The 140,776-nt window shown below is 46.4% G+C and overlaps 4 protein-coding genes across 9 annotated transcripts; 2 read left to right on the forward strand and 2 right to left on the reverse strand.

The window, feature by feature from the left end:
* Nucleotides 1-464: 464 nt before the first annotated feature.
* SBF1 (SET binding factor 1) lies at nucleotides 465-75,840 on the reverse strand. 5 transcript variants are annotated; one of them, XM_070947717.1, is made up of 42 exons: nucleotides 75,698-75,840; nucleotides 55,030-55,115; nucleotides 51,886-52,023; nucleotides 51,600-51,731; nucleotides 47,943-48,053; nucleotides 46,002-46,107; nucleotides 45,632-45,764; nucleotides 45,372-45,480; nucleotides 43,877-43,990; nucleotides 40,938-41,015; nucleotides 40,633-40,746; nucleotides 40,152-40,280; nucleotides 39,930-40,028; nucleotides 39,259-39,463; nucleotides 38,165-38,277; nucleotides 33,054-33,203; nucleotides 32,897-32,965; nucleotides 32,628-32,786; nucleotides 32,292-32,536; nucleotides 32,023-32,195; nucleotides 31,860-31,933; nucleotides 31,543-31,738; nucleotides 14,943-15,079; nucleotides 14,644-14,819; nucleotides 14,159-14,301; nucleotides 13,862-14,069; nucleotides 10,884-11,080; nucleotides 10,660-10,800; nucleotides 10,052-10,144; nucleotides 9,679-9,756; nucleotides 9,238-9,407; nucleotides 8,938-9,114; nucleotides 7,573-7,674; nucleotides 7,312-7,497; nucleotides 7,012-7,138; nucleotides 6,805-6,935; nucleotides 6,475-6,708; nucleotides 3,037-3,147; nucleotides 2,717-2,934; nucleotides 2,529-2,616; nucleotides 2,143-2,274; nucleotides 465-2,018 (listed from the first exon to the last, which is right to left on the reverse strand). In XM_070947717.1, exons 1-42 carry the CDS (start codon nucleotides 75,750-75,752, stop codon nucleotides 1,920-1,922), a joined length of 5,736 nt encoding a protein of 1,911 aa, XP_070803818.1. In that variant the 5' UTR covers nucleotides 75,753-75,840; the 3' UTR covers nucleotides 465-1,919. The 5 variants fall into 5 exon arrangements, with proteins under 5 accessions (XP_070803818.1, XP_070803817.1, XP_070803819.1 ...); XM_070947716.1 differs by having other exon boundaries at nucleotides 6,475-6,935; nucleotides 51,600-51,728; XM_070947718.1 differs by lacking the exon at nucleotides 9,679-9,756.
* Nucleotides 75,841-76,138: 298 nt separating this feature from the next.
* On the forward strand, nucleotides 76,139-89,496 carry ADM2 (adrenomedullin 2). Of its 2 annotated transcripts, none has more exons than XR_011600617.1 (2): nucleotides 76,139-76,876; nucleotides 88,206-88,295. XR_011600617.1 is itself a non-coding variant. In XM_070947156.1 (2 exons), exons 1-2 carry the CDS (start codon nucleotides 81,827-81,829, stop codon nucleotides 88,561-88,563), a joined length of 516 nt encoding a protein of 171 aa, XP_070803257.1. In that variant the 3' UTR covers nucleotides 88,564-89,496. The 2 variants fall into 2 exon arrangements, 1 of the variants encoding a protein (XP_070803257.1); XM_070947156.1 differs by lacking the exon at nucleotides 76,139-76,876 and adding an exon at nucleotides 81,827-81,984 and having other exon boundaries at nucleotides 88,206-89,496.
* Nucleotides 89,497-99,630: 10,134 nt separating this feature from the next.
* Nucleotides 99,631-120,938, forward strand: GCNA (germ cell nuclear acidic peptidase). Its single transcript, XM_070947517.1, has 8 exons — nucleotides 99,631-99,689; nucleotides 101,209-101,264; nucleotides 102,935-103,288; nucleotides 104,021-104,192; nucleotides 105,637-105,778; nucleotides 106,132-106,270; nucleotides 113,140-113,344; nucleotides 120,547-120,938. Exons 1-8 carry the CDS (start codon nucleotides 99,637-99,639, stop codon nucleotides 120,779-120,781), a joined length of 1,356 nt encoding a protein of 451 aa, XP_070803618.1. The 5' UTR covers nucleotides 99,631-99,636; the 3' UTR covers nucleotides 120,782-120,938.
* Nucleotides 120,939-122,972: 2,034 nt separating this feature from the next.
* LOC139319932 (coiled-coil domain-containing protein 166-like) lies at nucleotides 122,973-123,980 on the reverse strand. Its single transcript, XM_070948001.1, has one exon. It carries the CDS (start codon nucleotides 123,978-123,980, stop codon nucleotides 122,973-122,975), a length of 1,008 nt encoding a protein of 335 aa, XP_070804102.1.
* Nucleotides 123,981-140,776: the final 16,796 nt, after the last annotated feature.

Below are 140,776 nucleotides of genomic sequence, written 5' to 3' on the forward strand. Positions count from 1 at the left end.
TGACAGCCTCCCACTGGCCAACTCGCTCCCCCAGAGAGGGGCTCCTCAGGGTGCCGTGGGCCAAACAATGTCACCCAGGGGGAGAGCCTTCTCTGTGGGGCATCAGCCCTCTGGAATGAGCTGCCCCTAAATATACGTATGATCCCCGACCTGCGCACCTTTCGCCGCACCCTGAAGACCCTTTTATTTCAACAAGCCGGGCTGGCCTAACATGAATATGAATTTTAAATGGGTGTATGTTAGTTTTAATTTGTGGGCCAAATTTTTGTATGGTTTTTTAAATTTTGTAAATTATATGTGTTTTAGTATGGCTGTACACCGCCCTGAGTCCTTCGGGAGAAGGGTGGTATAGAAATCTAATAAAAGTCAAAGTCAAAGACAGCTGCTGTCGCACAAGCCTTGCTTTCTGTAAATCGTCTGCCCCGTGTGATGAAGATTGTCATTCATTGTAGATTGCAAATCCAGGAAATGTATGAACAGGTATTTTAATGTATCAGAAGAAGAAAACTGAAATACATGATCAAATTAATATTTCTATTTTCTAGCTTCATTTTTTAATATAATAAAATGATGTCAAAATGAAATTGCATCTTTTGTGCGTGTTGAACAAAATCCCCCTTTGGTGTACAGGACTTGGCCTGGAAGAAACAGCCATCTTGTGATTATTTAAAACTTTTCCGCTGCCCGGTTCTGGACACCGCCCTCCAAAGGAAAAGCCCCCCCAAGTCAGAGTACATTGCCTTGGAAGGTCTCTGAAGTGGCCCTTAAAAGAGCATCCAGACCAAACTGATCTGTAGCAATAAGGCCACAGGAACACCTCAGAGAGGCATAGAGTCACAGCTAGCCAAAGCCGTGATGTGTTTTTTTTTATTAAATTCCATTAGTTTTTTTCTCTTCATATATATTTTTCCTCTAAGCACAATACAATACAAGAACTCTTTAGGTTTGACACAATGTACAGAAACTTCAATAATCTACAACTGCTCAAGAAGTTACAAAAACCCCCAAATTCACACCAGCCACAGCCTTTATGGTACCAATAAAAAAGTAGGAGGGGGAGGGGGCTCCATACTGTGGAGAGGGTCTAGGGCTTCTCCCATCTCCTGTTCAAAAGAAGAACGGAATGGAGAGGCTGCAGCCTGGGATTGGGTGCGTAATGTGTGTGTGTGTGTGGGGGGGCTGGTGGTGGTGCAGGAGCAGAGACCAAGTCACATGATTTGCTCTCGGGTGCTAGGCTAGCACACGGGGAGGGGCAATGGGGAGTGTGGGGGAGGGCAGGCCATTAGCTATCCTGCATTCCAGGGCTAGCCCTGAGGATGCTGGAGGGAAAGCGAGGTCTGGGAAGTGAGTAAGAACCGGTGTGTGTGTGTGTGGAGGGGTTGTCACAAACAAATATCTCCCCACCACCTGACTGAGCCTTTGACCAGGAACTGCTCATTCTGTCCACCGGCGGCGGCAGCAGCAGCATTAACAGAGTACAGACGCCCACCCCACCTTCCTTCTGCCTTCTAACCTCCTGGCATCAGAACTTCCAGCTCTGGGGCGGGGGGTGGGGGGATTGGTATCATGCTTTGCAGCAATCTCTTGCCACCTCTACCTTGCAGCCAGACCCTCGGCCAGCTTCCCCGACAAGAGCAGAGCCCATTCTTGGCCAGCCAGACTTGCTCTGGAGGCAGCCGGGGCATGGAAGTCCGATGGCTCTGCCAACCTCTGGAGAAGAATGGAAGATGGGCCAGTCCCTCCCGAGGATCCGCCAGGCCGGACACGTGACGAACTCTCCTCTTCACAAGGCAGAAGAGGCCGGCCGCGCCCTTCCCTGCAAATTGCACATGGCCAAGCCAGGTTGGGGTTTCCCTCCTGGGCAACACCCCCCACCTCCTTCTGTCCTGTGCTGTGCTGTGCAGGCCAGGCGTGGCATCTCAGGCATCAGACAAGCAGCTCTGGATACGATCGATCCACTGCTGGGCCAGCTGCACATCCTGGGCGCAGAAATTGTAAACCCGCTTTATTGTCTTGACCTGCCAAGAAAGAGAAGTGCGGTCCTGAGAAGGAGGGGCAGCAGGCACGGGGGCATCCTGCACCGGTCACTTTTCACCCTGATCACAACTGGGCCACCCTCTGTCAGGTGCAAGGGTCACTTACATCAAAGAAAGCTTTTTCATCCACCATCTTGGGGGCTCCCATGGTGGGGGTGCCTGGCGTGATGGCCTCCACCTCAGCCAGGTCTATCACCCCTTTGCACTCCGTGTCCAGGTTGCTGTCATAGTATCGCAGCTGGAAGGAAGGAAGGAAGGGAGGGAGGGAGGAAGGGAGTAGGGAGTGGGAGGTAGGGAAGGTGAAAAGAAGGAAGGAAATGAGGGAGGGAAGAAGAAAGGGAGGGAGGGGACGAGGGAAGAAGGAAGGAAAGGAGGAAGGAAAGAGGGAGGCAGGGAGGAAAGAAGGAAGGACCAGAGGTCAGAGCTATGCCAATTAACCACCTAGGCAGAAAGGGCCCCTTGCCCACCAAAGCACTACCAACCTCCCCGTACCTGATGCTTGGTTTTATCCAGGACAAACCAGCGCAACTTCCAGGGCTTCATGAAGGCCCCTTTCTTGTAGAGGGAGCCCTCGTAAGAACTGTGGAGGAAAAGCATCTCAGGAGGAGGAGGAGGAGGAAGCTGATGGGCTCCATTCCGCCTTGTGCCCACCCAGACCCTCCCAAGCCACCCATCCGCACCGATTTTCACTCTCTGCCGTCTGGAACTGACTGTAAAGTGTGCCGGTGCTCTTACGGCCACCTTGCTTCCCACTTGAGGGGGTGGATGAGCTGCTGGTTTCACTGTCCAGGCTGAGGTTTAAGGTAGAGCTGCCACTGCCCGCCTCCTGCAAGTAGACGCCGAGCGAGCGCCGCTGATGCGACAGGCTGGATGCCATCAGGAGAGAACTGGGTGCTGCCTGAGGGAGACAGGTAATCAGCAGAATGAAGACATTCTGATAAAAGCCACTTGCAAAAGCAGCCCCCGACCCCCACTCCGTGCGCACAGCTGGACTCCTTACTTTACTGTCCAGCACAGAGCCCTCTGACTGTTGGAAAGCCTTCACTTTGTCCCAGGTCTCCTTCCAGCGTTCTGGCACCTGGCCCAGCTCCATCTCCAGACTCTGCACCTCCTGGAACCGGGATGGGAGTGGACAGGAATGGTCAAGGCTGTCTGCTAAATCACCTCTCCTAGAACCAGAGGATCCCAAAACCCAAATCCTTGACCAATTTCTGCTTGTGACTAATTGGATAAAGTAAAAGTAATTTGTTCTTTTTTTCTTATGGGCAACTTATTAAGGATTTCCAAACTTTGAACTGTAGGTATATGCTGAATTTTGAATAAACTATCAAAATGTATCTCAATAATTTAGTCAGTCAGAGTAGAACAGCTTCAATGGCCAAAAGCAAAAAAACAAAACAAAACACCACAACCCTCTGTAATTGTGTGCTTTCCTTTGAAAAGCTGCATGGAAACCACCAGGTGCTAAATCTCATGGCGAACATGAAAGGCAGCCCACTTTGTCTGCTTAGTTGCGGCCTTAACCTTCTTCCACTGGTATTTTGGGAGTCATTACTTTTTCCAAATATTGTTCTATTTTTCCTTGACTCCCAAAATATCAGAACAATTTTAAAAAGCATTAGAAGAAAGAATATCAATGATGGAATTGATGGAGGAAATTATAAAGCAGAAGAATGGAAAAACCCTGGGACCAGATGGGTTACCAGCAGAATTATATAAAAAGTTGCAAGATGTACTAAGCAATACACTGTTACAAGTATTTAATGATTTACTAATAGAAGCCAAGGTTCCGAACTCATGGATGGAGGCATATATAACTCTTATATCAAAAGAAGAAACAGATTGACAACAAATAAAGAATTATAGACCAATTTCACTATTAAATGCAGATTATAAAATATTTGCATCAATTATGGCGGAAAGAATGAAGAGGTTGTTAAATGAATTTATTCATTCAGATCAAAATGGTTTTCTGCCTAAAAGACAAATTAGAGACAATATAAGAATTATACTGGATACATTTGTATACTACGAGGCACATCCAGAGCAACAAATGGCACTGTTATTTTTAGATGCGCAGAAAGCATTTGATAATGTGAATTGGCAATTTGTGACTTTATAATTACAAAAGATGGATTTTGGGGATAGATTCATAAATATGGTTAAGACTTTTATAAAGACCAATCAGCAAAGGTAATAATAAATGGTGAAATGACAGAGAAAATAGATATAAGAAAAGGAACTAGACAAGGATGTCCGCTATCTCCACTTTTTTGACCCTAGAAATTTTAAACTGAAAAATAAGATAAGATAAAGAAATAAAAGGGATGAGAATTAAAAAAGAAGAATATAAGCTACAAGCATTTGCGGATGATTTAGTATTTATTATGGAAGAACCAATAGAAACGAGCCCAAAGCTAATTGAGCAAATAGAGGAATATGGAGAAGAAGCTGGATTGAAAATAAATAAAGATAAGACAAAAATTATAGTTAAAAATATGAGAGAAAAACAAAAGAAGCAATAACAGAGAAGTTAGATATTCAGATAGTGAAGAAAGTGAAATATTTGGGCATCCAATTAACTTCAAGATGTATTACAGTGAAGGAAGATCATTATTATAAACTGATAATCAAACTGAAACAGATTTGGAAAAATTTACAATTATCTTTAATGGGAAGAATAGCATTAATCAAAATGAATGTGTTGCCAAGACTTGTTTTTCTTTCAAACAATTCCAATAAAGTTGGAGAAAAAAATACTTTGAGAGTCTGAATAAAATGATGTTTTACAGATGGCATATGCCACCGGAAAGATTAGCAAAAATGTTAAAGGATAAATCAGCCAAGTGTTGGAAATGTTCGCATTTGCCGGGATCATATTATCATATGTGGTGGTCATGTATAGAAGCAAAAAACTATTGGTCTAGATATAGACATGGTTGGAGGAAATGTTACATAAATCTACAGAATTAAAACCAGAGTTTTTTTTATTGGGTATTCTGCCAGAGAGATATAATAAAGTAGATGTGTATTTAATTATACATATAACAGCAGCAAGAATTGTATTTGCGCAAAATTGGAAGAAAAAATCCCGTCAGAAGGTGAAGTAATAAAAAAGATTTTAGACTGTGCAGAAATGAATAGATTAACTTTAAAAATAAAAGATAAAAAGGAATTGGTATATTTCAAGACATGGGGAAGATTTTATGTATGGTTAGAAAAGAAATATGAATAAAAGATAATAGATAAATGATTTAGACAAATAGAAAGTTAAATGAGAGAGAGGATAAAAAAGAAATAGAAACCCAGACGATACCAGAGTAAATGGAAGAGGGGGATGGGAGGGGGAAAAAGAAAGAAGATTATAAGGATAAATGTACAATTATGATGATAAAAGTGACAGATTGAGTAAAATTGAAAAGAAATAAAAAAGAAAGTATACGTTATTAGAATATTGGAGTTGCTCGGATACCAAACAAGGAGAATATTCCACAACAAAGGAGAAAGAAAGGAGAGAGGAGTAGAGGATAAGAAGAGGAGAGGGAGAGGGGGGAATGGAAGAAAGAGGAAAGGAGAGGAAGAAAGGATAGGAGATAGGAGTAGGAGAGAAGGTGAGAGAGGGGGAAAAGAGGGGAGGAGGAGTGGGGGAAAGGAAGGGGAAGGAGGAAAGAGGAGAGGAGGAAGGAGAAAGTAGGAGAGGAGAGGAGAGGAGAGGAGGGAGGGAAGGAAAGGAAGAAGGAGGAGAAGAAGGTTTGTTGTGAAATGAGGGAAAAGGAAGGGTAGAAGAGCAACCCCGAATGTAATTAAAATGCCTTATTCTTATGCTTTCTTTAAGAAAAACATGCATATGTATGATCAATTATGTATAAGAGATCATAAGATGTATTTCTTATGTGTATAAGAAATACAAATATTTTTTTTCCCAAAAACAAACCCCCCTTTTTCCTCTCTTTGAGCAGCAGCAAAGGAAACCTGGCTTCTAGGCTTGCAAGGGGGGGGGGGGTTGGGGAGGTAGAATGCTCTGAGGTCCCTAATTTAAAGAAGGAAGATACGTTTGCCTGTTTGACGTTCTGGTGTGCCATTTGCCTCAGAGGCCACTTAAGAATGTTTTGAGTTGTTATTAACTCCCCTCTCATTTTGAACTTGCGGGGTTCCCCCCCCCCACCCGCCCCTGGGAAGCCCTGAGTGGTAACAGGGGGAACAGCCACTCTCACTCTGGGGCTGCGGAGGGGACCATGGAGGAAGGGTGCCCTGGAGCTCCGCCAGCCCTTGGAAGATCAACTGCACAGACTGAAGCGCCTTCCTCCAATTGACCGGGATGATGTGGGGCTTCCCGGACCTGCCTGAGTTCTGTCCAAAGAGTGCTGCCCAGACGACGACTGGCCATCCCTCTGCAAGCATCCCCCACCCCCAAAACAGGCCCAGCATGGCAGCTCACCTCCAGCAGCCGAGAGATGGCGTCTGGCTCCACCCGGCGGCAGCTGTCGTAACAGGGCCAAACTATCTTGCGATGGCTTTGGGGAGTGCTGGTGTCCTGCTGGCCAGCCTCCTCATTGAGCTCCCCCTGGTCCTGCACCAGTTCCCAGTCATAGGACGGCCCCTCTGCGAGAGCCTCGTGGGTGTAGTAGTCCCAAACCTTCAGGCTGGAAATGTTGCTGTATGGACGTAGGACCTGAACGCAAGGCAGGCAGCAGTTGATGCGCTGTCCAGCCCAACCCCTGCCCACACCCCACCCAGGACCACCACTGGCTGATTGGGTGACACTCACCTCCCCATCTTCAGGGGCATACATGTAATTGAAGAAGACGGGGGTCTTCTTGTTCAGCCGGTCCACATAATCCCAAACGGATCGGTAGGGCTGGGGGCCCTTCCGCTCCCCTTTCTCTTCATACAGGAGACCTGCAAGCAGAAGCCACTTCAGAGCTGGCCGGTCCTGGTGGCCTCCAGCCACCCACTCAGCTCCCACCCGGTTTACCCAGCTCCAGGCGCTCATAGTCAGAATCCAGAAGGAAGGTGCGGAAGCGGTTGGACACATAGTGGTAGCTGAGAAACTTCAGGTAATACTGGCTGAACTCAAACTCCATGGGAAACTGTGCGTGAATCTGCAAGAGACCCAGAAGGTGATAAGGAGAAAGAGGAAGGGGAGGTTGAGAGGGGCAAGCCAGGATCAGCCAGCCTCTCTCTCTCTCTCTCTCTCTCTCTCCCTCCCTCTCTCTCTCTCTCTCTCTCTCTCCCTCTCTCTCTCTCTCTCTCTCCCTCTCTCTCTCTCTCTCACCTGATGGACACAGTCCAGAAACTGCAGGAAGATGGGTGTGAAGCCGTTGCTCTGGCTGGCCAGAGTCTGAGCCCCGCGATGGGCAAAGCGGTGCCCGAAGGACAGCCATTCCTTCTCCACCAGGAGACGGAAGCCCTCCATGGTGCGGTAATAGGGGTCTGAGAGCAGCTGCACAAGAGAGACCACCTGAGGGGGAAAGAGGCGGGTCAGGGGGAGCCTTGGGGCTAAGGTGGGGCCGCTTCTGGGAGGAGGCCTGCTGACCTGAGTGGTGATGTCCCAGCCGTCCTCGAGGCTGACCAAGACCGAAGAGCCCGTGTCCAGCAGTTCGACCACAAGCACCGAGATCTGCAGGATCTTATGGATCTGCCATAAAGAAAGGAAGGGTCGCTGAATAGCCACAAAGCTTCTCCTTCCACCCTTTCTTTCCTCCAAGCAACCAGACTCCCCGCGCCCCCAGGGCTTCCTGCAGTATGTGGACAGATGATAATTGTCCTCCCTGTAATCCAGAATTTATCCCTCCGACCCTCCCCTCGACTCCTGGAATGGAACCATCCTCCACGCTGAATGGGGCTGAAGCAGCCGCTCCTCCCCTCTCCTCTGCCCCCCTCTTCAGATCCCGCAGCTTCTCCCTCCATCTTCTCCTCTTTCACTTCTTGGAGCCTCTGATTCCTGCCATCCTTTTCTCACAGTTCTCCCATTCATAATTCACCCCGTTTCCCTGCACCCGATTGATGCCAGCTGCTCACCGTTCCAGATGTACTCCCGCTAGGACCCTAACCCTAACCCCAATCCCATCTTTAAGGCTGCCCAATGCCCGGTCTCTGTTTTTGAGGACGCCCCCCTTTATGCATTTATGTGATTTATACAGCTGCCCATCTCACACACGTGATTCTAGGCAGTTTACAATAAGATAAATTACAGAATGCAAAAAACTGAACACCCAACAGCTGGGCATCATCTAAACAATGATCGACGCAGCTGGGAGTCGGGCTCCATCCCACCCGCACCCACCTAATCTCAGAGGGGGCAATGTTCCCAATGGCCAGGGCCATGGTGGGAGAGGCTCCCCTTCTGCCCCTGACATGCCTGAGATGACGGCACCCGGAGGCTGCCCCTCCTGCTGGGTCAATAGCATGAACAGGGGCAGTTGGGAGAGGCTCAAGTCGTGAAAGTCATAACTGAACACATGCCTATTAACCCTCCCCCTGCTGTGACCGGAAAGGAGGATCTCAGCCTTCAAGAACGAAGCCCCTATCTCAACCAGGTAGTAAAGCAGTCCAATGCCTGAGAAAAAGGGAAGTTTTAATAATATCCTAAAAACAGGGGCCAAGCATATCCTAGGGTCTGCCTGCACTGGTGACCTGCCAGAACCTCGGCCCAAACCGCTCTAGTCCCCCCACCTCCCCACTGGCCTTTGATGACAAGGGCTGCCTTGCTCACCTGGGGGAGACTGAGATTGCACAACCTTTTCAACATCAAGAAGGCAAGTGTGTGTGTGTCTTTAGTGCAGGCTGCCTTTCTGGTCAGAAAGACAGGCTAGGGCAGCCAATGGCCCAGGGGTCAAGGCCAGAGGGGAGGAGGCAAAGTGGTGAGGAGGAGGCTGGACCTAGGCTCTCTGCCACTGACCTGCACCAGCCACTCTGATTCTTCCAGGGAGCGCAGGTAAGTTGGGCTGGCCTCTGGGGAGGGGCTGCCAGGGACACAGGCCTTCATCAGCTTCTTGAAGCTGCTCTTGACCTGCCGCGTGTCAAACACCTCGATGGGCACCATTTCCCAGTGCTGCAAAGGATCCGGCTTTATTCCCTGGGAAGCACAAAGAGCATTTATTTCCACAGGCAGCTTTTAGCAACCCCTCCTGGCTCCCCAGCCCTCGTGGGGCGGAGAGAGGGTGACAATCTCCCCAGGCCCAGCCCAGCCCAAGAGTACCCGCAACTGGGACTTGTCTCCGATTATGTACAGCTGGCGGAGGAAACCGGCTTCCGAGGGAGACCCATTGGGCTGTGCCCCAAATTCTTTCCCAGCCAGTCGGGACCCAATCTCCATGTTGAGGGCGTAACTGCTTAAGCGGCCCCCGGCTCGAATGCTGCCCCACTTGCCTGGAAGGAAAATGGCACCCATCACCACAGGAAATGCAGTCCCTTTGGAGTGAGCCGCTCTTCCAAAGCGGGACAGGATCCGGGGCAGGGGGGCTTTCCTAAGAGGAAACCCCAAAGCACAGGGAGAAGCACAGAGCATGCAGGGAGGGTGCAAAACAGTTAGTGCAGAGACAGAGGTGGACGGAGGAGGGCCTGCCCGGCTGGGGGCTGGGGGCAGGTGAGTTAGCCACGTGTGAGGGCCATATAAGCAAGCTCAGTGGCCATACAGTACCTCGGGGGGAGTCGGGTTTCCTTGATGCGGCACTCTTGGGGCTGGAGAAGGTAATTACCCTAGTTCTGTGACCTAGGGCTGAGAGGGGACACGATGGAGAGGCATCTCAGCAAGGGCAGACGGGGCAGGGGGGGGACTGCTCACTCTCGGGGGGGGCAAGGGGTGGGGGTGGGGGACAAATGACTTGATGGAGGAGCAGATGAAATGAAAGACAAATGCCTGGGAGAGCTGTAGGCCAATCTGGGATCCCCCCGCCCCATCATTCTGCTTTTGCAAGGAAGCAGGATGTGCCTCCATCACTCAAAGCCACCCCTTCACCAGCCAGCAAACTAGCAAGCCAGGGGGACGGCAGAGGCTGCTGCCAACATCTCACCTCCGCGGCTCCCCGTGCCGGACCCTTCGTCTCTCCCGCCCATCACCTGCTTCATAAGGGACCCCAGCTTGGGCTGCCGCTTCTCAGATGAATCTGTAGCACCAAGAGAAGGCAGACATTCCCACCAGGGCTTGGGAGAGCAGCCTTTCCCTCCAGCCCCACCGGCAAACTCCCCTGGGAAACATACCCTCCTCCTCCTCCTCCTGCCCTAGATCCTGCAAGAGGGCAGAAAATCCTCCCCACCTGGCTAAGCCTCCCCCTGCCACTGCTGGGCCCTTTTCCTGGGCAGGCAGTGTGGTGGGTAAGGGCAAGGTCCCAGTTGCCACAGTCAGCCATTCCAGGTGGTGCCAATGCCAGTCAGACAAACAAGAAATGAGGGTGGGTTGTGCAGAGCAATGAAATGTGTGTGGGGGGGACCTGCCAACAAATGTGATGGAGACGCCCCAGCTACACGTGACTCACCAGGCCGAGGCTTCCTTCACCTGGCCTCACAGGGCTACGTCAGTTGCCACACCCAGAGCGGTTCCTTGAAGTGGCCACATAGGTTCAAGAAGAGCAGCTGGCCTCTCTTGGACCGGCTTCCAGCGCAAGCCCACCCGCCCACTCACCTGAGTGGCTCACATGGGCAGAGCTGAAGCCGCCACTGAGTGTGTTGCGCCCACTGGCATCTGCATAATGGGGCATGGAGTGGATGATGGCTTGCAGGTACTTCTCTTGCTCCAGACTGGTCGAGTCTGCCTGGGAGGGGCCTGAAAAGAGGCAGGAGGGGAGAACCTCAGGGGAGGGGAGGGCAGGAGGAGGGCACCACAAGAAGACCCCGCCCCAGAGGTACCTGTGGCAGGAGCGTTCTGGGACTTGAAGAGACCCACCACGCCCTTCCCGTGCAAGCCACCCGAACGCAGCAGCACCGCTTTGGTGCGCGAGTTCCGCCAGCAGACCACAGGGAAGCGGTTTTGCCGGTAGCAGCGCGAGATCCGCTGAACCGTGTTGTCCTGGATGCTCTGTGGGATGATCAGCAGTCCTGGGTAGCTGCGGAGGCAAAGCAGAGCCTGTAGCTCCAGCGCGAGTGCCTATCTGCAGGGACACCAGACGCAAACCGCCTGGAGAGGAAGCACCTTTTCCCGGGCTTCTCAGACCTACCAGCTTCAGCCACATCAAGCATTTCCACCCAGGCAGGCCTGTCCTGTGGTCTGGGACAATCAGACCAAATCTATGACACGCGCATCAAAGGTGGCACGACACAACATTTTGGGCGACATGCTAGCTTTCCCCAATAACCAACAGGAAGTTTCCACCCCCCCCTTGTTCTCACATGGTTTTCGGAGGCTGTGAAGGCCACATAAGAATGGCGTGTTGTATGTCTTCCGGAGCCTCTGAAAATCATACGAGAACAGGGTGTGCTTTTGTGTCATTATCAGAGGCTGTGTAAGAACAGGTTGTGCTCTCGCAAAGCATCCGGATCCCATTGGAAGTTGTGCAAGTGGGTACTGCTCTCACGTGGCCCTGAAAATCATGAGAGGGTGGGGTGTGTTTTCACATGGCTCTTGGAGGCTGCAGAGGGCACAGAAGAGCGATCTCTGAATCTGCTTCAAGAACAGGAAGGCCGCAGGGCCCAGCAGACCCCGGGGAGCAACCACACTGTCCCTCAAGGCTCAGGGTGGCCAAAAGGGGAGACAGGTATGTGGGGAGGGGAGCGGGGTGGGTGGGGCTTGCAGCGTCCCTCTGGTCCCAAGGACAGGCATACTGACAAGCAGCACATTCTGATCATGTGACCGCAGGGGCGCTACAACGGTCATAACTTCAGGCAGTGGTTGTAACTCCCTTCTAACAGTCATTGAGCAGAACAGTTGTTAAGTGAGAACATTGGTTTCAATCCAACCCATATTACCATTTGGTTAATAGTAACTAAATATTCATTTAATGTTATTGTGTAATTATTACTTAAAATGAACATTTCTCATTTCTTGTGAAATTTATAATTTGTAACACAAAGTTTTTTTCTTTAATGTTCTAGCCCTGTTATGGAGGAATCTCAAATGAAAATAACTCAACTCAACGATAGAGGAAGTGGCCGAATCTTCAGACTCAGAAGTACGGTGTTATTGACTGACATGACAAATTGTTGTGCCGATTATGCCATGAAACCATCATAAGTAGAATGTGGAATGTAAAAAGACATTTTGAAACAAATTGTCATTGGCTTTGAGGAAAAAAGTGAGGAAGCAAGGAAGGAACTCCCCTCTCAGCAGCTGCACTTCAAAGAGGGTCAATCAAACAAATTCTTAAGAGGCCCTAGGGTAGGGATGTCAAACACGCGTCATCACTGTGTTGTCATGTGTCGTAGCGCAACTTTCCCTCCCTTTGCTAAACTGGGCTTGGGTGTGGCCAGAGCGTTATGCATCCGGGCCACAGGTTTGAAACCCCTGCCCTAGGAATTTAACATCAGCACGTTTCAGCATTGCTGGCTCCATAAGGTGCACTTTTTTTGTTTCAAGATATGCAAAATAAAGATTAAGCATATTTCTGATTTTCCAGTCAGTAGGAATATCATTGAAGACAGAGTGATGACAATCAACTCTGACATACAACATCAATTAAAAGGAGACTTAAATAATTGCAAATATTTTTCAATTTGTCTTGACGAACTCCTGAGGTCATTTCATTGGTCTGGTTGGCTCCCATTGCTAGGCTGTCTGATGGAGAGGCAATGAGGGAAGAGCCAGAGAAAGTACACCAGGGAATGAAGCAGCCAACTTTTGTGACCAAGTGACAATATGTCTAAAGTTGCCTCTGTGATGACAGATGGGGCATCCAGCATGGAGTGGGGGTGGGGGGTAGGGGAGGCAAAGTTTGCTTTCTTCACTAATTTCACCATTTCTGGAAGCTCCTGGACGCCCAGGTGTGCCATTTCATTGCATTATCCACCAAGAGGGACTGTGTGGCAAGGCAGGGTTCACAGAACTACAAGATGTAACAACAGCTGTAACAAAAATAGTGAATTTAACAGCTACTAGAGCCCTTCCCAAGAGAGAGTTTTCTGCATTATTGCTGGAATCTGTGGAGGGCTATGGAGAAATGAAGTTACGTGTTCAAAAATAAGAATTTGGAACATTTTCCTCAGCATGGTGATCGTACATGAGTCAACACACTGGTGTTTTTTGCATACCTCTCAGTTCACATGAATGAACTGAACTTAAAATTACACAGTTTTAGCAAAAGTACTGACATTATGTTTGGATACATAAAAGGCTTTGAAACTAAACTTTGAATTTTCAAATGAGATGTGGGAACTAAAACTATTCTTCTTGGCTTTCTAGAAGGAAGCCGTTTATGACATGCTCTCAATTCAGCTGAGGTGCAGACAGAAGCCGAGCAAGAGGAGTGTGTGTGTGTGTGTGTGTGAGTCTGCTGGCCAGGCTGCACAAAGAAGGGAGCTTCCGTCTGGATCCCAACCTGCTCAAATGCCAAATATTCAGCCCCACAGCTTTCCCACCACAGGAATATAATCTACGTGTTCCTAGAGCCCCAGATTGGCTCATTCCCATGGAGGCATCCCTGGCACACCAGCGTGGCTTCCTAAAGCAGCTACAATGCCACAGACTTTGATGAACTTGGTTGGGGTGTTCCTTGGTTTTCTTTTTAAGCGCTATCCAAGCTCCAGGGGCAGCAGCTGAGCGTGAGGAGAGAGCGCTCCTCCTGGCCTGCTTTTCTCCCACCTCTGTTCTGATCAAGAAGGGGAAAGAAGCCAGCCAAGCCATCTATGCTTTCAGGGCAGCTTGGAAGAGAAAACGCCCCCTCCCACTGGCTCACCTCCTGCAGATGGCATACATCCGGTTGACAGTGGAAATGCGGAAAGGCTCGTTCTTGGAGCGGGTCAGGCTGTTGCTCAGGGTGCCCAGGCCCAGGCGCTGGTAATCTCGGCAACAGGCTCGCTCCACCAGGTGGCTCATGGTCATCTTGTCAGAGGGCCTGATGGCAGCCGAGGGGGTCAAGGTACTCCTCTCCATCTCTTCAGACACTGCAGGAGTCAAAAGGCGCATCAGGGAGAGACCAGAAAGTGTCCCCGCCCGCCCAGCCCCGGGTGTGATGGGGGGGCAGCCACTCTACCCGAGATCTCGTCCTCGTTGTCCTCGGGAAATAGGTGCTGGCTGCCTCGCTGCTCCCAGGGAGGCGGGCTGTACTTCTTGCGGGTGACGTACTGGCGGCCGATGGTTTTCTTGGCATTTTTTACCAGGTTCTTGGAGATGGTCCTAAAAGAGTGGGCAGGAGAGGTCACTCCCCTGTGACCCCCAGGCAGCTCCTCCTCAAAAGGCCCATCAGGAAGAGACATCCCCCCCTCCTTATGTTGGACTTGGGAGCATCTGCTTGAAGAGATGCCCATCAGCTGAGGAGCTGGGACCCCGAGCATCCCCCACCATTTCTGTCTCCCTTGTGTGGGAGCGCTGGGCCTGGCAAGCTTCCCCCATGAGCCTTTGCTCACTTCAGGCTTCTCAGAGCTATATTAATTGACACAGAAGAAGCTGAGAGAGAAGGCTGAGGGTGCTCACTGCCCCCCCCACCCAAGGGAGTCCGCCTGGGAGACCCTCCCCCACCTGAGTGACGGGTTTTTGTCCTTGACTTTGGGAGGCAGAGCGGCCTTGCTGGTCTGTCCCACCGTAAAGGCAAAGGAATCGGAGACGTGCTGGGGGTAGCGCAACTTGCCGAGATGCTTCCGGAAGGTCTCTGCGCTCTCGGAGGCCACTTCTTCATCAAAGACAATGCGCAGCACCTGGAGGGCAGACCAAGGCAGGCTCAGGCTCCGCTCCCCTGGCTTCTCTCAGCACTTACTTGAAGGGATTGAAAGGGTGGGGGGAGGGAGGGTCAAGGATCCCCAAGGGACATGCACACTTACCTGGAATGTACAGGAGCGCAGCTGGAGCTGAGCGCAGCCCTCCTGGATGAACTGATCCAAGGGAGTCTGGGCTGAAATCTTCTCCTCTTTGGTCAGAGAGGCGATGGGGAAAGAGCGGACAACCACCTGCTCTCCCACTGGGGGGGGGGAGGGAAGGGAGAGAAAGAGGGCAGGCCAATGAGAGCCAGGCCTTCCCTTACACCCAGGTGCTGATGTCAACCAGGTGGCGCTGGGATGGGCAGAGAGCTCTGCCAATGGGGCCCATGTGACCAGGACCCTCCTTTCTTTACCTGACTCCCCAGGTATGTGTGTGTTTGTGTCTGTGTGTGTGTGTGTGAGAGAGAGAGAGAGAGAGAGAGATGGAGGGAGGGAGGGAGAGAGAGAGACCAGTTGTGCCAGATCAGCAGGTCACTGCAAGAGGGAAAGTGAGTGTCTGTCCCCAAAGAAGAGATGGCTTGTCCCTTCCTGAAAAGCCCCCCCACCCCCCGAATGTAGCCATGCCATTCCCGTCTGGACTACTGTAATGCTCTCTACATCGGGCTCCCCTTGAAGAACACTCGGAGGCTCCAACTGGTCCAGAATGCGGCCGTGCGGGTGATTATGGGAGTGACACAGCACACCCATGTTAACACCGCTCCTGCGTGAGCTGCAATGGTTCCCGGTGGTCTTCAGGGTGCGATTCAAGGTGCTTGTCAACATCTTTAAAGCGCTCCATGGCTTAGGACCTGGGTACTTACGAGATCACCTTCTGCCACCGACGGCCTCCCACCGGCCAATATGCTCCCACAGAGAGAGACTCCTCAGGGTGCTGTCGTTTTTTTTTTTAAATTTTTTTTATTTATTTATTTATTTTCAATTTATATACCGCCCTTCTCCCTGAGGACTCAGGGCGGTGCACAGCCAGAATTAAAAACATGAAATACAAATATTAAAAACAATTAAAATCTATATAAATTTGGCCCAAAATTTAAAAAATTTCTTCCTAAGACAGCTTGGCTTGCTGGAAAAAGTGGGTTTTAAGGGCACGATGGAAGGCACTGAGGTCTTGGATTCTCCTTATCTCTGGGGGCAGCTGATTCCAGAGGGTAGGTGCCCCCACAGAGAAGGCTCTCCCCCTGGGGGTCACCAGACTACATTGTTTGGCTGATGGCACCCTGAGGAGGCCCTCTCTGTGGGAGCGCACGGGTCGCTGGGAGGTTGTCGGTAGCAGCAGGCGGTCTCGAAGATAGCTAGGCCCTATGCCATGGAGCGCTTTAAAGGTGATAACCAACACCTTGAAGTGCACCCGGAAGATCACCGGGAGCCAGTGCAGCTCGCGCAGGAGCGGTGTTACATGGGAGCGCCATGCTGCTCCCATCACTACCCGCGCTGCTGCATTCTGGACCAGCTGGAGCCTCCGGGTGCCCCTCAAGGGGAGCCCCATGTAGAGAGCATTGCAGTAGTCAAGGCGAGTGGTGACGAGGGCATGAGTGACTGTGCACAGGGAATCCCGATCAAGAAAGGGCCGCAACTGGCGAATCAGGCGAACCTGATAAAAGGTCCCCCTGGTTACAGCCGTCAGATGTTCCTCCAAGAACAGCTGCATATCCAGGACTCCCAGATTGCGAGCCCTTTCTGTGGGGGCCAAGGACTCGCCCCCAATAGTCAGTGATGGAGTCAACTGACTATATCGGGATGCCGGAAGCCACACCCACTCAGTCTTGGAAGGGTTGAGCTTGAGCCTGTTCCTCCCCATCCAGATCCGCACAGCCTCCAGGTTAAACAATGTCGACTGGCGACCCCCAGGGGGAGAGCCTTCTCTGTGGGGGCACCTGCCCTCTGGAATGAACTGCCCACGGAGATTCGTATGATCCCTGACCTACATACCTTTCACCGTGCCCTTAAGACTCTACTGTTTCAACAGGCTGGACTGTCTTAAGAATGGATTTTAATGGGTGTTTTAGTTTTTAATATAGGGCCAAATCATTTAATCTGTTTTAAATTGTTTTTTAAATTTTATAGATATACATGTTTTAGTATGGCTGTACACTGTTCTGAGTCCCTCGGGAGAAGGGCAGTATAAAAATGTAATTAATTAATTAATTAATTAATTAATTAATTAATTAATTAATTAATTAATTAATTAAATAAATAAATGCCAGCCCAACCTCTACAATTGTCCAGTTCAGGGGAAGTTATAGAGTTCTTTGTTGGGTTAAGGTTAGATGAACGTATATCAATGATGGAATTAACAAAAGCAATTAAGGGCCAAAAGAATGGGAAGACACCAAGACCGGATGGTCTACCAGCAAAATTGTATAAAGAACTGCAAGAAATGTTGTGTAATCCAATGTTGGAAGTATTTAATGAACTTTTGCTAGAGGCAAATGTACCAAATTCATGGATGGAAGCATATATTACCCTTATTCCGAAAGAAGATGCAGATTTACAACAAATAAAAAACTACAGACCAATATCCCTGTTGAATGCGGATTATAAAATATTTGCTTCAGTAATGGCAGAAAGACTAAAATGATTCTTAAACCAATTAGTACATCCAGATAAAAATGGTTTCTTACCTAAGAGACAAATTAAAGATAACATGAGAATAATCTTGAATACTTTGGAGTATTATGAAACACATCCAGAGAAACAAATGGAGTTGATTTTCTTAGATGCACAGAAAGCATTTGACAATGTGAACTGGCAATTTATGTTAATTCAGTTAAAAAAGATGGACTTTGGGGAGAGATTTGTCAATATGATCAAGGCGATATAGCATAAACAAATATCAAAAATAATGGTAAATGGAGATGCGACTGAGAAAGTTAGCATTACGAAAGGTACAAGACAACGATGTCCTCTGTCCCCATTATTGTTTATATTGACACTGGAAGTACTAAACAGGAACATTAGACAAGATATGGAGATAAAAGGTATAGAGATTTAAATAGATATTCAGATTGTAAAGAAAGTTAAGAACCTAGGGATTCAGTTGACAGCAAGATGTGTAACAATTAAAGAAGATAATTATTATAAATGGCTGAAACAAATTCAAACAGACCTGGAAAAGTGGAAGAACTTACAATTGTCACTGGTAGGAAGAGTAGCAACAATTAAAATGAACATATTATCAAGACTATTGTACTTATTTCAAACAATTCCGATAAAACTGGAAAAAAAATTCTTTGAGGAACTTAATAAAATAATACACAAATATATTTGGCAAGGGAAAAAAGCAAGAATTAGCCTGAAAATTATGCAAGATATAAGAAGCAGAGGTGGTTTTGGATTATCAAACTGGGAGCTATATTACCAGGCTGCAGTATTAACATGGATGAAAGACTGGATTGTATTGAGGAACACAAGATTATTGACTCTGGAAGGACATGATTTACAACTGGGGTGGCATGCTTTTCTGTGGTATGGGAAAAATAAGATACATGGATATTTTCAGAGACATTGTATAAGAAATGCACTAATGATGGTATGGGAGAAAACTAAAGAACAACATTATTTGAGGATACCGGTCTGGCTTTCGACAATGGAAGCATTGATTCACCCAAATGTTATTAATATGGGAAATATTGTTAGATACAAAGACATTTTGAATGAAAAGGGGGAACTGAAAACAATAAAGAAAATGAGTGAGCAAGGGATCAATTTATCATAGTATGCACAAGTGCAGATACATTCTAGATATGAGAAAGATGTAAAATCACAGGGTTTTTATAAAGAATCAACAGAATTAGACAAAATTTTAACAGGAACAGATGAAAGATTAATAAAGAAACTGTATAATTATTTACTGGGCGAAAGCTAGCAGAGGAACAAGTAAAGGAGACAATGATAGCAAGGGTGAAAAATTTTGGTTATACGATAGAACTAGATAAATGGCAGAAACTGTGGGACAGAAATTATAAATTAATGATGCCAACTGCATATAAAAATAATTTATATTAGATGTTTTATAGATGGCATCTTCCACCAGCGAGGTTGGCAAAGATGTTTAAAAAAAAATCAGCTAAATGTTGGAAGTGCCACCAGATACCTGGATCTTATTATCATATTTGGTGGACATGTGGAGAAGCAAAGAAGTATTGGACAAAAATAAAGATATGGTTGGAAAAGATGATAAAAAAATGTATTGAGTTCAAACAAGAAATATTTTTGTTGAGGATCTTGCCTGAAATTTATAACGAAAAATATATATATTTAATTATTCATGTATTAACAGCAGCTAGAATTGTATTTGCACAATATTGGAAAAGGGAAGAGATTCCTACTGAAAAGAAGGTGATTAGGAAAATATTAGAATGTGCAGAAATGAATAGACTAACACTAGCAATTAAAGAGAAAGAACAAACTGATTATTATATGATATGGGAAGCATTTTACCAATGGTTAGAGGGGAAAAAAGGAAATTGGAAATAAAGGAAGAAGACAATAAGAATAGAAAATATATTAAAATAGAGATAAGAATAAACTGGCAATTGATAATATGAGTATGATGAAAATAACTATGCTTAATGTTATTATTGTATTTGTACTGGAAGATATGTTATGAAGGAAATGAAGAGTTACATAAGGTATAATTGTTTAATGTATATAATTTGTAGAAGGATGTTGCACAGAAATATTTGTACTCAGACGACACACTATTTAAGGAGAGATGGATTGTTTATATTTGTTTTTAATGGAAAATAAATAAAAAACTTACAAAAAAAAGTAGAAGAGGTAGGTTGTCCCTTCCTGAAAAGCCCCCCACACACCCCGAATCTAGCCATGCCAGTCCAGCCTCTACAATCATCCAGTTCAGAGGAAGTTATAGAGTTCTCTGTTGGCCACGGCCAGGGACACAGGAGCACTCACACAGGCTGTCCCGGTGTCTCCTATTTTTTACACAGAAGTTATGAATAATCATGGCAGATGCTGAACATGCCTCCATTTTCAGTGGTTTGGAGGCTTTATGTGAGCTGTACTGCAATGAGCTGGGCCTCTCCTCACTCCCCGGATAGTTCCACTTATTTTGATCAACATGCAAGATATTTGGGCATTTATCTGACATCAAGATGTGCAACGCTCAAGGAAGACAATTATTATAAACTGAAAAAACAAATTGAAACAGACCTGGAGAAATGGAGAAACTTGCAATTATCACTAATGGGAAGAATAGCATTAATAAAAATGAATGTATTACCAAAAATGTTATTTTTATTTCAAACTATACCAATAAAACTGGAGAAAAAATATTTTGAAGAGTTGAAGAAAATAACATGGAAATATGTATGGCAAGGAAAGAGAGCAAGAATCAACATAAAATGCTACAAGATGCAAGAACTAGAGGTGGGTTTGGCCTACCGAATTGGGAATTGTATTATCAAGCGGCAGCCTTAACATGGATTAAAGAATGGATTTCACTGAGGAATATAAGACTATTGACTTTGGAGGGTCATGATTTACAACTGGGTTGGCATGCCTTTTTATGGTACGGGAAACAAAGGATTCATGGATATTTCCAAAGACATTACGTAAGAAATGGTTTGTTATCAGTGTGGGAGAGAGTGAAAGAAAAACATTATCTGAATATACCAATGTGGCTTTCTACAATAGAAGCGGTGACATACCCAAATATTGTGAATATGTGGAATATTGTTAGATAAAGGACATCTTGACAGATCGGGGAGAACTGAAACAAAAACAAGAACTAGAGAGTCAAGGGATTGAGATAGGTTGGTATACAAGACTGCAAATACAATCAAGACATGAAGCAGATCGTAGACAATATGGCTTTAACTTGGGGAAATATTGACAGGAACAGATGAGAAAATGATTAAGAAATTATATAATTATTTATTGCGGATCAGACTAGAAGATGAAGAAGTAAAAGAAACAATGATAGCATGGGCAAAGAATTTTGGATACGCCATAGAATTGGAGAAATGGCAAAAACTTTGGGAAAGAGACTATAAATTAACAATGACAACAGCTTATAAAGAAAATTTGCATAAGATGTTTTAGAGATGGCATATGCCACCAGAAAAATTAGCTAAGATGTTTAAAGATAAATCAGCTAAGTGTTGGAAACGTCACCAGTTGCTGGGATCATACTACCATATGTGGTGGTTGTGTAAAGAAGCAAAACATTATTGAGTGAAAATACAAACATGGTTAGAGGGAATGTTGTAGCAACATATAGAGTTAAAGCCAGAGATGTTCTTACTGGGAATTTTACCAGAGAATTACAATAAAGAAGATACATATTTGATTATTCATATAATAACAGTGGCTAGAATTGTATTTGCACAAAATTGGAAAGCAGATAAAATCCCGTTGGAAGGAGAAATTATAAAGAAAATTTTAGAATGTGCAGAAAAGAATAGATTAACATTGCGAATAAAAGATAAAGAGGAGTTGATGTAGTTGATGTATTAGCCTCCGTTGGAGAAAAAGAACATTGGACCTTCTCCCTGTCATGAGAGGACAGTGGAGTCCAGCTCTATAAATGGATATTTTGTGACCTTTTATGCTCAGTTATCCCTTTGGACTGTGATAGACTCCCGGACTGGCCTTCCTTGCCCATCTTTGGTTCGGTTGATGCTCCAAAAAGCCGACCTTCTCGCGCTGCAAGACTCCCCCCTCTCGCAGGCCTGGCCCTCCACGTTATCAAGGGCCTATCTTGATGACGGGCTTTGGAACCCCGAAAGATGGCATGCAGCGAAGAGGGGGTTGAGGGGTTTTTTATCGGGTTTTTTAAGGAAAATTTTAAGGGGACCCGGGAGGAGGGGAGGGGGTTGTAGAGATGGACCTGGGGGAGTTCATATAGTCACTGGGCGGGATGATGGGTCGCTTGGGCGCAGCAGAGGGATCACGGAAGAAAATTGTTCTGGGGAACAACGAGGTGTCGGGAAGGGCAGTGTAATTGAAATAGTGAGTGGGAGAGGCAGATATGACGGGCGCAGGGGACCACATCATGTTCCGGGGGTGCGCATACGCTGTCTACGAGCGATTGCACACTCCGGCCCCCAATGCACGACTTGGGTCCTGGGTTGCACAGAGCCTCAGGCCCTGGGTCCGCGGCTGATGTTATGTAATGCCAGGTCAGTTGTTAACAAAGCCCCCCTCATTTGTGAACTTATTTTGGAGGAGGGTGCAGACCTGGCAGGTATTACAGAGACCTGGTTGGGCCACGAGGGCGGGGTTCCCCTAGTTGAAACGTGCCCACCAGGTTTCTGTGCATTTCACCAGCCCAGGGGAGGGGTGGGGGAGTGGCGGCGATTATTCGGGAAAGTCTTAGTCCGAGGGAGACCACTGTTCCTCAGATAGCCGGATGTGAGTCCCTCCTCGTGAAGTGGGGCCGTGGGAGGCAGATGGGTTTGCTGACTACGTACCTGGCTCCCTGTCACGTGGCGGCGACCCTGCCCGAGCTGCTCGACGTTTTGCCGGGGTGGCGGTTGATACCCCCAGATTTATTGTCATGGGGGATTTCAACCTGCCATCTGCAGGTGAGGCGTCAGAAGTGGCTCGGGAGTTCATGGCTTCCATGGCGGCCATGGACCTGACCCAGTCAGTTCAAGGCCCTACTCACACAGGGGGACACACTCTGGACTTGATTTTTGTCTCTGGTCAGTGGTTGAATGATCTTGGTAGAGGGGACTTGGACATTAAACCCTTGTCATGAACAGATCATTCTCTTCTTCGCTTGGACTTTCCTGCCGTTTCCCCCCACCGCAAGGAGACGGAACCGGTTAAATGGTTCCGTCCCAGGCGCCTGATGGATCCCGAAAGCTTCCTGACGGAGCTTGGGCCATTTCCTGAGACCTTGGCACACGACTCAACTGAAGACCTGGTGGCCGCCTGGGAGAGGGCGGCCACCGGGGCTTTGGACCGCGTCGTGCCTTTGGGGCCTCTGACCCGATGCCGACCTCAATTGGCTCCTTGGTTCTCCGAGGAGCTGAGAGAGATGAAGCGTCGGAAAAGACGCCTAAAGAGCATTTGGAGGACTAGTCAGTCCGATTCCGACCGGACACTGGTGAGGTCTTATATCAAGACCTACCTAATGGTGATAAAAGCGGCGAAATCTAACTATTTCTCCGCTCTTATCGCATCTGCAGAGAACCGCCCAGCCGCTTTGTTTAGGGTGACCCACTCCCTTCTTCAGGGGGGAGTGCGGAAGATCCCTTGCAGGGTCGAGCTGAGAATTTTGTGCAATTCCTGCATGATAAAGTCGCTCGTATTCGGGAAGGCTTGGACTCCGACTGGGTGAGTCCAGGGGAGGAGACGAGGGCAGGTCTTGAGAATATTATCTGGGAGGAGTTTGATCCTATGGCTCCCGAGGATGTGGACAGGGTTCTTGGTAGGATTAGTGCCGCCACATGTTTATTGGACCCGTGTCCCTCCTGGTTGGTACTGGCCTCCCGGGAGGTTACACGAGGCTGGCTCCAGGGGATTACAGGTGCTTCTCTGAGTGAGGGTGCCTTTCCAGCTACCTTGAAAAGAGGCGGTGGAGAGGCCCCTCCTCAAGAAGCCTTCCCTGGACCCGGCTGAATTAGCCAACTACCGTCCGGTCTCCAACCTTTGTTTTGTGGCGAAGGTTGTTGAGAGTGTGGTGGCAGGGCAACTGCCCGGGCACCTGGATGAAGCTATCTATCTGGACCCGTACCAGTCGGGCTTCAGGCAGGGGTACAGCACAGAAACGGCATTGGTTGCGTTGGTGGATGATCTCTGGAGGGCTCGGGACAGGGGCTGCTCCTCTGTCCTGGTCCTGTTAGATCTCTCAGCGGCTTTTGATACCATCGACTATGGTATCATGCTGCAGCGATTGAGGGGGTTAGGAATAGGGGGCACCGTTTTGCGGTGGTTCTCCTCCTTCCTCTCCGACCGCTCGCAGTTCGTGTTGACAGGGGGGCAGAGGTCGACTTCGAGACGCCTTGCATGGGGAGTGCCGCAGGGGTCGGTCCTCTTGCCTCTTCTGTTCAACATTTATGTGAAGCCGCTGGGTGAGATCAACCGTGGTTTTGGGGTGAGAGTCCATCTGTACGCTGATGATACTCAGTTGTACATCTCCACCCCAGACCACCCCAATGATGCCCTTGATGTGATGTCTCACTGCCTGGAGGCCGTGCGGGTCTGGATGGGGAGAAATAGGCTCAGACTCAACCCCTCCAAGACCGAGTGGCTGTGGTTTCCGGCGCCGCGATATAGTCAGCTGGTACCATCTCTGACTATTGGGGGTGAGTCTTTACCCCCCACAGAGAGGGCCCGCAATCTGGGCATCCTCCTGGACGCACGGCTGTCTTTAGAAGAACATATGACGGCCGTGGCCAGGGGGGCTTTTTATCAGGTTTGCCTGATCCGCCAGTTGCAGCCCTTTCTGGATCGTGACGCCTTGCGCACAGTCACTCACACCCTTGTCACCTCCCGAATGGACTACTGCAATGCTCTCTACATGGGGCTCCCCTTGAAAAGCACCCGGAGGCTCCAGCTGGTCTAGAATGCAGCCGTGCGGGTGGTTATGGGCGCAACTCGTTGTGCCCACGTGACACTCCTCCTGCGCAAGCTGCACTGGCTCCCAGTGGTCTTCCGGGTGCGATTCAAGGTGTTGGTTACCACCTTTAAAGCGCTCCATGGCATTGGATCTGGGTACCTTTGAGACCGTCTTCTGCCACCAGTAGCCTCCCACTGGCCAGTCCGCTCCCAGAGAGGGTCTCCTCAGGGTGCCATCGGCTAAATTATGTCGGCTGGCATAACCCAGGGGGAGGGCCTTCTCTGTGGGAACTCCCCCCAGAAATTCGCAAAATCTCTGATCTCCGTGTATTTTGCTGTGCCCTCAAAACCATGTTGTTCCGCCAAGCTGTGCTATCAATATAAAGATTTTAATTTTGTTTTAAATTGGGTTTTTAAATTCGGGGTTTTATAGATTGGGCCTACTATTTAATAATTTTAATTATTTTTAAATATTGTCTGTCTTTGTGTTTTTAATTAGGCTGTACACCGCCCTGAGTCCTTCGGGAGAAGGGCGGTATAGAAATAAAATAAAATAAAATAAAATAAATAAATAAATAAATATTTCAAGACATGGGAAAAAAATTATGATTGGTTAGAAAGGAAATATGAGTAAGGATATAGAGATAAAATAGAGAACAGATGGGAGAAAACAATTAAAAAAATAGATACCCAGATGATGCCAAGTAAAAAGAGCAAGGGGAGGGGGGGTAAAAGGGAAAAAAATGAGATATTATAAAATGTACACAAATGATGTAATAAAAATAAATAATAATTGAATAAGAAATTGAAATGAGAATTAAGAGAATTAGAAAATCGTGGCTGCTCAAATACCACTTTAGATTGAACTGAAAAGGGAAACAACAAGAGAGAGGGGAAGGAGTAGAGAGAGAGGGAGAAGAGAGGAGAGGAGAAAGAAGAAAGGGAAAAGGAGAGGAAGAAAAGGGAGGGGAAAGAGGAGTAGAAGAGAAGATTAGAAGGGTGGAAGAAGAGAGGAGTGGGGGAAGGGAAGGGGAAGTAGGAAAGAGAAGGAGAGGAAGAAAGAAGAAAGTAGGAGGAGAAAGAGGAAGGAAGAGAAGGGGAGGAAAAGAAGAAAGGTTGGAGTAAAAGTAAATGGTAAAAGAGCAGCCCCGAAAAAGTAAAAATGAAAAATGAAAGTTAAAAGGTAAGATGAATGAAAAATTATGGATAAATGACTGTACATGTAAATGTGTTTATAAGAAATAAAAATAAAAAACTTTTTTGGCAAAATTTAGACTTAAATTGAAGAAAGTAGGGAAAAGCAATAGGCCACTCAGGCTCACTGAGCTCAGGCTCAGGCTCAACCCATCCAAAACCGAGTGGCTGTGGTTTCCGACGTCCCGATATAGTCAGTTGACGCCATCGCTGACTATTGGGGCGAATCGCTGGCCCCTACGGAGAGGGCTCGCAACTTGGGTGTCCTCCTGGATTCATGGCTGTCTTTAGAAGAGCACTTGACGGCCGTGACCGGGAGGATTTTTTTATCAGGTTCGACTGATTTGCCAGTTGCGTCCCTTTCTGGATCAGGACACCCTACACACAGTCACTCATGCCCTCGCCACCTCCCGCCTGGACTATTGTAATGCTCTCTACATGGAGCTCCCCTTGAGAAGCACTCGGAGGCTCCATCTGGCGCAGAGTGCGGCCGCGCGGGTGGTTATGGGAACATGACGCTCCTGTGTGACATGTAGATGCAGTTCCATTGAGGACTACACGTTGAATGCGGTTGGTCAGCCAGTTACAAATCCATCTGGTGGTGATGCTGTCTAACCCACATTTTTCTACTTTATCTAGTAGTAGGTTATGGTCTACTTTATCAAATGCTTTACTAACGTCCAAGTAAATTATATTGACAGCATTCCTCTGGTCCACTAATTTTGTCACTTTATCGAAGAATGCAATAAGATTAGTCTGGCATGATCTGTTTTTGACAAACCCATGTTGGCTTTTGGTTATTACTTGGTTTGCTTCTAGGTGTTCGGTGATTCATTGTTTGATTATATTTTCCAGAATCTTCCCTGGTATTTATTTATTTATTTAATTTATTTATAAATATTTATATGCCGCCCTTCTCCCAAAGGACTCAGAGCGGTGAACACAAGTTAAAAAACATACAATAATAAAGGAAAATCCTAATTAAAAACCAATTAAAACAGGGACAAATAAATAATAAAACCCAAGAATCAGAATCAGCCCATTTGTTGAAACAGCCAAGTCTTTAGGCCTCGACGGAAGGAGCGGAGATCAGGGGCCGTCCAGAGCTCGGTGGGTAACTCATTCCAGAGGGCACGAGTGCCCACAGAGACACTCTAGCCCTGGACGTCACCAGCCGACATTGTCTGGTCGACGGTACCCTGAGGAGGGCAGCCCTTTGACAGTGCACAGGATGGTGAGAGGCGGGCAGGAGATGGTCCTACAAATACCCTGGACCTAAGCCATGTAGGGCTTTAAAGGTAAGTACCAGCACCTTGAAGCGGATCTGGAGGACCACTGGTAACCAGTGCAGCTCGCGTAGGAGAGGTGTTATGCGGGAGTAACAGGGAGCTCCCGTAACAACCCGCGCGGCCGCATCTGGACCAGCTGGAGCCTCCGGGTGCACCTCAAGGGCAGCCCCATGTAGAGGGAGTTGCAGTAATCCAAGCGAGAAGTAACCAGGGCATGAGTGACTGTGCGAAGGGCATTTCGGTCTAGGAAAGGGCACAACTGGCGCACCAGGACAACCTGCGCGAAAGCTCCCCTGGTCACGGCCGTCAGATGGTCTTCTAGCGACAGCCGGGAATCCAGGAGGACACCCAAGTTGCGGGCCCTTTCAACGGGAGCAAGTACCACCCCCCCCATCAAAAGTGATGGGACCTCTAGAATATGAGGTGCCGGCATCCACAGCCACTCAGTCTTGGAGGGGTTGAGTGAGCCTGTTCCTACCCATCCAGGCCCGTACCGCCTCCAGGCATCGGGACATCACGGAAAGGGCATCCCCAGGGTGGTCCAGGGTGGAGATGTATAGCTGAGTATCAACAGCATATTGATGACACCTCACCCGAAACCACGAATGATCTCACCCAGCGGCTTCATATAGATGTTAAAGAGTAGGGGGGAGAGAACCGACCCCTGAGGCACCCCACAAGTTAGGGGCCTCGGGGTGGACCTTTGCCCCCCCACCCATACAAACTGCGAGCGACCTGAGAGATAGGAGGAGAACCACTGTAAGACAGTGCCTCCTACCCACAACCCCCCGTCGCTGCAGTAAGATACCATGGTTGATAGTATCGAAAGCCACTGAGAGGTCAAGTAGGACCAGGATGGAGGAACAACCTCCATCCCCGACCCGCCAGAGATCATTCACCAGAGCGACCAATGCCGTTTCCGTGCTGTGCCCACGCTGGAACCCCAATTGGTACGGGTCTAGGAACTCCATTTCCTCCAGGAACTGTGGGAGCTGTTGTGCCACCACAGACTCAACAACCTTCGCTATAAAGCGAAGGTTGGAGACAGGCCGATAGTTATTAAGTGAGTCTGGATCCAGGGCAGGCTTCTTGAGGAGGGGTTGAACCACCGCCTCCTTAAGAGAGGCGGGGAAGACCCCCTCCCTCAAGGAAGTGTTGACAATTGCCTGGATCCAGTCCCCAGTGACCTCCCGGGCAGCTGAAACAAGCCAAGAGGGACACGGATCCAAAAAACACGTGGAGGCACCCAGTCTACCCACAATCCTGTCCACTTCATCGACGGAAACAGGGTCAAACTCAACCCAGATACTACTCCCAAGACTTACCCCAGTCTCCTGGATGGCTTCTGCCCAGTCAGAGTCCAATCCAATCTGGATCTGAGTGATTTTATCTTGCAGAAACTGTACAAAATCCTCAGCTCTGTCCTGTAAGAGGTCTTCCCTCGCTCCCTGATTAAGAAGAGAGCGGGTCACTCTAAACAGGGCCGCTGGGCGGTTTTCTGCAGATGCAATGAGAGCGGTGAAGTGATCCCACTTCTCTGCTTCCATCGCCACAAGATAAGACCTAATATGGGTTCTTAACTGTGTTCGATCAGATTCAGACCGGGAGGTCAGGCTGATAGGTCTGTAGTTTCCTGGATCTATTTTTTTTCCTTTTTTGAAGATGGGAACTACATCAGCTCTTTTCCAATCCTCTGGCAGTTCCCCTGTGCTCCAGGATCTTTGAAAGATATAGTTCAGTGGTTCTGAGATCTCGTCTGCCAGTTCCTTCAGAACCTTGGGGTGTAATCCATCCGGTCCTGGTGATTTGAACTCATCTAGGGTAGACAAGTGTTACCATTTTCTTCCCTATTTTAATTTGTATTCCTAATCTGTTTTTTGTGGTGCTGTTTTTGATAGGTTGGACTGTTTTTTTCCTTTTGTGTAAAGACAGATGCAAAAAATGAGTTAAGTAGTTTTGCTTTCTCCCTGTTGCTTGTCACCTTCTTGTCACTTTCTCCCAGCAATGGGCCAATTGTTTCCTTGACTTTTTTCTTGTTTTTAATATGTTGGAAGAAGCTTTTTTTTTGTTGTTATTTTTTACTTAAGTCGCAAGCCTTTGTTTATTGTGAGCCTTAGCTTTCTTCACTTCATCTTTACAGGCTCAGGCTATTTGCTGATATTCTGCCTTAGTTATTTGCCCCTCTTTCCACTTTTATACTTGTCCTTTTTGTCTTTCAATTTGTTAGAGAGTTCTTTATGCAGCCATGCTAGTTTCTTTTGAGATCTATTATTTTTCTTCTTCATTGGTATTGTGCTACACTGGGCTTTTCCGCTGTGCTCTTAAGACCCTGCTCTTCCGACAGGCAGGGCTAGCTTCATAACTGAGTTTTAAATTCAGAGTTCTTAAATTTTTTGGTTTTTTAGCTAATTGGCCTTAAATGTAATACTTTTAATAATTTTTAAATTTAAATTGTGATATTTGTATTGTGTTTTTACCTGGCTGTACACCACCCCGAGTCCTTCGGGAGAGGGGAGATATAGAAATAAAATTATCCTTATCCTTATCCTTTTATAATCTCACTTTTCAAAATTTCCCAAGCTTCTTGAGTTGTTTTCCCCTTGAGGATTCTCATCCATGGAATCCTTCTCAAGCTCTCTCTAAGTTTATTGAAATTAGCTCTCTTAAAGTCCAAGACTCTAGTTTGACTTTGTTCTACTACTTGTGTTTGCATAATGTTGAATTCTAATATTGTGTGATCACTTGCCGCCAAGGTTCCTGTAGCTTCAACACCTTCTATCATTTCGTCTCTGTTAGTGAGAATTAAGTCCAATATGGCTGATCCCCTTATTCCCTTCTCTACTTTTTGGGAAACAAAGTTGTCTGCTAGGTTTGTTAGGAACCTGTTGGATCTTCCACCTGGTGCAGAGTTTGTCTCCCAGTTGATGTCAAGTTAGTTAAAATCCCCCATTACTATTGTCATGTGCTTCCTACATAACTTAGTTAGCTGACTAGCAAAAAGTTCATCTACTTCTTCTGTTTGGTTGGGTGGCCTATAGTATAGACCTATGGCAATGTCATTCCCCCCCCCCTTTAACATTGACCCAAATGCATTCAAGATAATTTTCATCATTGTTGTGTTCTATTTCTGTAGAGATGTAGTTATTTCTTATATATAGTGCAACTCCACCTCCTCTTTTATTTGGTCTATTTCTTTTAAATAATTGATATCCCTCTAGCTGTATGTTCCATTTGTGGGTTTCATCCCACCAAGTTTCCGTAATGGCAACAATATCATATCTGCCCTCTTTTACTTGAATTTTTAATTCACTCTGTTTATTCCTCATACTCTGCATTGGTGTATAGACATTTGAGTCCATTTTGACTGACCCTATGTTTACTGTCTACATAATCAGTGTTGTGCCTGACTGCCCCTGCTTTCTTGCCATCTGTTTGATTAATGCACATGGTAGGGCACTTGCCATTAAATGCTTGGTTTCAAGCATTTAATGCAGGGAGACCAACCCTGGCTGCTCCTTAGAAGGTCTGGTCCTGAACATGAAACTGAAATACTTTGGCTACTTGATGAGAAGGAAGGACTCACTGGAGAAGAGCCTAATGCTGGGAAAGATTGAGGGCAAAAGAAGAACGGGACGACAGAGAATGAGGTCGCTGGATGGAGTCACTGAAGCAGTAGGCGTGAGCTTAAATGGACTCTAGAGGATGGTAGGACAGGAAAGCCTGGAGGAACGTTATCCATGGGGTCACGACGGGTCAGACATGACTTCACAAATAACAACAACTGTGGTGGCGCAGGTAGTGTGCAGTATTGCAGGCTGACCCTGCCCATTGCCTGAAGTTCGATCCTGACCAGCTCCAGGTTGACTCAGCCTTCCATCCTTCTGAGGTAGGTAAAATGAGGACCCCGATTGTTGGGGGCAAGAGGCTGACTCTGTAAACTGCTTACAGAGGGCTGTGAAGCACTGTGAAGCGGTATATAAGTCTAAGTGCTATTGTTATAATGTCATAAAGACTGAAATAAAATTTAAAATAATATTGATACAATTAAAGAAGTAGGCAGAAAGTATATATAACAAAATAAAAATGCAAGAGAGGCAAATGCTTGTCAGAAAGCTCCTTTGCTGCAAAACAAGCAGACACGATTCTAGGCTCCTTTGGAGTCGATGGAAATCATCTGAGCCAGAGCAGGTCATTTCCCCCATTTATTCTGCACTAGGAGATCCCATCTCAAGGATCCAGTTCTGGGCACCCAATTTCAAGGATTCAGGCACTGATATATGGTTGATTAAGGGATTATAAACTAAATTTTAGGAAGAAGGATTGAGAGTTGGGAACATTTAACCTTCCGAAAGGATAGCTCTCTCTCTCTCTCTCGCTGTGTGCGTGCACCTGTGCGCACAAGAGATTCTATAAATACCTAAGGAGGGGGTCACCCAGGGGGGTGGTCAAGACTGGTTCTCTCTCTCAGCCAACCTGCCTTAATTTGGATTCCTGCACTAAGCAGACGGTTGGGCTTGGGCTCCTCCATGGCCTCTTCCAAGGACCCCCTTGAGGTCTGCCTTTTAGGATGGCCTGTCTTCAGACGCGGGGACCTTTCTCCCACTTCCTGGCACTCTCTCCCAGAAGCCTGCACCGCTCTGGTGCCCTCTTACCTAGTGGGTCTGTGGGTGTGCCCTTGAAGATGATGCGGTAGGTGGTAAGGAAGACCGCTCCTTCAGCCGGAAGCAGAGGAGGCCCCCCGAGGCTGCCTCCAGAGCCTTCTTCCCTGCCGTCGGGCACCAGGTAAACGCGCAGACCACCCATCACACTCTCCTCTCCAATCAGCAGGTTCGGCTGGAGGAGCTTGGGCTGCGAGAAGCAAAGCCTGCTCACCTCTAGCCAAAAGGCCGATGAGCCTACTGGAACTAAGGCTGCTTGCCTCACTCCTGTGGGCAGCTCCTCCCCCAGATGCCCAGACTGGAGCTCTCACCTTCTGTATTGGAGGGAGCCTCTTGCTCTCTCGGTGCACGGCATCCAGGGTCTCGATGTGCATCTGGACAATGTCTGCGGATCGCAGGAGAAAAGGCAATGAGAGCCCCTCTCAGGGCCACCCCCATCCCCTCCCGACCATTCTCAGCTAAGGGTGCACCTGCCTGGAATCATGACATGTAGCCCCTTGAGGTGCTCATTGGTGACTCCGCTCTCTGTGCAGACCTTATCCACAAAGCGGTTGATGAACCGTACCACATAATTGGCCACATCGGAGCTTTCGGCATCCTCAAAGCCACTTTCGGTGTCATAGCTGTCCGCCACACTGCCAGCGATGCTGAGAAGGCAGAGAGGTCCCTGAGCATAAACACCCTCCTCTTCCTCCCCTGCCTGCGCCTCCGCCCTGCCCTCGCCCAGCTCAGCGGGATGCTACCTGCTGGTGATTAAGCTGTTGCTGACGCTCTCAGCGTCTCCCAGTCCAGCGCCCCGCAGGAGCCTGTTCTTGCTTGTGTCCAGAGGCAGCAGGAGGTAGCTCATGCGGTTGGCATAGTGAATAGCTTGGCTGAAGACGGTGCTCTCTTCCTTCTGAATGAGCTCCTGCTGCTTCTCCCGGCTCATGGTGGGCCAAAGACGGCACTGCACGGCAGCGATATCCAGAGCCGACTCCTCCTCGGCCATCTGGGAACCAGGGAAGCAGTCTAGCTGATGAGCTGTGAGGCAGCTGCCTCAAAAGCTCCTCCCTCTCTGCTCCTTCCAAGCTCAGCCCTACCTTCTCAGCACAGTCCTCCTCATTACTCTCCAGGTAGAGAGCACGGATGTGGTTCTGCACGTCACTGTAGAACATGGCTTCCCAAAACTGAAGGTTGGTCCACACCAGGTGCTCCTGCACACAGCTGTAAGCAAACTGGGTGATTCCTGGGCTGAGTTTCTGGAGGATGGCAAAAGGAAAGGAAGGAAGGAATGTCTTGAGCGGAGGATACCCGTGTCCCTTCCCTCCTTGGCCACCGCAATCCCACCAATGCCAGCCCGGCTACTTACGCGGCAAAAGGCGGTGACCAAGGGCAGAAGCGCAGCAGCGACCCCATGCTCATCCACGGCATTGCAGTCCTGTGATGAGATAAGAGCAATGCTGCGGTTCAGCCCCAAGGAAGCCAGGCGCTGGGGTGGGGAGGGGTCCCCAGACGTCTAGCCGCACCTGCAAGCAGCAGTTCATCATCCGGACAATGAAGTCAAATTGCTGGTGGTCTAGCATGGCCCTGTTCTGCTGCACGTGGAGGTTCAGCTCCTGGGTGAGGCAGTGGCGAGCGGCCCGGCTCTTCATGGCTCGGAGCACAGCCGGCAGGAGCTGCAAGGCAAACCGGGCAGCGCTCAGCAGGGGCCCCGCATCTGCCCCCCCCTCCACTCACAACCTGTCCTGCTCTGGGGAAGTCTGAGGCCAGCAGGGAAGGAGGCTCCGCTATTGGGAGGGTGGGTCTCTTTGCAGCCAATTCTCCTCCCCCATCCAAACCTGGCAAAATGTATTCTGGGGGTTCTGTTCTGCTTTACACCACAGGTCACAGGAAAGGCATCCAGCAACTGGTCTGGCTCATATTTAAAACCTCTGTTTTATAGATAATGGGCCCTTTTTAACAATTTCTACAATGGAAGTATTTAGTGCAAAATTGTCAGTGAATAAGGGTTCATGAATTGGAATAAACATGGTAACAGGTCAGCCAATGGGGACTGTTTGTTGAGCCAGACGGCTCAGAGCCTGGGCGTGGCTTAGGTTCACAGATCTATATCTATATCTATATCTCTATATCTCAAATTTATATTTTGGTATAAAATGATTTGTTGTGAATGCGACTGCTTGAGGGCTTCTGGATTGAGCTGAAAGGCGAAAGGGATGCAGTATGCTCCCTCCCACATGCTGAATGTATGTATGTATGTATGTATGTATGTATGTATGTATGTATGTATGTATTTCTTTTTAGCCAGGTTCTTCCTACGTAAACCAAGATTTTTATGCAGCCCTAGTTCAGTGAAATCACAATCCACTAGTTTCTAGCCTTTTTTTTCTGGCAGCCAGCAAACACTCAGCTGCCCATTGGGAGACTAAGATAGATCTATTTCGGACTTATAAGTCCTCATCAGTTAGCCACACCCTCATCCCATGTATCCTCCCTGTAAAGGTACAGTATTTGTTTTCTTTCCTTTTCGTAGACTTTATGTGTATTTCTCTTTAGCCAGGTTCTTCCTATGTAAACCAAGATTTTTATGCAGCCCTAGTTCAGTGAAATCACAATCACTAGTTTCTAGGCTTTTTTTTTCTTCTGCCTTTCCGCTGGCTGCCAGAAAAAAAAAAGGAATGCATATATGTCTTCTCAAGTTTTCGCAGGTGTGTGTATGTAAAAAGTTAAAATCTCGGGTATTTTCCCACGTCATTAAAAGTCTGTTAGTTGATATATATATATATATATATATATATACTCATATATATATGAGTGCTTCTGTGATTCTATTGCTTCTGTGATTATTGATTCTGTACTTCTGGATTTTGAGTTCTGGTTCTGGCTTCTGCTGTATGGTACTGTATATAAAAAAGCTTCTTATATAAGTGAATCCTGTTGAATTCTTTACTTGTATGCTGATTGGATTGCTGCAAACTCTAACAGGTTATGGGCCCAGAGCACACCAGACACAATAAGACTGAACTGTAATCAAGCTGAGAGACTGCCTGTGTTAAAAAAGTAAAAGGAACAAGGCAGAGAAGGCTTGCAGGATGGCTGTTGATTTCCAGGAGAGCTCTCTGCCTCAATTGGGACAGAAGAATTATATCATTTGGGCTTCAAAATTGCTTCCTGAAGGGTAAGGAGCTCTGGGATATTGTTGTTAATCCACCCTAGGCACCATTAGCAGCTTCAGATCAAAGGCAGCATGATAAGGCACTGGACTATATCATCTTAGAAGATGAACAATTCTTGAATGTAGTTGATTTAAAGACTGCAAAGGAGACCACAGAAATACATACAAAGACCACAGAGCCCAGCAAAGATTTTCTACAAAGAAAGACTGCTTGCAAGGAAGAAAAACAGATGGACAAGCTGCTGTTGCAAAAGTTAGCTATTGAAATAGCAGAGACAAATGGTTAATTGACAGTGGGGTTAGTCAAACAATTATTAATAATTCAAAATTGTTTTACAGAATGGATCCAGCTGGAGGTGATGCAGTAGCCTTAGCAAATGGCCAGAAAGCTAAATCACTGAAAAAGGCAGTGTGCTGATTCCATGTCTGCAAGAAAAGTTTAGTAACATATTATGTGTGCCACAGGTTGTAAAAGAGTCACAATTGCCTACCCCTGTACTAGGGTGAAGCCATGTTGACTGCTAATTATTTAATCAATAGGCTGTGGAGTTCCTCTATTAATAATACTCCATATGCAGTGCTATATGAGAGAAAGCCATCTCTGGCACATTTAAGAGTTTTTGGAAACAATGCATGGGTGCATATTCCAAAGGCAATCAGGAGAAAAGGTCAACCGAAGGCTAGGAAGCTTAGGTTTACAGGCTCTGAGCCTGGCTCAAAGAGCTATCGCTTTAGCGATGGGAGCAAAAGAAGACATTTCCAGGTCTGCTAGCTTTGCAGAGCAAAATTGGAACAGAATTGATGCAAATGTTTGGAATGACCCACTTAGTGCCAGTGACCCACTTAGTGCCAGTAACTCACTTAGTGTTGGTGTCAGCGTTCAGGGAGGAGAAACAGAAAAAGAACAAGAAAAGGAGCCAAGAGAAGATGATGATTCAGATATGAAGCAAGAGAGGGTTGAAACACAAGAGCAGTCAATGCCACACAGGTTAGAGTGATGGAATAAGAGGATTCCACCTGACAGGTATTCTGCTGGTGAGGTTAAGCTCTGTAATATGAGGTATGAGCCAAGAAACTATCAGGAAATATTGGCATTACTCAAAATTGAACAAGTAAAATGGAAAAAAGCCATGGACAAAGAAATGAAATCCATGGGTGAATGTAAAGTGTTCACATCTATGACTTTGCCACAAGGTTGCAAAACCGTAGGATGTAAATGGGTGTACAAAAAGAAAGTACTGCCCAACAATGAGGTACAATATAAAGCAAGGTTAGTGGCACAAGGTTTTTCACAAAGGAAAAATGTGCACTATGATGAGGTATTCGTGTCAACTGTAAAGAGCGAAAGCGGAAGGTTGGCACTAGCGTTGGCAGTGGCATGTGGACATAAAATTTGGCATTTTGATATAACCACAGCATTCTTCAATGCAGAATTAGAGGAAGAAATTTACATGGTTCAAGCACCAGGATATGAAAGTAAAAAGCCTAACATAAGACCTCCCCTTCCAACTCTGTTATTCTATTCTATTCTATACTGTATATAATTTTTTTTTGAAAAAAGTTTTATTTTAGATTAAAAATAAAATAAAAAAAAACAAAAAAAACCCACAACAATAACATAAAAATGTCATCCTTACAAACGATCATAGACAGCATCTCAATCGGTTAAAATCATTTCGTGCTTACAATTCTCCAAATCTCCTCATATAACAATTATTCTTTACTTAAACTAAAAATACATATTTAAACATTTACATTTATATACTGTATATAAATTGAGCAAGGCCATTTATGGGCTGAAGCAGTCAGCCAGGAATGGGAATATCTGTTTAGATACTACACTGAAGGGTCTTGGGTTCAAGAGTTGCAAGGCTGATGGTTGCATATATACTGGAAAGTTACAAAGTGGGGATTGTCTGTTAGCATTTGTGGATGGTCTTTGTTTCATTGCAAAGGATTTGTCACAGGTAAAAGAATTTGCTAATCAATTAGAGAAAAAAATTTGAATCAAAAGATTTGGGAGAAATAAAAACTATCTCAGTGTAGAGATACAAAAAACTGAGAAAGGTGGTTATGTTTTCAGTCAAAGAAGGAAAACTGAACAGCTGTTGAAGAGATATGACATGAAGGATTGTAATTCTGCTTCAACACCTATGAGCACAGATTTTCACAACAATTTGGGGGAGGAAAAAAGTGAAGCCTGTGATCAAGAGATTTATTAGTCTGCAGTACAGAGCTTGTTGTATCTGTCACAGTAGTCCAGACCAGACATAGCTTGTGCAATAAGCATCTTAAGTCGCTACTGCACCAACGCAATTGCATTGGATCGGTATAAAAAGGATTCTCAGGTATTTGAAGGGAACTGGGAACTTGGATCTTCAAATACAGGTCTCTGAAGAATCAAAATTAAAATGTTGTGTTGACAGTGATTATGCCAATGATGTAAAAACCAGAAAGTCTAATTCTGGGATTATGGTATTGTTTGAAGGGACTTTAATTGGTTGGAAGTCCAGAAAACAAACAACTGTAGCCATTTCTACGGCACAGGCAGAATTTATTGCTCTGTCTGAGCTTTGCTGAGAGGTAATTTGGTACGTACAGCTGTTAACGGATTTAAACGTAAAAGTAACTGAAGCTGTAACGGTGTTTGAGGATAATGCTGCTTGCATTAAAGTGGCTACAGGTGACAGAGTAAAGAATAGAAGCAAGCATGTGGATATTAAATACTGTAATGTAAAAGAAACCATCAAATGTAAATTAATTAGCTTGCTTCACTGTTCTTCAGAGGACAATCTGGCAGATATAATGACCAAGCCATTGGGTGGACTGCACCATGGGAAGAATATTATTTGGTTTTATGTCTATTTCAGTCATGAAAGGAGGTGTGTCAGTGTATGAGGGTTCATGAATTGGAATAGACATGGTAACAGGTCAGCAATGGGGACTGTTTGGTGACCCAGACAGCTCGGAGCCTGAGTGTGGCTTAAGTTCACTGATATATCTATATCTATGTCTATATCTATATCATCTATATCTATATCTATATCTATATCTATATCTATATCTATATCTATATCTATATCTATACCTATATCTATACCTATATCTATCTATCTATCTATCTATCTATCTATCTATCTATCTATCTATCTATCTATCTATGAGTGCTTCTGTGATTCTATTGCTTCTATGACTATTGATTCTGTACTTCTGGATTTTGAGTTCTGGTTCTGGCTTCCGCTGTATGGTATTGTATATAAAGAAGTTTCTTATATAAATGAATCCTGATTAATTCTTTACTTGTGTGCTGGTTGGATTGCTGCAAACTCTAACAAAAATGCACTCTAACATTATACGCTTCTGTTGGAAAATCTCAACCTCGGCATAGGCCCCACCCTTGTGAAGGGAAGGAGGGTGCTTATCCCAGGGAGCCCCCCCCCACACACACACACAGGTTCTCACTTTTTTGGCTTCTAGCATCTTGCTCTCAAAGACAAAGGAGATGCAATTCCTGACCACCTCCAGTCGACGGGCACTGTTGGTCAGCAGCATCCCGTTCCGCTCCATGAGGGTCCCTGGAAGGGAGAAAAGCCAGCCTCTGTTTGGAGGTCCCGGGAAAGCACCCCTTCTGCCTGACTCCAGGGCACCACCTGGGCCAAAATTGGGCATGAGAACAGCCAGCAGCATCTTCGCCTCACCCAGGCCAGCAGGGGCATTCAAGAGCCTCCTTGCTTTGCAATTTCTCTTTGAGCTGCTCTTTCCTGCAACTTTTCAAAGCTCTACCACCTCCTTTTTCTGAAGCTCAAAAAGGAGACTGTGGAGCTGGCAAAGATGCAGACAGAGGCAACAGTCAGGAGAGGAGAGCAGCTCCTTCGATAGGAACGGCTGGGGAATACGGAGGTTTCAGAGTTCAGAATGAAGGCAGGGAAGGTGAAACCAGGTCATTACAAAGCTGGCAGTGAGAGTGGAATAAAAGGCCATCCAAAGAATTTGCTGTCACCAGTTCTAGACCAGCAAGAAGTGACGCTAATCCAGATGGTAGCACTGCATCTCCTGAGACGGGGGCATCTGCCGAGGAGCTGCAGTGGCGCTGGGCAATTCCTCTCCTGGCCACTGGGGACTTTTTGATGACCACGGTATAACCCAGAAGGCGAGAAGGTCCTTACTGGATCCTGCCTCGGGGCTCCTATCTTATTAAACCCAGCAGAAGTTGTCTAAAGGGAATATTGGGGCCTCTGAAACCCACCCTGCATGCAGAAGGTAAGGCCAACCATCTCTTTAAGAACTTGGCACCCTCTGACTCAAGCTGATCCTTTTAGTTATCAATTCATGCTTTAGATTTATATCCTACTTTTCTCCATTGCCCCAGAGAGTTAGGCTGGGTTGAGATCTCCTCAGGGCCTCTCCCATCATTAGTCATTTTTCTAAAGGCCTTCCAGCTGCCCATAGACTCGGCCTGGAGACATGCTCCAACGAGGGAGCCTCTGAATTCACCAAGGGACCACGCTACCCCAGGGCTCTAACCGTCTCGGCACCAGCGGCTGGCACCCACGTACCCAGGGGTGGCCCAGATGGCACCATGGCTTTCTTCTCCGCCTTCACCAAAGGAGGTGCCGTCTGCTGTTTGGCCGTGGCCTGATCAACAATCCACTGGATGGTCCCTTCGTCCAAATGCGGGAACGGCCTCTGGTGCAGACGCAGGTGGCAGCCCTCCGTGGGCTTCTGTACCTTATGCATCGTCACTGCTGGGTAAGGGTTCTCCTGGACAACAGAGGCAGCAGCAGAGGTCAAGGACAGCAGCTGCCTGTGCTAGGACCAAAGCTCATTCCACCCAAGCAAGTTGAGCCCTCAAGAAGTTTCTCCAAATGTCCAGCCAAGATCAGCATCTCCTGCCCCCGACAGAATCAGGCAGACTGATTTGTCATTACGGGACAATCTGCTTGACAAGACTTGCCTTAGCAAGAACAGGGATGTATGGCTGGATGCCAAAAAGCAATCCACTCATTCGGAGTCTGTGAGTGCGTGTGTGAGACACCGGGGGGAGGGGGGATCCCAGCCAAGCACTTATGCAGTGCAGGGCCTGCATCCCCTGCCCAATCCTTAAAGCAGGAACAAAACAGGAGATGCTGGTGCTCTCCGGGGAGGAGGAGGGGTGCAAAGATGCCATGGAGGGCATCTGACTGCAGGGCTAGCACACTTCCTTACACCCAGGGCTATGTCGGCATACATTTTTGTAGAGCTGCTCTGCCAGTTCCTTGACGTGGCGTAGAACCTTTGCCTTCTTTCCTTCATCGGCCTGCATCCGTTTGGCTTCACTGGCCACAAGCTAAGAAACAGGAAAGAAAGGAAGGTTTTCTTTAAGCACTCTTAATGTGCACGCACGCACACACTCACCAATCAGCTGGAGCATGGAGGGGGGGCTCAGAGTCCTTCCCCACAAGCCTCTCACCTCATCGAACAAGTCCGTCTCCCTGTAGGGGGGCCCCCTCTCGGTCACAAAGCCTGCAAAGGCCATGCCCTCCAGCACCTTGGGGAGGAACTCGTCTTCCACCAGCCCCCTCTGCCCGAGGAAGGCGACCTGCAGCAAGGGAGAGAGAAGTCTGGGAAGAGGGCCTGTACTGAGGGAGAAGGCCAGAGGCCCACAGGACAGCCCTCTCCTGAGACTGCGGAATCCATCACCCTGACTGAGAAATGGACCCATCCCAGCTCTGGACGAGGGAACTTCCATTCCTGATGAAAGAACACCCCCCCCCACCTTCCACCCTGTCGGCATAAAATCCTGGAACCTTAACTCCATCACCCACTCATAAGTGTTGGACACCTGGGACATGTCACTAAAGGCCCCCCTGAGCAAGCTTTCTACGCTGGGTGGGCCAGAGAGAATTTGCCCCCATGACTGCTCTCTCTGACCACTCTCCTCTGCAGCCTACCTTGTGGAAGCGAATGACCGGCTCCGGGTGAATACGGATGATATGCAGGCACCAGCGGTAGCCCTGCAGCAACTGGGCAAACAGGCGGAGGAAGACTGCCCGGATCTCCTTATCCTGCAGCCAGACAGGCAAGGGAGAAGGTCAGAGGTGAAAAGGGAGAATCGGCCGTGGTCCTGAAAGACCCCTGCATCCCGCATCCCCTTTGCAGCGCTGTGCATTGAGCATCCCTGCAGCCCATGGAAGACTTGGGACGGAGAAGCCCAAAGCCAAGCAAGCCAGATCTTCTGCAAAGGGCTCTCATTTACCTGCATCTTGAGGGAGGAAGCAGAGATGGTGGAGGGTGGGAAGGCCAGATCTGCCATCTCCAACTCTGGGTCCAAGACCTGCTTGGACAAAGTCAGTGAATTTGTTCAAATGGGGGGTGGGGTCTCCCCCATCGCCCTCTCTCCAGGGCCACAACTTGTAAAGCAAACACAACTTACATGTCTGATTGTGCTGTACCTCTTCCCCCTTCTTACACTCCAGTGAAATCAGGGAGATGCCTGCCTGACCCATGCCCAAATGTCACCTGGACCTTGAAAAAAGCGCCTTTTTGCCAAGGTATCAGTTTTTGTCTATTTAGACCGAGATCACCTTCCTTACTCTCTACAGCAGTCTCAGAGAAAGTCATTCCGCCCATTCGGTTGTTCGAGGGCCCCAAGCCAACTGCACTGGACACAAGGCGAGGTGTCCTTTCAACTGTCCCCGTCCTGTGTCTTAAAAGTTCTCCTTGTCCACTTTCTGTGCAGTTAATAAAAAGAGGCTAAAAGTGACGTGCTTACTCTTTCCTGGCTGGGGCTCATCCACTGCCTCCCTCAGGCACCCTGAGCCTTAAGGGAAATATTTCTCACTTCCGGGCCACAGTATGTTATTATACAAAGACATTTTTCCTTCTTCTGGAAACGTGGAACATAAATGGAACAAATGTGCTCCTCAGAAAAGGGGGAAAAAGTTTCACTCTTTAAAAAAATTAAAACAAGGCATAATTAGCTTACACGAGGTTCTTATTAGGAAGAAAGATATAAAATACTTGACTTGCAAAACTTTGGGAAGAATGTATTTCGGCACGATTTAAAAAATAAAACCTGAGTGGTTTTACATGTTAAACCCAATCAAAACCAGAACGTGTATTGAGTGATGAATGTAGCAGATTTATTGGGGCGAAAGGTGAATTACATGGAATTGAAATTTAGGTTTTGAGACTCTGCACCCCAAACAACTTAAAGCAACCTTTACAAACAACTTATAAAACAATTCACAAGTTTTCCCTGTAAAAATTGCAGATTAGAATGGAATGACTTCTCCGCTATTATACAGAACATCAGATTTTTAAAATTTTGTTGGATAATTCAGCATTAATGGAGACAGAAAAAGTGGCAATTCTAGAGATTGTAGTTATTTTTCAGAAAGGAATATATCATTTTCAAGAATAGATATGATTTGGATCTCAAAAACGTGGGTCCTAAGATTTCCAAAGTTGAAATTTTATCAAAGGATTTTTCTGACCTGTGTATTTATTCATTCATTTATTAAATTTATCATCTGCCCATCTCACTATCCAAAGTAGCTAACAATGATTCAAAATATTAAAATAACAATAATTAAATAAAGGCTAAAAAACAAGAAGATGAACAGTGCAGTGGTGGACTTTTATCTCTCACTCAATGTTCCCCCTCCAGCACAGGGTGCCCCCCAGCAGGGCAGCCAGCAGAGCCCAGATCTATAGGCCCTCCTGGAAAGCCAGATGGGTGCAGATGTTCCAAGGGGCCTTATTCTGTGCACATTCTGGGTAAATGTTCCTGCACAGAATGTCAGCCATCTGGCTGTGCCATCCAGGATAGGCTCTTCCTGCCTGCAAATTACACCCTGCCACTCTGTGCTGGACTGACTCTGAGGCCACTCTGTATAGTTGGTGCTTTGGGTCCTGTCTATTTTATATATAACTAAAATAACAGCAGCATGATTTCAATATGCACAGTGGTGGAAAGATTTGATGTTACTTGTAATGAAAGAATAAATGGTGAAGTTGGTGGAGGTGGCTGAGATGACAAAATTGACAATTTGGATTGCAGAAAAAATGCAGAGAGAGAGAGAATCTTGAATCGAGGGATTCGCTTACAAGCCAAGGGGGGTCCTTGTCCCACCACTTCACAGCTAAATGCTATTTCTTGACACAGAAGGGGTGCCAAGAATGAACAAGGGATGAATAAATGTGGATTGGATGTTGAAGGTAATGGACAGCATGCTAGGGTGGTTTGCTAACCTCAAGAAAAAACGAGGATTAAATTGATTAAAAGAAATACAGGAAGAAAAAGAGAATCAGCTGAGGGAAAAGAGAATCTCAAAAGTTGTGGTTGGATGGAATTGAGGAGATCCTGAAAAAGAAGGAAGAAATTACAAAACAAAAGATAATGAAGACATTTATGAGTATAATTGCAACAAAGATGGTTGGCAAGGAAGGGAAGGTATGGAGAGATGTTACCTATATTTCCTTTTCTTTGTCATGTGTTTTTAGTATTTTCAGTCCTTTTCTGTATTACCCCAAAAGTGAATAGTATAATGGGTATAAATGTTACATATATAGGCACAACTGTATTCTGGTTTTACCAGACTAAAACATTTATTTCAAGTTTGCTTTGTTTGAAACAACCTATTAATCTGAAGCCAAAAGTTTTCTCAACTCTTTCAGAAAGGTATGGGGGAAAATATCTTAAACAGAGATTCCATTACTTTGCTTTAATGATTTACTTTAATTTTGTTTTAATCAACTTGGTGACAGTTTTTAAAAAGAATTTATGAACCACCTTATATGTCCAGCAATTTATGTAAAACAGCTGAGCAAAAATACCTTGAAAATTTACAAATGTTCCCCAAAGAAATAAACAGAATTAAAAACCACCCTACAGCTCTCTAAAAGTAGAAAAACACCTGATCCTGCCACCAATTATACGACTCCAAACAGCTTCTGAAAGCGAGCAGCTGTAACCCGTCCTTGGTCCGGTATTAGGCAGAGAACGAGGGATGTTCCCATTAGCACCAGCTGCCTCCTGCAGAAATGGCTTCTGAGGATCAAAGCTCCCTGTGCTCAGGAACAAAGCACTGGGCATGGTGGCGCCTTCGGTGTCCCCCCATCTACATTGTGCCCCTGCCTGCTTTTACTCCCACTCGGACAGGGTTCTACAGACCCCTTGCGAGAAACACTTACCATCGAGAGGGCTTCACGTGTCTGATGGAGGAGAGGTTCAGGCAGCAAAGAGATGTGGATGCATTCCGGGATGGTGACCGTCCCTCCGTCGAGATCTGCGATGATTACGTCCAGCTGGGAAAAGTGACAAAGGCCTCTCACGTCCACAGCCTCCACCGGGCCCAATTAGCTCAAAGTTTCCCCATAAGCAGGACCCAGAACTTCTTCCCGGAAAGGGGCAGGAGGAGACCGCAAGAGCCCAGAACGCGATCCCTTTGGTGCTCCCAGAGGGCCAAACTGGCTCTTATGGGATTAAGCCCAAAGCGTGGCTAGCTCTGCAGCTGGTATCCATGGCACTCAAGGCAAAATACAGTCATGGCAATTTGGCTGCTGCCAACTACTGTTTCTTCCCTGAATCGGCTTTCCTTTCACTGCCAGTCAGAGACCAACACCGCCACGTTTTGTGAGGCCAAATTCAGTAAGGAAATGTTACCTTTCATCTTCTATGAATTTTCTACGTGCATGCTCGCTGCCCTCCCAGCCCCTCCTGGTCTCCCTGGATGGCTGAGCCCTGGATGTCAATCCACCCCCCAGGCGTGGTGAAAATTTCCTCTCTGTTACATCCCCAGGACAAGGGCCTCCGTGAAGCTGACCGGAAGGAGATTTGGAGCAGATGAGAGGGAAACGGCTTCACCCTGCGCTCATTTCCTCAAGACAGGGTGAAGATTAAATAATTGGGGGCTTTCGAGGGGAACTGGATGAATTCAGTGAGGTTTCCAGGCGTTCAGTCTCCATGTCACCTCCAGCTGGGGGCAGCCTCCCTCCAGAGACCCACTGCAGGGGAAGGGTGATAGGAAAGGGGCAGCCCACCTCCTTCTCATTAGCATCACAAAGCTATCTCGCCGGCCACTGTGAGAAACCGAGGGCTGCATCAAGCTGGGCTTTGGCTTCATCCAACAGGGCTATTTTCATGTTCTTATCCCAGCCTGTGTATTCACCCCAATCTTTCATCTAAGCTAAAGAGTCCTGCACATTGTAATGCATTCTTGCAACAGGTTTCAGTAGTTCTCTTCTGTTGCTGTCTTTAAGCAAGGACCTCACGTGACCACAACTTGCAACTTCCTTCTGGCTTGCAACAAGCAAAGTCAATGGAGAAGCCAGCAGGAAGCTACAGGTGGCCGGAGGCTCATGAGTAGATGGCGGGTGGGAGATCTGCCAAGTGCCAGAGTTGCGATCCTATGACTGGAGGGGCCCCGTGACTATCTGGAGTTTCAAGGGCTGGTCATAAATACCACTTGTTCAGCACTGGCAAAACTTTGAATGGTTGTTACGTCAAGAGTACCTGTGTAGAAAAAGCCCTGCCCAGAGGGCAGCTCAGGAGAAGAGCGAATGCCCTCCCAGAAAGCAGGAACAGAGAAAGGAGCTGCCCACTAGAAAACTCAGCCTGTCCCAAAGCCTGGGCTCCTAATCCCAGGTCTGCCATGCTTCCCAATGCCCAGGCGGACTCTCCACTCACCAGCTCTTGGGTCTCTGACTGGAAGATGGAGCTGACCCCAATGATGAAGGGGGTGGGTGTGCTGAGGACCTCCAGCAGCTGAGCTGGCAGGATGGGCACGTATGTGAAGCTGTAACAGAGAAAGCAGACCCTCTCAAGGAAAGGCTCTACGGCTCCTTGAGACCCACTTAGTCCAAGAGCGGCAGCGGCTGCAGCTCAGGGCAGAGTGCGATCTGCTAGGGGCGGAGGAGCTCCAGCCGCCCGAGCCTCTCTTTACTGACCTGTACTTCAGGGGAAAGAGGAGGGCAAGCAGGGCACGACAGGCATCGGTCAGCCTCTGGTAGCTGCTGGAGAGGAAGAGGATCTTATGCTCAGTCAGGGCCGCACAGAAGAGAATCAGCACGTTGGTGATTCCTGGAGGAAAAGGATGGTCTCTCAGGCTCGCCACGGGACCTCCTGCACTGGGACGCAGCCACCAACTGAAGGACCCTCCCTCCTCCCTCCGACAGAGCCTCTTTCTTATCTGGAGACATTGCAGCCTCGCAGGACCAACCGCCTTGAGGTTTCTGGACCCTGGGGACAGTTCTCCCAAGAGCAGCAGCATGGAGGGCCAAGAACGGAGCTATCCCCGAATAGCCTGAGTGGCCTCACCTAGCTGCCGGAAGAGGAGAGCCACGCTGCAGTTGCTGACAGGGAGAGAGTCGCTGATGGGCGTCTGGATCACCTGCCTGTCGCCTGCACCAAGGGAAATCGTCCTCTGCAACAAGGGAGGGGAGAGAAAGACAAGGCCCCAGGGTCAAAGGCTGCAGAGGCCGAAGACCCAAAGCTGGTGGGAAATCAGCTCTTGGCCCTTCCTCCTGTCACAGGAGCGGCTGAAGTCTGAAAGGCAACCTGGCAGGACTCCAGAGAAGTTCTCAGGTGTGCTGAAAAACATGTCTCGCCCCATCAGATGCAAAGCCATGATGGCTGGTTGCTGCTCAGTCCCGTGGCTAGGAAAGGGCCTGTGTGGTCTGCCCCTGGAGAATTCCAGGCCCCGAGGATGCTCACCGGCCCCTTCTGGGCCCTGCAGCAGAAGGTCCAGTCCGGCTCAGTTTCCAGCTGAACACCCTGCCTGCCTTCCCCCAGCCTCACACATCCTCTCTCTCCCTAGCACACGCCAAAGGGGCCAGGGAGCTGCTCCTGGAGCCCCACAGGCCTCCTCTTGGGGAAGAAGGCAGCCCCGAGGAGAGAAAAGTCGTGCATACCGCTGCTTCGTCATCCAGGTCAGGCTGAGATAGAGACAGACAGAAACAGCACAATCAGTTAGAAACACAGCACAACACAGACTGATGGCCAAGCGACAAAGAGGCAGCAAGCACACACACACAGCAGAGGGCCACAAGGCAGCAGCACAAAGCGGGGGCGGGGGGGGAGAAGGAGGAGGAGGGCACTAACTGTGACAGCCCCCAGAAGAGCCTGCCTACCAAGAGAGTTCTGGGGGGCTGGCAAGGCTGCTGCAAGCTACGCAGAAGGCAGAGAAAGGCCAGAGCAGCCTTGCCCCCAGGGAGCTCCAGCTCCCACTTGTGGCACACAGATGCCCATCGCTGCCTTTCTCTAGCCCTCTGGAACCCTCCCAAGCAAACCACAGCCACTTTTAAGATGGGTGGCTATAGAAATTAAATAAACAAACCAGAATATAGCTGCTGTGCTATTTTTGGCAAATAACAAATAAAATAAATTAAACCGGTGAGTTAATAAACAATACATACATTTTAGAATGGCTTAGGGCCTGGGTACTTACGGGATCACCTTCTGCCACCGATAGCCTCCCACCGGCCAGTACGCTCCCACAGAGAGAGACTCCTCAAGGTGCTGTCGGCCAGGCAATGTCGGCTGGCAACCCCAGGGGGAGGGCCTTCTCTGTGGCAGCACCTGTCCTTTGGAACAACCTGCCCCCGGAGATACATAGGATCCCAGATCTCCGTGCTTTTCACCGTGCCCTTAAAACTTTTTTATTTCATCAAGCTGGGCTGGCTTGAGCCACCCCCTTAGATATTTTTAGATATTTTTAATTTATAAATTGATGTTAGTTGGGGTGTTTTAAATTTTATACCGGGCCAAAACTTGTTTAATTCTTTTAAAATTAATCTTAAATTTTGTATGTGAATGTTTTTATTCTTGGCTGTTCACCGCCCTGAGTCCAGTAGGAGAAGAGCGGTATAAAAATCAAATAAAATAAATAAAATAAATAAATAGAAGCCCCTCTAATGAAAAATGAAGACCCAGATGCAAAAAGACATTTGGTCCCTGAAAAGGCCGCAAAGGCAGTGAAAGAACCAAACTCCCCTGCAGGAAGGAAGCCAGCCAGCCAGCCAGTCATTACAGCCACCCCACTCCCACCCCACCCCACCCCTGGCTTTCCTCAGTGCCTGGTCTGGAGAAACCCTCCGTGCTGCTATGCATCAGCCTTTCAGAACCACAGCAATGTTGACCAACAGAAGAGAAGTGAGGTGTGCCTGGGCAAGCATACCCCTCCCTCTACCCAAAAGACTCGCTCTGCCCTGGGCATAGGTCACTGGAGGGTCAACCATGTGGGGCAGATGTGGAACTCACCTGGGAGCCCCCCGTAATGGGGATGGTGCACGTCAGGAGATTCCCAACCACGGTCTCTAGAGAGGTGCTCAGTCCATCCACGTAAATGGTGTAGATCAGCCCCAGGCAGTTCTGTGGGGAGCAAAGGACATAGGGGGTGGTGGGGCTCAGCAGAAGGCACCCATCAGAAGCAAGGACCGCCCTGATGGGAGAGACAAGGCTCAGCAGCAGCAACAGGGTGCTCTCCCAGGAAAGCATTCACTTTGCAAAGGGCTCAGAGAAAGTGCTTTGAACCAGGAGCAAGCCCAGCAATAAGGAAGGAAGGAAGGAAGGAAGGAAGGAAGGAAGGAAGGAAGGAAGGGAGGGAGGGAGGGAAGGAGGGAGGGAGGGAGGGAGCCTGCCCTTCAGCAGTTTCCACCCATTCCAATCCATCCGAGGCTTAAGCCAGCAGCACCTCCCTGGGCTTCAGGTGGAAATCTGAACACCTGGGCTCCGAGGAGGAGGAGGAGGAGGAGGAGGAGGAGGAAGAGGAGGAGGAAGATGCCAGGCATCCAGAAGTTTACACGGTATGACTCTCTCTCTGCACAGCCTTTGACACTTCACTCTAAATCAAATCAGCATTTATCATAGGTCGGCATAATAATTCTGAACGGTCTCAAGGCCTGGGACTCAGGGGAAGCGTACTGCAGTGGTTCCCTTTTTCTAAGCTTTTAAAGCTGTTTTTACTTGTATCTGACTTGCATTTAATTCACGTTGCTTTATACTTTGCTTTGCGGTTGCCTAGATGGTTCCTTTTATTTTGCATTTTACAGTACTTTCTCAGTTTTTGTTCAAACTGAACTTTAGTATGATTTATTGCAACCTGCCCAGAGAATTTTGGCTATCAGCTGGTTTAAATTTTGTAACAAATGAACTAAAAAATAAAGTATTCCAGGTGACTTCCAGCCACGGGGAGAAACTGAGCCATGTGGCCCCTTCTTTGCAGGTTCCTCAGGACTTGGCAGTCTTCTGCATTCACTTGTTCTACACTAGCCATTAATAGGCACCTGATCCCAGTTCTGCCTCTGCCCACCCAAGGGAGGCTCTTCTGGGGTCCTGACTTGGAGTCTGGATGGGGAGGAGCAGAGTCAGGCTCAACTCTAGCAAGATGAGCGGCTCCTCCCCCATTCTGGACGGGGCTGTGCCTCCCCAGACGAAAGGGCCAGTGACAGTTATGCAGATCCTTTTTGGTGCACAAAAACTCCGCTGCCCGGAGCCGCTCTGCTCTCCTGCACCTGGCAGCCCTCACTGGCTGCGCTGCAATGAGTCCTCACACATCCTCCCCCACCCTGCGGCAGCGTGGTTACCACCACGCACCCCTGCACACCTCCCCCCCGGGAAACAGCAGTCCCCTTACCTGCCTGCCCACCAGCTGCCTGAGACCTGCAATTTCCTGCCAGCTTTTCCACTGATTGTGAGAAGCCATAAGGAAGTTCCGATGGGCTCCTTGGTCCACACTTAACAACGCAACAAGGACGGCCAGGGTTGCCATTGCAAAACCAATGTGGTCACAGCAAAGGAATTTTGATCCTGCTTAACTGTTGTTGAAACGGAAGGCCCTGGAGCGGCTGGGGGGGGGGGGGGTCAAAGCCCAGGTCTGAGTCCCATCAAGATCCTGTCTGTGTGTGGATGATGTGGAACGGGCTCTGTGTGTGAGAAAGGCCTCAAACGCCACCCAGCTGAAGTAAGGCCTCTGTTGACCTCAGAGACCAGGAGACGGTCGTAAGGAATACCTACCTGAGGTCGTTTCTGCCAAGAGGGGTAAAGCCAGGTGTTAGAGCCAAGGGTGTACTCTTTTCACAGAAGAAAATGACATAAAGGTGGTCTTCGCTTATTGGCTACCCTGTTTAATGGCCATTCAAAGTTATGCTGGTGTGGAAAAAGTCATTTGTGTGCTTCACGGGCATCTTTCAACAAACAAGAGTCAATGGAGAAACCAGCAGTGAAATTGCAACTTGCAGTCACATGATGTCTCACTTAACAACCATGGTACTTAGCAAAGGAATTTCTAGTCCCAGTTGTGGTCACTAAGTGAGGACTACCCACATCTGTTAAATTTTTTTAAATAAATGATTGCATAGTCAATTTTTCATAGTTTTTTCCCAATTACATCACCTCTATATACCATTCAAATGAAAATAAAAAACAGATTTGCTCCCACACGTTAATGAAGAAAGACTTTACATGGGTTATACTTATTTTTTCACATGAGAATAAATAAAAACCACGAAATAAATAAAGGATGTTTAACCCAATGGGGGACTCGTTTGCCAAACTGGCGTCTCTCCTGGCCCAGTTCCTCCAGGGCTGCCTGGTCACCCTGCTCAATCACTGGCCTTTCCCAAGCTGGCCAGATGGCAGCGGGAGTCACAGCTTGGGCAACAGAAAAACAGTGTTTGGAGTATTCAGCCGTGAGATCCGGCATGTCTTTTTAAATCACTCTTTGTAGGGTGAAGTCTTGGGGGACAAACAGGGCAGTGTTTTGGAGCTCCCCCACTGTTGACAAGTTTTTAGTCTCAGCCTAAATCACCTGGGGAGGCCTGTTTAACTGAAGGCTGGGACTACTTTGGCTTAAAGCTAACCACTTCCTGCCAGGCTGCGTTTTTAGCGTGTGCACAACATCTCAGGCATAACGAAGCCTTTCAGGCAAACACGATTTCACGAGCCTCAGGCGGGGGTGTTAAGGAGGTGGCGAAGTGGGGGTCCTACACAAATTAAGATGTGGTGGTGTCTGATTATACTCTTGCCCTGGAGGAACCAAGAAGAACCAAATCTGATATTTTAGTTTATCTTAAAACTAAAATAGATAATTTTCTATTTCTTACTACAGTGTCGGTTGTGGGGATCTTAAGGATAAAATCTTGGAGTTACAGATCCAAGGAAAGCCCTGGAAAAGGGTCTTTCCTTCTCAAAAGGTACCACCCTTAGGCCCAGATCCTTAGGTGTTCAGGCTGAAATGTGTATCTTAAGTCCGGTGACTAGAGGTAGCGTACCATCGTCTTATCACAGAATTAGGAAGAACCCCACAAGTCCTCTAATTCCCTGCTCAGTGCAGGACTCTGCTGCAGAATCGGCTGTGCAAGTGGCTCCCCCAAGACTGTCATAGAAACCAGCATCTTAACCAGGAAAACCTCCGCTATTATCCACACCCATTGAAGGAGAGAGATGCACTTTAAAAATACTTAGTTCTCCTAAGTCAGAGGAAGGCAGAGCCTGGAAGAGCGCTGGATGAACTGCATTTGGCTTAGCAATTCAGGAGAGACTGGAGAGCCATGGATGGTTCTGCTTTCAGGTGGATTCCGGCATCGAAGTTGGGGCTGAATTCAGGGACCAACACCCCCCCCATCCCCGCCCGGGCTTCTTCCCGCTCGGATTCTGAAAAAAGAGTTTTGCAGCCTGACTTTGTGGTGCCTCCATCACTCAGACAGCCAACATTTCAGAACGCTTTATAGCCTTGTAAATGCTTTGTACGCCTCTCCTAGTTCTGGACAAGCTGAACTTTCTACATGCTTAACAGTATAATTCAAAAGATAAGAAGGGAGAGCTCAGGTGGCTGAGAGCTAACAGACGGTAAACCGTGGTTCATGGTGACCCACCCTAGGTAGAGGTTGGTTTGTCAAACTGCCCAGCAAGTCTTACCCGGAAAACCTCAGTGTGGTCCAGCCGAGAGACAAGCACCAAACTCTTCGGGGCAAAGAGCTGTGAGGGATGGACGAGGGCGCTCACCTCCAGCTCCTCCACTTCCTCCTTCCTCCAGCGGTTCTGCAGCTGCTGGGGGGGAAAGGACCAGTTACCTAAGTTTGCTGGCTGAGCTGCCCACTGGGGACTAGCACAGGGTGGAGGGAGTGGGATCCCCCTTGCGCTAGTCCATGTTCAGTGGAGTCCTTGCCCCAAACACGGTTCAAGATGGAAGGCCTCTCTTTACCTGAATGCTTTCAATGGCCTCCCAAAAGGTGAAGCAGGCACAGTAGTGGCGCTCTGAGTTGATGTCAGTCAGGACAGCGATGAAGAATGTGGGAGGGTTTCTCTCCCTGAAAAGCTGCCATCCACTTGGCTGGCAAAACTGCAGAAGGAGACATCATCATTAGTGCAGCCCCCAGTTCTGTCTCTGAAAGCCAGTTCTCCTGCCACAGCCAAAGAGAGCAAGGATCCTTCCTTCCCCACTTGGGGGCCTCCCGCCTGACCGCGGAGAGGGAATCCTTTCTTTGGCAAGGAAAGGGTCTCTGCCTGAGGAAAGGGGTGCCCCTTTCCCAGAAGCGTCCCAAAGACTTGAGCATGGGACCTCTCCCCTCTAATCATCACTGATTGGCATTGACCCCAAAGAAAAGAGGGGAACCAGCACAATCCATTGCGGCCCAATCCACGGAGCTAGTCCGGAAGGAGACCATGGCTGATGGTACCAAAAGCCTCTGACAGGTCAAGCAGGCCAAGAATGGAGTCATGATGGTGCAGTGGCTAGAATAGAGGATTGCAGGAAAACTCTGCCCACAGCCTGCAGTTCGATCCTGACTGGACTCAAGATTGACTCAGTCTTCTATCCTTCCGAGGTTGGTTAATGCAGACACTGTAAACCACCCAGAGAATGCGGTAAAGCCCTGTACATTGGTATATAAGTCTAAGCGCCATTGCTATTGCTATATCCCTCATCCCACTCTTGCCGGAAACCATCCAAAGGTGGGGCCAATGTCGTTTCCATCCTGTGCCCAGGCCTGCATTCTAAAAGGGGCACACCTGTTCACAAAAGGGGGGCGGGGCAGTCAGGCACTGAATGGAAATTGCCCAATATGGTGGGTCCAGCAATGTTTGGGGGGTGGGGGGAGGAACTAAGGGCTCCTTAAGAGATGAAGGAATAATACACAAACACGCACACACGGCAGTTCTAGTTAGCCAGAAGGGGCAGGCAGCTGACTCGCAGTACACTTCCTCAGGCCCAATAGGTTCCCCTTGTCGCCTATCTCTGTCTTGGGCTGACTAAACCATGTCCTGACATCTGCAGCTGTCTGGGTGGGGAGAACAGAGTTTACATTAACCAGAACTGGAGAGAATTGGGGGGGGGGTTTACAGTCACACATCGCCGCGGCTGTTCTGAAGATGCTCCATCTTTCGTTTGGGGTGGAGAGTTGCACTTCCCCGAACAGAAACGGTATGCTATCAGGGGGCTCTCCTGGAGCCTTGAGGGGCTGCCACAGAGAAGAGGGGATTGACTTATTCCTCAAAGCACCCGAGGGAAGGATGAGGAGGAGGGGGTGAAAGTTTGTTAAAGAGAGATCCAACCTGGAAGTAAGGAGGAATGGATACTTACTTGAATGACTGCCTTTCTCCAGGAGTCTCTATCTGCCCTATTGGATCTGGCAGAAGAACTGGTATGCATACCAGATCTGGTATGCTATGGATCCCATCGATTGCGGGACCCAGGAAACACCCTAACCCTAACAACTAGCAGCCAGCACAGGTTTATTAAAAACAGATCATTGCCAAACCAATCTTATTTCATTCTTCAACATAGTGACTAAATTAGTAGACCAGTGAAATACTGTGGACATAATATACTTAGACTTCAGCAAGGCATTCAACAAAGTAGACCACAACCTACTTCTTCGTAAGCTAGAAAAAAGTGGGACAGATAGCTTCACCACTAGATGGCTTCACAACTGGCTGACAAACGGTACTCAACGAGTAGTCCTTAATGGGTCTAAGTCTACATGGAGAGAAGTAAGCAGTGGGGTGTCACAAGGTTCTATCTTAGGCCCAGTACTCTTCAATATCTTCATAAATGACTTAGATGAGGGAATAGAAGGGGAATTTACCAAATTTGCAGATGATACCCTGTTTCTCCCAAAATAAGACATCCTCTGATAATAAGCCCAATCGGGCTTTTGAGTACATGGCAATAAGGCCAAGCACTTATTTCAGGGCCCAAAAAAATATAAGACAGGATCTTATTTTCGGGGAAACATGGTGCTAAACTGGCAGGAATAGCTAACACCCTAGAAGATAGGCTCAAGATCCAGATGGATCTTGACAGACTTGAACACTGGGTCCTATCTAACAAAATGAAATTCAATGTAGAGAAAAGTAAAGTCCTACACTTAGATAAGAAAAACCAACAGTACACATATAAACTCAGTGAAACCAAGCTTAATAGCAGTGGCTGTGAGAGGGATCTTGAAGTCTTAGTGGACAACCAGCTAAATATGAGCCAGCAGTGTGCAGTGGCAGCCAAAAAAGCCAATGCAATCCTAAATTGCATTAACAGAGGGATACAATCAAGATCAAGTGAGGTACTAATACCACTCTATAAATGCCCTAATAAGACCACACCTAGAGTACTGCATCCAGTTTTGGTCACCACACTATAAAAAAGATGTTGAGACTAGAAAAAGTGCAGAGGAGAGCAATCAGAATGATTAGGGGACTGGAGACTAAAACATATGAAGAACGGTTACAGGAACTGGGAATGGCTAATCCAGTGAAGAGAAAGACCAGGGGAGACATGATAGTAGTGTTCCAATATTTGAGGGGCTGCCAGAGAGAGGAGGGGGGTCAAGCTATTTTCCAAAACACCTGAAGGCCAGACAAGGAATAATGGATGGAATCTGAACAAGGAGAGATTCAACATGGAAATAAGGAGGAACTTTCTGACAGTGAGAACAAGCAACGAATGGAACAGCTTGCCTTCGGAAGTTGTGGGAGCTTCATCACTTGAGACTTTCAAGAAAAGATTGGACTGCCATTTGTCAGAAATGATGTAGGGTCTTCTGCTTGAGCAGGGGGTTGGACTAGATGACCTATGAGGTCCCTTCCAACTCTGTTAATCTGTCTGTCTTTCTATCTATATAGCTTTATGCTCTGGGGTGCCTTTCTGATTTGAACCATACGCTTAGCACTGCTGTGAAGGTGTTCAGGCTTTATATTGGCTTCTGCTGATACTGTATTGCCTACTGGAGTGAAAGGAATAGTGATCCAGATCTAAATAAAAGCAGGCAACCCCAAATCAATACACTCTGGGAGTTGTTCTACCTCCCATTGTCCTTTGCTCTTCCTTTTTCCCGGGCAGCAGCCTACTCACCAGTTCGATCCCCTGGGGGAAAGGGTTGTCCTCCCAATCCTTTTCTGGAAACCGCTGGAGTATTTGACCCTGGCCGTCTCTGCTGCCTGGAAATGAAACTGGAAGTTTTAGCTCCTTCCTGAATCTCCTGGACTTGCATACTGTAACAACTCCCCCCCCCCCCACAACTGAAACAGAAAAAAATGATCATTTAATCTGATCTGACAAGAAGTACAAACATAAGACATCAAATTATAAAAGTCCCAGATTTAGTCATTACAAGTAGTCCTTGACTTACAAGTTAATTGAATGACCGTTCAAAGGGACAACGGCATTGAAAAAAGCGACCTAGGACTGTTTTTCACACAACCGCTGCTTCCTCCCCTCCCCATGCTCACGGAATCAACTTCTATAGTAAGAGAAAGAAAACCTGTATAAAATGTTCTACAGGTGGCACTTCCCACCCACAAGATTGGCAAGAATTAGTAAAAAAAATACTCCCCAATTTGTTGGAAATGTGAGGTGGATCTAGGGTCATATTACCATATGTGGCGGGAGTGCTCAAAAGCCAAAAGTTTCTGGCAGCAAATAAGGAGCTGGTTAGAAGAGATGTTAATGTTTAAAATAGAAGTTAAGCCGGAATTTTTCTTACTGGGCATGACAGATGGCAAATATGACAATAATGTAACCTATTTAATATTGCATATACTTACCGCGGCTAGACTAGCATTTGCTCAAAAATGGAAGTGTAAAGAAATACCCTCAGAAGAAGAAGTAATACACAAAATTTACAGCTGTGCAGAGATGGACAGACTCACTTTAGAACTCAAAGACAAAAGTGAATCAACATACTATGAAGTCTGGAATAAATTTTATAATTGGTTAGATAAGAGGAAGAATGCCAAAAACAAGGGATGACGAATGTCTGGAAATGTATATATCAATGTATACAGTATTTATTTATTTATTATTTATTTATTGGTTCGATTTATATGCCGCCCTTCTCCGGAGACTCAGGGCAGCTTACAAGCAATAGCCTTCATACTTTTGTATATACCTGCTTAGTAGGGCTTTCGCCCCCCCACCCCAAGCAGTGTTCTTTTTTATACAAAGTCAGCTTATTGCCCCCAGAGTCCGGGTCCATTGGTATATTAATATATCAATGTATATTGAATTTGTGAATGTAATATAGGTTTATTAAATACATGCATAGTTGTTTAGGAAGTAAAATACTGCATACTTGATATATAATGAAATAGGAGATATGTAAATTTGTATATAGATCAAGGAATAGATTACTTATTAACTTGATTTAGATGCAAATGTTAGAAACCAGAGACGTTGAGCAATGTCCATTGTTTTACTTTTAAAACTAATAAAATATTTTTTTAAAAAAACTTCTATAGTAAGAGCATCAATGGACATTAAACTATAACTTAAACAAGTATTTATTGGATCCACTACATTTATATAGAAAAGGATTGTCTAAGACAGCACTTTGTTGGAAAGATAGTGTGTGCGCACACACATACACATAATTATTAATCAAATTTCTATACCCACCCATTTTATGAGACAAGTCCGCATGGTATACAACACCCAATAAAAGCAATGCACAGATAAAACACAATGAAACATGCAAAAAGCAACATTAAAGTGAAATTTAATTAAAACTAAAAAAAATATACAAACCCCAAGCAGAGAGAGAATGAGTGATTGTGGAGCCATCTAAACAAGTCCCTGGTTCCTTGGAGCCCCCAGGCCTGATAACATAACCCGGCCTTGAAGGACGTCCGAAACATCAACCATGACCAAGGTGGCCCCATGTCGGGAGGGAGACTACTTCATAAGGCAGGCAACCCACTGGCCCAGAAGCCCACCACCACCTGGCACCCTCAAATGCAGGAAGGTCCTTAGCAGATGGCATCCAGGCATGCCCCCTCCTCTCTGCAGATGTAATAAATGGGGAACTCAACCCAATGAACGGCAAATGAATTGACTATAGTTTGAGATGTTGAGCATCAGCAAACAGACAAGGACTGAGAACCTTTGAGTCAGAAGATCATAGTGGTGATCGCTGAGAATATGAGAAACCAAGACAGAACAAGGGCAAAAGTGATTCAGGCAGCTCTGGCCTTAGTCTCCTTTCCTCTCTTCCCTCCACTCGCTTCATAGGTAGAAAAACCAATTTCTTCCCATTTCCCTTTGATTACTGCACATCCAGCATGAATATATAAGTTAGCCTCATTAATTTTTACAATGCATGGATTCTTCAATATCCCAAGTGACATTTTAAGGCTCTCCTAATATGCCCTCTACTCAGCAGGACCAATTTTGTAGACTGACTTCCTTTTTTACTTAGATGCTTTGCCTTCTCAAACTGAGCCCGTCTGAAATAAAATGATGGTAGCTGGGGAGTTGGGGACCCCTGCCCTACAGGAATCATTTCTGGGAAGAAGTTCAACATTGCAAGTTACACCTAGAAAACATTGGGATGTGGGCATAGTTGTGATTATTTTAGTAGTAGTGATTTTCTTCATGATTATGAAATAGGAACAAAAAGGGCCCCTCATTAATTTAGCTCTGCTGAAGTAGGTTTGACTTTCATTTGCCCGATTTATTGAAATCTGGACTAGGATGTGTTCAATGGCAACCCTAAGTGACTGCCTGGGGCAGCCTTTAGCGATGATCCAAAAGGTTCAATGAGCCCAGAATATCACAGCCAGATTGCTGGAGGGACAAGCCCATTGCTGGAGCAAAGCCAAATTTGAGGTTGTTGTGTTAGCTTTTGAATCCAGTTCAAAGCACTAGTTGTTACTTAAGGGGCCATCAGCATAGCCCTGCCATCTCCCAGGCCCAGCCTTGCCAAATCTGGCCTATTCAACAAGGCCTGCCTAGTTGCCCCTCTCTATGAAGTCCATGGGACCTGGGTGAGGTGGCAGCCCCTGCACTAGGCCCATGCCTAACCTGGAGGAGGGAACTGCATCTACTCTCCTTATAGGTTAAAAATGGTTAACCCCTTTTTATTTCTCAGGTCTTCAGCACCACCTTTTGGCTGTGGGAGCTTATCTCTGCTGGAAATGGGTTTTATGGATCTGGGTACTTGGTTATGCTACATTCCCAGCATTTGAAATTTAACAGAATATTTACGGCTATTTTTATTTATTTATTTTATTTATTTATTTATTTTATTTATTTATTTATTTTTATATGCTGCCCTTCTCTGGAGACTCAGTGCGGTTTACAATGTGTTAAGCAATAGCCTTCATACTTTTGTATATTTTATACAAAGTCAGCTTATTGCACCCACAAACCGGGTCCTCATTTTACCCACCTTAGAAAGGATGGAAGGCTGAGTCGACCTTGAGCCTGGTGGGATTTGAACTTGCAGTAATTGCAGGCAACTGGATGTTAAATGCTGCCTTAGTAGGAGGCATTAGCCTCCTACGCCACTCAGGCTATAAATTGTGCATAAGGAATAGCCAAAGTACTCACTGTATATCAGCAGAAAGTAAACCTGCATCATAATTGCGGCAGTGGGTTGTTGGTCTCTGATCTCTGTTAATCCCAAATTTTATAACCCAGCCAATCCCAGAACCACTGGGTCAAACTACTGGCTGCATTCTAATAAGCTTAGCCTCTCTTGGCAGTTGTGTAACAACCTCAGTAATTGTGCACCGACTTTAAAGACTGAGATTTCCATGAGATCAGAGCCAGCGGACAGCCCAAAGAAAACTGCTCAGCCGGACAGGGCTGAGGGGCTGCAGCCCTCTCTGCAGGGAAGAGCCTTCCCCTGCCTTAGGCCAAAGCTTAGAATAAGGTCAGCTGCAGGTGATTGGCTAAGCTTGGGACTGGCTACAGGAAGCATCTCTTCTGAAACTGTTCCATGGGATTATTTTAGGCAGCTAGACTTCACCTACCAGCCCAACAGCTCTATTTAAGGCACAACCAGATGAAAAAGAAAAACCACAGAGGAACCAAGCCCTCTGCAGACACCCTGGCAGGACCTTCCCATCTGGCAGTTCCCAGCAGAGCCAACTCTGGTCCCCATGGCAAGCCGTACCTACTGATTACATGCTATATTTTTTACCCAGTGCTCAGATCTCCACATTTTGTTTCTATAGATAACTCTGTCCCGCTGGAGCAAAAGGACAGCAATTTACTGCGGGCGAGAATGTTCCTTTCCTCGAAGAAGGAGCAACCCTTGGCAAGGATGGAGGAGCCTGTCCATCCTGACGGGCATCTCCTCCAAGCAGACCAGAAAGGCTTCTTCAGGCCTGGGAGCCAGACGGTCGGTGGCTTCCAAGCAGAGAAGGGAGAATGGCCTCAGGAAACTGAGGGCCACTTGTCTTGAAGCCACTTTGAAAGGGAAGCGGGTGAGGAAGGCAAGCCAGGAAACGCTTCGTCAGCACGAGCAGACCTCCAGAGATCCTTTTCAGCAGGCAAACAGCACTAAAAATATTATTTATCACTGCTGAAAAAGCAGGATTAATGTTCAGGCTATGCGTTTGGGATGAGGATAATCTGTCCCAACCAGAAAGCTGGAATCGAAAGCAATAGCACTTAAGACTTACATACCACTTCACAGTGCTTGACAGCCCTCTCAAAGCGATTTACAGAGTCAGCATAAATTGCCCCCAACAATCTGGGTCCTTATTTTACTGACCTTGGAAAGATGGAAAGCTGAGTCAACCTTGAGCTGGTAAGACTCGAACTGCCAAACGTCTGGCAGCCGGCAGTCAGCAGAAGTAGCCTGCAGTACTGCATTATGAGCACTGTGCCACTGCAGTTCTCTGCTTTACTGCTCTCCTCCTGGCCCTTTCACAGGGACGGGGTGGAATTCATCTTTATTAAGTGGCAAGTGCATCATGCATTTTTATTCTCCTTTTCCTTAAAACACAACTAACAGCATAACAGAGCTGGAAAGGACCTTGGAGATCTTCTAATCCAACCGCCTGCTCAGGCAGGAAACCCTATACCATCATCCTTCTAAGGCTAAAGCCTCCTTTTCCATCTTAGTTCTTTCTGTCATGAAATCCTAATTATCTCTATTCTGAGTTTATTAAAAGATGGTCTTTTTGATTGGAAGTGGGGCTAGAGAGACATCAGGAGTGACTATGGCTGGGACATCCACCCTGTCTTCCAGGAGGCTGTGCCGGGGCTGCCCGTGACCCATAGAGCCCTTCGGGGCACTGGATCCATGGGCCATTTGCAGGGATGGCTTTCTCCACTTGAGGGCTGCCCAGCCCTCCTCCAGTCAACAGTAGCATCTGACAAGACTCAAGAGGGACGCCTTCTCTATGGTGGTGCCCTCCTTCAGAACAACAATACTCCGGAAATTTGGATGGCCCCAATCCTGCCATTCATTCTTTTCACAAGGCACGGCAGGATCTGATTCTTTTCCTGGGCACCGGGCAGGTTCTTGGGATTTTTAGCCGGGCAGAGGGAGGGGTGGCAAGATCTACTCCTGTCTTCCACGAATATCCATTATCATAGTATCCATGACAAATGGCCGCCCAGACTCATCCACCCATATTTAAGTAAGTATCTGCAAGGAAACACATCCTCCACTAACTACACAATTTCAGACACCTTTCATGTCTCCCCACAGACTTCTCCGGGCAGAACACGTCCACTTTACGACCACTCGTTGAGGAGGTTATGGTGGCATTGCCCCCAAAGTTATGGCCGTCACAGCACTTCAACTCCCCCCCTCCATTTGGCCTCCTGCATGGTGGCACACTTCTCGGTGGCTGAGGCGGCTCTGGGACTGAAGCAGGTGCTTGGGGCTTTTGGCAGTCTCAGACAGCTGCCCCACCTCCTGGGCCTCTGCTTCAGGCTCAGTGCCACCCTACATCCAGTCAGTGCCAAGCCTCAGCTATCCGACTGCCACCCTCTGCTCCGCAGGTCCCTCCGGCCTTGTTGCCCTATGTCTGCTGGCCCTTTGCCACCCAGCCATCAACCCTGAGTCTGCTGTGCTAACAGACCCCTGGTAGTGCAGCAGACTGAAGCACTGTTATTAACATCTGCTGCCTGCAATTACTGCAAGTTCAAATCTCACCAGGCTCAAGGTCGACTCAGCCTCCCATCCTTTCAAAGGTACGTGAAATGAGGACCCAGATTGTGGGGGCAATAAGCTGACTTTGCATAAATATACAAAAGTATGAAGGCTATTGCTTAATGCATTGTAAGCCGCCCTGAGTTTTCGGAGAAGGGCGGCATATAAATCAAATTTAAAAAAAAAAAAAAAACCCAGCTGAGCTGACAAGCCCACTGGACTGCCTGGCCCTCTGCAGGGATGCTGCCGGCTGCAGGAGGCCTCCTTCCTGAGGGCCCTCTGGCCCTCCTCTTCCTCCCAGAAGACTGCTGAGGCCTCGTAAGCCTGGAGAGGAGGATACACCTGCTGCTCTCCGAATCGCAGTGGCTGTTCCAACGATCCTTGGGAAAGGCAGCCTCGGGAAGAGGACCTGGTGCAGTCGGCAGGCATCTCGCACTGGGCCTGGCAGGGCACCCCTCATCGGCAGAGGGAGGAAGACCACAAAGGGCAGCAGGGCCAGCAGAGGCAGCCCAAGGGATAGAGACAGGGCAGAGACACAGGGGCTGGGGAGAGTCAAAGAGGGGACAGCCCGTTGTCTTACCCAGGGAAGGGAAGGGCCAAGCTGGGAGTGTCTTTGATCAGAATGGGTCTTTACCTAACAATTCAAGGTTTTGGTTACCACCTTTAAAGCGCTCCATGGCTTAGGACCCGGGTACTTGCGGGACCGCCTACTACCACCAATAGCCTCCCACCGGCCGGTACGCTCCCATAGAGAGGGGCTCCTCCGGGTGCCGTCAGCCAAACAATGCCGACTGGCGGCCCCCAGGGGGAGAGCCTTCTCTGTGGGGGCACCTACTATCTGGAACGAGCTCCCCCCAGAGATACGGAGGATCCCGGATCTGCGCACCTTCCGCCGCGCCTTAAAGACCTTACTATTTCACCAGGCCGGCCTGGCCTAATTTTCCCCCTCTTTTATAAAAGATTTTTAAAATTTTAAATATCTTTTAGTATTTATATATTCAATTTTAAATTGGTTTTAAAAGTTTGGGGTTTTAAATTTGTCGGGGCCAAAATTATTTAATTTGATTTTATTCTATTTTTTAAATTTTGTATTGTATGTGTTTTTATTGTCTGGCTGTGCACCGCCCTGAGTCCTTCGGGAGTAGGGCGGTATAGAAATCTAATAAATAATAATAATAATAATAATAATAATAATAATAATAATAATAATAATAATAATAATAATAAATTGGTGGAATTGGGTTAACAACGGCAATAGGGCGAGCCGGGACAGCCATAAGTGACTCAGTCACCTAGCAACAGAAATTCCAATTTACACTCACAGTTATAACTCAAGGACCCTTGTATTTTTATTTCAGGGCCCACACTGTCTGCTTCAACTAGATGCCGAAAACTGATGTGGTGTTCTAGATATGGCATAACTGAAGCAGAATAGAAAGAAATGAAGATCTCACCCAAACCTGACCTGATATTTCTGACAAAGCAGCCAAGGATGCCATTTGCATTTTTGCACTAGCGTCTCAATGCGGTTCATATTCCGTTTATGATCTGACAAGATATCAATTCATTTTTATTGGTGCCAAAAGGCCCAATAACAAGTTTCAAAGGTAATCTAAACCTGACATAATTTTTTATTAACAAATAAAATATATAATAAATATTGCATAATAGACAGACAATATGCTAAATTAAATGAAGAGACAGAGTTACAAGTTACTATACATAATAGTTCTCACTTGTAGTGGCTACAACCAACTTGGTTTGCAACCGCTAATACAGGAAATTGGGCTAAGTAAACCACAAAAGAGACAAGTAAAAATTACTGCTTATTCTATTTCTTAAGAGCCTGCAAATAGCCAAAGTTTGACCAAGGATGGTGAAGTCAAGGTAACATCTGAAGGCTGGTCCTCATCTTTTTATTAATAAAGGAGAATATCTGTAGCTCAGGGTTGGCGTGAGGGGTCCTTGGTGCTCTCTGTGCTCTCTCGTTTTCTTGTAGCGCACTGATGATGTTACCTAGTCTAGGTAGTGACATGTCTGCAAGAAAACAAGCAAGTTGTTTTTATTTTAACTGACATCTGTATCCTGTTTTGGGGGGGTTATTTTTGTCAGCATGGTGGTTTTAATTAGGTGAGCTATACAAATCAAACGAAAGCATGAATGAAAGAATGAATAAATAAATGAGTGAATGAGTTAAAAACGGGAGGGAGGGAGGGAGGGAGGGAGGGAGGGAGAGCGTGAGCAACACCTTGGTGTCCAGTGTTGTTTCACAGATTTATGTCAGTGCTCTATAGGTTTTGTATTTTGCTATATCTTTAAATTTCATTTTCTTTAAAATTAAAAACTGGGAAAACACTACCTCTACTACTAACAAAATTCCATAAATAGCCTACACAATTACCCATTTTGTTGAAATGACATGCACAGAGACACACAGCAAAAGACAAAGGCCATTGTTAAGTGTAATCTCGAGCGCACGTGTCCGAGGGGTACAAAACAAGAGGTCTTCCCTTCGCCACAATGCAGTTAAATAGGTTGGCCGTCACTCTGTGGGACCTCTGACCTGGGAAATGCCCTCAAGCCATAGGTGGGAAGCTTACCTGGCGCCCTACCAATCAAGAGGACCCCTGCATGGGAAGCGATCACAGAGAGAAGGAAAAGCCAACTGCCAAGGCCGGGAACGAAGGCAGGAGGAGGTTCAGAGCAAGAGAGACCCTTCCCTGCACCACTAAGTGCAGGGGTCTGCACTTAGACTAACTTTATTGTCACTTCAATTGTACCCCAATTGGCATACATTAAAATGAAATTTGCATACAGTTCTCAAAGGGTCACCACCTCCAATAGACACTACATAAAAAGGACAGACAGACAAAACAGACAGACAGACAGATATGCATATCCACATACCCACATAGATGACACAGAGAAATAACAAAGTCTAGTTTGGATGTATAAATGCACATGGCAAGAGAAACGAATCTTGCGAGTTTACCAGATGGATGGCGCAGGGAACAAAGCTGTTACAGAAATTGTTAGTCCTGCTAGAAATACTTTGAAACCTCCTCCCAGAGGGGAGCAACAGAATCAGACCGTGAAGTGGGTGTGTGGGGTCTCTAGCAATGCTTTGAGCTCTAAGCACAGAGCACTTATAAGCAGCATCCTGAATAACGGGAAGTGAGCTTCCAATAACCTCCTTGGCTGTCCTCACCACTCTCTGTAGGAACTTTCTACCTGAGGCGCTGCCGCCACCAAACCAAACATGGATGCAGTTTGTTAAAACACTCTCAATCATGCCTCTGTAAAAAGTGGTCAGGACAGGAGAAAGAGCCTTGGTACTACAGTGGTTTAAAGCACCCTGTTATTAACACAGCTGCCTGCAATTTACTGCTGGTTCGAATCTCTCCAAGGCTCAAGGTTGACTCAGCCTTCCATCCTTTCTAAGGTAGGTTAAATGAGGACCCAGTTTGTGGGGGCAATAAGCTGACTTTGTATAAATATACAAAAAGTATGAAGGCTATTGCTTAACGCACTGTAAGCCGCCCTGAGTCTCCGGAGAAGGGCGGCATATAAATCAAATTAAAAAAAAAAAAAAAAAAGTTGTGCTCTCCTCATCCAATACAGGAAATGCAGATGCTGGTTTGCACGCTTCACTCAGAATGACATTTGGAGAGACCAATTCAGATTGTTAGTTATCTGCACTTCCAGATACTTAATTCTGTTGACCACCCCTACAGCTGCACCCTCGATTCTGAGTGGAGTATGACTTTGCCGGTTCTTTCTAAAAGCAACAATCTCCTTTTTTTTTAAATTAACATTTAGAACCAGGTTACTTTTATTGCACCAGTTCACCAGAGCCTTCACCTCTTCCCTATAAGCATTTTCATTGTCGTCCCAGGTAAGACCCATCACTGCTGTGTCATCTGCACGCTTCACAATATGATTTGTAGTAGATGGGGCACAGCAGTCATAGGTCATCAAGGTGAACAATAGCTGACTCAAGACAGAGCCCTGTGGCGATGGGAATTGGAAACTTTTCTTCCAACTTGCAGAAACTGGGGCCTATCACTAAGGAAATCAAGTATCCAGTTACATAAAAGAGTATTAAAACCTAATAGGCCCAGTTTGTTCACCAAATGCTGAGGAATGATTGTGTTGAATGCCAAACTAAAATCAACAAACAGCATTCACACATGAGTATTCTTCTCCTCCAGGGACGCCAAGCTAAGGTGAAGCACACAGGAAAGTGCATCATCTATAGAGCAGTTCTTCCAATAGGCAAACTGTAATTACTCAAATGTAGGGGGAAGGCATGAAACCATATACAGTAGAACCTCTGGTCACGAATGCTTCTGACCATGACCAAATCGGGTTCTGACCAAAAAAATCACAATTTTTTTTTCACGGCCAATTTCCCCTTCCAACGCCGTATTTTTTGTAAGTGCCAAATGTCCAAAATCGGTTTGCGACCAAAGTTATGGAACAAATTATGGTCATGACCAGAGGTTCTACTGTAGTCCTTTACCAATCTCTCAAAACACTTCATCATAATAGAGTGCAACCGGACAGTAATCATTAAGGCATCTAGGCTAAACAAATATACAAAGATGACGAGAGTAGGATCTTAATAATAGAAGTAATCTTAAATCACAATCCAGTTATACTTGTAGGAATTTATGCCCCAAATGAGGGGCAAGAACAATTTTATAGGAAATTACATAATATAATCGGGAAGATAGAAGGAGATATTTGCATCTTGAGGGACTTCAATGCTATAGTCGACAGAAAATTAGACCATAAAAGCGATAAAGCAAGAAAAAGAAATAGAAAAATACTATCCAAATCTTTCTTTAAAATGGCAAAAGGAGTTGAGTATACAGGATAGCTGGAGAGAGCGAAATCAAGGGAAAAATCAATTTACAGATTATTCGAACAGACACAAATCATGGTCCAGAATTGATATGGCTTGGATGTCAAGAGAATTAAATGTGGAGGTGGAGGAAGTGGAAATAGAGGCTAACTTTTGGGCAGACCATAACCCAATAGGAATTAGATGGAAGGCACAAAAGAAAATGACTAGATGGACCCTAAAGAGATCAATTCTAAAACATGAAGAATTTAGGCTGAAGATGGAAGAGCAAATGTGTTTGTTCTTTCAAGAAAATAAAAAAGAAGACACGAATATACAAAACTTATGGGACACTGTGAAGGCATTTATGAGAGGCATTGCAATTGCATATATGGCCAAAGAAAATAAAAAGAAGAAACAACCACAGGGAAATTTAGAGGAGGAATATAGAAAACTAGAGACACAATTACAAAAGGAACCCCAAAGAGGAGACTTTAAACAACAAATGGAATTGATTAAACATAAGTTGAATATTCTCGAAAAAGAAGAGCTAGCACAACAAATAAAGCGGAGTAAGCAAAGCTTTTTCGAAAATGCAAATAAGTCAGGGAGATGGCTAGGATATAAACTGAAAAAACAGAAAGAAAAAAGGTGGATTAGTAAATTACAAAATGAAGAGGGAAGTATATACTACCAAAATGAAGATAGAGATAATTGGCAGGATCTATGGGAGAGAAACAGGAAACTAACATTGGCCACTATGTACTAAGAAAATTTCTATAAAATTTATCAATATCGAAATCTCGCTAATCTTGTGGGCACCTCCTGCCCACAAGATTAGCAAAAATGAACAAGAATTTATCACCACAATGTTGGAAATGTAATTTAGTGCCAGGATCTTTCTACCACATGTGGTGGTTATGTAAGAGTGCAGAGAAGAGCAACAAAGATGATTAGGGGACTGGAGGCTAAAACATATGAAGAACAGTTGCAGGAACTGTGTATGTCTAGTTTGGTGAAGAGAAGGACTAGAGCAGACATGATAGCAGTGTTCCAATATCTCAGGGATTGCCACAAAGAAGAGGGAGTCAAACTATTCTTCAAAGCACCTGAGGGTAGAACAAGAAGCAATGGGTGGAAACTAATCAAGGAGAGAAGCAATTTAGAACTAGGGAGAAATTTTCTGACAGTTAGAACAATTAATAAGTGAAACAACTTGCCTGCAGAAGTTGTGAATGTCCCCACGCTGGAAATTTTAAAGAAGATGTTGGATAACCATTTGTCTAAAGTGGTGTAGGGTTTCCTGCCTGGGCAGAGGGTTGGACTAGAAGACCTCCAAGGTCCCTTCCAACTCTATTATTCTATTCTATTCATAAAAGGGGATTATAGCAAAGAATCAATATACTTAATGCTTCATGTGATAACAGCAGCAAGGTTGGTTTCTGCACAATACTGGAAAAAGAAAGAACACCCCCCTCCCCAAGAAGAAATAACAAGGAAGATTTTGACATGTGCAGAAATGGACAGGCTGACACTAGAACTCAAAAACAAGAATGAGACAGAATATTATAAAATCTGGAATAAAGTGTATTATTGGTTGGAAAGGAGAAAAGGAGTTGGAACAAAAAAGATTTAGGGTTTGTAGAATTAGTACTGGATAGTAGTAATAAATGTAAATAGTAAACAAATAGTAAATAAATAGTAAATGAAGACAAAGGATATGAATATAAGAACAAAGTAGCAATGTATGTTAAATAGTAATTATATTTGTTGTTATGGAAAGAATACGTATGGATATGTTAAGACCAGGATGGTCACACTGTGTCCAATATTTTTAATGTTTATTAAATAAAAAACTTTTTAAAAAAGGCATGTGATGATAGGTTTTTTGGGTACAATGATTGCAGTCTTAAAACATGATGGAACCACGAGACTGAAGATGTCTATGACAACAGTGGCCAGCTGGTCAGCACACTCCTTAAGTACTTGCCTAGGGATATTATTAGGGCCTGCAGCTTTTTGAGTGTTGACTTTCCGCAGGACCTTCCGAATGGCAATTGTATCAAACCTGCGCACCTGTTCATCAGGAAGGGGAAAAGCCTTCCTTGCTGGAACGTTGTTTGCGGCCTCAAACCATCCAAAAAAACATATTTCGCTTGTTTAGAAAATTTAGGAACAAGCAGCTGCCTCACACACCAGGACAGAAACTCAGCAGGGCTTGTTTGAGCCAGCAAAGCTCAAAAGAAGCTTGTTCACTGAGTCTTCCTTAATGTGACAGGATGTCATAATCCTCAAGAGATGCGGGCAATAGAAAAGCCACCATCCGTATTTCGATTCGGCACCTTAGGCCAGGCAATAGGATTGCGATCTTAACTTTCTCTTGGTGCAAACCAAGGAAACGCATCACACGTTCAGCAGGATGAGGGAACCTGTCTTTGCAGCTGGTAAAATGAAAGACCCAGAGACTTTCTCCCGGTTTTCAGCGTCCAGGGCTTCACGGGAGGATAAAGCCCTTGGCAAGAATCAGGTGGGAAATGCCAGCCTCCCCAGTGGGACCATGAGGCTCTACCCAGACCTTTTAAGGTTAAACATTCTGTGTGGTCACAAGTATTCTTTTCCAAGTGATAGGCAACATGTTTAATTGCATTGTGATGTCAGAATGCAGGAAGTAAAAGCCTCTTATTTTTATGGCTCTATTTAAGGGAAGAGAAGCAGCCAGCAATAAAGTGAACAGATACAGGGACAAAATGTTTTTAAAGGGCTCTGGTTGTATCTGGATCTGACACAACTCTCCTGAAGCACAACTCAAAATCTTTTTGCATCCAAACTTTTCAAAATGCACCAGGGAGCCCACCGTGTGACAGCACAAAACGAACCTGGCCTCAAATTAACAGAGGCATCCATTCAACCCTCAGGGCTGCAAAATCTCCACTGCTTGGGAGATGTGGGTCTGGCTCAGCTGGCACAATCACATTGCTCCCCTCTATTATGCATGATGGGATCAAGCCTTCTAAGCAGCTTTATGGATTTGCAGGTTTGGGTTCTTGTTGCACATCGCCTATTTTTGAGAGCAATTTTGATGCAGTGAAATGGGGAAACTGAGTCCTGCCTTGGACACGAAGAGAGCTAGAAGGCTTCAGGCAGGTCACGCCCCCTCAGGCACTAGATCAGCCGGTTCTCAGGAACCAAAAATGACTTGAACAAACTAAGGAGAGATTTTACAGGTAGTCCTCAACTTACAACTGGTTGCTTAGCAACCATTTGAAGTTACAACAGATCCCTCCCCAAAAGTACTTACAACCCTTTTTGTTCCAATGGTCACCCCCCCCCCCAATCATGGGATATCATTTTGCGCACCTGGGAACTGGCCGGCATTTATGGCTCTTTGAGTCATCACACAGTCATCTGACCACAATTAATGACCTTTTTTTTTTTTTTTTTGCCAGAAACCGGTGGTTATGGTTTACAGGAAAGAATGACTAAACTGGGTTCACTTAGTGATCATGATATTTACTTAATGACCACTGCAAAAAAAGTAATAAAATCGGGCATGGTCTGATGGTGACCTGCTTAACAATGTACTACTGTAATTCCAGGCTTGGTCAAGTCAAGGAGCACCTATAGTTACATACTTAGAAAGTTGCTTTTCAAGATCATGCCACTCACTCTTGTGTGCTTTAAGGCAAACATTTTATCTTAGGTTTGCAGGTACTGCACTGTCCTAATACAGGCATTATATTCTTTGAAGGGCTGCCCCAAAGAAGAGGGGGTCAACTTCTTCTCCAAAGCACCTGAAGGCAGGTCAAGAAGCAACAGATGGAAACTAATCAAGGAGAGAAGCAACCTGGATCTAAGGAGAAGCTTCCTGACAGTGAGGACAATTAACCAGTGGAAGAGCTTCTCTCCAGACGTGGGGGGGGGGGGGGGGGGGAGGGCTCCATTGCTGGAGGCTTTTAAGAAGAGAATGGGCAGCCATTTGTCTGGAAATAAGGTTGAACTATTTTGGAGCGCAAAATTTATGTTGTTGTGAGACAGCTGTCAAGTGAATTTTGCCCCATTTTATGACCTTTCTTGCCAAAGCTTTAAATGAATCACTGCACTTGTTAAGCTATTCACATGGTTGTAAAGTGAATCTGTCTTCCCCATAGACTTTGGTCGCAAAAGGGGATTATGTGACCCCAGGACACTGCAATCATCATAAATATGAGCCAGTTGCCAAGCATGCAAATTTTGATCACATGACCACAGGCACGCTGCAACAGTCGTACGTGTGAGGGAAAAAAATCACGTCACTTTTTTAGTGCTATTGTAATTTTAAAAAGTCACTAAACAAATGGTTGCAGGGTGGATAAAAATCAATGGTTTTTTTAAAAAAATCAAAAAAATCAGATTTTTTTTATTTAAATCAGATTTTTTTGATTTTTATCAAATTTATTTTAATAAAAAAGTTTTGGGGTAAAAATCTATCGTAAGATAGTTTTCTATTTAAGATACATAAATAATTTAGTTTATTCAGCATGAAATGGAGCTTAGTTATGTAGCATGAGGCTGTATATTCTGCAACACTGGGACTATCGGTGAGTCAATAGTGGGTCAAAGGAGTAGCAGAGATGACAGTTGCTCTTTAAAAATTATTTATTTATTATTTATTTATTTATTATATTTCTATACCGCCTTTCTCCCGTAGGACTCAAGGCGGTGTACAGTCAAGAAAAATATAGACACACAAACATCATAAAATTGCTAATTAAAATTGTTACTTAGTTTGGTCAATTAAATTTAAATCGAGTTGATTTAAATCAAGCCTTTTTACTAGTGATTTAAATCATGATTTAAATTGTGATTTAAATCAACTCGATTTAAATCAAATCCACCCTGAATGGTTGTAAGTCGAGGGCTACCTGCATCAGAAGATAAATTATAAATACATAATTTATAACGGCATAGAATTCTGCATATGAGTTATGTACCATGAGAAGAAGCATTTCCCATCATAAAATTCCCAGCATCCTATTTAAGAAGAAAGGATCCCATGCTTTCCTATTCATTTATTATTTTGCAGAGGAGCCTTTTTGCCATCTTGTCCGAGAGGGGAGGCCTTTTTTCTCAAACTCTAAAACAACCTTTTTGAGGCTTTTTGTGCTCAGGGCCTCCAACTTCGTTCAAGTAGGATATTACAAGGTTGGCAGGTCGAGCATATAAAAGCCACATCAAGGAACGCCTCGGCTGCATCTTCCACACTCACAAGAGAAAGGCACAAGAGGAAGGAGCTCTGTCTAAGCCCTGGCCCAACCTCCTTCAGGGCAGGGGATTCGGTCTCTCCACTGTCTCCTGCGACTGTCTGTACTTCTACTACTACTACTACTACTACTACTACTACTACTACTACTACTACTACTATTACGCGGCATTTTTCTTGAAGTCCTGCAATAATCCACTTCCCTGTAATTGGATCCCATTATTTCTTCTGGAACAACACTGTACACATCTGCCTGCCTGCCTGCTGCATGAATGACATGCCTCCTGAGATGTGAAGAAAGCTCTGGAGTCTCTCACATCTTCTCCGGGCTAAACTTTATCAAACCCTCAGCCAGTCTTCAACTGGGTTTCCTTTCTCGCTGGTCCTCTCCAAATGGAAAGGGTCAAGGACTCCCATTATTTTAACACTGCCATTCTTTGGAAGCAGCCAGTGTCTCGGGCATGATTTTCCTGCAAATGCAACACGCTCTTTGTGTTTAATCTGAAGTCGATCAAGACATCCAGATCCACTCCCACACATACTGCTGCTCAAAATGCTCCTCCAACCAATCCTCATGCCTTTAATTTTTCCTACCCAAATATAAGACTCTGCATTTGTCCCAGTCAAAATCCTTCTGGGGGCTTTTTAAGTGATCATCAGCACCATGAATCACCCCTGGAAGTATCCTGGAATCCAGAAATGCCCCAAACTGCCCACACCACTGCATTCTGGATCACCTGCAGCTTCTTCAAGGGCAGCCCCAAGTACACAATGCTACAACAATCCACATTGGTGTGTGTGTGTGTGAGAGAGAGAGAGAGAGAGAGGGAGAGAGAGAGAGGGAGAGAGAGAGAGAGAGAGGGAGACAGAGAGACAGAGACAGAGAGACTGAGACAGAGTTAGAGAAACAGACTCTGAGACTAAGGCATAAGTCTTTACCAGCAAGGCTTCCTGGTCCAGAAATGGTCATGCCTGAGGCAGCAGAAGAACCTGTGCAAATGTCCCCTTACCACAACAGCCACCTGCTCTTTGGGCAGGAGCAGTGAGTCCAAGAGAACCCCAAATTGTGCCTCCGCTCTGACTTGGAGGAGTGCACCTCCAGGCAGAGTTAACGAGGAAAAATCAACAGAGCCAGGGTGCAGGAGGGCAGAATCTGGGAGCAGAGTAAAAAAGAGGGATCAGTCTAGAGTCCCTACGTAGCCATAAGCAAACTCGGTCTAATCCCTTTTGAATGCCATTGACCCTTAACTAATTCCAAGCAGGTGCTAACCTTTATTTGAGAAGATTCCTGTGGTCCTGGTCTTTCATGCCTGACGCAGGGACCTCACAGCTACTCAATCTTTGACAGGATTTAACTAAGATCTTTCCCCACCACCCTTCCTGACCTTCACAGCCTCCGGCACTGAGGAAGGACCTCAATGGCATTATGTGGCTCGCCCTGGGTAGAGATGTATGACTGAGTATCATTGGCAAACTGATGTTACCATACCCCATGTCAAGAGAAATTTGGATATTGAAGAGCTTTGAAGTTTTCAAGCAGAACAATAAGCACTCAGAAACCGACTGAAAGCTGGTGCCATTCCTGAAGTGGTGATGTCACATACCAAACCTAGCTGAGCCTGTTACTAATTGCACTGCCGCATTGACGAGCAGCCAGAATTTCCAGATGGTCTTCAAGGGCAGTCCCACATAGAGTGAATTGCACCAATCCAAATAAAAAGTATGATTAACCATCAATAACACTTCCTGATCTAGGAACACCTTAACTGGTACCTAGGATGAAGATGTACAAACCCCCTTCTGTCCACTTTCGGGATTCTCTTTAAAAGCCCGATTTTAAGGGATTTGCAGCACCCCCAAACTTGTGCGTGGCACTCTTCCTCACTGGAAGCTTCCTCCCACTTATGATCCACAATTCTTGGTTAAAAAGGGCAGCTGGAAGGGCCAGGATTATGGTCACACAATGTCTCATTTTACAACTGCCTCATTTAACGATAGAAATTCTGGTCATAAATCAAGGTTCCCCGTTACCACAATTTCTCATAGGAATTAAACTTCCTTCTGAGGCTTATCCCATATATATCTTAAACTTTTTTAATGTTGAAGAGCTCACTGTTGCTTGATACCGAAGTCAAAACCTTGCAAGTCACCTGCAGAGTCAAATAATAATTTTCTAGTAGTGCTCACAATTCTTTGGGGAGAATCACTTAGATTCCACAGCAAAAAGTTCAAAATGTAAGCACAATGATGGAAATGGAAAATGGGAAAGTCGGTCTCCACCCGCTGCCCCAATTTTCTTAAGTTGTCATTTCAATAAGAATAACCTCCAAGTTTGTCCTATTGAACCTTTCTCAACATCGTATCAAAATATGTTAAATACCTAACAAAAAACAACACAAGAATTCTTCCAATGTTAAGTAACAGTCTTGAAGTAACACTCATTTTAACAATATTTATTATTCCCTATAGATTCTCTGCAACACTTAACTATTTATTAATGTCAATATTAATTTGAAATTTACAATTGAAATACTCAAATTTTCATTGAATTATTTCAAAGTACTTAAAAGAATTCAAACAACACGTAAGATTCCTTTCCTTATAAATGTCCACTGATTAAACAATTTATTAAATTTAAATGGCAGCAGACTCCCAACAACTCTGATACTTTGATACTACCTGAAATATACTTATTATAGTTAATGGAATAACCCCAAAATGTATATTCTGGTAAAGAGTATAATCAGCTATTATATGTTATAGTGATGTTGTTTAATAATTTTCATCTTATTTCAGTAACAGGACAGCAGCTGATAATCATTGATTCAACTCGAACCACTTTAATTTCCAAATTATTATGTATCATCATGTCTACCTCAGAAAAGACTCAAGAATATAACTTTGCCCAGAATTTGCTGAAATTTCTAGAGCTGGCCCTGCTCCTTCCATCCTCATCTGATCATCTTTAGTGCTGTTGCTATCTGTCCCTTGGTGTCCTTTACAACACCCATTCGAGGCTGGCCCTTTTCAGGTCTTTTGAAGATTTTCCTTGGTTTTCCATGCCTGTTTCTATCTTCAGTGATAGAGGAGTGTTTATCTGATTGGTCTGTTAGTCAGCAGAAAGAATTCAGTGAACTGAAAGCACAAATCTCAAGGCCTTAAAACACCACTTGGGTTTGGCAAAGAGAATGTTTTACCTAATTCTAATGTCTTTCTCACTAGTCGTTTTTAATAATTTTTTTCTAAATACATAGAAAAAAAATGAACAAAATCAAAACCCCAAACATTTCTTATTTAAGTAGCAACATAAAGTACATAAAAGTACAACATGGATAATTCGGGAAAATATAATTGAATTTGTAATTTTAAGAAATATCCACTTTTTTTTTTCTATAAAGGCAATTATAGAAACAGAACTTTTGGGGACAGCTTTCTCGGTAGGGCTAAAATACTAAGGCTCTGTATGAATAAAGATTTTTTTGCTGCTGTATTTCAGTCAATGCTATTCCCCACACTTTTAAATATCGATTCAAGAAAAGTTGTGTTGCAGTTTTCCAACCTTGTGCTATATTAAATCCGACTGCTAATAAACTGAATTTTCTCGGGTTGCCTCATTTCCTCCCTCTTTTGTGGTTAACAGAACATCTTTGCTCCAAGCGCTCAGTGGCTTCCCGTCCACAAGCCGAGCCTGTCAGATGCTGCTGATGCTGCTGCTGCTGCTGCGGCCGGCCCAGAGCTGCTAGGTAACCCTTGCTGATGACTCTTCTTCAGGGGAACTTAGGGCGGCAGAAGCGCAGCTGGGTGTTTCGCCTCACAGCCACAGCCAGAAACTTAAACCGGGCCAAGCAGCTAGATCGGGATTAAGTAGCAGCCCTCGGGATCATTTGAAGCGCGTCTGCAAAGACCTAGCAGTTCAAGCGAAAGGCCTGGAAACCTGGCTCCATGCTCAGCCTCCATGCTGTGTGGGCCGAGGCAGGGCGAGGGCAGGCATCGCTTTCCTGTCATCCCCGGTCCCTATTGAGCTGAACGGCCCACTTCCGGCACCAACGGTTTTTTCTGTTCTGTTCATAGCGAAAGGACCGAAACCTGCCCCGTCCTGCAGGCTTCGCCTGGGGAGCCCCGGGAAGAGCATCGCGCGGGAGACCCGACGGGCGGAGGCCCCGCTCAGACCTTCCGTCCCTCATGCCCCCCACCGGGCCCTTCTAGTTCACGGCCTCCCGCGAGGGCCCGGAGACCCTCTGCCACCGAAGACCGGACCTTCTTCCCCCGGGCCGCCGCCCGCGCACCGTTCCCTCGGGCTCCCGGGGAACCGCGGCTCAGCCGCCCCCTCGGCGGCGAGAGATGCTCCGCGGCCTGGATGCTCGCGGCCTTCCCCAGGAGCTCTCGCTGCGATCCGGCGGCGACTGGCGCCTCTTCGTATCAGCGCCCGCCGAGCGCCCCGATGGGAAAACTCAGCCCTGGAGGCCATCTGGGCAGCGCCGCGAGGGGCCTCCCCGAGACCGGCTGCCGCTCGCCCGCCCGCCCGGTCGCTCGCTAACTCGCTCACCGCGCTTGCCCGGGCCGAAGGCGACCACCACGAAATAGTCGGCGAGACGCGCCATGCCAGAGAAGCTCCGCGGAGCCGCCGCCACCGCCGGAGGAGAAGGAGGAGGAGAAGGAGGCGGCGGCCGACTTGCGGATCATCGCCGTCCAGGCGCCGCCAGTCTCGCTCCCGCCACCGCCGCCGCCCCTCCGCCCCCGGCCGCCTCCAACGCCGCCGCCGCCATCTTGCCTGAGAGGCGGGAGGCCGGCCTGCCCAGAACGAACGCAGGGCGCAGGCGCAGCTCCAGGATCCAGCCAATGGTGGGCAGCTCCTCGGTGAAAGCGCGGCCGGATTGGTGGCCCGGATGCAAGGGGCCGCCCCTTCCCGTGTCCGCGCGGAGGTGGCGGGGGCTCTTCAGCGAGGCGCTTCCGCCCGTCCTCCGCGGCACGGGCCCTCCTCCCCAGGGGCGTTTCCGGCTCAGGTGCCGGCCGCCCCCTCCTCCTCCCCCCGCCTCGGTGCTGCCTGCCGGTGTTGTGGGGGCGGGCAGGCCGGGGAGCCCCGGGCTGGAGGCAGGGCGGGAGGGGCGATTTGGGCGGCCCCGCTCGGTCCTCTCCGCCCGGAGCCCCTCGGCCTCCCCAAGGAGCGGAGCGGGGCCCTCGATTGCCGGGCTGCTTTCCTGCGCTGCCTCGTGGGGCCGGCCCTGGCTGCTGACCGGTGGCCTCCGCTGCCTGGCCTAGGAGAAGGCCGAAGCCGCCCGCGTCCTTTCCTGCCTGGCGCTCTTTTGTCACCGGCCCTCCGCCCGGGAAGAAGCCCCGGAGCTGCAGCGGGATCCCTTGGAGGAGGAAGAGCGAAGAGTGGCTGAGGAACATAGGTCCCGGAGTGAGAACCTTCCTAACTGAGGACAATTAGCCAGTGGAACCAGCTTGCCTTCAGAAGCTGTGGGTGCTCCATCCCTGGAGGCTTTTAAAAAGGGACTGGACAGCTGCCTGTCCGAAGGGGTACAGGGGTCTCCTGCTCGAGCGAGGGGGGGTTGGTCTAGAAGACCTTCAGGGTCCCTTCCAGCTCTATTCTGAATTGAAATATTGAGTCCCTGCAACCATGGGGGAATGGGATGCAAAAGCCGCTGGGTACCGGCTGCTGTTTCATAATAGGGGCCACAACTGGGCCGATACCTTTTTGTGCAGCATCATAAACTGACTTCTGGTAAGTGGAGGTTGTAATGTGGGCACCAAATCTAACACCTTTTTCATGGCTTCTGTGAAACCTTGTTATTCTATTTTGTCCTGTAATGCCACTTCTCAAATTAAGCTTGAGAAATTGTAGTCTTCCTGGTTATTATATTTTACAATATCACTTCTCTCCCGTCTAAGTTTTAATTGTATATTCAACAGCTTTTGTTGAGTAGCTAGCTGAAGAGATGCTGCTGAAATTCCTGGTGAAAAATAGCTGCTAGCCAGTGGAGTCCACAGGGGAAGAGGAGGGTCAGGTTAACAAAAGCAGCCTCGTGACATCACAAAGCGGGTCCTTTTTGTGGGGGCCTCCTCTGGATCCCGGTGGGTTGCCTCCAGAGGCCACCTGCTGGGAGACTGTGGGCAATAGACCGGCCGCTGAGAGAGCAGAGCGACGGACTAGACTGGACAGGAGTCTGATCCAGCAGGGCACTGCTTGTGTCTTTATGTCCCACTCGCATATATAACCACAGGTGGAGTTTTGTTCTAATGAACGTAGCAAGATCTTGCAGATGCTGCTGAAAAGAACCACATTGCCAATCTCTTCACTTCTTAGGTTGCTGTATAAGAGTTTCAGGTTTGTCATCCACTTCCATTTTCGTTATCAAATTTTTCCCCTAGCAGGATGTGCTATTTACATTGGTTCTATCAAAAGTCCTTTTTAGTGTTTTCTTTCAAAATCCTCAGATTGGTCAATCTCCTAGTGTATTTTTTAACCTGTCGCTAAATCTCATTGTTTAGACAGTTTCTTTAAACTCAGCTGCAGTGGACCTTCCTTTCTGTTTCTGTTTCTGCTTCTGCTTCTGAAACTGGAATTGCTTTGCATGGAATAATGATTTTGCCACCAAATGTTCCTGATTTACTAGTTTTGTAAAGTTGAATCACATGGTTTTTTGTGGGGCCTTACGTTTTTCAATGAACTCTTCTCTTTATCTCCCACAACTAACAGGGATCTTTTACTTAGCAACCATTTCATTTGCCTCAAAAAAAATTTGTTAAAGCCTTTCTGTAGTTAGTGTCCTCCATCCTGCTGGGTTTTTTTTCTGTTTGATTCCGTATTATTTTCCTCCTTTCATTTATACTTCCCTTTTTGCAACCCCCAAGATAATATGTGGCTTACGCTAGAAACGTAGCACTGAAGCTTCCATTCAGTAGGAGCAAAAACTGGTTGAATCTAGAAATTCATTTCTTTTTTGGAAGCCATTGATTGACTTTTCCCTTGCAATCTAGGGAATTTGAATAGTGAGATAAATGGCATATAAATTTAATAAATAATTGAGCATTTTGATCCAATCCATGTGGAAGGGTCACAAGGTAGAACAGTTGTTATTTTATTTGGATAAGAAAGATATTAGTGTATTGTTTTTGCCACAGTCAGAAAACTTCCTGGTTCACATGCATTGACTGCCATTGCTGCCTCAGTGGGGCTTTCAAATGGTCTGCTCCGGGCCCCTGGCAAGTAATTGGGGATTTCTTTAAGAAGAGAATTGGACAAATTGATTGAGGATCTGTTTCATTACTAGTAAGAGGAGGTGTCTCGGGCCCTTGTCAAAATCATCCCTGAGCAGCCTTCCAGGGTGTCCCCTTGATTTGCAGAGGACTGGGGAGATGAAGCAGCAGAAGCAGGCAAAGAATGTCAGAAGAAGCACAAGATCTATCACTCTGGTGATAAAGCAGGTAAAATACTCTTAGTTCTCTCTTCTTGCTTCGCTGGATTGTTGTCCACTGGCCCTTATTCAAATGGTTGGTTTTCCTGCGGATAAGAGTTCTCCAGGGGTTTGCCTCTGGGCCACTGTGGCCAGCTAGCAGAATGTGACTGTCCGTCTTGCCATATTATTTGGGATTCTTTTGGCCCTGTAACTTCTAAGGAATCAGATAGGCTGCTCCTCAGTGGATCCTCAACTACCTGAGCCCACTGGTGGAGGCTGTTTGGTGGCTTGCAAATACAAATTTTATAAATAACTTGGAAATTGTATCAAATGTTTGTTTTGATATATTGATCTATATGAATACAGCCTTGACAAATATGCAGCAGCTCTTAGGAAAATTTGAACGTAGCCCAAAAAAACAGGAGGAAGAAACTTTAGATTACTCTGCCTTGGCTCTCTCTGGTATAATAGGGAGAGAGAGAGACACTGCCAGGCTTTCAAGATTCTTGGTGCTCTCGGAGGTTGTACTGGCTTCCCCATTGACTTAGCTTGCAGGAAGCCTCCATGAAGGTGCTTTTAGGATCTCAGGATGCTGCAACTGTCATAATTGCAGCAAAGTCCATAATTGACACTTACCAAGTGCCTGTATTGTGATCATGTGACTGCAGGGATGTAGATCTGTAAAGCCTGGTTATAAAAACCTCCTTGTTCAGTGGCGTCCCTTCAAATAGTCATGGAACAAGAATAGTTGTAAAGCAAAAATAACCTGTATCCTTTTTCTGCATATGTTTGATCTGTGTTCTCATTGTGTAATTGTTTTCCTGCTTTTAATGTTAAAGCCATCCAGATTCTTGCGCAGTTGGGCAGCCTATAAGTGGATGGATGGATGGATGGATGGATGAGTGAATGAGCAATAGATTGGTGCCTCACACCTAGCCACTATAGTGAGCTGTTGCAGAAGTTCCACAGCTTTTGGGAGAGTTTAAACTGAACATCCTTCTTGTAAACTAATTAAGTCAGAACATTCCCCTTTGTATTTAACTTTGTCAATCTTAGGAGTAATGCCCCTGTTTGAATGTTGGGTCAGGCAACCCTTCATATGAATCTGAGTTTACATGAGGAAGTGCTATGCTTTTTCTTAAATGTGATATGTTCATTAAGGCACTGATGGCTGTGTTTTACACAGGAGGTGATGCCATTGCTTGGTTGTGCACTTCAGGTGATTTGTGCCACCCTCTAGACTGGCCAAACGTCTTTCTCATTCAGCATTGCCTTTGGATCAGAGGCTAATGAGTGTTGCTGTGACTTGTGTGCTTGAAATGTCCTGTTTCCTTGCCAATGGATTTACTTTATTGTACTGTTTACCGCTAAATTATGATCTTGTTAACCGCTCTGAGAACATGTTAAATAAAGAGGAACCTGTAATTTTTAAACCAACACTGAAGAGGCAAGTAAATGGGTTTCATGGTTTTGTAGCCAGGAGAAACCTGGAATGAGAAAATAAGAAGGCTGTGCAGCTCTCCCAGTTGCAAAGGAAGAAGGTGTTTAAGGGTGATTAACAACTCGTACTTCCTTCCCTGTGAAAGAAAGCTCTGCCACATCTTTGTACGTGTGACCTGAGTGGACGGGACAATTCGATCAAGTTGTTCGACAATTCAGGCTCTTCTGAAGTTCTGAACTCTGGGAAGACCAGAAGGGAATGGATGCCAGGCACGGCTGGCTCTTTTGCTTTGCAGATAGGATGAAATCGACTTTTCACAGAAGCATCAGAAGCCTTTTTGAGATAAAATGAAGGCCAGGTCTTGAAATAATTGCATGTCAACAGTAAACCTGTCTCTGATGGCCAAAGGAGGCCAGAATGGAAGTCCAGCCACACCAGGGCTATCCAGGGTCTCCATTATTCCACTCGCTGTGAAACAAAGCCGCCCCCCCCCCCCCGATCCTGCAGGTGCCTCTTTTTCCTCACGGCATTCATGAGCTCCCTTGTTCGGATACTTTGCGAGTGCAGAACAGAGGTTGCAGCATCTGCTAAACTTTGTCTTTGATGGCAGAGGGAGCAGAAAATACCAGTTTTTTTATCCATTCAAGGGTGGAGGGAGACCCCGGGAACTGGACGTAGTGAGCAAAGGCCAGTCCTTGGAAGAGACTGACCAGAAGGCCTGTGGTGAAATTGCAGTGCATCTCTGCTGTTAGCCAAGAGCCTGAAACAAATGGGCAATTTGGCTGTGAAAGTTACCTGCTTGGAGTTAAGGGAGGCGCCGTCCTCCTGCATTTCTTGAGCACTTATGCCAGGATTTGGGGATGATGCTCTGCTTCACAGGCTTTGAAAAGGATTTTTCAAACAACTGGACAGGTCGCAGTTATTTCGGTTGTAGGTTTTCTTTGCCACCTGAAATGTCCCTTGACATTTATCTTGAGATAAAAGGCAGCCCTCCAGGCTAGCAAATGACTTTTCTTCCCATCTTTAAATAGGACGTGGAAATTCGGCATAATTCCGTGGAGTTCGGGTTGTCCGATGGAGTTCCCCTCTCACGAATGCCCTGCAGCTGCGCCAGAGCCACCGGCACGGGAAAGTTCTCTGAGCCCTCGGCGCTAGCCTTGGACGAGCTCTGTCATCCCGGCGCGGGAGCGGGCCGTCTTCGGCCAGTCCTTCAATATCCCGCTGGGGCTCTGGATGCTCTCCCGGCAGCCGCGCCGCACCGGGGCCCGGAGGAGCGGAGGGCTTGGAGCAGAGGCGAGGCAGCGCGCGGTGGACAGTCCCGGACTGGAGCTTCTGCCGGGCGACGCAACCACAACAAGCCTGGACTTGTTGGGGGATGGGAGCGCGAGGGCGATGGCAGGCGCGAGCCGGGCAGCAGGGGAGCCACGGGCGGGGAGGCACGGTCGCCTGGCTTTCGCTTCCCCGCGCCCAGGAAGCGGACGCCGCTGGGTAAAAGCCGCGCCGGCTGGAGGGAGCACCTTACCTCCGAGGGGCCGCCCGTGCGGGCCCCGCACCTCCTGTCCAGCCATCCCCGAAGGAGGCGACTGCCGAGGCCCAGGGCGGGCCGAGCAGAGCAGTGGCGGCCGGGCGCCCCGCCCCGTCGGGGAAGGAGCGGTATTTAACCCGGGGCCGGCCGGGTGCGACGGCAGAGACGGGCGACTAACCCCCGCGAGAGGGTCCAAGAACGGCGGCTCAATCCCACCTCGAATCTGGAAGCTATCGCGGGGAGTGGACAGCGCGGCCTCCATCGCCGTTCCCGGGCATCTCTCCAGAGCCCGTCCCGTCTTCTGCCGCCATGAAGCGCCAGTCGCCGGCTGGGCAGAGTTGCATCAGCCGCCGCCTCCTTCTCCTGCCGTTGCTGCTCCTGCTCTTCCTCCACCTGGCCGGCGCCGAACTCGGGTCGTGTTGCCCGCCTGACCCGTCCGGGCGCGAGGCGCTGCTCTCGTTGCCCAGGTAAGCTCGCTTGCTGCATCTCCACGCGGCCCCTGGAGCCTCTGGTGGAGAGCCTAGAAGGGCTCCGCTCCCGGCAGGGCAGGCTCCGTCCTTCACACTCCGGCGGCCCGTTCCCGGGTAGCGTGGAAGGCGACCAGGGCAATCCCGGACGGGAATCAGTGGTACCGGGAAGATATCCCCCCACCCACACATATGCCTGCTCTCTTGTCCCTTTTCCACTACTGGCAGCATTGCCTGCTTCACCAGCGCTTCCTCTTGGCCGCTGGTTCCACGGGTGCCAAGAACAGAATTTTCCCCTAGAGACCCAAACCCCGAGGAGAGCTTCGTGCAGGCCTGGCGGCCGTGAATTACAAGCTTTCTTTGACCTTTTCAAGGGTTAGCACCAAAAGTAGACCAAGCCCTGGAATTCAGCTGAGCTGCCTTCTTCACAAAGGGTCTGTTGCACAGCCCGTTGTGTGCATGCTTCAAGACTTCATTGAGGAACCGCAGTGGTGGTTACTTCTTTTTCCCTCTGCCCTCCCCGATCCCCCCCCCACTGCCCTGTACAGATGCTGAGTCCCTGCTGAGGGGCAGTGAGTAGGTGTGGATGGGAGGGGTTGAATAATGGATGCTTGCCAGTTGCGCTTACTGAGTTCCAGAGCTGCCTTGTGTATTCTGGCCACCATCCAGGACCTTGTTAAATGTCCCCGAGCCCTTTGAAATCAATGTATTTGCGCTTAAGTAGCTCAGCAAATTAAGAAAGCTGGAATCCACTCTTAACTTGGAATAAACCCACCCTATTGGCTTTAGGGCAAATGTGCATAGTAGGGCTGCTGTCCATCTTTCAACCCTCAAAGCATGACCTAACCCTAATATTGAATTCCATGTTCTTTCACATTTGGACATTCGTCCCTTAGGCTGTTGGTCTGCAGTGGAGTTCAGCTCACTAAGGAGTATCAAAAAAAAAAAAAAAAATTGGCATAGAAACAAGTCCTAAGAATCACTCTGAAACCATTGGAATCACATAGCATTTCTGCCACCAATGATGCAATATCATTACAAAATGAATCGGCTGTTGAAACTGGAAGTCTTCTAAGGAATCCGTTCTTTGACATTTGAAAGCCAGAAAGGAGAAGGCAAGACAGGTCTATGGGGAAGAGCCCTAGTGTGTCAGCCCCACTCCCCCACCCATTCATGTTCTCAAGTGGGTCAGCTTCTGGGACACAGCTGGTGGATGAGAGACCTTCCACCCTAGCCTGAGAGGGAAGGCACAGCTGGGACCCTTGGCAGAAGGGAGGTTTTCCCCTGTCACTGTTGGGACAGAACGTGGGGGCAGTGCAAGGGGGGAGAAAGTGGGCTTCTCCATCCACCCCTCCTTGTTCTGCCTCCACCCGGGGCCCTCCTCTCCAATTCTTGAAGGTGTCTTGTAGTTGTATTTTACATCTTTCCTAGCAATGACAGATGCACCACTTCCAATAAAAATATTTGTCCTTTTTTATTTTATTCTCCCCCCCACCATAAAAGATGGTGCCCTATTTAAGTTAACCAACCATTTAATTTTCTTATATGGATAGAGAGCTGTTCATTCTGTACCTCAAGAATGCTTCTAGAGGGAGAAGGATGATACATGGCAGTCTTGTAAATAGACTTTATGTCTTGTTGGGTTGCGCATAACTCAACGTGTGCAAGTGATATCAAGCAAGGTGTGGTTGCCAAGCCCCAGGGCCTCTGGTACCTTGGCAGGACAAGAATGTCTTCACTTGGAGAAGAAGGAAGATGAGAAGAAATCAGAATTTTAGCAACAAGGATGGAACCAGGGAGTCTGTGGGAGACTGCCTCGGTCTGCATAATTTGTCTGTTGTGCATTCCACGCTGCCATGCTGATTGCAGGATCAGGATCAAAGGCTGCCATCAACAAGTGACATCAAGGGTGCAGAACCCTCTTTCCTTTCAATGGGCTCCATGCAAACATCGGGTGCCAGCCCAGGAGTCCTTGGGCAATTTGGAGGTATCTTTATAGCTTACAGAGTTTGGGTGAGGAATGCACTTCTGGTTCCACTCCCCTGATGCTTAGATTGCTGTAGGTAGGGAAATGAACCTGAACAAATGTTTTTGAGCCACGCATTCAAGAGGCACAAGTGATGGTACATGGCCAGCAGGGGGCTAACCATTGCCTCCTCAATTCAGCCAACCCCGAGGACAGACAGGGCTGATGGTAGGAGCTGGACAAACTGAAGCATTGCCTCTTCCATTGGGTAGCACAGGAAGCTGGACTAGTAAGAAAGGCCACATCTTCTTTTGCTACAGGTTGTAGGGTTTCTAAAGCTCTCAGTGCTACCATCTATGATTGAACAGGAGGTGAACTGCAGTGTATCTGCTCTCTCACACATTAAGAGTAGTACATTGCACTCTGCAGGGCCACAAAGGAAGCAGTGGGTGCAAGACCAGGCTTGCTGGAGTCAGCTTCTGCTTCTCATGAGTCAGGGCAACCTACTTTCTTGAGTTGAGTTGAGTTGGAGTGCTATTTTAAACACGGAGAATAGCAAGCACAGCAAGGACTTTGCCTCTGATCACTTCCCTGGTTAGAATCCAATTTAATGCCCTATAATCCAACTGTCAAAGGGATCCAGCAATGACACTACGAGCAAGACTTTGGTCACCCTCTGGTCAAAGAATCAGGAGGAGCCTGGCAAGATCTTTTCTGACTAAAGACATAGGTAGGCTAGTCAACATAAAGTAGTGCTCCCAGACACCTTCTGATTTTTGCCATGGCTCTCCTCCTTAAGACAAATCAGCTCCTCCTCAGCAGCAAACAGAAAAGGATGCAAACAAAAGACTGAGTTTTGGCTAGCGATGATGGTTCTGCAAAGATCTTGTTATTTACACATTAAAAACTAAGCATCAGAATGATGTATTCCATACATTCTTTTGAGGGGCCTTCCCACCACTCCATTTTCTCCCCACCAGCTCTGTGACATCGGCTAGGCTGTGGGACTTCCAGCTCCCAGGATTGATACCCTAATGGGGTATCCCACCATCGGGACACACTGTGCTCTCCATCCACCTCAGTAGAGATTTTCACCAAGACAGCTGGAAAGGTCTCCAACTTCCCTGGTTTCCCTGAAGCCTGCAGGTCACGCAATCTATTGCAGAGGGGCTCTGGCAGGAAAGGATAGGGTTGCTGACACCGGATGGAAGAGGAAATACTTGAAGGGCTGCCACAGAGAGGTGGGGATCAAGCTGTTTTCCAAAGCACCTGAAGGCCAGACAAGGAATAATGGGTGGAATCTGACCAAGGAGAGATTCAACCTAGAAATGAGGAGAAACTTTCTGACAGTGAGAACCAGGGGTGAAATGCTCCCGGTTTGGACCGGATCGTCCGATCCGGTAGCGATGATGGCGGACGGTTCGGAGAACCGGTAGTAAAAATCCCTGCCCCCCGCCCATGCCCAGCTGAGCCACGCGATCATCAGAGGCTTTATTTTTTACTTTTAAAAGGATTTTTTCTAAAACCTCTTTGGCCGAAGAGGTTGTAGAAAAAATGCTTTAAAAAAAAAAAAAGCCTCTAACGATTAGACAACTCAGCTGGAATCGTCAGAGCCTTTTAAAATCATTTTTAGCAACCTTTTCTGCCAAAGAGGTTGTAGAAAAAATGCTTTTAAAAGTTTTTTTTAAAAAAAGTTGGCCACACCCATTCAGTCACATTAAACCCACCACCACCACCACCACCAAGCCATTTCCACAGAACCGGTAGTAACAAATTTTACATTTCACCCCTGGTGAGAACAATCAACCAATTGAATAGCTTGCCTTTTGAAGTTGTGGGAGCTTCATTACTTGAGACTTTCAAGAAAAGATTGGACTGCCATTTGTCAGAAATGGTGTAGGGTCTCCTGCTTGAGCGGGGGATTGGACTAGATGGCCTATAAAATCCCTTCCATCTCAGTTAATCTGTCTGTCTGTTAGAAATGCCTATGGCCAGGCACTATGGTCAGGTCAAAGCCAAGGAATCGCTGGCCACATTGTCCGGGTGGTACCATCAGGCACTGAATTGGAGGTGTGCCATTTTTCAGGAAGTTTTTTTCCAGCCATCCTGTGGTTCCCTGAAAGATGCGTCTGAATGGAAAAGAGGAGATGCTTGTGAATCAGTTTGATGTCCTCTTTGGCTTGCAGCAGAAAGGTTTGGCTGGAACAGGGGGAGTGATGCAAGGAAAGGCACAAGGAAGGAGCTTTCTGTGACTGGATATGGCATGAGATGCGCAAGAGGGCACACCCCGTCTTCCTTCCTCACCCTCAGCACGGTCTTGGAAGCCAGGCATCCTCTGCTTTAACAGACACAGGTCACAAACCCATTGCAACTCTGCCAGCCCCTCCCTAGGTTTTGGTGAGCTATCCGAAACGGTGCTGACTATGAAAAGCCTCTGTATAAGCTGGCTTGGGTGTGCAGGCTCATGCCTGTGATGCAGCTGGTGTTTGTGCACGCTCTTCTTGGGTGGCTACCAGCGTACGTGTCCTGTGGCAGGTAGCTTCTTTCCTCTCTGCACGTGCTCCTCCTTCCTCGCTTTGCCCTCTGGCCATCTCCCAGGCTCTCCCATCTCTTCCGCAGCCCAGGCTCCCTGCCAGGGATTCTATCATTGACCTCACTTTTTTCTCACCTTGGCCTCCCCTTTCCAGCCTGGCCTACCATCCTCCACCTCCTTTCCTCCCTTTCCACTCCTCCCCCTGCCCTTACTGCCCTGGAAGGAAGGCAGTTCAGCCGGGCCAGAAAGGGATTGAGTGGCAAACCCAGGGCTTGACTTCATGTGGGGCTTGCAGAGCTCCAGGGAGCAACTGGTTTTCCTGGAGAGCTCCCTCCTCTTCCTGGCTGTGGCTTAAGGACAGGGTTAGCACTGCTCCGGCCACCCAGGATGAGGAAGAAGATTCTCTGCCCACTGCCTTGAAATGAAGGGAAAAAAGAGCACTTGAAAAGTCAGTATTTAAACTTTAAATTGGTTTCAAATGGCTGTAGTATCTTGTAGTTTTCCATTTCGATACTGCTATCTGTTTATTTTTTCTAGATTGGGATACAGATTCCATGCATGGAAAAGTATACTGTTCTCTGTCCATGTGGAAAAGCAATTTCTCCGGGTTCTCAGCAACAGGGTGCTTTTGAGAGAGGCAAAGCCCATATCCATCTAAAAATGCAGCCTAGAAACACCACTTTTAGCTTCTTGGTCCCTGTAGAGGGTGTGGCAGAGATTGGTTGCTGGGGTGCTCTTCCAGGCCCACCAGAAGGAAGCCGTGTTGGCCTCGTCTCAGGGGGAGCCATGCAGTTCACTGCAGGGTCTCTTTCTCTTTCCCCTCAAGAGCAAGGATGAGAGTGATTTGCCCAGCTGTTCTCAAAGGAATGCAGACTTTCTGGGTCCTGATCCTAAAGGATCTGCCAAATGATTTTCCCATTCTTTCCCACAGAGGACAGGTCAGGATTGGCTTCCCTTGGTTGGGCAGCAGCAGAAGCATTGGAGTACAATTCTATCTATGATGTTTTATTTTCTTCTTTCAGCTTTTATATTTGCAAGAACTTCCTGATCAGCCTTGGCTAATGGAAAGGCCAGATGACCCAATTCAGCTTCATCTTTAGAAATCTCATTAAAAGTTGAGAGGCCAAAATAAAGACGAAAAGAGCCAAAATGCCAGGATACATTAATTGGGGTGGGGGGTGAGGGCAGCAACTAACACCAAGTCAGAGGGGCCAAATTAAAGGTTTTTGCAGCTTTTCTCCAACACACACCAGCCTCAGGAAACTTGAAGTGTATTGGTAGCAATGTTAGATCCACCACCTCACCTCATACTTTGGGGGAGGTATGAGAAATGCAGCCTTTTTTTAAAATTCCTGCTTGACTTCAGCTAATGCCTGCCTGCCTGCGGCAATTGAGATTGATACGCGGAGGGGGGGGGGAATATAAACTGCCATGAAAAATAATTACGATATATAGGCAGAATTCACAAAACTCACAAAACACCTTATGATCAGTACTTATCATGTTGTATCCCCAAGACTAACCATATTATGGATAGCCTGATCTATACCCAATGGATTCCCCAACCTTTCAAACTCAGTCTATCAAGATCTAGAATGGGAAAGGAATGTTTCCCCTTTCTCACCCAGAAGCGCCTGAGCCCAGCATCCCTCCACCTCCAGCTCTTCTTTCCTTCTTGCACATCCAGGGTCCCTTTAAAAGTCTTCTCTTCCTTTGTTGCAGGAAACCTTTGGACTCAAACCACCGTTCTACCTGGCTTCCGAAGAGGCTGCTGAAAAAGAACAGGCTGTTTTGGCTGGCTCAGAAGCAGCCTGGGATGTCAGACAGCCTGCTCCCCCTCCAAGACCTCCCCAGGCCCAGACTGCACCCCCTGCAGCTTGGCTATGGTCCTCTGTCTTGGCCTGCACTGATGCCAGCCCTTCATCGAAAGCGCCGTGCTGCCCAACTAATGCGTGTGGGTTGTGCTTTGGGCACATGCCAAGTGCAAAATCTCAGCCACCGCCTTTGGCAGCTGAAGGGCCAGTTGGGACGCCAGGATTCCTCTCCCATCAGTCTCCATAGTCCCCACAGCTATGGCTGAAAGCAGAGAGTGATGCCAGGACCAGAAAGGCACCTGTTCCTTGCCCTGAACATTTCCAGCAGCCCTCTCCTCCTTGACACCTGCCACGCCCCCCACTGGTCTTCCTGCTGGACCTACATATAGGACATTCTCCTGGTGGGAGGGTTGGGACATGGGCCTTGAAATAAAGTCAAGGTGGGGAGGGGGCTGCTGCTGGAGAGGCTTGAGCAGCAGAAGTCCCAGTTGTCATCTCTCAGGAGGTGCACTGAGGGTGGCTGTACAATTGCCTTGCTTCATCCTTCATACTGGCAAGAGGGAGATGAAAGTTTATCAATAGATGGGATCATACCATATTAACACTGGTAGCGTCATAGAAGGAGAACCAGCTTTGGCTTTCAGTGAATCTCTTCACTGCACGCATTCTCAAAACTAATAAAATGATCTAAGCATGGATTTTATCTCTGCGTGCACCACCTCAAAGCTTGGGGCTGTAAGAGAGGATGAACCATGTCAAAAAGGAGGCATCCCTCCCCCTCGGAATGGCTCATACGGGGGTGCTGCTACTATTGCCTAGGTAACGTGTGAGTGTGCAGCTGTGCAAGTGTACTCTGTGAGAAAGTGAGACTGGCTGGCTTGCAAGGAAGGGTGTGCACCTCCTCAGCCCCTTCTCTCTGGCTTTGGTGCCTCACTTGAATTCATCAGGCTCCCCCCCCCCCCCAGTATGGATGAGGGTTAATGCAAGATGTGTTTCAAACCCAGAGCTGGTCCTTGGGTCACCCGGTTTGCAGCTTTTTCTCCCAAGTGTCATGTGAAGGTAGAATTGTGTGGAACTGCCCCATCTGCCTCAGATAGTAATCTGATTAGTGACAGGAATCCAGTGCAGATGATTGTCTCTTCTAGGCACCAAAAAGCAACTGCGGGCAGTTTTCCATAACAAATCCTGCCTCGGGAAAAGTGGAATGTTGAATCTTAATAAAAGATGTGAAGATAACCCTATTGGCACCCATGTTGTGTTGCTCAACAGCAGCTCATGCTTGTTGGTCTAGTTCACGACATTAGACCAGGGTAAAATGGGCTTTGTAGTTTGTGATTCAGGGTATATGGAAAAGGAAGTTATCTACATGGTAGGCTGTATCCTGTTAAATCACAAAACTTGTTAAGCTATCATAGGTTTATGTGTTTGGGCACTCAAATATGTTGGGTTAGTCTGGGTAAAGTGAACTTGATGGAGGGAGGCACTGGCATTCAAAGGCTCAGCATGTCTTTTGGCCCCCAAAGGCTTCCATAGCGCATGCAGTAGAATAAACGTTTTGAAGTTTTAGTAAAAAAAGCAAAATGGCAGAAAACTGCATTTTTTTGAGTGGGAGTAAACAATCCCGGGAACATAGGGGATGCGGTGGCTCAGTGGCTAAGATGCTGAGCTTGTTGATCAAAAGGTCGGCAGTTCGAATCCCTAGCGCAGCGTAATGGGGTGAGCTCCCGTTACTTGTCCCAGCTTCTGCCAACCTAGCAGTTCGAAAGCACGTCAAAAATGCAAGTAGAAAAATAGGGACCACCTTTGGTGGGAAGGTAACAGTGTTCCGTGCGCCTTTGGTGTTGAGTCATGCCGGCCACATGACCATGGAGACGTGTTCGGACAGAGCTGGCTCTTCGACTTTGAAACGGAGATGAGCACCACCCCCTAGTTGGGAATGACTAGCACATATGTGCGAGGGGAACCTTTAGCTTTACCTAAACAATACTGGACTTCTGAAAGAGGAAGCCCTAGCCCTAACCCCCCAAGGAACAGCCAGAAGGCTGTTCAAGTCAAGGCAATGCCACATCTGAGGGCTGAGCTTGCTGTTTTGTTTTGAACGGGCGAAAGTCACAGCCCTGATCTCTCTCCAGGTGGGCTTCTAGAAGTCTCCAGAAGGGTCCTTATTACCCAGAAACCAAGTTTGTTTTTCCTGAATCCCTCAGGAAGAAGAGGCAATTTCAGCATTCAGATTGTGCCTCCGAAGTAATGAACCCTGAACATAACAGTCCCCTCAGTTGTAACAGCTGGGTTCTGCACAAGTGGCATTTCTGAACATCCGCCCCAATCAGGCGGATTGCCAGGGCCCTCCTTGGAGACAGCCAGGGCTGAAAGGCCTTTTGCACACACTCATCCCAGCATGCAAAGATCTAGAAAGCTGCCTTTTAAGAAGTGGGATGAACCAGGCAGTGCACAGGGCCAAATTTCCTCTGAGACAGTTTATGCCTGTATAAATTCCCTTGAGCCACAGACAAATCTGACCATCTGGAAAATCTGCCTCGCTGGTCAAAGGAAGGGTCAGATGGAACAGAGATCTGGCTTCCTTGGAGTGCTAGGTAAAAGTTCTCTGACAGCAGAACTGGGTCCAAGGGCCACAACCGCTTTGCTGGCTAAGGGCTTTCTGAGAACAGTCAAGCAGAGGGGCTGGGAACTGACTCAGCGGTTTCCTGCATCAACAAGATGTTCCTGGCAAGGGGACTCAGGAGGAGGGTCCCACCTGGGCTGACTCACCTGGAGGTTTCTCTCAAAATCCCATGACGCCACTGTTCAGAGGCCATGACCAGGAGCCCTTTTGCCTAGGGGATCTCCCCCCCTACCTTTCCAACCCCAGCTGCCTCCCCTCCCATGCAGCTTCTGTAATGTCCCAAAGATGCGCCCCCCCCCCCAACATTCTGCAGGCTGGAAGAGAACTCTGCCCTAATGAGGGAGGATCGCCCCTTTCTCTCCCAATCGCAGACTTCGCTGCCCTTGATTGACTTGTATCATCTGCCCTTCTGCCTGCGGGCTTTTCCTCTGATGCCCATCAGTTGCCTTCCCCAGTCCTTACAATGGGAAGCCGTACTGCCGCGACCTGTTATTTTCGGGAATGCCTGGAGCCCCAAAGGCGATGGGTGCCAAAGCCAAGCACTTGGAAGCGTGGCCGCCACAAGGAGAAGCGGCTGGCAGGGAACAAAATATATATTATTATTATTATATGTATATGAAATCTTAATCTGTTCACCGCCCTGAGTCCTTCGGGAGAAGGGCGGTATAGAAATTCAATAAATAAATAAATAAACAAACAAACAAACAGTACTCTCTGCTCGGCTGGCATATCCTGCCGCTTCCCCTGGGCGGGCGAGCCCTTCCCAGCACCAGGAGTTTTCCATGAACTGGACTGGAGGGAGGGTGCGTGGAGGGCAAAGGAGAGCCAGTGTGGCAGCCGAGGCTCCCTCTGCCTCCTCCCAGGGCGGCCGTAAGGGAAACGCTGGAGGGAGCGCGCGGTGCGCGCCTTCTTCGGTGCCTGAAGGACAGAAAGGCGGCGTAAATGGAAGCACTTGGTCCGAGACACCAAGGCGAGTCTGGTTTTCGAGAGGGGCTCGGTTGCCGCACGTACCGAGGAGCTTCGGGCTGCCCTCGCGGCCAGGGCCGATGCGGTGCAAGATGCTGCAGCCCCTGGGCTTCCCTTTTGAGCCCGTCTGCTGGCCCGGCGTCGTGACTGACGCTTTCTAAAGGAAGCGAATCGTATTTTATTTTGACCTCGGTCTTCGCGCCGCAGCGACACCTCAGCCATGCGGGTTTGCGAGTGGTCGTGCGCGCCTGGCACGGCCGCCGGTTGGCTCTTCCGAAAAGGCTCCTGGGTCTCCTGGCCATTCCACGCAGAAGCCGCGGAGTCTGGCCGAGGGTCGCCCGAAGGCGTCAGCCGGCACCACGACGGGAGAAAGCCAGCCCCGCCTGCGGCCCCGGACGCCACGCCCTTTCCGGGCTCCGCCCACCGGCTGTGGGAACGGCCTCCGCGGGAGGGCGCTCCCTCCCTCCCTCTATGGTCGGAACCGTGGTCATGTCATCATCGCGCGCCGAGGCGGGAAATTCGAGGAGCGGCCCTCTGTTTCCTGGCCCCACAGTCTCTGGCCGGCCCGCCGGAGGTTTCGGCCTTGGCGCGATGGCCCGACGCGGAGGGTGAGCGCACTTCCGACTCTGGCGGGGGCTCTTCGTGAGGAGGTTAATGCCCGGTTTCGAGGGCGACCTCGGGAAACGCCAAGCAGGGCGGGGCGGGGGGGGGGGCGCGGCTGAGCTGCTCCCCGTTGTCCAGCCGAGGGTGTTGGGTATGGGGGGCGGGGGGCGGAGAGCTTCGACGGGAGGTGGTCAGTTCAAGGTCTGGACCTTTAGTTTCCTTGGACTTTTTATTAGGGAGCGGCATGTCTTGCATTACCTGCCTTTCAAAGGACCTCTATGCTCCTGGAAGTGCCTTTTTTTCTTACAGCCCTAGATTTTGTTTTTGGCCGTTTAGCCACCAATAGTCCTCTTACGGTCTGTTTTACAGCTCATCATCTTCAAGCAGCGACGATGAATTTGAAAAATGTAAGTATGTAAAAGTTAATCTGCAGAAGTTCAGAAAGTACTTTTTTTGGAGTATGACTTTCAGTTCTGTTTGCCTATCTACTTAATACTACAGGCAGTCCTCGACTTATGACCACAATTGAGCCCAAAATTTCCATTACTAAATTAAACATCCGTTAAGTAAATTTTGCTCCAGTTTACGACCTTTATTGCCACAGTTGTTAAGTGAATCACTGCAGTTGTGAAGTTAGAAACACGATTCTTAAGTGAATCTACCTTCCCCATTGACTTTGCTTGTCAGAAGGTTGCAAAATTTCAGACCTGCTGCAAGTTAAACATCTAAATAGAAACGATCCTGGGCTCCATTTGTTGAGAAAGATATAGTCAAATATATTGCAGTACTGCAAAGCCAGAACTGAAAATCATACGCCAAAATCCCTATGTTCAACTTTTCCCTCCCTCAGTTACCTCCCATTGCCCACACCGTGTAACCAATCGGGTTCAGGCAGGGTGTTTTTAAACGGTCAGTCCCAACTTGTACAGGATAATATGCGGCTGGTATGCCGGGTGACCGTGAAGCAGCTTCCTGAATAGATATGGCACTTACTTTCTTTCCCCTCTTGCCTTCCCCCTTAAATATGAATCAGTTGCTAAGCATCTGAATTTTGATCACATGCTGCAACAATTGTAAGTGTGAAAAACAATCATAAGTCACTTTTTCCAATGCCATTGTAACTTTGAACAGCCACTAAATGAAGTGTTGTAAGTCGAGGACTACCTGTATTCACTTCTGAAGAACCTTATAACACAGGTCCCTATGCTGTTCTTTGAGCATGGCTTAGATGAGGATGGTCTAAAAATCTGTATAAATGCTATGTTTTTTCTAGATTTTTACCACTTAATCAGATCAATATATTTTCTAACCTATTAATGGAAAGTTGATTTTGTTAGTTATCTGGAGCATTTGTTCTTAGACAATTTAACTTGTTTTTCTTAATTTTATTTAGGTAGGCTAAGTGAGAACAATATAAACTGCCAAGAAAATGAATAACTTTTAAAATGTATACACATAAACACATGTCCCACCTTTATTATTTTTATAAATAACTGAAGGAAACTAACATCCTCCTCCTCCACAGCAAGAACCCTGTGAGGTGAGTTGGGCTGAGAGAGAGTGGCTGATCCAAGATCACCCAACTGACTTTCATGGCTGAGACAGAACTAGAACTCAAAATTTCCTGCTTTCTAGCCAGGTGCCTTAACCACTAGACCAAATTGGCTCCGTAAAACAATGAAAAATAATTGAGTAGGAGCATGTTATAACCTTTATCATGTAATAACTGCACTGTGTGACTAATGTCTTTCCTTGCCCTATCTGACTCTGTTATGGTCAAAGTAGCCTCTTGTGGCATTCTGCAGATAAGGAATCTAATATTGAAGTTGCCAATGTGGGAATCGAAGTGCTTGCAGATCAGTTAGGTCTGGAAAAAGGAGCACTCTATGCTACAGTAACATTTTTTTCTTGTCTCTTGCTGAGAATGCCAAGTATCTTCAATGACATAGAAGAATTTATGACTTCATTATATTTTATTTCTTTATTTGATTTTTATAGCTGCCCATATCAATAAGGCACTCTGAGAGGCGTACATCATAAAACGTAAAAACAATTTAGACCAGGGATCCTCAAACTATGGCCCCCAGGCTGGTTATGGCCTGCCAAAGCAATTAATCCAGCCCGTGCAGCACCACGAGGCTGGCCCGCCCACATTGCCCCGCCCACCTGCTGGCCCCTGCCCTTTGGCTGAGCGCAGGCCTTACTTTCGCGGGCAGCTGCTGTGAGCAGAGTGGTGTGAGCCCATTAGGCTGCAACTGGAAGGTAAAGCCAATGGCGGAGGAGGGAAATCTGCTCTGGGCCTGCCGTGCTAGGCTGAAGGGCCACCTCAGGGGGGGTGGGGGTGGACATGGCGAGACTTATCCGCCTTTTGCTTCTCTGGGCTGGGCTGGGCAACAGTTCAATTTCCTGGCTGGCCCCAAGCTCTGATCCCTGCCTACTGTTCCCTTTCTCCCATGGCTGATGGAAAGAGAAAGGTGAGCCGCTGCCGAAAGATGGGCAGCCAGGGCTCCAATGGGGATCAGGCTTTCCCCATTCGCGGTGGCTGTTTTTTGCCTGCTGGGCCTGGGCGTGATTTACCACCTCTACTCGGCTTTTCTAGCTGGCCGCTTTGCCTCCTTCGAGCTGTGTGGGTCTGCCGAGCGGCAGTGGAGTTGCCACCCAGGAGCTGCCAGGGGTAGAGACCCCCGATGATATGCCTCCTTCACTGGGGCTGTTCAACAGGGAGAGCGGAGCCCCACCCTGTTCTGCGAGGCAGCAGCTCCAGAGCGCTTTTGGGGTGCTGCCTGACTGACGCAGCTCCTTCAGACAGAGCCCTGAGGTTGCGGCCCCTTCCAGCCCCCCTCCCCCCCTGCATCTCCATTCCGAGCTGAGGGTTGCAGCCAAATTCCGGGAAGGCGTGGCTCGTGCACCTGTTGGCAAAGTGGGGCTGGCAAGACGCGAGCGAGCTAGGAAGTGGGGCCCGCAACAGCCGCCACTGCCTTCTCCCCCCCACTGCTCCTTGGCTTCCTGTCCTTCTCTTGCTAAGCTGCCCCTCCTTAAGGAGGACAGCCGTCTCCGCCATTGGAGAGGGAGGGTTGTGGCTCCCTTACCTGAGCCTCTGTCATCGGCAGGAGAGGACTCCAAGAGTGAAGGAGAGGAGTTGGCAAGGCCTCCCTCTCCAGGCCCCTCCTCTTTGGCAATGCCTTCGGTGTCCGCCGAAGGGCAAGAGATAGGGCCGGGGCCAAGCACGTCCATGCAGCCAGAGGTGGATAGTGATGAGAGTAATGAGTGTTGGCTTGATCTATGCCAGCGTCGCAGAGATAAGCGCGCGCAACAGAAGAAAAGGCATGCCCGAGATTAGGCTGAGTCACTGGACCACACCCCACAGGGTATAAAAGGGAGCGTGGTGGCCATCAAACCTTGTGATGAACAAAGCTGAAAGCTTCCACGCCATTCTGCATTGCCGGACTTTTGCTATAGACTTTGCTGGATTATCTTTGGATTTGATTGATTCTATAATTATTGAGCTGTTTCCTTTGATGTACCAGAAGCGGGGAGAAGTTATCTCTCCTCTTCGTAAGTAATAAACTCTTGGCAGGCAGCCACTTGGTTGTTGCCAAGTTCCATTATCATAAGGAAAAGGATTTTGCCGGCTGGTTTGGTTTTTAACTCTTGAATGTCTGTTGGTGTGTGTGCGTGTGGGACGGGGACAGAACAGGGAGGCAGGAAGGGCTGGCTGGCCAGTAGATCAGTGCTGCTGAGCCCTGTCTTGGGGCTTCCTTGCCACATTCACTCCAAGCAATGCCTGCCCGTTCCGATTCTGCCTGCCAGTTGTGCGGAGCCCTTGCCCGAGCCTGTTGCACGCGTTCTGCACGTGTGGAGGAAGCTCCAGGGCGGCTAGCGAGATTCCAAAAGTGGATTGAAACCGCCGCGATGCAAATGGAATGGAATGGAATGGAACTTAGCAAGATTTCTCTTCCCCACCCCCATTTGTTCTTCCAGCACACTTTTCTTTCCTGAGAGAGAAATAAGAGAGAGACAGAGAGAGAGAATGTAATGGAATTTAGCAAGGTTTCTCTTTCCCACCCTCATTTACTCTTCTAGCACACTTTTCTTTCCTGAGAGAGAGAGAGAATGGAATGGAATGGAGTGGAGTGGAATTCAGCAAGGTTTCTCTCCCCCACTCCCATTTGCTCTTCTAGCACACTTTTCTTTTTTGAGAGACGGGGGAGTGGGGGAGAGAGGGAGAGATGTAGATTGTAACCTCCCTGGGGCTGAGAAGAATTGCTGCAAAACTGAGTTTTCTGAAGTGAACCACTAGACTCGTAAACAACTTAAAAAATTATCTAGTAAAAAGAAAAGTCAAACAAAAGCAAATAAAACACCCCAAGGAACAAAACAAATTAAGGTTTAATTTGTGTGTACTATTTATGAACTGCTAAATTGGCAAAATGGACTGCTAAATTGGCCATGCCCACCATGTCACATGATCACCTAGCCACACCCTCCCAGCCAGTCCGCCCCCCTCCCAACAGTCTGAGAGACCGCGAAGTGGCCCCCTGTTCAAAAAGTTTCAGGACCCCTGGTTTAGACTATACAAAATAAATATATATAGTACCAAATTAAACTATTATTATGGATGGTGATACTATGGAGGCTCACCAGGGAATGGCCTGACCATGATGGGAGAAACTAATATCTCCCCCTGTTCCACAGGACCCTACTACTGTTCTGACAGGGAAAAAAAGGTCAGTTGTATGACCACTATTATGCGTTGGGCTCTGGATGACTTGGGACAGATCCATGACTGTTGTAGTGGCCATGAACTCTGAGATACCTCAGACTCCATACCCAGGAAAGGCAAGCTCAAGTGTCCCAAAGCCATAACCCTGGAGAACTCCAACATCAGCTCAGAACAGAATCAAGATGCTCAGGTAGAGAAGCTGCTACCGTGTTTCCCTGAAAACAAGACATCCCCTGAAAATAAGCCCTCCCCAAAAAATAAACCCTCCCCGAAAATATTTAACCGTATGCGCAGCTGGTTCCCGCCATTTCCCCTGGTTAGGGTTAGGGAGACAGAGCTTGAAATCAGGTAAGATGGTGTTGTGGCCTGCCAGCAGCCTGCGCGGATTGTGGCTGATCCCGACGAAGAGGAGGGTGGTGTGTCGCGCCACACAGCCAGTGCTTGCGTCGGACAGCGAGGAGGCTGAAGGGGATGTGGTGCCAGAGGCAGAGACTCAGCCAGGGCCTTCAGAACCTCCAGAGGCTCCGTCAAGTGGAGAGAGCGAAGTGGAGGGGCCTCTCCTCAATGCTCAAGCACGCAGGACTGCCAAAAGGCAGGAGTGGCTACTCAGGAGGAGGAGGCCTACTCGAGAGTAGGGCTTGAGGATAATTGGCCACTCCCTTAGCCTATTTAAATCGCACGCAGGTAGTGCTTTCTTGCTGGAAACAACTCGTATTTATTATCAGAGTATTTTGGTTTATCATATCTTGTTTTCTGGGCTGGTTGCCAACCTTTGCCGGTCTTGTTTATTCTTGCTACTTAATAAATTTGATAAGGATCGTTGGTGTATGTCAATATCCTTGGAAATCCAGAGCTGGGGCAGAATAGATGGCAAGAGGAGACCTGTCTTGCTCCACGTGCTCCAAAATAATACGACCTCCCCAAAAATAAGGCCAAGTGCTTATTTTGGGGTTCAATAAAATATAAGACAGGGTCTTATTTTCGAGGAAACGGTATGCATCCGGGAGGCTGGTACAACAGCAGCCCCACCCATCCCTCTTAGTACCTAACTTAATAAATAGTGCCTCACATCTGGAAATCTGAGGAGCAGGGCCCCTGGCTGTTTCCCAAGTATCTCAGATGATTGCCGCCACCTCCATTGCCCTTCTCTGGGGTCCTGGCTGGTGTTGGACCCAGAATATCACTGGGCATGTCTCAGGAAATGCCTCCCATCCCAGCCAGATCCTCTCCGACAACCAGGGCCTTGAGAGTCTGCCATCTGGGACTCAGGAGTGACTTCCAGATGCTGGAAGAAGATCCTGTGGCCAGTCTCCCATGAACATCTCACCCATGTTTCCTGTCCTATCTCCTCTACCTGTTGTTACTGGAATGTTACAGCCTGCTCTCCCCTCTCCATAAGAATCCACACCTGGGCCTGCACCCCTTATTTCAATCTTCCAATGTGGGCTCCCTAACTCGAGCCACTTTTGCAGTATTAGGCACTCAGCCCCTCTGGTTCTTCAGGGATCACCACACATCCCACATCTAACACCCACACCGTGCCAACAGTCATTCTCCTGTCATCAGACTGCTGTGGCCAAAACTATATGACCCAATAACTAAAAAAAAACCAAAAACCACCCTCACTGGCGGGAAATTTGAGTAAAATCACCCACCGCTAAATTTTCTTCTACGATGACTAGTCCCATTGCAATTAAATCCATCCACCTCCTGGATGGTGATGAATGCTGATTATAAGTTGATGCAGAATGTTGTTCCCAGGGCCTTCCAGATCTCACCCAGGGGAAAGGCAAGATGGCTACCCAACAAAGTGGCAGAGGGAACTGCAAGCACAGGGTCCCACAAGCTAGCCCTGCTGGACTAGCCCTGCCTCAGCCACAGCAAAGTCCCCATCGCCACATGTCCACAGTGGAAAAGGCAGCCCTCGTCTGCATTCCAGCAGCATCAACCCTCCTGCCTGGAAGCGCAGGCCAAGAGGGCCATGTTCCTTTGGCACTGGCCTCCCTACTGCATGGAACACTTCTGTTGAGAAATGGCTGATTGGCACAGCTGATGGCCCCACAATCCAGCTGCCAGCACCAGTTCCCACAGCCAGTTATGCCTGCAACCCAGGGAAGGGAATGGACCCTGGGCACCAGACACCAGACACCAATTCTGACTTATATTTGCGTGATCTCCAAGCTTTTTTAACCTACAGGTAGTCCTCGACTTACAACCACAATTGAGCCTGAAATTATTTTTGCTAAGTGAGACATTTGTTAAGCCCCGGCCTCCCCATTAGGCCCAAAAGAGCCTGAAAGGGAAGCAAATTCTTAATTAAATTAAATTAAATTTGCTGTCAAGTTGTCTTTTGGAGACTTTAATCGTTTAAGCCAGGGGACTAACTTTTGCTTCCTTCTGTGGCTTGTTTTAGTTTTGTCTAGAATGAGAATCCCCAGATCTGCTTCATGTTGCACACCAAGGACAAGAAATAGCAGGTGTGTCTGAAATTTTGTACTTTATATTGATTTGGACTTTCTGAAACATACTCGGTTTTAAACATTTTAAGATCTGATTGGACAAAGGGTGTGCGATTTATGTTTAGTATAAAAGTATATAGTTTAAAAGAGCTGTATTAACTTCTACATAGTTTTTGCAGGTAGCTTAATAATTTTGTAATTTATTTACTTATTTCACCAATGTATATAGCCACCCGTCTCAGTGTGATTCTGAGTGGTTTACAACAAAAACAAGCAAAAAATGTAATAACAGTAAATACATGAGCACAGAAACAACTAAGAAATATTGGAAAAAGTGCAGTATATTTATCACAGCCCTAACAAGGCCCTTTATATTGCAAGCACTCTGTTGATTCAGCTGATTTTCCAGGTGAAGTAAAAAAACCAAGAATTTTCCCAGGGGTTGTGGGGAAGAGATCTTTTACTGACTTTCATGAACTGTTTTCTGTTTCTTTTGGTGATCGCCTAAAAGTGCATGATGAACCTCAGGCCAATAATAGCCAAATGGGCTGTTTATTCCACATTTCATATTTAAAACTTTGTTATGAAAGTGAAAGTGAGACTTGCTTGCTTTTGTAAATTTAATCTTAATATGAGGTAAATGCTTTTAACAATGGAAAAGATAAATCAAGCGGGTAGGATTTTAATGTCTTAAAGCAGGGCAGGGAAGAGCACCCAATTTGGAGCCCTGTGAAAGAGGGGAGGTTGGTGTAGGAGAAGGACTGGCAGAGCCAGGAGGAGGGGTGAAAAGAGGGATTATCCTGATTTGAAAGAGGGGTCAAAGAGGTCTTCTAGGTCCAAACTGAACAGCCCTCTCTCAATCGGGGGGGGGGGGGGGAATACAACCTCATCTATTTCCAGTCACCAACACAGTCCCCTCGGCAGTTCCAAGAAGGCTCCACACCCATTTGCACCACTCAGATGACCCTGAGGACACAAATAAACCTCTAAGTGGCCTCATCAACTCTAAAAGCATGCAAATGATTAGCTGTCTGCAAGGAATATAAATCCTTCCATTCCCCGCCAACCAGTCAGAAATGAAGAAGCTTCTTGGATGAGAAGCGAAACATCTTCAAAGAAAAACCAGAAAGTCCAGTTGCCTATTGAAAAAACAGCTTTGGGGTTATCCTAGCATCACTAGGTAGCCACCCCCCCCAACTGACCCTTATCTAACTTACCAGGTGTTGGCCATCAGTTGAGAAGATTTCTGTCCCCTAGGCTTTTAGCAATAAATCAGTTACACATGGATCCCGCCTTTTGCGCCTGACATTTGGCTTGGGAGGGACTTTGGGACCTCTTTCAGGTCCAAGAAGGGCCTGCCTGGGTTTAGCCCAGTGATGTAAAGGTGGGGCCCAATACTTTCACAAGTATTGGGCTGCAGGGCCTGCTAACTTCCTAGGATGGAAGGTGGGGGAAGGGAGGAGTTTTAAAAATCCTTATTTGCTTCCAGAGTTTAATTCTTAATTCTATTTTTTCCCACTTCTCTCCATCTGAAAAGTTCAAAGGAAAATTTTTTTAGCTCTCCTGAAGAGAAGTATGGACCTGCAGCAAAAGGCAAGTGAGTCAAAAAAAATGCTCTGCTTTTGGGAGCAGGGCTTGTCAAAGTTTATCTGCTTTTTTGTTTCCCAGCTTCTTAAAGAGGGAGAGTGCTGGTTCAGTGCTCAATTCGGTACAAGACAGCCCCTTTTGTGCAATAGTCAGAAATGCCAACTGAAGAAGATTATAATTTTGAAGTACCTTCCTCATCATTATGACTGCTGTTGGATGGCACTCTTGCAGCCATGCTAAAGGGCCAGAGTCTTTCAGTTAAATTCCCTGGGAATAATGCTAAACACCCTCTCACCATGCCCTCCCTCTCCCCCTCCAGTAATATTACCTAGTGGAAGGGTCAGCAGGCTGCATTGTTTCTGAGGAAAAGGTGCCGGCAGACTCTCGTTTGAGGGCTCCTTAATGCTCTCTGAGTTTGGCTGTTTCCTTGCAAACATTTCATTACCCAAGCTAGGTAACATCACCAGTGTTAGTAGGAAGTGGGGTTTGCCCTGCTTTATATTCTAATGGATTGTCCTATCAGTGGGTGGTATTAGAGATTCTTGGGTTGGACTGTTTACCATTAGCTTGTTTGGCAGTTCCTTGATTGGGGTATAGTTTACCTCTTGATTGTTGGTGTCAGGGCCTCTGATCAATCCCTAGGAAAGAAAACCCTTGACTCCATAGATTCAGAGAAAAGATATTTTTACTAGGAAAGAACTGATTGCAGCAAAAGTCAGGCAAGGTCTGAAGCAAAATGTGTGTGAAGAGACAAATTGAAACTAACCCCACAGCCCAGTCCACCCCCAGTAGCCAGGCAACCAGAGTTCAGTCATCGGCCAGGAAGATGTTTTGAGAATGTCTCTGGTCCAGGTGCATTGCTCCTCCAGGATGGTTGGCCTTCAAGGTGTTAAACAACCCGAGCTGGCCATTCTGAGTCCAGGCCTCCTCATTGCTTCTCAGAAATTCCACTTTCATCTCCTGCACGCTTCCCCTCCCAAGTACCTATTGCTTTCACCCCCCACCCCATTTCCATGGCAGCTGGCAGCTAGCTTGAAAGAAAATGAAGATGCAAGTGGCATTTGGTCTGATCTTAAGAGTCTCCTTTGTCGTTTGCTGTTGACATGAATTTGAAATAAATGAGACACCATGATCATGGGCTAACTAATTTTATGTAAAATTTATGCCAGGCTAGGTCATGATGCCAAGTTAACTTTGGCTGATGTCATAAAACTGATCAGGGATTATGTGTGGAAGAGATACCGCCAGGAAATGCAGCATTGTAGGGTATACTAGGGAGTTGAGAAAATAGGAGAAGGAAGCGGCCATCCATTTCCACCAAGAAGAACTCCAGGGAAGCTCTGCTCTACTTACCTTATGAAAATGCCCAAATTGGCTTAGAAGACAGGATTTTGGGGTTATGGGTGGCATGAAAGTTTAATAAATAAATAAATTTTGAGAATGTTTAATTGCATTGAATGGAAACTAATCAAAGAGAGAAGCAACCTAGAACTAAGGAGAAATAACAACCAGTGGAATGACTTCCAGAAGTTCTGAATGCTCCAATACTGGAAGTTTTGAAGAAGAGATTGGACAACCATTTGTCTGAAATGGTACAGGGTTTCCTGCCAGAGCAGAGGGTTGGATTAGAAGACCTCCAGGGTCCCTTCCAATTCTGTTGTTCTGTTCTATTGCAGAATCACGACCCCTCCACGCAGCAAAAGCCTCCGATGTTGCTGGAAGGGTGGCTGCCTGCTCTGCTGGGTCTGTTTTCTCTCCACTCCCATGCAGTGACCCTGACAGTGAGGACGATCCCGTCTTTGTCCGAGGCCCTCTGGGGAATCCCTCCCATCACCTGCCCCTTGCCTCTCCTTGGAGGGGCTCCGCTGCTTCTTGGGGGAGGCCAGGCGCTTTCCTCCTCCAGAGCCAGCGGCAGAGCTCAAGGGAGCCGGAGAGCTCTGATGAGGAGGTTGAAAGCCTTGCGGTTCGCATGAAGCAAAGGATGTTCTTCCCCGAAGCCAAGAGGGCCGGGAGCCAGCAAAGCCTCCGTGGTAAGAGGCGGCCCTTTCCTGGGCTGATTCCGGTGTGGGGCTTGGCAAAAGCCGTGCATACAGGACAGCTTTTGTAGGAGTTGTGGTGGATGTACATTGTTCAGGAACAGAAGCAATAAGCCTCTCAGGGCTGTGTGCTATTGTGGCAGCCGTTCCTTTTCCTAGACCCCTATGGGAGCATGTGGGCCCCAAGGAAATACACGTTTGAGCTAGGGGGGAGAACGAGTGTGGATGGGAGCCGTAACCAGTACCTTGGAATAAAGTTCTTGGTGATGGGAATATTGCTGGAATGCAAGAGATGTTTGGTGTTGGGTCTTCCTGCCTTCAGTAGCAGGCCAAAGGAAAGCTGTTTCTGTAGAATTTCAAGAGACTTTTGAGTCATGGGAGGAGGGAGGGAGGGAGGTGTAAATCCAGCCCTTTTTGAGTCCACCCCATTGTTTCACCCACTTGGGCCATTTTGCAAATGATGATAAAGGCCCAGCTTTGTTACAGTGCCTGTGGTTTGTGCAGGCTGTTACAGCTAGTCTCTTCGTCCTGCTATGGAGGCAAAGCTGCTTATATACTCTGCTCTTGGTCTCCTTGCTTGGGGCTTGGGAATAGAAGAGCTGCCTGGAGTGACTTAATCAGGAAGCCAACGCAATCCTTTGCCTTTCCACAATTCCCATCTGGTGGGCCAGGCCTGGTCAGGTTGATTTGCAGCTCCGTGCTGAGTGTTCTCTTTGCAACTTGCAGAGGAGAGAGGCCTGGGGTCTTCCCTTGAAAGCCCAACCACAGCTGCCAAGAGAGAGGGAAGCCTTCCCTCAGCAGCCGGAATCCCTGCTCCTGGCACACCGCGTTCCCCTGGGACTTCGAAAAGCAAGGCCCTCGTGGATATTACTCAGTCAGTTACTCGGATGCAAATAAGGTGAGTCTCTACTGCTTCTTTACTATTACTTTCAGAGTCCAAATGGCTGGCCAATTTTTCACACATCCATTAGGAGAAACATTTTCGCAGTGAGTGAAGAAAACTTGCAAAGTGACTTTGAGACTTCGCTGAAAACTTTTTAAGAGGCTGACATCTGTCAGTGGGTGTTTTCATAATTTAGCACTGTTTGGACCTGGATCCTTCTAGATATATGATTTATTTCTCTGTTTGTTTATCAAACTTATGCTGCTGAATAGTAATTGACTGTAATTGATTCATGCTGGCCAAAATAGAACCACTGTGTTTTCAACAGATCAAAATAAACTACAACAAATACAGTGCAATACTACTTTCTGAATTGCACAATAGGGTTCAAGATAGCACCCAGCTACTCCCCAAAGATCCTCCTCAGCCTTCACCATCATCAGGGAAGCCCTCCCTGGGGAGGCCAGTATCATTTCTAAAGAGATAGGAGAATCATGGTGAAAAAATGGCAGTCTGGCTTGTGATCTTCTAGGAGCCAAGTTGTATGGATGCTTGGTTCTTCCAATGACTACTAAAGGGTTCCCAACGTAACCGACGACCCCCAGATTTCTCACTGGGTCTGCCTGGGGCAGTGCCACCCAACTCAGGACTAGTGGCGGAAAAACCTTGTCACCAAAAGGCCCAAGTATCCAGAGCCACTCTGTCTTGCCTGGGTTGACTCGGAGCCCATTGCATCCATTCAGAGTAGTGGGAGAGCCACCCCTGCAGACAAAGAGATGAACTCATATTTATGTATTTCAGAAAGGAGGGGGAAATAATGCATGCACACATATTCCTAATGACATAATAGATATCGGGTTACTTCCTGTCCATCAGTTAGCCACAGAGAACCATGGTTTTAGTTAAAGAAAACGTTTGCATCTCGAGGAATTGTAGTGGGACTGTTCTGATAAAACTTTACAATGGGCCACCGTGAGTTAGACATTGCAAGGCCACATTCTTTTTGTCTGAAACTTATTTATCTGAAAACTGATTTTTTTCCCACAGCACACACAAGCAAAGGAATACAAGTGCCTTTAATATCCCAGTTTTGGCCTGATATTTCTGTTGCAATACATAATATTTGAAAATATGGGGGGAGAGAGAGAGATGAAGGAAATAGAACATGTCTCTGTGTGTAGCGTAGTTAGAAGCAGGCTAATGTTCATTTGAGGAGATCTGTGGCTTCTCTGCTCAGGCAATCATGGATGGATCTTGAAAGTTGCTCAGCCATGCCCAGTTCTTCGGGAGACATTCATTATTTAAGTTTTCAACCTGCTTTTCAGGGGAGGGGTGGGAAGCCCACAGCCGTGTTATCTGAGGCAAGCCTTTAAGGCAAGGGTGACCGTGTCCTATCTCCCCAATGAGGAGAGGAGGGTGGGATGCTCCTCCAGCCTTCTCTTGGCTTTTCTCTTCCCAGGGGACCCTGCCACATCCAGGGCTGCTTCTTGCAGGAGTTGTCAGACCCAGAATCCCAATTTGCAAAACATTTCCGGAGCAAAAAAGAAGGACTGGCTCAAAGGCTGTATTCTTTTTACAACCATTCTGTCTTTGAAGAAAAGGTAGGGAATTTGGGTTTTATAGGTGTAGCTATCCTTAGCAGGGGTTCCACGTTGCCTGGCTCAGCTTCCCAAAACCTTTGTTTCCCTTTCACCATGGTTTCCTCTCCTAAGCCTGGTGTCCTCAGCCAAAAATTGGAAGCGGAAGCAATAGCAATAGCACTTATATGCTGCTTTACAGTGCTTTTATAGCCCTCTCTAAGTGGTTTACAGAGTCAGCGTATTGCCCCCAACAATCTGGGTCCTCATTTTACCCACCTCGGAAGGATGGAAGGCTGAGTCAACCTTGAGTCGGTGAGAGCTGAGCCCAACTGTTACAGCTTTGGAAGTCTCTTGTTGCCTATCATTTCTCTTAGCTGCCTGAGAGAATGGAGATTACCTGGAATAAGAAGATGCAGAAGACAGCAGGGTGCTGTGTTACTGGCCAGCTGAAGGAGCCAGAGATGCAGCGTTATGCCAAGATAATGCTGTCAGAAAAAGTCTGTGATTCTGCAGGTAGGCTTTCTTGCTTCTCTGACTAGAACAGGTGTGGTCACAGATTGCATGGACGCAAAGGCAGATTCTCTTCTATAGAGGAGAAGGTCTGTAGCTCAGGGTTGAAATGGGGTGTCCTTGGCGCTTTCTGAGCTTGGTTGTTTTCTTGCAGTTTTCTTCATTCCCCAAACTGCGCTGATGCTGTTCCCTAGTTTGGGTCGTGAAACATCTGCAAGAAAACAACCAAGCTCAGAGAGCACCAAGGACCCCTCAAACTCTCCTTTAGCACTCTGAGTTGGAAGGGGGTGGGATTTCAATTTTGTGTGAAATAGAAAACCATTCCTCTGATTCCTTTCTTTTTTAAAAAATTTTTTAAAACCTTTATTGTTAAAAAAAAATTGTATATGGTAGAACTGTCTTGGCGATATCTCTGCCATACAGCACAAGTCTCTTATGTATTCAATATACATTACTACTTACTAATTATATATGTATACTTAACCTCTTATACACACTTACACTTCAATACTATATTATTGCCTCTTGTTTCCATCTACACATCCTTGTTCTTATCTGTTCCGACTTCTATTCCTTAAGTCTAATCAAATTTCATAGTATTCTGTCTCTCCTTTATTTTTCAGTTCTAGCGTCAGTCTATCACATTCTGCACAGTCAAGTATTTTTATTATTTCCCTTTCTTTAGGTATGTTTTCACTCTTCCACTGCTGGGCATAAACTATTCTCGCCACTGTTATGATATGTAATATTAAATATGTTAACCCTTTACTTAGATCTTCTTTTATAATTCCTAATAGGAATAATTCTAGTTTGAGTTCCAATCTCTGTCCGGTCATTTCTTCCAACTATATTTGAATCTTTTGCCAATATTCTTTTGCTTTTCTACATGTCCATCACATATGGTAGTAGGTGCCCGGTATTTGGTCACATTTCCATCATTTAGGTGATAAATTTTTATACATTTTGGTTAGCCTAGCTGGTGGTAGGTGCCACCTATAAAACATTTTATAGAAGTTCTTTATATGATGTGGCCAGAGTTAATTTCCTGTTTTTGTCCCACAATTTTTCTCACTTTTCCAATTCGATACTGTATCCAAAGTTCTTTGCCCACACCATCATTGTATCTTTAACACACTCTTCCTCCATTTTGTATTCTAGTAAAAACTTATATATTGCTTTGATCATTTTCTCTTCTGTCCCCTATAGAAGTTTATCTGTCATTAAAGAGCCTGTAGTACAGTGGACTAAAGCACTGTTATTAACAGATTAACATCTGCTGCTTGCAATTACAGCAAGTTCAAATCTCACCAGGCTCAAGGTTGAGTCAGCCTTCCATCCTTTCTAAGGTAGGTGAAATGAGGACCCAGATTGTGGGGGCAATAAGCTGACTTTGTATAAATATACAAAAGTATGAAGGCTATTGCTTAATGCATTGTAAGCCACCCTGAGTCTCCGGAGAAGGGCGGCATATAAATTAAAGAAAAAAAAAATTCTGCTGATGCCCCACGTTTTCACATCTTTCATATAACTTGTCTGAATTTGTATCCTGTTTCCCCCAAAATAAAACCTCCCCTGATAATAAGCCCAATCGGGCTTTTGAGCGCATGGCAATAAGGCCAAGCGCTTATTTCGGGGTTTAAAAAGTAAGACAGGGTCTTATTTTCGGGGAAACACGGGTAAGTATGACCACTTATTCACTTGTTCAAAGGCTTTTTGGGCATCTAGGAACATCAATATTGCTTGCGTCTCACTATGTATTTCATAATATTCTAGCGTATCAAGTATTCTCATATTATTCCTGATTTGTCTTTTTGGCAAAAAGCCATTTTGATCCACATGTATAAATTCATTTAAAAACCTTTTCAGTCTTTCAGCTATTATTGACATAAATATTTATATCTGTATTCAACAACAAGATAGGCCTATAGTTTTTAATTAAAGTTAAATCAGTGTTTTCTTTCGGAATCAATGTAATATTTGCTTCTTCCCATGATAGTGGAATCTTTGTATCATTTAACACTGCACTGTATACCTCAAGCAACACTTGTCCAAATGTGTTTTGTAATTCTTTATATATTTCTACTGGCAGCCCATCCAGGCCTGGTGTTTTGTTATTTTTTTGTTTTTTTATTGCCTCTATTAATTCTGGCATCTTTATTTCTTCATTTAACTTTTTTTTTTCCTGAAATTTTAGGCTGTGAGGCTTTCCTTAAATAATTTATTGCTTTATCTTCCGAATATCTTTCTGTATCATCATACAGTTTCTTATAATATTCCTGAACCATATTCTTTTTCTCTTCATTCTGATAGCACATCTCTCCTTCCTCATTTTGCAGTTTATTAATCCATCCTTTCTCCTTATGTTTCTTCAATTTATATGCTAACCGCCTCCCTGATTTATTTGCATTCTCAAAAAAGTTTTGGTTAGTTTTTTTTATATCTCTCGCAAACTCCTCCTTCTCAAGCGTATTCAATTTATGTTTAATTAAGTCCATTTGTTGCTTTGGCTCCCTTTTTTGAGATTCCTTCTGCAATTCTGCTTCGGCTTTTCTATATTCTTTTTCTAGGCGTTTCTGTCGCTGTTTCTTCTCCTTATTTTTATTCGCCATATATGATATAGCGACCCCCTCATGTATGTCTTCGCCATATCCCATATATTTTGTAGAGATGTAACTTCTTTCTTGTTTTCTTAAAAAAAAATCCATTTGTTTTTCCATTGTCAGCCTAAATTTTTCCTATTTTAGGATTGACCTATTTAGTGTCCATCTTGCCATTTTTTTTCCTTTCCAGCAAACTCTCATTGGGTTATGATCTGCCCATGTATTTGTATCAATTTCTACTTCTTTCACTTCTGCATTTAATTTCATTGACATCCATATCGTGTCGAGTCTGGACCAGGACTGATGTCTATTAGAATAATACGTATATTGTTTCTTCTCCTGGTTTCTCTCTCTCCAAGTGTCCTGTAAATTTAATTCATATACCATTTTGAAGAAAGTTTTAGGCAAGATTCTTCTAATTTTTTTTTTAATTTGTTGCTTCTATAATCTAATTCTTTGTCTGTTATTGTGTTAAAATCTCTTAACATACAGAAATTGTCACATTCTATGTCTCGAATAATATTGTGCAGTTTGTTATAAAACTGTTCCTGTCCCCTATTGGGGGCGTAGACTTCTACTAATAGGATCCGCTTTTGGTTTAATATTATTTCCACGATCAAAATCCTACCCTCTTCATCTTTGTAAATTTGTTTGACCAATATTGTTTCCTTAATATACAATGTTACCCCTCTCTTTTTTTGTTGTAACAGTGATACAAATAAGTTCCCCAGTTTGGGGTATTCCAATACCTGTTTGTGTTGTTCTTTTATGTCCACTTCTTGTAGCGCTATTATATCCAGATTGTAGCTTTGTAGTTTATGAAACTACCTTTTAGTTTCTCCCTTTTAAATTCTCCCTTTTAGCGGGAGAATTTAGTCCATTAATGTTCAATGATAAAATCTTACTTTCCTCTCGCATTCCTCTGTTCATATCTTATATCTAGGTCTTGTCGCTCTTGTTATCCTTGGTTCTTTAGGCCTTTCCCCATTATTCTCAGGTCTCTCCCTTTGTTCTTTTTCCTTCTTTCTAAGGCATAGTTCCCTTTCTTCCACGACAGGTATTCTTTTATTTCCCTCTCTTCTGGTTCTTCCTTGCTTCCAAAATGTTGACTATAAAATTTCTCTGCTTTGTCCAGAGAGTCCGCTCTATACCTCTTTTCTCACCAGGTGACCATTATATCTTCCAGTGTCAGCCATCTGAAGTTCACATTGTATTTAGTCAACTTTGATGTTAGGAACTGGTATGGTCTTCTCAGCTCCCTCACTCTTCTTGGGACCTGCTTTAGAACTGTCAGTTGTTTCCCTCTGTATTCTATTGGATCGTCCCGTGTCCTGTGCAGTACTTCATCCCGAATCGAAGTTCTTCATGAACTTAACATGTACTTCTTTTGGTAGATTGTGTCTCCTCGCGTAATTTGTGTGTATTCTATAGGTCTCATCTATTTCTGTTAGCATTTCCTCCTTTTCTGTTCCAAGTGCTTTCGCTATTAGTTCTGCCATAATAGCTGGCAAGTCGTCTCTCTAACGTTCTGGAAGCATATGTAATGTGCCACTTTTTCTGATACGAGAAAGATAACTGTAGCCTCTAATTCCTTATTCGCCTGAATTAATTTCTCACTCATTTCATCCACTCTTTTTTCTTCTCTCTCCATCCTTTCTTCCATCAACTGTTCATTTTTGATAATTTCCTGTTGGAAAAATTCAAATTTATCATCCATCTTTTGCATTTTTTCTTTAAGTTCTCCCGTGTCATTTCTTACCTCTCCTATCTCATTTTTTCATTTCGTCGTGATTTTTAGTCATAGCTTCTTGCATTGATTGCAACATGGACTGCAGATCTTTAAACAAATTGGACCTCTCCCTTTGGACCATGTCTTCTATTGATCTCTGCGTTGACGGACTAGATGAAGCTGATGATACCTGAGCAGTTTGCTTCCTCCCTATCCCTACTTTAGTTAAATTCATAGTACTTGTCGTCTTTAGAAATTTTTCTGCAAAATTGGACTCCAGCCAACACTCCCACCACTTTTTCACACCAATAGAACCCTCCACTGCTCGTTACTTGAGTTATTAATATTAGTTGTTAGATATCAGAGTTATTCTATTTATATAAACCTAACTATATTTAACTTGTTGGTCTAGCACCATATATACTGTTATCAATACACATAAGGATAATACCGCTGAACTTAGTATATACAATCCTAGTAATACTTGTAATATTTACAATAGTCAAAGTGGTATATCAAAAATACTTCTGATAATAGCAGTGATATTGATGATAACTTCTGGATTCCAATAGCTTCTAAACGGTTATTGAAGTTCAGTTCAGTAATTTTCTAACGTTGCCTTCTGCTCAGATCAAATGCTCAACATATGGCTCTATATATTCGTATCTCTAATATATGATCCCTATTTGTCCTCCAACACAGATTTGTAAACTTATCACTTCACCAATGTTCCTAAATCTAAGTTCAACAGGCACTTAAAAGGGCTTTCTTTCTTCAAAATTTCCAACTTACATGTATATACCTTCCTTGGCCAGTAGATGTCTCTCTAGAGCCTTGTCTCAATTCTGACACAGAAAGTGCCTCCTCAGTGTTCAAAGGAAAGGAGGACAGCCGTTTTCTCCTGTAAGTTTGTCTGATCTCCAATTTCCACACTATTCAACTTTTCCCGTAACAGCCCACAAAGTTTTCCAGCTCCAAATCCAGTTAGCTTCCGTTGCCTCTCTCCTTCTATTCCCTGTCTTTATAGGTCTTAAGATCTTACTAAAGCTCCACAATCTCCTACGCTGCTTCTTCCACGGGTGGGTGGGTGGTGGGGAGGTGGGGGGCGGAGAGAGAGAGTCCACCCCTCCTATTAGGAGTCTCTTCTTCTCTTAAGTCAGCCAGGGATTTCAATCCACTTTCCTTCCTGTTCCACTCGCTTTTTAGAAGCCGGAACTCTTTTCCACCAATTCCGGTCCACCGACATACCGCTTCTCACACCGCTATCTTTGTCCTGCTGTCAGCTCTACAATTCGGCCATTGCAGGCCATCTTCTTCCCTGTCCGCTCTCGTTGAAAATTCCACTGCCTCCCAGTCTGGACTGCCACCTGAACTCAGTAAATCGGCTACCTTCCTCACAAGTCATCCCTCCAGGATGGCTGGAAATCAGTTCTGTTTCACGGAGCACCCGTTCACACAACTTTCCGAGCTGACTGCTGGCTCCGCCCCCCCCCCCCCCAAAAAAAAAAACCCCTCTGATTTCTTATCATCCAGGAATGGTAGGGGGAAGCAGGGAGGAGGAGTTGCAGATTTGCAGTTCTTATTTTAATACAATTTGGGCAATTGCAGTGTCCAAGCCATTTGGCTCTTTTACATTACCTGTCCCCCCCCCCTCCAATATTTATGCGAATTTATGCTTCCTGTGGGTCCTTCAGCAGCAACCAGGCAGTTGTCCTTCTAAATTGAGGCAACTTTCAGCTCTTCTGCAGTATTGGGAGCCTCATGTAGCTTGCTCATTTTTGTTCTTAATGAATGGTGGCAAGAAATCAGGCCAACTGGTGGAAATTGGCTGCTTGGTTAAATTATTGTTTCATGGATTTAAACCGCAACAATATTCTCTGCTTTACCGTTTGTATGAATAAAGATACTATATTACTAGTTCTGCCCACCTAGCAGTAAAACAGGCAAACGCAAGTAGATAAATACAGTAGGTGCCACTTAAGTGGGAAGGTAACCGTGTTCTGTGCGCCTCTGGCATACAGCCATGTCTTCAGACAATGCTGGCTCTTTGGCTGTGAGAGGGAAATGAACACTGCCTCCCTAGAGTCGAACACGACTGGACAGGAGAAGCCTTTACCTTTTTATTGTAAGTTCACATATCCTATATAATTTAGATGGTGGTTTTTAATTGTTCTTGGCTAAATGTTCAGCTCCAGTATAAAGCATTAACTGGAACATTATCGTAGGAGAAGGAGTGGCGGAACCTGGAGGTGGAGTCAAAAGAGGAATCGGCCTAGAGTCGCTATGTAGCTCCAAGCTTAGTCCAACCTCTCTTGAATTCTGTTGACCATCACCTAACGTCAAAATATTGCTAAGCATTAGTTGAGTAGATTCCTGTGCTGAGGCACGAGTAATAATAGATCAGTTTAGTTGGGATTTCATGTGTGATCCTGGTCTTCCATACCTGACAGAGTTAACATTTTATACTTAGACTCGGAGCAAAATGCATGTCATACAGACCTAAAGAGAAGTTTCTTTGTTCTCTTATTTCATGCCACGGTTAGATCGACTTCGGGATACTCTCATCCATGAACTGTGTCATGCAGCGACGTGGTTAATCCACGGTGTTCGAGATGGGCATGGGCGATTCTGGAATTTATATGCCAAGAAGTCTGCTATGATTCATCCGGAGCTCCCAGTGGTCTCACGGTGCCACAACTATGAGATAAAATACAAATTTACTTATGAATGCTTACAGTGCAAAAACACGTGAGTGGAGAATTTCCTTTCGCCTAGCAGTACTTTTCCTTTTTTCTTCTTAATTCACGGATGCTGCATCATCTGCCGTTTGGTAAACCATTCTCCCAATAGCTCCACTCATCTGGTTTATTTAGATGGAGTCCATTTCAATTTTATCATTTTGAAAAATGATTAAATGTATCAGAATGTATTCATTGTGCTTTTCTGAAACTGGGATATCTTGTTCTTTTTCTTGCCTGCCTGTTGAAATGGTTAGAAGTATGGTAGGAGCTAAGGGGTTTGGGGTTGGAGTTTCCCCAGGCGCTGGATCCCAGGGGACCTTCCCTTGGAAGGGAGGCAGCTCAGGAGTTCAATTCATGAATTGATCCATGTGATTATGGGCCGTATCTACAAGAGGCTCCATGTTGTACGTGTTTTCTTTTTTTAGTACTTGGCACAGCCGAGATACGATGTCGTATGGAAAAGAGGGCAAAGACTTGCCTTGTCACCTGAAGTCAGCAAACTGCTGGCAAGGGAGAATCAGAGAGCCACAAGTGTCTGCAGCAGTTTTGAGGCTGAAGACCAGAGAATTCCACGAGGTGGCTTGAATAGTCGCTCACTCCCCAGCTGCTTTTTCGCCCATCTGGTTCCGCTTGTGACACCCATCTGTCCATGCTCTGCATACTCTCCAGCCCTCCATAAGTGCTCACTCTGGGCACCTGTAGCTCTGGCCCACTGGCCTGCTTTGGGGCTCCCGCCTTTTCCCACGCCACAGTCGCTTAACAACCTGGGTGGTCCTCAGGTTATATTGGCAGTTGGGACTGCTGGAATTGTCATCTCTAAGTGAAGCAGTCGTATGATGGAGATAGAAAGTTTGGTCCCAACCGCTGTGTCACCTGAGGAAAACCTGTACAGTGAAGTAGAATTTTAGTATTAAGGATACATGATCATTTCTTTTTTTTTTTTTTTTTTTATTACAAAAGTTTTACAATTACATTTTCACCCCTTTTTTTTCACCCCCCCACCTCCCTCCCCAAACTTCCCGTCCTCCCTAACCCTCCCTAATCCTCCCCCCCCAGACTTCCCTATTATGTACTCATAACTAATAACACTGATATATAAACCTGAACCCATCCCTCCCCCTATATAATTTTTCCTCTTTGTCTCTTTACATTAAGATATTTCTAATACATTATTTTCAAATAAAAGCTATTTGATACTTTCTAGTTTGGTATTTGTTCTGAACGTATTCTATCCACCTTTTCCATTCCCATTCATAAGTCTCTTGTGAACAATCCTTTAAATATGCTGAAATCTTCGCCATCTCTGCAAAACTAGCCATCTTCAAAGTCCATTCCTCGATAGTAGGCAAAGCTTCATTCTTCCAATATTTACCTATCAACAATCTTGCTGCTGTTATCATATACAATATTAGTTTTATTTCACCCCGTGTAAAACCCTTAACTATACCCAATAAAAACAATTGTGGAGAGAATTGAATTTTTTTCTTCAAAACATTCTGCATAACCCACCATATTTTTATCCAAAAAGCCTTAACTTTCCTACAGGTCCACCAAACATGATAATACGTAGCATCCAAACATTCACATCTCCAACATTTTGGCTGAACATTAGGGTACATACATGACAACTTTTTAGGATCTAAATGCCATCTATAAAACATTTTATAAAAATTTTCCCTCAGGTTCTGCGACTGTGTAAATTTAACATTCTGAACCCAAATTTTTTCCCATGTTTCCAACATCACTGGTTCTTCAAAATTTTGTGCCCACTTAATCATACAATCTTTAACTAATTCAGTTTCTGAATCCCTTTCTAGCAAAACATTATAAAGCCTTTTAATATGCATTGGACCTTTCTCTCTTATATGTCTAACCAATTCTTCCTCATGCAACATAATACCAGTTTTTTGGTCCTCTTTCCATCTCAATTGTAATTGATTATATTGTAACCAAGTTAAATTAATTCCTTCATCCAACAGTGTCTGTAATGTCTTCAACTGCCATCTGCCCGCATCTGTAAAAAGAACCTCTTTATATAAAAACCCCCCGAGTGACATTATATTTGTATTCCACATAGTATGACCAAGATCCAGCCATAACGGTATTTTGTAATCCCATTTGAGTCGGTGCTTCTTCCAAACTCTCATCAAAGATTCTCTAAGTATATGACTTTTAAATACTTTATCTACTTTGTCGTCATAAAATAAATAAGCATGCCATCCAAATTCAAGATCAAAACTTTCTGCATTCAGTATTCCAGTCTTTTTACTTCCAAACCAATCACTTGTTAAAGTTAAAGCTGCTGCATCATAATATAACTGTAGGTTTGGGAGTTTAAGGCCTCCTCTTTCTGGAACATCTTGCATAATTTTCAATTTCACTCTCGGCTTCTTCTCGTTCCAGACAAACTTATTCACACCAGACTGCCAAACTTTCAGTTGTTTATCACTTTTAAGCACCGGAATCATTTGAAACAAAAACAGAAATCTTGGCAAAATGTTCATCTTAACTGCTGCTATTCTTCCAAGTAAAGACAGTTGCAGCTTTTTCCAAGTCTCCATGTCTTTCTGGACCTCTCGCCACAACACCTCATAATTATTTTGAAACAATTTCATGTTTGATTCTGCAACCTGAACTCCAAGATATTTTACCTTAGGTACAATTTCAAAACCTGCCCTCCTTTCAAGCTCATGTTTACGATCTTGTGTCATATTTTTAACTATCATTTTAGTCTTTTTTGAATTCAGTCTAAAACCTGAAACTCTACCATAGTCTTGTATAATGTCGTTCATCAGGATTGTTGATTCCATTGGTTGTGATAGGGTAACAACCAGATCATCTGCAAATGCCTTTATTCTATAATCCTCTTGCCTTATCATTATGCCCTTCAAAATTTTAGAGTCCCGTATTGTATTTAGCAAGACTTCCAATATTAAAATAAATAAAAGTGGGGACAACGGACATCCCTGTCTTGTTCCTTTTTCAATTTTAAACTCTGTCGTCAGACTTCCATTAATAATAATCTGTGCTTTTTGCTCTTGATAAATTGCTGAGATCGCCTGTATAAATTGGTCCCCAAAGCCCATCTTTTTTAAAGTCTTTAGTAGAAAATTCCAATCCACTCTATCAAAGGCCTTCTCTGCATCCAAAAAAACCAGCACTGCAGGAATCTGTTTATTCTTATCAAGATATTCCAATAAGTCTATTACTTGCCTTACATTGTCCTTCATATATCTGCCCTCAATAAATCCCGCTTGGTCCTCATGAATCACCTTTTGGATTACTGGCATCAACCTGTTGGCTAATACCTTCGCATAAATTTTATAGTCTGTGTTCAAAAGAGATATTGGTCTGTAATTCTCTGGTTTTTTAGGACCAACTTGTTCTTTTGGTATCAAAGATATATAAGCAGTTGTCCAAGATGGGGGTATTTTACCCCCTTGTTGAATATTGCAAAATAAATCTCTAAGTTGTCCCACCATTTCAGCTTGTAAAGTTTTGTAATACACTGCAGTCAAACCATCCGTGCCAGGAGCTTTGGCTGTTTTTAACTGTTTAATTGCTGCTGTTATCTCCTCCTCTGTTATAGGATAATTCATTCTTTCCTTTTGTTGATCAGTAATTTTTGTAACTCTCTTATCATTTAAATATTTTTCTATAAGTCCATTCTGCACCTCTTCTTTGGCATATAGTTTAGTATAATAATCCACAAAAGCTTCTTTAATTAATTTTTGTTGAAAAATTTCTTTCCCTCCAATATCAATACTATCAATAGTCCGTGTACTTTGTTTTTTCCTCAATGTGTAAGCCAACCATCTGCCCGGTTTGTTAGCGTTGCAAAATGTATTATGCTTCGCGTATTGTAGGCTTGTTGCAGCTTGTTCCGCCATAAGCATTTGAAATTGGTCTTTCAAAAGTTTTATAGCACTTCGTATTCTTTCATCTGTTGGGTTTTTAATAAGTAACTGTTCTTTATTCTTTATTTCCATTTCCAACTCAGATCTTTTCTTTTGTCGGAACAGTCTATGTTTAGAATTCATGTAGATAAGTACCCCTCTCATATAAGCTTTACTTGCGTCCCAAACAATTTCAATTGGGGTACCTTTATTCAAATTTATTTCAAAAAATTCTTTCAAATGCTTTTTAAGTTCTATTGTATTTTTTTCATATCTAAACAAGTTCTCATTTAATCTCCAAGAACGTCTCTCAACCTTATCCATCTCAATTTCTATCCATACAGGGCTATGGTCAGTCAAAGTTCTTGGAAAAATCTTTGTTCTTTTTGTTTTAACAAGTAGATCATTTGACAACAGGATAAAATCAATCCTAGAAAAGGATCTGTGTCTATCCGAAAAGAAAGTGTAATCCAATTCATTTGAATTATGTATTCTCCAAACATCTTTTAGTTCCATATCTTCTTTCATATCAAAAAAAGTCTGTGGTAGTCTAATTCTAGACTTTGCCAAGCTCTTTTTATCTAGTTTAGAATCAATTACTCCATTCCAGTCTCCCATAATTAAAATAGATCTATAGTCCCATTGCAATATTTTAGTATGTAACATCTTATAAAAATAGTCCTGTTGTTGGTTGGGAGCATAAATTCCAATCAAAAGAATTTGGCCATTTGCTGTGAGCAATTCAATTGCTACAAACCTACCATCTTGATCTGCTTCTATAACTTTCGCTGTTAATTTTTTATTTACATAAATAACCACACCATTCTTTTTCTGCGAAGTTGAAGATATATAATGTGCTCCTAATTTTGAGTTTATCAAATATTTTTGATCTTGAGTTGTAATATGCGTTTCTTGTAAACATATTATATCATTATTAAATTGTTTCAAATATGTAAATAATTTCTTCCTTTTCTGTGCTGAATTCAACCCATTGACATTCCAAGATAGACACTTAAAGGTCATCAGCCTCTTTCTGGAGCGCAGAGCAAAATATTTGAAGTTCATCCGAAAGCTTCGATCTCGCTCCTCCCATAGCGCCACTCTCTTGTACGGTACTCTTAACTGCCTTCTTGTCTTGTCTTTCCTGTTGTTGTTGTTGCTTTTGTTTAAGTAGCTTGGATTGAGCTCTAGTTATACGTTGATCTTTAACTTCAGTCAACTGAATCAAATCCAAAATTGGAGAAGAATCCAACAAGGGCTCACTCAGAAAACCTCCTTCTGCACCTTGCACTATTTCTAATTCCTGCTTAGACTGTTCTTTCAATTGCCTGCCTTCACTCTCCTCAATCTCCAAAACTGTAGATGTACGTGGAGATGGTGTTCTTTCCTTAAGAATAGTACTGTAAAAGTGTTGTGCCTTCTCCACGGTATTCAACCGATATCCTTCTCCCTTATATCTAAAAATTATCCCAGCTGGTGCGTCCCACCGGAAGGGTATCTGTAAATTTTTCAATTCCTTAACAAGAAAACCAAATTCTTTTCTGGCTTTCAGCATTTTAGGAGGTAATTCTTTAAAAATTTCAAGTCGTGAACCCCCCACTTGTACAGAAGTGTGAAAAGATTTTTGCAGGATATCATTTCTAATTTCTCTATCAGTAAAGTATATGACCACATCTCTGGGCAGTTGTCTTTGTCTGGCCACCCAAGAGTTCACTCTGTAAATTTTATCTATTTTATGAAATACCAAATCAGGATTAGCTTGTAAAATCTTAGCCAAGGCTTCAGAGCAAACTTGTCTCAAATCCTGTCTCTCCTCCTCTCGAATTCCCCGAAGCCGTATGGCGAATTCCATCGCCCGGAATTGTATCATAACAATCTCATCTTCGATTCTCTGCATTTTATTGTCAACTTCATCAATTTTATAATCATTGTCTTTCATCTTAACATTAACTTCTGATTTAAATTCTTCAACTTTAAAATCAACTGTCCCAATAAATTCTGCCAGGCCAGACGCCACTTCTGATATTTTTTTGGTCACCTTATTTTGATTCTGTTTCACCATGTCTTTAACTTCATTAATTTCCTGCATAAATTCCTGATGTGATTTTTGAAGTTTATCATCTATCTCCTGTTGAGATTTTTGAAATTTATCATCCAAAGTTTTAGAAATAAATTCTTTTAAATCTCCCACATCAAATTCTTTTTTCTGAGTTTGTAGCTGTTGAGCAGGGGGAAGTTGCGTTTCATGTTTGTATGTGGGGGATCCCCCCCCTAATGCCTTCCCTTCCTGCTTCTTTGAAGCCATCCTGGCTCGTGATCTAGTTTTTCTAAAGAGGGAAGTTCCTTTTCCTTTCCCTCCTGCACAAAGACTTCTAAAAAAGTCCCCCAGATTTGATCAAATAAGGGTTAAAATAAAGCAAAGTCCAATATTGAAAAGGGAAAAATTTCCCAGTTGTTTCTCTTATAACAAGCAAGGCAACTTTGTAGCAACTTGGAAACTTTGTAACAAAGCAAAGTAACTTCACCAATCCACACTCGCTGGCTCGTTAACTCTGAGGCTAGGCGCCATGTTTTTTCAAAGCACTTTCACTCACTCGCATTTTCTCAGATTGAAAAGTCAACAAAGTGCTAATACTTGCGTTTCCAAATTTCGGGATTCAGTAGTTTCGCTGTTTATTAAAGCTGGTTCTTTCGCTTTAAGTTTCCTGCAGCCGGCTTGTTCTGCAAAAGCAGAATCGTCCCACGTCGCCCGGAGTTTCAGCAGGTTGGGAGGGAGCCACAGCTGTTCTCTCCCCAGAAGCTTCCCTGGGGGGTTACAGGGGCTCAACCTGTGCCCTGCGCTCTCTCCTTCTTCAATCCTGTGGATTTAGAAGTTTTCGAGCCGCTTCTTCGCCTCGAAGCGGCTCTACAGGCGGCGGGGCTGGCGGAGCTTCAAAGAGCGCCGCCGTCGCCGAAGACAAGGAAACCGGAAGTCCCGATACATGATCATTTCTTGTTTACAATCAGTATTTTCAAGATAGAATTATGTATAGAGTTTTTAATGGCCATTGTTTATGCTGGAGATATTAATAGTTTGCGCTCAATCACCTGGGATGAAGTAACTATATTTTCAGTATTAGAAAACTGTCAGAAATATTTTGTTTCCTAGCAATAAAAATACATTATAATTTTCTAGTGTAAAAAATAAATTAAAAAAAATAAACCTCTTACCTGAAGGTTTTGCTTCTATAATTTCAGCTGTAAATGCATGCCGCCATCGCCTTTCCTTAGCAGCTTTCTGTCTTCAAAGACACCTCTTGCATTTGCCTTTCAGAATTGGGCGCCACTCCAAATCCCTGGACACGCAGCGTTTTGTCTGTGCTCTTTGCAAGGGGCAGCTTGAGCTTTGCCAGCCCAAGCTCAAAGATGGCACCCCAGCCAAAGCCCCACTTGCTCCATTTGCAAAATACGTGAAGGAAAACTACAGCTCCGTGAAGCACTCTCAGCAGGGCCTGAGCCACGGAGCCATAATGAGGAAGCTCAGCGCGGACTTCGCCTCCTGCACTTGATTGAACGATTGTTACGGCAGCTCCAAACCGATGGTTGCAAAATGAGGTTTTCTGATGCAGAGGAGGAGACCGAGGCCGATGGAAAACCATTGTCATAATTCAGCCTTTTAAATGTTATTTGTATGTTTAAATATGTATTTGTATGCGTTCATTTTCTCCTAGGGCTTCGAATCAAGCATATGTTATTAAGTACTAATAAACTGATCTGCTTGTATTTTATTTCTGATTACAATTATGTGAGTATACAGTAAATATTGCTGTGGTTCCCTATAGTGATAATCTCCAATATGTTAAATTCTATTAGTTCTAGCCTATTTCTAGAAATGCACATAATCTGCAAATTAGGTATTTTTCCCATCAAGACGTCTGTAATATGAAAAACTGGAGGATTTGGACTTGGGCCCCGGACCGGATGCGTTTCTCCCATTTGATAAGAGCTGCTTGTAAGCAATCTTTGATTACCGTCTCTGAGGCAGGTACTCAAGAGGTCAAACCTTCCACCTGATGCTTAACTAAGCTTGCTGACCAGCATGTAATAGAATAACTTATGAAAATATTTGCTGAATCCCATATATATTTAGCAATCTATTAAGAAAATCACTGGACCAAAAACAAGATAAAATCAGTGTAGCAAAATTAACTCTGGATAAATTATGTGGGGTTTTGGTCAATTTCTTTATTTTGGTGCAAGTCAATCTTTACGGCTGGTGGCTACATAATCGACTCCCTGCAGTTTTCCTATCAACAATTTTCAGATACGGCTTGCTATTATGTTCTTCCTAGGGCTCAGAAAGAATGGCTGGGTCAATATAATGCAGCTGGTTTTGTGTATATTGCAGGAATATATGATCTGGATTCTAGTCCAGCACCTTGAATCCAGTGGTAAAATCCAATTTTTTTTACTACCAGTTCTGTGGGCGTGGCTTGATGGGCACGGCAGGGGAAGGATATTGCAAAATCCCCATTCCCTCCCCACTCCTGGGGGAAGGATATTGCAAAATCTTCATTCCCACCCCACTCAGGGGCCAGCCAGAAGTGGTATTTGCCAGTTCTCCGAACTACTCAAAATTTCTGCTACCGGTTCTCCGAACTACTCAAAATTTCCACTACCGGTTCTCCAGAACCTGTCAGAACCTGCTGGATTTCACCCCTGCTTGAATCACTGCACCAAACTGGCAATGTAGCATTGCTTTCCAAGACTTTACACAACCACGTCTTTTCAATCTGTTCTCTAGAGTCTTGTCGGTCTGCAGTTCCTCTTTATTCTGGGAATCAGTGAACTGTATTGGACTGGAACGCATCATCAAATGAGTATCAGTTCTACTGCAATAGATCTGATTAGTCATTAATAGGCCCCATAATTAATAAAGGGTGTCTCAAGTCAGTGCTCGGATACAAGTAACCCTCTGTTTAAGATTGTAATTGGGATTGGGAATATGATTGTAAATTGCGGCAGCCATAGGACCAGAAGAAATTTTCTGGCCCGTTTTGTGACAGTTGTTAAAGGCTTGAATGGGTGCTTTTTGCCAGAAGCAGCAGCAGGGAGGAAAAAAGGCTGGAAACCAGCAAAAATACGTGACACAATCTGGGGATGGGGATTGCGACCATTTACAATGGTTGGGTTATTTATGGGTCATAAAATATCGATTCTGTGACCATCATAATTTTGAATGGTCATAAAACGAATAATCAGAAGTTAAGGACTGACTACAATAAAAAAAACGAATTACCTCAATTTGAGCCCAAGGAAGGCAAATTCATATTACAATACCACAAATCAACACTGCTATCAGCTCCTCAGTCCTAGATCTGGTGAAATTTACTATTTTAAATGATATTTAAGAGACCGAATTTCTTTAAGGCTCCCACATCCTGGACTGCACAAATTATTCTTCCCAAAACATACAAATTGTATTGCCCTTTTTTACCCCTCTGCCCAATTATATGAATTAATCCCATCGCTAATGATATACCGTGGCTTTGGGAATTCTTTTATTTTAGACGCTTTAGCTGTAAAGGTGAAAAGCAGAACACACTTGTTACCCCAGTTTGCCAAGGCAGAGAAACACTACCCACCCGTCTTCTCCCTCAGCTATGGAGGCAGTGCAAAAGCCTCTTCCAGGGTCCCTGCCAGGGCTACGTCAGTCTTTCTGCTGCTGCCATTAAAAGCCCTTCGTGCAAGCCGTGCATGCTACGGGAGCCGTTGTGCCAGAGGGCATAATGGTTCTCCCACGCTGGTCTTCTGCATCTGAGTTGCTGACCGTGTCTTTGCTGGCCCTTGGAGACTTGCGAGAGATTGTGGCTTTTTGTTCATGGCTAGATGGAGAGGAAAGCCTACCTGAGTCCTAGGAGGCAGGCTGGTCTTGCCCCTGGTTCTCCTCTGCTGAGTTAGCCAGCTGTGTGCATGGGACAAATCTTCCCCAAATTGGAGTTCCTGAAGAAGCTGTTCTTTCTGCTCCTGGAGCTGATGTACAATGGCCTTTAGGCCCTGGGCTCTCTTGATGAGGTTCAGCAGTTCATTACGCAATCTCCCATTTTCAGCTTTTATCTGCTTGGTGTGTTGGATGAGGCTGCGCACGGCTTCTTTCTCGGCCTTTTTGGCCAAAGCTTGGACCCTCTGCTGGGACTCCATTTCATATTCTGCCTTCTTTTGCAGGAACTGGCTCTTCACAGTGTGCATTTGCTCGGAATGGTGGATTTTCATAGCCAGCAGGTCTTTCTCCAGCTCCCGGATACGGGCAAGCTGGTCCGATTGCAGCTCCTTGAAGGGCCTCAGTTCATCAACCTCCTTGTTCATGAGGGAATACTTGGTCTCCATCTCAATCAACTGGCTCCTGACCTCCTTCTCTCTGTCTTTGTATTGAGAGGTCAGCTCATCCTTCTGCTTCAGGACAGAGGACAGATCCGATCGGTTCTGGTCATTTAAGGAAATGATGGCTTTCTGGCATAGGAGAGTGCGTTTGGCTAAGTAGGTGAGGTAAGCTTTGTTGTTTTCTTGGATCTCCTGGGTTTCCTTATCCAGGAATTCATTTTCATCTTGAAAGTGATCCACTCGATCTGAATAGGTGTTGATATGCTCTGTCAGGGTGGCATATTCCTTCTTCAGGTTTAGCTCTCTCTCGGTGATAAATTGGCCAGAGGTGCTTTGCTGCTTGGCTATACTTTTCTTAACTCTTAGCTTGTTTTTCTGTTGCGCCATGCTGTCTGTCAAATGAAAGGGAACAGGGTAAAACACAGTGGTTGTGTAGCTTGTATGGAAACAACAGGCGGGAGAGTATGATTAGAGATGCTATGAGGTGTTGGGGAGAAATTAGGCTGCACTGGGAGGATAAAGGAGAGATGACAAAATAAATAGCGGAACAAACAATTGGCCGTGCATTGATTGGCACCGTCTACAGTTTTAGCAACCAGCCGCTCCAAACGTTTGGCTTGCGCGTCCCTCTCGGCCATTGCCGTGGCGGTGGTGGGGAAGAGGCGTGCTCTGCCTGCTCCGTTCTTGCTGGCTACAGGTGGGGCTCTGTGCTGCCGCCTCCCAGCCGGAGCACCACATTTGTTTGCTTGCTGGTCGCATCTGAGGAGCGAGCTGCATTCAGGCTGCCCGGGCCCCCTGCCGCGGGGGGAGAGAGGGAGAGGGAAGGGTTGTGTCCCCCCGACAGGTTTTTTAAAATTAATTATTTTATTTTATTTATATATATATATCACTATCAATACATGAACAGTGAGACATCTGGGCATCATTCATTTAAATACAAGTAGTAATGATATTTGTTATTTAGATCATACTTATATAATTATGTTATTCTACGTATTTGTGATAATATATAGGCCCTCATTTTTTAGTTGTTCAACATTTTAGTCAATGACAATAACAGCTTTTAGTATATTATATAAAAATAGCCACCTCTATCTGCACTGTTAAATAAGCAGACTGCGAATGCAGCAGGGTGCCTGACTGTGGAGTGCTCATTTTTTGGAAACCCGGTTAATTACTTTCCCAGAATCCCTAGAAAGGGATGGGCGCCCTTTGACTTGCTTTACGCTAGGAACAAAAGCTGGCTTTCCCTACCTGAGGTGATTTCTAAAGGGCTCAGGGTGGTAACCTATGAGCAGATAATCATATGTTATATAATTTTGGAATAAACTTCACTTCTGATTCAAGCAACTGCCTGCACATCTTAAAGTTATTCCTGGCTGAGAAATAAAGCTGATTTCTTTCTAACAATTCCTAGAAGACATATGGTGGACTCAGGCTAGCTGGGGCACTTGGTATCTTTTTAAAAGGTGCGTATGTCCCTCATGTTCACTTGACCTCATAGCCAAACATCCAGTCAGTGTCTGAGGTATCATCCACCTTTGCTGTTGAGGTGACCTAAACTTTGTCCTGTAGAGTCAAATCTCCCAACCTCTCTCAGTGCCGTAACTTCTGAGAAAGTCACCCAGGGAGGCTTCCCAGATAAAATGGGTTTTCAGATCGATTTTCTGAGATCAAAGATAATTGAGACTCCGGGGCAGTGATAGACCACTGACAGACTATTGAGCTATACTGGGACTTATTAAAAGCAGACAAGATGTTTCAGCATGGGGAAATAAGTGGGTTTCAAAAGGAAATAGTGTTGACATTTCAAAACATTTATGATCTCATGACAAGGAATCACGGAGATAATGGATTTAATGAATAACATAAACGGGAAGCTAGATAGTGCTCCACAAGAGATAATGAATAATGATCAAAAAGCACAGGAAATAGAGGAGAAAATAGAGAGACCAGTTGAAAAGATAGAACGGACAAATCAACAAATAAAACAAGAAGATAAGAAAGAGAAGGCAATAAAAACTTATGAAGCAATTCAGAGAAAATACATGCTAAAAGACCAAAAAACGATACCGGATAAACAGAAAGATATCTTTGAAAAGAAAATAGAGATTTGGGCAGATCCTCTGGAGGCTTGGCAGCAAAAGATAGTAGAGATGGAAGAAATACTTAAGCTAACCAGGAAAGATGTAGATAGAGATGAAGACCCAAGGGAGGAATTTGGGAGGCAAGTTAAAAAATGAATAAGAATTGAAATATTAAAACGGGCAAGAGATGAGGGATAGAGGAAATGTTATGTAACACAAGATTGGCTTTATTAGGAGCTAGAACAGAGGCAGAAACAAGAAATAGGGGGAATATTATTATGCATATTTTTATATAATATACTAAAAGTAATAGCTAGGTATATAGATTAGATGTTGAAAGATGGTGACACTATATTTGTTGTAATGATATTGTTAGTGTCATTGGAACGGGGGACTAAAATGTTGAACAACTAAATAAAGAAGGCCTATATATTATCACAAATACGTATAATAACTTTATAATTATATAAGTATGATCTAAATAACAAATAATATTAATACTATCATTACTACTTGTATTTAAATGAATGATACCCAGATGCCTCACTGTTCATGTAATGATATTGATATATATATATCAAATAAATAAATAAATTTTAAAAAACCTTTCGGGGAGACGCCGCCCTTCCCTCTCAGGTGATGAAGTATGATGGAGTTTTGAACTGGCTCTCACCTCTGCAATCAGATTGAATTACAATTTAATTATAGTAGAATAATAAGAAGGAAGCCAATGCAAATTAAAGCTGAATTCAATCACACTGGATGATTGTTATATTCTGTCCCATCAGAGGGGTGATCTGCTCCGGATAGGGATCAGATTCATCCTAAGCGAGCAAGCCTGTAATTTGGAAATACTTGCCAATTACACTCTCCCTAAATTCTCAGGTGTGTGTAGAATAAGGAGGGCGGTATTAAATTCACCTTCTCTCCTTGGTTGGAGTTAACGTAGTCTCTGCTGCCAGGCTTTACCTCCCAGAAAGCAACAACACCATCCTTTTTTTAAATGTCCCGGCACAATTGAAAGTCTGTTGTTCCTCCACCAAGGGAACTCAAAATAGCTGCACTGTAATGGTACCCCAAGCGTGACACCAGAAGTAGTAAAAGCAATTGCAGTATTTCTCACATTCCCTCAACCAGCCAACCATAGCGCTAGAAAAATATTATCTACAGGAATGAAATTCCATTATAGTTCTGCAATGTCTCCCCTGAATTCCCACACTTTTTTGCATGACTGACGGTGCATCAGCTTCATACAATCTATCAGCAGATTCCCTTTGTCTCCATGGGCTTTTAAGGAGAGTACAGTCATTCATTCCCATAATTTGTAATTTCCCACAACGAATGTTGAATTATGAGCAAAGAACTGAACCTGCTAATAAGCAAGGTATATCACAACAACCATATATTTTGATGTGTTTGTAAGGTACTGGTTTAATACAAGTTAGCTTTGTATTGTTATAAAAGTGATATCGGGCTTATCTTTTGCATGAAGCTGTTTTATTGTTGAGCTACTTTCAGCAGAAATTCAGTACCGGGTAAGTGGAAACCAAATGGAGATATTCAAGTACAGAACAACTAACGTCAGGCTACACGCACGGTTGGAAAGGAATGGGTATTAGCAGGTCATAAAGTTTATCTGTATGTGGAAACCTCCATTGCAATTCTGGAAGGCAGGTTCAAATATCCCAGGGGACCTCCACGCGATGCCCCAGGAATCCTGTGAAAAGCACCAACCTGTATCCTAAAGTTGCTTTCCTTACTCCTTAAATAATTGTTTTCAGATAGGAGTCTATCAAACGTGAAGAAAAGGGTCAGGAATCAGGAGGGAGCAACTAACCTCTATGGAAGGTTGTGTGCATCCATGGAAATGGAAGGACTTGACATCATAAGCAACAATCTGTGGAGTCTTCCCTACTTTTGACGCATCTAGAACATCAGAACATCGGAAGAGCTCTAAGACCACATTAGCTGAATCACTTTTTTGTGACCCGGAATGGCAACTAGGCGGGCAGAAAGATATTTGCCCTCTTCCACGCTCAACGTCCAACAGCTTATTAGGGGACGGGGGTTATGTCCCTGAGGGTAATATGGGTAGGCTGCTCATCTGAATCTTCCACGAGTATGTTCTCTCTTTCTTTTGAAACAGATCTAACTTGGCAAGCATTGCCACATCCAACCGCGGGGAGCTCCTTAGTTTAACTCTACATTCTATAAATAAGTTCTTGTTCTGCTAGTTAATTCTCCTCACTTTTTGTTTCAGTGGATAATACAATGAGAAAAAAAGGAAAGGGAAATTGTCCATATTGCCATACTTTTTGGAGAATAAGATGCACTCCCCACCCCCCCAAAAGAGGGTGGAAATGTTGGTGCGTCTTAAACACTGAATACAGCCATTTTTGGCCTCCCGAAGACCTGTGCCCACATCTTGTTTTTTGCAAAAACAGGTTTGGGAGGCCATCAGAGTGCTCCTGGGAGCTGGGGAGGGCAAAAACTCCCCTGTTTTTGTAAAAAAGAGGCCTGTTTTTGGTCTCGTAAACCCCCAGGCTCCAGGTGTCCAGGTGTCCAGGGTTTAGGGTTTAGGGGTTAGGGTTAGGGTTAGGGTTAGGGTTAGGGTTCTCTCTCTCTCTGTGTCTCTCTGTCTCTGTCTCTCTCTGTCTCCCTCCCTCCCTCCCTCCTCCCTCCTCCCTCCCTCCCTCCCTCCCTCCCTCTCTCTCTCTCGCTCTCTCATATTTTAGGATTGGACTCATTATCAGTAGCTAGTAGTTCATTGTTATCAGGGACTCCCACTGATTCTAAACTCATTTTAAGCCTGGGATTGGTGACTACTGAAATTTAAATATTCAACATTGGTCTCAGAAATCTTTGAGAACCTGCAGAGGTGAAGACATTAGGTGGTCATCAGTCATTACTTTAGGCTAAAACATATGAAGAACGGTTACAGGAATCGGGCACGGCTAGTCTACTGAAGAGAAGGACCAGGGGAGACATGATAGCGATCTTCCAATACTTGAGGGGCTGCCACAGAGAGGAGGGGGTCAAGCTGTTTTCCAAAGCCCCCGAAGGCCAGACAAGGAACAACGGATGGAAACTGATCAAGGAGAGATTCAACCTGGAAATAAGCAGGAATTTTCTGACAGTGAGAGCAATCAACCCATAGAACAGAAGTTGCCTTCAGAAGTTGTGGGAGGTTCATCACTGGCGACTTTCAAGAAAAGATTGGAATGCCATTTGTCAGAAATGGTGTAGGGCAGTGATGGTTAAGGCTTTTGAAGGGAGATTTCTTTTCCAGTTCCTGTGTTGCAGCAAACGGGCCTCCCGTTGCTTTAACAAATATTAATAAGGCGTTAATAATAAAGATACAGGATAATAACCTTGAAATCCCATGAAAAGGGTTTCTTTTTGCAGCCGCAGTACCCGTTTTGGCCACACGCCGGCACAGTTTTCCGTCCCATGACTTCAAGGTTATCGGTAACGTGGAGAAAATTGTGCCATCCTGTGGTCCAAGCAGGTATCGCATCCACAATAAGAAAGAAACCTTTTCGATGGCATTCTTCTGTGGCAGTTCCGCAACCCTGGAGAAAACAGTGCCCTCCTGTGGTCCAAGAAGGAATAGCAGCCAGAAAGAAAAAGAAAAAAAACCCTTTTTAATAGCATTTAAAGATTATTATTCTGTATCTTTATTATTAAAAGCCTTATTAATATTAATAGAGTAACGGGAGGCCCATGAGCTACATAACAGGCAAAAAGAAAGAATCTTGCTTCAAAAGCCTTAACCTGTGGTCAAAAGATCTACAACGGCCTACACGCTAACGTTGACAGAAAACAGCGCCATCGTGCGGTCCAAGCAGAGATCGCAGCCACCAAAAGAAAGAAACTTTTTAAATGGAGTTGTAGGGTTGTTATTCTTTATTATTAAAACTTTAATAATATCAATAGGCCATCACAGGCCTTCTTAACTCCGGTTAAGGCTTTTGAAGCGAGATTTCTTTTCCAGTTCTTGTGTTGCAGCAAACGGGCCTCCCGTTGCTTTAATAAATATTAATAAGACGTTAATAATAAAGATACAGGATAATAACCTTAAAATCCCATGAAAAGGGTTTCTGTTTCCAGCCACAGTACCCGTTTTGGCCACACGAGGGCACAGTTTTCCGTCCCATGAGTTCAAAGTTATCGGTAAGGTGCAGAAAATTGTGCCCTCCTGTGGTCCAAGCAGGTATCGCAGCCACAAAAAGAAAGAAACCTTTTCGATGGCATTTTAAGATTCTTCTGTGCCAGCTCCGCAACCCTGGAGAAAACAGTGCCATCCAGTGGTCCAAGAAGGAATAGCAGGCAGAAAAAGCACGGTCGCCGATTTTTTCTGTAGCAGCGCTTCTCGGAGCGACCTTCCCAGCGTCAGCGCAACTTTCCGTCCGTCTCCTGTCCAAGCCCCATCGCCGTTGGTAAAAAACGACCTTTCAACTTTAATTTTTACTTTTTAAGGGCTGCTCTGGGTAAACCTTTACCTTTACTCCAACCTTTCTTCTCCCCTTCTGTTCCTTCCTCTCTCTCCTCCTCCTTCCTTTGTTTTTCCTAAGGGTCCAAGCAGGGATCGCAGCCAGCAAAAGAAAGAAACTTTTTAAATGGAGTTTTAGGGTTGTTCTTCTTTATTATTAAAACTTTATTAATATCAATAGGCCATCACAGGCCTCTCAACTCCGGTTAAGGCTTTTGAAGCGGGATTTCTTTTCCAGTTCCTGTGTTGCAGCAAAGGGGCCTCCCGTTGCTTTAATAAATATTAATAAGACGTTAACAATAAAGATACAGGATAATAACCTTAAAATCCCATGAAAAGGGTTTCTTTTTGCAGCCGCAGTACCCGTTTTGGCCTCACGAGGGCACAGTTTTCCGTGCCATGACTTCAAAGTTATTGCTAAGGTGCAGAACATTGTGCCATCCTGTGGTCAAAGCAGGTATCTCAGCCACAAAAAGAAAGAAACTTTTAAAATGGAGTTTTAAGGTTGTTATGCTATTCCTTCTTGGAGCACAGGAGGCCACTGTTTTGTCCAGGGTTGCGGAGCCGGCACAGAAGAATCTTAAAATGCCATGAAAAAGGTTTCTTTCTTTTTGCGGCCCGCGATACCTGTTTTGGCCACACGAGGGCAGAATTTTCCATCCCGTGACTTTAAAGGGTTCGGGTTCGGGTTCGGGTTCGGGTTCGGGTTTGGGTTAGGGCTAGGGCTAGGGCTAGGGCTAGGGCTAGGGCTAGGGCTAGGGCTAGGGCTAGGGCTAGGGCTAGGGTTAGGGCTAGGGTCAGGGTCAGGGTCAGGGTCAGGGTCAGGGTCAGGGTCAGGGTCTAGGGTCAGGGGTCGGGGTCAGGGTCAGGGTCAGGGTCAGGGTCAGGGTCAGGGTCAGGGTCAGGGTCAGGGTCAGGGTCAGGGTCAGGGTGAGGGTCAGGGTGAGGGTCAGGGTGAGGGTCAGGGTGAGGGTCAGGGTGAGGGTGAGGGTGAGGGTCAGGGTGAGGGTGAGGGTGAGGGTGAGGGTCAGGGTGAGGGTCAGGGTGAGGGTCAGGGTGAGGGTGAGGGTGAGGGTGAGGGTGAGGGTCAGGGTGAGGGTCAGGGTGAGGGTGAGGGTGAGGGTGAGGGTGAGGGTGAGGGTGAGGGTGAGGGTCAGGGTCAGGGTCAGGGTCAGGGTCAGGGTCAGGGTCAGGGTCAGGGTCAGGGTGAGGGTCAGGGTGAGGGTCAGGGTCAGGGTCAGGGTCAGGGTGAGGGTCAGGGTGAGGGTCAGGGTGAGGGTCAGGGTGAGGGTCAGGGTGAGGGTCAGGGTCAGGGTGAGGGTGAGGGTGAGGGTGAGGGTGAGGGTGAGGGTGAGGGTGAGGGTCAGGGTCAGGGTGAGGGTCAGGGTGAGGGTCAGGGTGAGGGTCAGGGTGAGGGTCAGGGTGAGGGTCAGGGTGAGGGTCAGGGTCAGGGTCAGGGTCAGGGTGAGGGTCAGGGTGAGGGTCAGGGTGAGGGTCAGGGTGAGGGTGAGGGTGAGGGTGAGGGTGAGGGTGAGGGTGAGGGTGAGGGTGAGGGTGAGGGTGAGGGTCAGGGTGAGGGTGAGGGTCAGGGTGAGGGTGAGGGTGAGGGTCAGGGTGAGGGTCAGGGTGAGGGTCAGGGTGAGGGTCAGGGTCAGGGTCAGGGTCAGGGTCAGGGTGAGGGTCAGGGTGAGGGTCAGGGTCAGGGTGAGGGTGAGGGTGAGGGTGAGGGTCAGGGTCAGGGTCAGGGTGAGGGTCAGGGTGAGGGTCAGGGTGAGGGTGAGGGTCAGGGTCAGGGTCAGGGTCAGGGTCAGGGTGAGGGTCAGGGTCAGGGTGAGGGTGAGGGTCAGGGTGAGGGTGAGGGTCAGGGTCAGGGTGAGGGTCAGGGTGAGGGTCAGGGTGAGGGTCAGGGTGAGGGTCAGGGTCAGGGTGAGGGTCAGGGTGAGGGTCAGGGTGAGGGTCAGGGTGAGGGTCAGGGTGAGGGTCAGGGTCAGGGTGAGGGTCAGGGTGAGGGTCAGGGTGAGGGTCAGGGTCAGGGTGAGGGTGAGGGTGAGGGTGAGGGTGAGGGTGAGGGTGAGGGTCAGGGTGAGGGTCAGGGTGAGGGTCAGGGTGAGGGTGAGGGTCAGGGTGAGGGTCAGGGTGAGGGTCAGGGTGAGGGTCAGGGTCAGGGTCAGGGTCAGGGTCAGGGTCAGGGTCAGGGTCAGGGTCAGGGTCAGGGTCAGGGTCAGGGTCAGGGTCAGGGTCAGGGTCAGGGTCAGGGTCAGGGTCAGGGTCAGGGTCAGGGTCAGGGTCAGGGTCAGGGTCAGGGTCAGGGTCAGGGTCAGGGTCAGGGTCAGGGTCAGGGTCAGGGTCAGGGTCAGGGTTAGGGTTAGGGTTAGGGTTAGGGTTAGGGTTAGGGTTAGGGTTAGGGTTAGGGTTAGGGTTAGGGTTAGGGTTAGGGTTAGGGTTAGGGTTAGGGTTAGGGTTAGGGTTAGGGTTAGGGTTAGGGTTAGGGTTAGGGTTAGGGTTAGGGTTAGGGTTAGGGTTAGGGTTAGGGTTAGGGTTAGGGTTAGGGTTAGGGTTAGGGTTAGGGTTAGGGTTAGGGTTAGGGTTAGGGTTAGGGTTAGGGTTAGGGTTAGGGTTAGGGTTAGGGTTAGGGTTAGGGTTAGGGTTAGGGTTAGGGTTAGGGTTAGGGTTAGGGTTAGGGTTAGGGTTAGGGTTAGGGTTAGGGTTAGGGTTAGGGTTAGGGTTAGGGTTAGGGTTAGGGTTAGGGTTAGGGTTAGGGTTAGGGTTAGGGTTAGGGTTAGGGTTAGGGTTAGGGTTAGGGTTAGGGTTAGGGTTAGGGTTAGGGTTAGGGTTAGGGTTAGGGTTAGGGTTAGGGTTAGGGTTAGGGTTAGGGTTAGGTTAGGGTTAGGGTTAGGGTTAGGGTTAGGGTTAGGGTTAGGGTTAGGGTTAGGGTTAGGGTTAGGGTTAGGGTTAGGGTTAGGGTTAGGGTTAGGGTTAGGGTTAGGGTTAGGGTTAGGGTTAGGGTTAGGGTTAGGGTTAGGGTTAGGGTTAGGGTTAGGGTTAGGGTTAGGGTTAGGGTTAGGGTTAGGGTTAGGGTTAGGGGTTAGGGTTAGGGTTAGGGTTAGGGTTAGGGTTAGGGTTAGGGTTAGGGTTAGGGTTAGGGTTAGGGTTAGGGTTAGGGTTAGGGTTAGGGTTAGGGTTAGGGTTAGGGTTAGGGTTAGGGTTAGGGTTAGGGTTAGGGTTAGGGTTAGGGTTAGGGTTAGGGTTAGGGTTAGGGTTAGGGTTAGGGTTAGGGTTAGGGTTAGGGTTAGGGTTAGGGTTAGGGTTAGGGTTAGGGTTAGGGTTAGGGTTAGGGTTAGGGTTAGGGTTAGGGTTAGGGTTAGGGTTAGGGTTAGGGTTAGGGTTAGGGTTAGGGTTAGGGTTAGGGTTAGGGTTAGGGTTAGGGTTAGGGTTAGGGTTAGGGTTAGGGTTAGGGTTAGGGTTAGGGTTAGGGTTAGGGTTAGGGTTAGGGTTAGGGTTAGGGTTAGGGTTAGGGTTAGGGTTAGGGTTAGGGTTAGGGTTAGGGTTAGGGTTAGGGTTAGGGTTAGGGTTAGGGTTAGGGTTAGGGTTAGGGTTAGGGTTAGGGTTAGGGTTAGGGTTAGGGTTAGGGTTAGGGTTAGGGTTAGGGTTAGGGTTAGGGTTAGGGTTAGGGTTAGGGTTAGGGTTAGGGTTAGGGTTAGGGTTAGGGTTAGGGTTAGGGTTAGGGTTAGGGTTAGGGTTAGGGTTAGGGTTAGGGTTAGGGTTAGGGTTAGGGTTAGGGTTAGGGTTAGGGTTAGGGTTAGGGTTAGGGTTAGGGTTAGGGTTAGGGTTAGGGTTAGGGTTAGGGTTAGGGTTAGGGTTAGGGTTAGGGTTAGGGTTAGGGTTAGGGTTAGGGTTAGGGTTAGGGTTAGGGTTAGGGTTAGGGTTAGGGTTAGGGTTAGGGTTAGGGTTAGGGTTAGGGTTAGGGTTAGGGTTAGGGTTAGGGTTAGGGTTAGGGTTAGGGTTAGGGTTAGGGTTAGGGTTAGGGTTAGGGTTAGGGTTAGGGTTAGGGTTAGGGTTAGGGTTAGGGTTAGGGTTAGGGTTAGGGTTAGGGTTAGGGTTAGGGTTAGGGTTAGGGTTAGGGTTAGGGTTAGGGTTAGGGTTAGGGTTAGGGTTAGGGTTAGGGTTAGGGTTAGGGTTAGGGTTAGGGTTAGGGTTAGGGTTAGGGTTAGGGTTAGGGTTAGGGTTAGGGTTAGGGTTAGGGTTAGGGTTAGGGTTAGGGTTAGGGTTAGGGTTAGGGTTAGGGTTAGGGTTAGGGTTAGGGTTAGGGTTAGGGTTAGGGTTAGGGTTAGGGTTAGGGTTAGGGTTAGGGTTAGGGTTAGGGTTAGGGTTAGGGTTAGGGTTAGGGTTAGGGTTAGGGTTAGGGTTAGGGTTAGGGTTAGGGTTAGGGTTAGGGTTAGGGTTAGGGTTAGGGTTAGGGTTAGGGTTAGGGTTAGGGTTAGGGTTAGGGTTAGGGTTAGGGTTAGGGTTAGGGTTAGGGTTAGGGTTAGGGTTAGGGTTAGGGTTAGGGTTAGGGTTAGGGTTAGGGTTAGGGTTAGGGTTAGGGTTAGGGTTAGGGTTAGGGTTAGGGTTAGGGTTAGGGTTAGGGTTAGGGTTAGGGTTAGGGTTAGGGTTAGGGTTAGGGTTAGGGTTAGGGTTAGGGTTAGGGTTAGGGTTAGGGTTAGGGTTAGGGTTAGGGTTAGGGTTAGGGTTAGGGTTAGGGTTAGGGTTAGGGTTAGGGTTAGGGTTAGGGTTAGGGTTAGGGTTAGGGTTAGGGTTAGGGTTAGGGTTAGGGTTAGGGTTAGGGTTAGGGTTAGGGTTAGGGTTAGGGTTAGGGTTAGGGTTAGGGTTAGGGTTAGGGTTAGGGTTAGGGTTAGGGTTAGGGTTAGGGTTAGGGTTAGGGTTAGGGTTAGGGTTAGGGTTAGGGTTAGGGTTAGGGTTAGGGTTAGGGTTAGGGTTAGGGTTAGGGTTAGGGTTAGGGTTAGGGTTAGGGTTAGGGTTAGGGTTAGGGTTAGGGTTAGGGTTAGGGTTAGGGTTAGGGTTAGGGTTAGGGTTAGGGTTAGGGTTAGGGTTAGGGTTAGGGTTAGGGTTAGGGTTAGGGTTAGGGTTAGGGTTAGGGTTAGGGTTAGGGTTAGGGTTAGGGTTAGGGTTAGGGTTAGGGTTAGGGTTAGGGTTAGGGTTAGGGTTAGGGTTAGGGTTAGGGTTAGGGTTAGGGTTAGGGTTAGGGTTAGGGTTAGGGTTAGGGTTAGGGTTAGGGTTAGGGTTAGGGTTAGGGTTAGGGTTAGGGTTAGGGTTAGGGTTAGGGTTAGGGTTAGGGTTAGGGTTAGGGTTAGGGTTAGGGTTAGGGTTAGGGTTAGGGTTAGGGTTAGGGTTAGGGTTAGGGTTAGGGTTAGGGTTAGGGTTAGGGTTAGGGTTAGGGTTAGGGTTAGGGTTAGGGTTAGGGTTAGGGTTAGGGTTAGGGTTAGGGTTAGGGTTAGGGTTAGGGTTAGGGTTAGGGTTAGGGTTAGGGTTAGGGTTAGGGTTAGGGTTAGGGTTAGGGTTAGGGTTAGGGTTAGGGTTAGGGTTAGGGTTAGGGTTAGGGTTAGGGTTAGGGTTAGGGTTAGGGTTAGGGTTAGGGTTAGGGTTAGGGTTAGGGTTAGGGTTAGGGTTAGGGTTAGGGTTAGGGTTAGGGTTAGGGTTAGGGTTAGGGTTAGGGTTAGGGTTAGGGTTAGGGTTAGGGTTAGGGTTAGGGTTAGGGTTAGGGTTAGGGTTAGGGTTAGGGTTAGGGTTAGGGTTAGGGTTAGGGTTAGGGTTAGGGTTAGGGTTAGGGTTAGGGTTAGGGTTAGGGTTAGGGTTAGGGTTAGGGTTAGGGTTAGGGTTAGGGTTAGGGTTAGGGTTAGGGTTAGGGTTAGGGTTAGGGTTAGGGTTAGGGTTAGGGTTAGGGTTAGGGTTAGGGTTAGGGTTAGGGTTAGGGTTAGGGTTAGGGTTAGGGTTAGGGTTAGGGTTAGGGTTAGGGTTAGGGTTAGGGTTAGGGTTAGGGTTAGGGTTAGGGTTAGGGTTAGGGTTAGGGTTAGGGTTAGGGTTAGGGTTAGGGTTAGGGTTAGGGTTAGGGTTAGGGTTAGGGTTAGGGTTAGGGTTAGGGTTAGGGTTAGGGTTAGGGTTAGGGTTAGGGTTAGGGTTAGGGTTAGGGTTAGGGTTAGGGTTAGGGTTAGGGTTAGGGTTAGGGTTAGGGTTAGGGTTAGGGTTAGGGTTAGGGTTAGGGTTAGGGTTAGGGTTAGGGTTAGGGTTAGGGTTAGGGTTAGGGTTAGGGTTAGGGTTAGGGTTAGGGTTAGGGTTAGGGTTAGGGTTAGGGTTAGGGTTAGGGTTAGGGTTAGGGTTAGGGTTAGGGTTAGGGTTAGGGTTAGGGTTAGGGTTAGGGTTAGGGTTAGGGTTAGGGTTAGGGTTAGGGTTAGGGTTAGGGTTAGGGTTAGGGTTAGGGTTAGGGTTAGGGTTAGGGTTAGGGTTAGGGTTAGGGTTAGGGTTAGGGTTAGGGTTAGGGTTAGGGTTAGGGTTAGGGTTAGGGTTAGGGTTAGGGTTAGGGTTAGGGTTAGGGTTAGGGTTAGGGTTAGGGTTAGGGTTAGGGTTAGGGTTAGGGTTAGGGTTAGGGTTAGGGTTAGGGTTAGGGTTAGGGTTAGGGTTAGGGTTAGGGTTAGGGTTAGGGTTAGGGTTAGGGTTAGGGTTAGGGTTAGGGTTAGGGTTAGGGTTAGGGTTAGGGTTAGGGTTAGGGTTAGGGTTAGGGTTAGGGTTAGGGTTAGGGTTAGGGTTAGGGTTAGGGTTAGGGTTAGGGTTAGGGTTAGGGTTAGGGTTAGGGTTAGGGTTAGGGTTAGGGTTAGGGTTAGGGTTAGGGTTAGGGTTAGGGTTAGGGTTAGGGTTAGGGTTAGGGTTAGGGTTAGGGTTAGGGTTAGGGTTAGGGTTAGGGTTAGGGTTAGGGTTAGGGTTAGGGTTAGGGTTAGGGTTAGGGTTAGGGTTAGGGTTAGGGTTAGGGTTAGGGTTAGGGTTAGGGTTAGGGTTAGGGTTAGGGTTAGGGTTAGGGTTAGGGTTAGGGTTAGGGTTAGGGTTAGGGTTAGGGTTAGGGTTAGGGTTAGGGTTAGGGTTAGGGTTAGGGTTAGGGTTAGGGTTAGGGTTAGGGTTAGGGTTAGGGTTAGGGTTAGGGTTAGGGTTAGGGTTAGGGTTAGGGTTAGGGTTAGGGTTAGGGTTAGGGTTAGGGTTAGGGTTAGGGTTAGGGTTAGGGTTAGGGTTAGGGTTAGGGTTAGGGTTAGGGTTAGGGTTAGGGTTAGGGTTAGGGTTAGGGTTAGGGTTAGGGTTAGGGTTAGGGTTAGGGTTAGGGTTAGGGTTAGGGTTAGGGTTAGGGTTAGGGTTAGGGTTAGGGTTAGGGTTAGGGTTAGGGTTAGGGTTAGGGTTAGGGTTAGGGTTAGGGTTAGGGTTAGGGTTAGGGTTAGGGTTAGGGTTAGGGTTAGGGTTAGGGTTAGGGTTAGGGTTAGGGTTAGGGTTAGGGTTAGGGTTAGGGTTAGGGTTAGGGTTAGGGTTAGGGTTAGGGTTAGGGTTAGGGTTAGGGTTAGGGTTAGGGTTAGGGTTAGGGTTAGGGTTAGGGTTAGGGTTAGGGTTAGGGTTAGGGTTAGGGTTAGGGTTAGGGTTAGGGTTAGGGTTAGGGTTAGGGTTAGGGTTAGGGTTAGGGTTAGGGTTAGGGTTAGGGTTAGGGTTAGGGTTAGGGTTAGGGTTAGGGTTAGGGTTAGGGTTAGGGTTAGGGTTAGGGTTAGGGTTAGGGTTAGGGTTAGGGTTAGGGTTAGGGTTAGGGTTAGGGTTAGGGTTAGGGTTAGGGTTAGGGTTAGGGTTAGGGTTAGGGTTAGGGTTAGGGTTAGGGTTAGGGTTAGGGTTAGGGTTAGGGTTAGGGTTAGGGTTAGGGTTAGGGTTAGGGTTAGGGTTAGGGTTAGGGTTAGGGTTAGGGTTAGGGTTAGGGTTAGGGTTAGGGTTAGGGTTAGGGTTAGGGTTAGGGTTAGGGTTAGGGTTAGGGTTAGGGTTAGGGTTAGGGTTAGGGTTAGGGTTAGGGTTAGGGTTAGGGTTAGGGTTAGGGTTAGGGTTAGGGTTAGGGTTAGGGTTAGGGTTAGGGTTAGGGTTAGGGTTAGGGTTAGGGTTAGGGTTAGGGTTAGGGTTAGGGTTAGGGTTAGGGTTAGGGTTAGGGTTAGGGTTAGGGTTAGGGTTAGGGTTAGGGTTAGGGTTAGGGTTAGGGTTAGGGTTAGGGTTAGGGTTAGGGTTAGGGTTAGGGTTAGGGTTAGGGTTAGGGTTAGGGTTAGGGTTAGGGTTAGGGTTAGGGTTAGGGTTAGGGTTAGGGTTAGGGTTAGGGTTAGGGTTAGGGTTAGGGTTAGGGTTAGGGTTAGGGTTAGGGTTAGGGTTAGGGTTAGGGTTAGGGTTAGGGTTAGGGTTAGGGTTAGGGTTAGGGTTAGGGTTAGGGTTAGGGTTAGGGTTAGGGTTAGGGTTAGGGTTAGGGTTAGGGTTAGGGTTAGGGTTAGGGTTAGGGTTAGGGTTAGGGTTAGGGTTAGGGTTAGGGTTAGGGTTAGGGTTAGGGTTAGGGTTAGGGTTAGGGTTAGGGTTAGGGTTAGGGTTAGGGTTAGGGTTAGGGTTAGGGTTAGGGTTAGGGTTAGGGTTAGGGTTAGGGTTAGGGTTAGGGTTAGGGTTAGGGTTAGGGTTAGGGTTAGGGTTAGGGTTAGGGTTAGGGTTAGGGTTAGGGTTAGGGTTAGGGTTAGGGTTAGGGTTAGGGTTAGGGTTAGGGTTAGGGTTAGGGTTAGGGTTAGGGTTAGGGTTAGGGTTAGGGTTAGGGTTAGGGTTAGGGTTAGGGTTAGGGTTAGGGTTAGGGTTAGGGTTAGGGTTAGGGTTAGGGTTAGGGTTAGGGTTAGGGTTAGGGTTAGGGTTAGGGTTAGGGTTAGGGTTAGGGTTAGGGTTAGGGTTAGGGTTAGGGTTAGGGTTAGGGTTAGGGTTAGGGTTAGGGTTAGGGTTAGGGTTAGGGTTAGGGTTAGGGTTAGGGTTAGGGTTAGGGTTAGGGTTAGGGTTAGGGTTAGGGTTAGGGTTAGGGTTAGGGTTAGGGTTAGGGTTAGGGTTAGGGTTAGGGTTAGGGTTAGGGTTAGGGTTAGGGTTAGGGTTAGGGTTAGGGTTAGGGTTAGGGTTAGGGTTAGGGTTAGGGTTAGGGTTAGGGTTAGGGTTAGGGTTAGGGTTAGGGTTAGGGTTAGGGTTAGGGTTAGGGTTAGGGTTAGGGTTAGGGTTAGGGTTAGGGTTAGGGTTAGGGTTAGGGTTAGGGTTAGGGTTAGGGTTAGGGTTAGGGTTAGGGTTAGGGTTAGGGTTAGGGTTAGGGTTAGGGTTAGGGTTAGGGTTAGGGTTAGGGTTAGGGTTAGGGTTAGGGTTAGGGTTAGGGTTAGGGTTAGGGTTAGGGTTAGGGTTAGGGTTAGGGTTAGGGTTAGGGTTAGGGTTAGGGTTAGGGTTAGGGTTAGGGTTAGGGTTAGGGTTAGGGTTAGGGTTAGGGTTAGGGTTAGGGTTAGGGTTAGGGTTAGGGTTAGGGTTAGGGTTAGGGTTAGGGTTAGGGTTAGGGTTAGGGTTAGGGTTAGGGTTAGGGTTAGGGTTAGGGTTAGGGTTAGGGTTAGGGTTAGGGTTAGGGTTAGGGTTAGGGTTAGGGTTAGGGTTAGGGTTAGGGTTAGGGTTAGGGTTAGGGTTAGGGTTAGGGTTAGGGTTAGGGTTAGGGTTAGGGTTAGGGTTAGGGTTAGGGTTAGGGTTAGGGTTAGGGTTAGGGTTAGGGTTAGGGTTAGGGTTAGGGTTAGGGTTAGGGTTAGGGTTAGGGTTAGGGTTAGGGTTAGGGTTAGGGTTAGGGTTAGGGTTAGGGTTAGGGTTAGGGTTAGGGTTAGGGTTAGGGTTAGGGTTAGGGTTAGGGTTAGGGTTAGGGTTAGGGTTAGGGTTAGGGTTAGGGTTAGGGTTAGGGTTAGGGTTAGGGTTAGGGTTAGGGTTAGGGTTAGGGTTAGGGTTAGGGTTAGGGTTAGGGTTAGGGTTAGGGTTAGGGTTAGGGTTAGGGTTAGGGTTAGGGTTAGGGTTAGGGTTAGGGTTAGGGTTAGGGTTAGGGTTAGGGTTAGGGTTAGGGTTAGGGTTAGGGTTAGGGTTAGGGTTAGGGTTAGGGTTAGGGTTAGGGTTAGGGTTAGGGTTAGGGTTAGGGTTAGGGTTAGGGTTAGGGTTAGGGTTAGGGTTAGGGTTAGGGTTAGGGTTAGGGTTAGGGTTAGGGTTAGGGTTAGGGTTAGGGTTAGGGTTAGGGTTAGGGTTAGGGTTAGGGTTAGGGTTAGGGTTAGGGTTAGGGTTAGGGTTAGGGTTAGGGTTAGGGTTAGGGTTAGGGTTAGGGTTAGGGTTAGGGTTAGGGTTAGGGTTAGGGTTAGGGTTAGGGTTAGGGTTAGGGTTAGGGTTAGGGTTAGGGTTAGGGTTAGGGTTAGGGTTAGGGTTAGGGTTAGGGTTAGGGTTAGGGTTAGGGTTAGGGTTAGGGTTAGGGTTAGGGTTAGGGTTAGGGTTAGGGTTAGGGTTAGGGTTAGGGTTAGGGTTAGGGT

Source organism: Pituophis catenifer, unplaced genomic scaffold (genome assembly GCF_029215685.1).
Source record: "Pituophis catenifer annectens isolate HBS135680 unplaced genomic scaffold, rPitCat1.0.hap2 SCAF_7, whole genome shotgun sequence".
In the NCBI taxonomy this organism is placed as follows: domain Eukaryota; kingdom Metazoa; phylum Chordata; class Lepidosauria; order Squamata; family Colubridae; genus Pituophis; species Pituophis catenifer.

Bases quoted from the DNA above. Each gene is read 5' to 3' on its own strand.
- ADM2 (XM_070947156.1), top strand. From the start codon at position 81,827: ATGAAGCGCCAGTCGCCGGCTGGGCAGAGTTGCATCAGCCGCCGCCTC. The intron at 81,985-88,205 runs GTAAGCTCGCTT...CCTTTGTTGCAG, and splicing joins GCGCTGCTCTCGTTGCCCAG to GAAACCTTTGGACTCAAACC.
- GCNA (XM_070947517.1), top strand. From the start codon at position 99,637: ATGAGAATCCCCAGATCTGCTTCATGTTGCACACCAAGGACAAGAAAT. The intron at 99,690-101,208 runs GTGTGTCTGAAA...CCATCTGAAAAG, and splicing joins CCAAGGACAAGAAATAGCAG to TTCAAAGGAAAATTTTTTTA. The intron at 106,271-113,139 runs GTAGGCTTTCTT...TGCCACGGTTAG, and splicing joins AAAAGTCTGTGATTCTGCAG to ATCGACTTCGGGATACTCTC.
- LOC139319932 (XM_070948001.1), bottom strand. From the start codon at position 123,980: ATGGCGCAACAGAAAAACAAGCTAAGAGTTAAGAAAAGTATAGCCAAG.
- SBF1 (XM_070947715.1), bottom strand. From the start codon at position 75,752: ATGGCGCGTCTCGCCGACTATTTCGTGGTGGTCGCCTTCGGCCCGGGC. The intron at 11,081-13,861 runs GTGAGCCAGTGG...TTGCCTCCGCAG, and splicing joins ATGTATGCCATCTGCAGGAG to CTACCCAGGACTGCTGATCA. The intron at 2,617-2,716 runs GTGCGGATGGGT...TTTCCTCCACAG, and splicing joins ACGGCAGAGAGTGAAAATCG to TTCTTACGAGGGCTCCCTCT.